Source organism: Leucopleurus acutus, assembly GCF_964270905.1.
Source record: "Leucopleurus acutus genome assembly, chromosome: 16".
Classification (NCBI taxonomy): Eukaryota; Metazoa; Chordata; class Mammalia; order Artiodactyla; family Delphinidae; genus Leucopleurus; species Leucopleurus acutus.
The window spans coordinates 36,077,425-36,221,203 of record NC_139158.1 but is presented as its reverse complement, the minus strand read 5'-3'; the positions used below and the strand labels follow the sequence as shown (position 1 = coordinate 36,221,203).

Below are 143,779 nucleotides of genomic sequence, written 5' to 3'. Positions count from 1 at the left end.
TTCTGAACGCAGGGTTTCTAAAAGGAGAAGGAGTTTGAGTTAGGTTCCCAGGTAGGGACAGGTGTGGGAGGGGCTGAAGGCAGAGTCAGAAAGGCCGTGGGGGATGGAGAAGGGAAACCGGGGGGCTCCAGGCTACGTGGCTCTCAGGGAGGAGGTGAGCAGGCGCCTCCCATCTTCCCACAAGCCCACCTACCCAAGAAGTGCCTCATGCGCTTCTCCACAAACTCTGATTTCTGGTAGAGCAGGTGGATCTTTTCTTTCACCTCTGGAGGGGTGGCCCACAGCTCAGGGACAGTCACCTTCTTGGCCCTAGAGACAAAAGATTGTTGGCCCAAAAGGACTGGAGCGTGGGGGTAGCCCAGGGTCTCATGAGCTGGAAGGGAGGTGCAGCCTCCACAGGGCACACCCAGTCCAGCCTTGGCTTTTCAAAGAAAGTTCTCCCTGGGCTTCAAGTTCTAAACACTGGTCCTCAACTCTGGCCATGGATTGGCATCACCTGGGGGAGTTTTAAAAACCACTGGTATCAAAATCACAGTGAGTTTTGATAATGGCCATAAAGTGGTACTGATGTTGAAATGCTCAGCCCAGAATTACTTATGTCAAATTAATTACACTTCCCTGAGTCTTTTTCTTTCTATTGAAATAAAAATGATATTAAGTGAGAAAAATAAACACAATGAGATACCACTTCACAGCCATTAGGATGGCTACTATTTTAAAAAATAAAAAATAACAAGTGTTAGCAAGGATATGGAGAAATTGGAACCCTTGAGCATTGCTGGTGGGAATGTAAAATGGTGCAGACACCACGGGAGATAGTACTCTAGTTCCTCAAAAACTTAAACATAGAATTACTGTATGATACAGCAATTCCACTTCTGGGGATATACCCAAAAGAAGTGAAAGCAGGACTCAAACAAATATAGGTATGCCGATATTCATAGCAGCATCATTCACAGTAGCCAAAAGGTAGAAGCAACCTAGTACCACTGATGGATGAATAGATAAACAAAATGTATATACACATGATGGATTATTCAACCTTAAAAAGGAATGGAATTCTGGCAAATTCTACAACATGAATGAACCTTGAAGACATTATGCTCAGTGAGGTAGGTCAGACACAAAAACACAAATATTGTATGATTCCACTTATATGATGTAGTTAGAGTAGTCAGATTCATATAGACAGAGAGTAGAATGGTCGTTGCCAAGGGTTGGGGGAGGGGAGATTGGGGAGTTGTTTAATGGTATGGAGTTTCTATTTGGGAAGATGAGAAAATTCTGGGGATGGATCATGGTGATGGTTGCACAACAATGCGAATGTACTTAAAGCCACTGAACTGTACTTTTTTTTTTTTTTTTTTTTTTTTTGCGGTATGTGGGCCTCTCACTGTTGTGGCCTCTTCCGTTGCGGAGCACAGGCTCCAGACGCGCAGGCTCAGCGGCCATGGCTCACGGGCCTAGCCGCTCTGCGGCATGTGGGATCTTCCTGTTCCGGGGCACGAACCCGTGTCCCCTGCATCGGCAGACGGACTCTCAACCACTGTGCCACCAGGGAAGCCCTGAACTGTACATTTTTAAATGGTAAATTTTGTTATGTATATTTTACCACCAAAAAAATACTTTAAAAAATTGATGCCTGGGTTGTACTCCTGAAGATTCAGGTTTAATTTGTCTGCGGGGACCTGGATGTCAGGATTTTGTAAAGCTCCCCCAGGCGATTGGAAGGTCCAGCCTCTTCCCCTCCCCTCCCCTCCCCTCCCCTCCCCTACTCTTCCCTCCCTTCCGCTGCTTGCTGGGCTTAGCAGATCCACTCCTGGAAAGTGCTTCCCTCACTGTGGCCACAAGCACTCCTGCAGGAACAGTTTTCATAAGGCGAATTGCATGGGACACAGTCTGTTAGGGGGGGTTTCTTATGAAGCCACCACCACACAACAGGCCATGTTCATTTGGTCCAGTCTTTGACCCCATGCTCCCCCTCCTGATTGTACTCCCATTCTTGCTACACAAGTCCAGAAAGGCCTTCACCTTCGGAAGCTGCAGGAGATGGGAGGACCCAGGGAGGAGCCACAGGCCGCGGGTTGGGATCATCTCCCTCCTAGGTCTGCCTCCCCAAATACTTCCTGCAGTACACCCAAGGGATCATCAGGGGACCTCTTGGTACCTGTGCAGGGTGACTCTGACGTCCTAGGAGAGAAAAGAGGGAAGTTCTCTATTACCAGTCTCATAGGGGCTGTGCTGACTCCTTGGCCTCTCCTCCTGGGCTCCCAGCCCCACAGTGTCAGCAAAAATGGGGCACCTCTCCCCAGTTCTAATTCTAATCTGCTGAGGTGGCACCCTGGCTGGGGCCTGCACATAACTGTACCCAAACTCTGCTGGTCTCTTCTGGGAGATGTCACAGGATCCCCTAGATACTGGGCCATCCTGGGCTCCTGAGAATTCATTGAAGGGGCCTGGGCATTGTGGGTCACCAAGACCAAGTCCCGCCCCTGGCCCTAAGAGCCTCACCCACTGGCTTGGGCATAGCTGATGGCAGTGCTGGGAGCCCATGTCACCCTACTGCACACAGTGGATGGGGGAAGGCCAGGCCCAGCCACACTTACCTTCATAAGCTCCCATTCTGGCTGGCACTGCTTGGCCTCCAGCTCCCCAATCAGCTTGTCGAGAAGGGCGATGTCCCCTGTCACCCGGGTGCCATATGTCTCCCTGACTTGGCCAATGGTCTGGCCCAGCTCCTCCAGACAGGCCCCAAAGAGCTGCTCTTGCTGCTCTAAAAACTGGCATAACTGCTCCAACTGGTACTGGATTCTCTGCTTCTGGGTTTCAGCTTGTTTCTGGGGAACAGAAGTCAGGGAGGTGTAGGGGCCTATGCGGTGAGGTAGACATGTGTGCCCAGGGAACCCGCAGAAGCCCACCTCCTGGGGGTGGGTAAGAGCAGGCTTCCTCAGCCTCTTGGAGCCCTGAATTCCAGAGTAGGAGGCAAAATGAGCTGGCACCTTCCAGAACAGGTTGGCTTTTGGAAAATGCCCTAAAACCTGGTAAAATGGATTGAATTGTGTCCCCTCCAAAATGTATGTGTTATAAGTCCTAACCCCAGTACCTGAGAATATGATCTTATTTGTAAATAGGGTCATTGAGGATGCAATTAGTTAAGATGAGGTCGTGCTGGAGTGGGGTGGGCCACTGGAGTGGGGAAATTTGGACACAGATACACACACATGGAGAATGCCATGTAAAGAGACACAGGGGGAAGGAGACACCTAAAAGCTAAGGAGAGAGGCCTTGGAGCAGCCTTCCCTCACAGCCCTCAGAAGGAAGCATTTCTGCCAACACCTTGCCTCCAGAACTGTGGGAGGCATACATTTCTGTGGTTTATGCCGCCCAGTTTATGGTACTTTGCAAGGGCAGCCCCAGAACACTAAGATAACTGGTGTCACCTTCTTCCTTCCTTGAAAGGCAGCATGAGGATTGCATATGTCTGGAGTCATAAACAGACAAGGTCAGGACCACAAAGTCTCCAGGAGGGAGAGTTCTCTCCACTCCCCGACAGTCTCAGACTGCCCTGAAAGGGGTCAGTCAGTCCATCTATTTGAACGCAAGTGAACTTGACTTCCAATATTCTTGCACACTGGCCAACCATGACCTCTTCTGCCGTCCTCTTTCTCATCATCACTAAAAAGCTTCTGTGGACATGTGAAGTGGCTCTAGGGCATCTTTCCTTCCTCCAAGGAGGGAGAGGGCCCTTCAGATCTACTAGGACTGGACAGCAGAAATCTCATTTTTGGCTCAAAAGGACAGGATTAAGTCTTTAGTTCTTTTGAACCAAAAAAGTTTCTTCACCTTTTGTCATTGTTTTAATATGGGCACATTCATTTATTAGCTAAACTGATACACACAATTAACAAAAAATACTAGTGGACAGAACTCTCGTGTAAATTCCAGAGAGCCCAGGGCCTCACAGGATGCTTCGTGGATGTTTGCCCGGCTCCTGTTCCTCCGCCCACCGTAGTCCCTTAGTCGACACACGAGAGTGGTTCTGATGTTGCTTTGTATTTTCTTGTAATTAAGGAATAAGACTATAAACTCGATGTGTGTGGAATCTCACTCCTTCCTCTGTGACATCAGCAGCCCTGCTGAATCACGTCCTGGGTTTCGGGTGCAGAAGAGTGTTCTCTCAGTCTTTAGAATGGAGCACCGCAGACATGCACCTGTGCATCTGGTCTGCACAAGTCACACTTTCTCCAACACTTTCTAAGTCTAGACAATCAACAAAACAATCAACCAAGGCTGGGCTGTGGTATTTGCCATTTCTGTGGTGTTGATATTCCCACCGTGGCCAGTTTCAAGTTTCCAATGTGATGTTCCTAAACATGGAGTCTGGAACACTTCTTGTTGTTGTTGACGGCAGTAACGTGGACTTTTTTTTTAAGAGGACAGGTCAGTTGTCTCATTCAATGGCCTATATTCTAAAATTCTATAATTTTTCTCATGATTAAATTCAGGAGAAACATTTGGGGCAAGAATACCATAGACCTAATGCCATGCTCTTTCTAGCATACCCCACTGGGAGGCAAAGACTGTCCAGTTTGCCATCATCATGATAGTCATACTAGGATTGATGCTTGGTTAAGGAAGCGTCTACCAGATATCGCTACTGTAAGTATATATTATTTCCTTTATAATTCCTAAGTAATTTGGGGAGTGGTACTTTGAGAGTGTGTAAATATCCTGTTCTCTAACGATTTTCTCTAAAAATTTTAGTATCTGTTGCTGATCCCTGTCGGTGTCAATTGTATAGTGGAAATTTTCTAATTCAATTATTCTTCTATACTTGTTTTATCTGGGTTTCTGCTGTAAAGAAGAGCTTTCCCAACCCCTTCCCTATGATTAAAAATATTTCTTTTAATTATTGTAAAAAGGAGGAGGAGAAGGCGAAGACCTGAAAACAGCATCTCCTTTCCACAGAGCCCGTGTCACTGTATCTTAAGGGAAGGCTGAACCCTCTTGTCTCCCTGGGTTTCCCTGATCAGCCCAGGCTCCTGCCTCACCCTCCTTGGGGGGGCACCCCTGACCTCTGCTCCATCCACAAGTTCCAAGCCACCTGGGATTATAGGAAAGGGTTTTCATTTTACTACAACTCAAGAGTTTCCCAAAAGTCAGACACCTGGACCAATGCCACCCTCCTCCCATTTCTGCCCTTTGTTATCTTTGCCTGTTTGCCACTGCAGTGTGGTGGGTCCCTGAAGAAGTTTGGAACTCAGAGTGGGAGACAGGATCCAACCAACAGAAATGCACCAGATAAATCAAGGCTCTGGGGGTGGGCTCCTTCGCATGCAGGGAAAACAGGAGCAACTTAACGCATCCGAGTCTGGACAACAGCTTAACAGGAAGGCCACTAAGTTGTACTTATTGAGATCTGTGGCGTTTCTTTAAAACCACAGTTTTAAAGAAAATGTCTACTTTAAGCATTTGAATTTTAAAAATCAACATGGTTTTTGTACAAAAAAAAAAGTACAATAGACCACAACAACAATTATAAAAACAATACAGAGGAGTATTTAAAGTTGAATAGTCTCTCCTCCCCTTTCCTCAGTCCCATTCCTCAGCTACAGCCACTGGCATTCGTTTCTCTAAACCATTTTGTGGTGAGTCTAAGAAAGCATGATAGGGTCCTGGGAGATTCCACTTCTTGCTGGAGGTGGTTTCCCTCCCCAGGGACAAGCTCATCCTTTGACACCTGTTATTCCCTGCCCCCCAAGAGCAGGTGATTCTAACTATGTGATCGGCTCTGCTTCCCTGTGAACCAGTACAGGACATCAGGGACCCCTGCTCACTCTCGGTTCCCTCCCTCCTTCTGCAGGGGTGAATCCAGGCAAAGACTGGCCACAGACCACCCTAGCCTTACCAGGAAGTTTGCTGTCTTCTTATCCCCCTGAGATCTCTGCTCCTCTCCAGATTGTCTCAACTCCTTCAGATGCTCCAGCTGCTTCTGAATTTGTTTCTGGAAAAAAAGAGCACTTGTCAAAGCTTGAACTTGGCTCCTGCCATCTTGGTGCCAACTCTAGATGGGAAAACTTGCTTCACAGAATAAAGCTGAAGGTGAGGCAGCCAAGAGCACAGGGAGAGGTACCCAGGAAAGAGGAAGAATGAATCCATCACACCAAAGGAAGCAGAGCCAAGAGGCAATGAGAAAGATTTCTAATGACCTCTTGTGAGCACCTGGATTCAGCCATACCTAAAGCTAGATTCCCATAGCTACATGAACCAGTAAATCCCTCTTTGTTGGCTTACTTTGTATTGTGTTTGCCATTTACAGCCCAAAGATGCTGGCCAATGCACCAACTCCCAGGGTTTTGGGGGAAATGAAGCAAGCCCCGATGTGTTCAAGTGCCCAGCAGAGAAGGACCCCAATGCAGAAAGCCCTACCTTGTATTCCAGGGCGGCCTCCTCGATGGGGCGAACCCGGTGGCCTCGGTGCTCCTGACTCAGCCCGCAGATGAGGCAGATGGGTTCCCCGTGGTCCTCGCAGAAGAGCAGCTGGACCTGCTTCATGTGACGCTCACACTGTGGCAGGGACTTGGGGCTCAGGCTGGCCATCTGCAGGCCCTCCTGCCACTCGAGGCTTCCATGGCTCTTCCCCGGGAGCAAGTCCTGGCACTGAGGGCAGCTGGATGAGTAGCCACGTGAGACCTCAGGATCCCTAGAAGCAACGGGGCAGCTGCAGGAAACATGCATGCAGCTGCCACCAACCGGGTCTCCTTCCTGGGCACAGCAAAGGGGACACACAGCCTTGTCCTGCAGTCTCCCTGGGGACATAGCAGTGGAAAAATCTCATGAGTGACAAACCCAAGATGTTACCAAGGAATGCTGCAAATCACAGCGAGAGTCCGTGCCTGGGATACGTACATTCTCAGTTAGACTGAGGCCCCTTCCTAGCTTGTCCTCCCCCGACTTCCCTCCAGCGAAGTAGCAAAGGAGCCACTGGGACTGAAGGCTAAGGGATAGATTTCATACCAGTCCTGAGGATTGGAATTCTTGAGCATTTATCCTAAAGAAAGGCCTTTTGCTACAAATTCTATGCCTTCCTCCTGCACGCACACTGATAGATAACAGGTGATATAAAGACAGTAAGACATTCTGACTGGTGTTTGCCACTTAACCACCACCTAGACTGCTCATAACTTGAGTAGAGCTCCCAAGGGATGGTGACTCGCTCATGGCCAGACCCCCAGCCCCTAGCAGAATCCCTGGCATGTGGTGAGCATTTGGGAAGTGCGTGTTGAATGAAGGAATGAATGGGCCACTGCTCACATCCAGATTCAGGAAGCATGAAGTGAAAGTAAAGAAGGGGACTTTACAGGCTGAAGGGTATAGCCCACCATGATGACCTACAGCTATGACCAGCTCTGCCCCAAGACCATAGCACAGCTTCATAAAGCAGAAATGACAGGAGATACAGGAGGAATAGAAACGCACTCAGTCCACGAGTCCCCTCCTGCCTCCTCCTCTTGCAGGGTCCCAGGAATTCATATCACATCTGCAAGTGAGACTGCGAGCTCCCCAGTGACCATTTTCCTCTCCTTCCCTTGTGATAGTATTGATTGCTGTCCATATGGCTGCTCCCCGCCACCACCCAAAAAAAACATTTCTTAGCCTCCCTTGCAGTTAGATGTGGTCATGTGACTCCAGACACACCTCACTTCATTGCACTTCACTTTATTGTCCTTCACAGACTCTTTCATTTTTAAGAAAATGAAGGTTTGTGGCAACGCTGTGTTGCCAGATGATGGTGAACATTCTTTAGCAATAAAGTTTTTTTTTTTGGCAATAAAGTATATTTAAATTAAGGTAGGTACATTTTTCTTTTTAGACATTATGCTATTGCACACTTAATATAGATGATAGTATAGTATAAACATATGCACCAGGAAACCAGAAAATTCATGTGACTTGCTTTACTGCAATATTCTCTTTATTGCAGTGGTCTGGAACCAAACCCACGACGTGCCTGTACATTCTGGCCAAGAGGAAGTAAATGGAGGCATCACGAGCAGCATCTAGAAACTTCTGAAAACCTTCCCTAAGTGATACTAGTCTCCTTTGTCCCTCCATCCTGCTGCCTGGAATGAGGATGCCACCATCTGAGACCACAACCTTAAGAGCAAACTCCGTAGAGCAGAAAAGCAGCAGGAGCTTGGGTTCCTGACCACGGTGTACCACATTTGTCCTGGACCACCTGTGTGTCATTTATGTGAAAGAGGAACAAACGTCTATCTTGTTTCAGTTATGTTATTTTGGCGTTTCTGTCATTCACAACCCATCACCATCCTAATTTCTGCCTCTTTAGTAAAAGAGACCTAGGACTTTAGCCAACAGCTCCCTCCCTGCCCAGACAGAGGCGAATAGCAGAATCGCAGCCCCATGACATACTGCCATGAGGTATTGTGAGAAGGTGATATTTGTACCCAATCTTTCTCAGATGTTCAACCTGGGGTCCATGAAGCCCTTGGGAATTCTAAAGAAGGACTTCAGAGTGTCTAAGAACTAACTAACTGAAATGTATGCAACATTTTTATGAATATGTGCAGATATGCATTTTTCAGGATTCAGAGCCTACATCAGATTCTCAAAGGGTGGAGGACCTCAAGGGGGACCCAGAGATCCAGTGAAATGAATACAGTGGGGATAAAAGCAGGTTTGCAGGGGGAAACCTGCAAAGGTCATCATTCCTAAGGATGCCAGGTCTTCTGGATTCTGAGGTCCTTTCTTACCTGAAGATGGAGGGACTTCTTTATTTGAAGGATCATGGAGCACACCACCTACCACCTCCTCCAAGGCCTTAGAGGTCTTTGGAGCCTCAGTTCCACTCTTCTCTGCAGGTACTGTGGACTCTGGATGCTCCCAGATCTTCTTTCCAGCCAACGATACACTGGAAAGTGTATTCCTGAGTGCTACCCCCTCCAGAGTCATGGCGTGTTCTGGCTTCCTGGATCCTTTCTCTGCAGCCACAGTAGCCCCTGTGTTCAGAGTGGCTGCTGAGCCTGGATTCTCACATCTCATTTTCTCTTGAAGCATAAGAGTTTCTGGGTTGAGAGGTTCTGTTTCTCCTGAAGAAATGGTAAATTCAAGACTTTTGGGTCGCTTCTTTCCTGAAGGTAAATATGCTTCAGATATCTTAAATTCTTTCCTTCCCAGGGACCCAGCAAACGACCCACTGGAGAGTCCTTGGAGCCTTCCTGCAGAGCTGGCGTTCCTGCGCAGCCTGACCCCCACATTGCTCCCCTTCTCCCCCTGTGGCTTGCTGGGAAAGGGGCTTCTCTTGGAAGACAGAGTTGTGTTCCTGGCCCCTGGCTTGCCCTGCACATCCAGGCGCTCAGAGCCTTTCTGATCTCTCTGTTTGCCCAGAGGCTTCTTCTGGGGCCCCCTTCCAGCCTCGGGCTGGATGGATGGTGGGCAGCCAGCCCCATCACCACTTTGTCGCTGCTTGTCACCTTCCAGGCCATCTGGTATCTTCAGACTCTTGGGCTTAATCTCCCCAGAGGAACCAGACATTGCTGAACTGTCTGTGTCACTTTCTTTTACCTGACACCCTGAAAAGACAATGAGATGGAAAGGCATGAAAATGTCCAGTGCTCAGGTTCAAGGTTTGGGGGAAGGGAGAGAAGACAGAATCCCTTTGGAAATTAGAGAAGCTCAGGACATTCTAGACAACAGCAGTCAATTACCATTAAATAAGAACATACTAATTATCTGCTATCTTATTTCTGAAATAGTGCTTTTTAAACTTTTTAGGCAGGAGAACTTGTTTCCAATATAAGGTCTTACATATAATTCTTAATATATAAGTGAAAACCCTAGTTTATGGGTATACATTTGTGTGCGATTTACAGATCTACAAAACTCACTTATCAGTCAATAAAGATCAGCACAAAAAATTGAAATCGGGGTCATGAAGGACAGTGAAAACTTCAGAAACTAATTTATTTTGGGTTTTTTTCCCCCTTTGGTTTCATGAAGTGAAGAAAATCCTAACTCACACAGATAAGTGTAAATGGTAATTTTTTTTTTTTTTTTTTTTTTTTGCGGTACGCGGGCCTCTCACTGTTGTGGCCTCTACCGTTGAGAAGCACAGGCTCCAGACGCGCAGGCTCAACGGCCATGGCTCACGGTCCCGGCCGCTCCGCAGCGTGTGGGATCTTCCCGGACCGGGGCATGAACCTGTGTCCCCTGCATCGGCAGGCAGACTCTCAACCACTGCGCCACCAGGGAAGCCCAATGGTAATTTTTTATAAAAGACAGCTTGCCTGGAAATTTCAGAACAATGTTTAATTAAACAGAAATGACAGGAAGGGCTGAATTCTAGGGTCTCCATAAAAAGTTCAAGCATGAACTGTCACACTGATGGCCTCCAATATTTTAAAATTTGGTTAATCACTCATTTTAATATGAATTTGTTAGTTTTGTAAGTTAGTTAATAAAATTTGAATCAAGTATTTGCTAACATTCTAAAGAATCCCTGAAATGTCTTCCTGGGATACAATTTGAAAACCACTACTTTAATAAAGAAATGAAAATAACCTATAATTAGCACCTTAATTTTTGGTTTGAAAAGCCCTTATTAAAATTAAAGTTGCTTAAAACACTTTGCTATTGGCTTTCTAGGAAAAATATGTTATGAAAACTGGTTCAAGAACTGGTAAGAAACCCTGAAGAGATGAATAACCAGATTTTAAAATACAAAAAATTAATTTTAAAATTCTACTCATCAAATTACACCAGACTCAGATTACAGTTTAGCTTTATCACTCTTTCAAAGAGCAGAGAATTTTTATGTTATGTAAACTCTTCTACCTCATAGAAGCACATGGAAAGCATTCCTAATGTATTCTTAAAGTCTAGAAATAGAAGAAAATTTCAAACATCGAAAAATAGTTTTTTAAACTGATCACAGATTAGCCCCTCCACCCCAAATGTCCCCAAAAAAGTCTTTAAAAGCAGAAATCAAATAGGCCACAGTCTTTGATCACAATGTAATAAAATTAGAAAGTTACGGCAAAAGAGTAGCAGAAGAAGGATAAGGAAGGAAAAAAGGAAAGAAATATAAGATAAAAGGAAGGAAGAGGGGCTTCCCTGGTGGCGCAGTGGTTGAGAGTCCGCCTGCCAATGCAGGGGACATGGGTTCGTGCCCCGGTCTGGGAGGATCCCACATGCCGCGGAGCGGCTGGGCCCGTGAGCCATGGCCGCTGAGCCTGCGCGTCCGGAGCCTGTGCTCTGCAATGGGAGAGGCCACAACAGTGAGAGAGAGGCCTGTGTACCACAAAAAAAAAAAAAAAGGAAGGAAGAAAGGAAAAGGGAGAGAGAGAAGGAAGGAGAGAAAGAAAGACAAAGAGGAAAGGAAGGAAGGAAAAGATAAGGAAGGAGAAAGTCCTTTTAGAATTTTAAAATATCTTTGTAACGTGTTAGAGAAGAACTCAAAACTGAAATGAAGTGGATAACAGTGAGATTACCCATCAACCCTCTTGACAGGAGTGGTTAGTTTCTTGCTCACGCAAAGATACTCATCTGTAGGTAAGTGTTAATGACAAATGAAGTGAGGAATTCTCTACCAACAGACATCCAGCTCCTGCCTTTCCTGATTCTGCCCCATAGTCAGAACCTCATGCTTCTGGGTTTTTTTAAAAAAGCCATTGAGAGCCTTAGCTTTACTCCAGCTTCCAAGACCAGAGAGGGGGAAAGGACTTGCTTGGCTAAAGTCACCAGGGTTGTTGCAGACCTCGGACTCCTAACCCCCAAGTCAGGACGCACTGGCCGAACTGGTCCCTCTTGTACCTTCCACCCCACTCTGCAAACAGCCAGCAGTCGCAGTGGGGCAGGAGGGCTCATGGGGCCGCTTACCTGGGCCGATTGCACTGTTGAGCTCCTCTGCCAGAAGGTGCTGGTTGATGGCCCTCAGGACCTGCAGGGTCAGCCGCACGGCGTCCTCCTCCCCATAGTGGGTGACCAGCAGAGTGGCCAGCTTCACTGGCTTGGCTGTCTGGAGTTGGCCCCGGGGAATCCGGGAGTGCTCCTTCTCCAGGCTGGTGTTCTGCAGCTTGAACTTGAACTTCTCAAAGTCATAGGGCACCAGCTCTTCCAGGGAGTACAGCAGATGGTCACTACGGGTCTTGGCCATGGCATTGACCAGGAGAGGCTGGAGGCAACTGTCTGGCTTCTGAGGGGAGAAGCAGCTGTCTGTTCTGGAGCCCAGAGGGAGACTAAGAAGCAGCTTGTGAAATAACGGAAAAGGCACAGGAAATGCTTTGTGTTTTGGTGGGAACTGAGAGTAAGGCTGTGAGTATGTCATTGTTGGTTTGTGTTCTCTTTCTTACAGATTCAGAGGCTTTTCCAGCTGGGAGGACTCAATGCCTTGTCAGACACCTGGTCGTCAGCACCCAGCTCTCACTGACTTGGGCTGGACTGCATAGTGGTGGATGAGTCTTTGAGGAAGGGTCTGGGATTGGATTCCAGATTCTGGATCTTTGGGCAGGCAGTCAGATGCTTCCCTCTCCCCTCCCAGGATACGGGGGTGGGAGTGGGGGGAACAGAGCCCCTGGTCCCATGCTGGAGAGAACCATGATAAGGGTCAGCCCCTCTGGCCAACTGCTCTTCTCCAGACTCTTGGGGTTTTATTGACCCTCTGGAGCCAATGACAGGGGGATGGGGAGCAGCAAATACAGCCCTGCAAGCTCTGCCCCTCCCTACCCAAGAAGGCAGGTGAGGCCAGAAGGGCACCACCAGGAGACAAGCCCTGGGGTCGCCCCTGTTGATGTAGTTCCAGTTGTCTGGTTCTTCCAGCAACACGAAGGCCTCGAAACGCGACGCCTGGGACCACCATCCTGATTTATTTGTCCCAGCGCTAACTCTGCCGTGGCTTCCTGGGAGCAGACTCCGGAGGGAGGGTGTCATGCATGCACGTGTACTGAACACGTGTTCTGGACCAGGATGCTGGAGAAACAAGGGTGAAAAAGGCATAGTCGTTCTTAGGGCTTGCAGCCCAGTATGGGGCCCCAGCGGTGGCTCCAAAGCTAATGGAGTTTGTATGGGGGGAGCTGACTGCTTCCTCTGTTAACGGCTGTGTCTTTCTGCTACATTGATTTTTATCCTCAACTTTTTGGTTCAAAAAATTTCAGGGCTTCCCTGGTGGCGCAGTGGTTGGGAGTCCGCCTGCCGAGGCAGGGGACGTGGGTTCGTGCCCCGGTCCGGGAGGATCCCACATGCCACGGAGCAGCTGGGCCCGTGAGCCATGGCCGCTGGGCCTGCGTGTCCGGAGCCTGTGCCCTGCAGTGGGAGGGGCCGCAACGGTGAGAGGCCCGCGTACTGAAAAAAAAAAAAATTTCAAATTCACAGAAAATTTGAGAGCATAGTACCATGAACACTTATATACCCTTTACCTAGGTTCAGCAACAATTTACATTTCATGTTTGGTGATTCTCTCTCTCTCACACATGCACACACTTTTTTGTTTTTTTGAAGCATTTCGTAATAAATTGAAAGCATGTCAGATATCACTTCAAATACCCTAGCTATCCTAAATACTAAGAATGAGGATACAAGGATATTACTTTATTATTTATTTATTTAAATTTTATTTATTTATTTATTTTTGGCTGCCCCCACTCAGCTTGTCAGATCTTAATTACCCGACCAGGAATTGAACCCGGGCCCTCTGCAGTGAAAGCGCCGAGTCCTAACCACTGGACCGCCAGGGAATTCCCAAGGATATTATTTTAAATAATCACAGTAGTATTATCACACTCAGGAAATTTAATGTTGTTACAATACTACAAGCTTTCCATAATCAAATTCCCCAATTGTCCTGGTAATGTCTTTGATAGCTTTTTTTTGTCCCAATCCAGGATCCAATCAGAGATCCTGCATTGCCTTTAGTTGCCATATCTCTGTAGTCTCCTTTTATCTAGAACACTTTCACATTCCCCTCACCTTTTAAAATTCTTTCAAGACATTAATGTTTTTGAGGGCTTCCCTGGTGGCGTAGTGGTTAAGAATCCTCCTGCCAATGCAGGGGACACGGGTTGGAGCCCTGGCCCGGGAAAATCCCACATGCTGCGGAGCAACTAAGCCCGTGCGCCACAACTACTGAAGCCCGGGCGCCTAGAGCCCCATACTCTGCAGCAAGGGAAGCCCACGCACCTCGACGAAGAGTAGCCCCCTGCTCGCTGCAACTAGAGGAAGCGCGCGTGCAGCAACAAAGACCCAAAGCAGCCAAAAATAAATAAATAAATATAAAAAATAAAGTGGGGACAGTGGGTGAGGTCTCAGACCTGGAGGCTTGCTTCGTCAAGCCCTCTTATTAAAAAAAAAAAAAAAAAAGTTTTTGAAAAGTCCGTTCCAAGCACAGTGTCCCTCAATGTAGATTTGTGTGATTGTCTCCTCATTAGACTGAGGGTCCATCCACGCCTCCTTGAGATCTCTCCGTTGTAAAAGGCCATTTTTTTCTTTGTAATTAATATGGAACCTCGGTGTGTGGAAAGGTCTCGCTCCCTCACAATCTTTCACCCCATGGTGTTAGCCTTCATAGATGATCCTTTCCTAAATCAGTTGCTAGAGTGGTGGTTGCAAAATGGTGGTATTTCTATCACTTAGTTGGCATCATTTGCACATCCTGGATTAAACTTTGTGTGTTCCTCATGAAATGTTTGGCTTACAGATGTTTTGTTGGTAATACAATTACCCTTCAACGATGCTTACTCCGTGCTTTTTTTTTTTTTAACTCTGTGCTTTATATCCATTATTCCCTAAAATCTCTGCAGTATCCCTTCAGTGCAGGATTCATCATCTCCATTTACAGCCGGGATTAGTGGCTTAGATACTTGCCCAGAGCCAGGGTTCAAACTCACTCTATTAACCACTTTGCAGTATTGTCTCCCTGCATGATGGTACTTTGTTATTTTACTATTCACCACTAACTGTAGATGTCACCTTTTCAGCGACCAACGAGGCTCAAAATGGGCCATGCTGACCATTCCCACAGGTCAGTGACAGCATTCTGTTGCCTGGCTGAACAAACATCCCCTCTGTATGACCAACCTGGGATCAAGGCTTCCAATTGGTCCATGGGCTTTATATCTTACAGAGTATTAAGTGTTTGGGGTTTAACAGCTGACAGCATCCAGTTTTCTGGATCCTGGTGAGAAAATAATACCCAAACCCAACAACTTCCCTAAAAAATGAATGAACCCAAATGCACTTTTATGGTGCAAATGTCAGATGTGTGAAATTCTTACGTTGGGCCAGAAGGGTTTTAACTGGGGTTTCTCTGGGACCAGGACCTGTACAAGATTCCGGAAGGCAGTCTCCCACTGCTGAGACAGAAATGATGAAATCGTGCAATGCCACAAAGCATCCTTCGTGTTCCTGGGATCTCTGACACTATCTTGTCTGGCCAGGAAACTCCTCTAAGCTAAGACTAAGGCAGTTACGACAGAATCGGGTAGGAAGTGGGGCTTTCCAGTCTACAGCAGGATATTTTGCAATTTCAGTGACACTTTTTGCAACAGGGGCAATTCTGAAGCAGGGACTTCTTGAAAGGCAGTGTTTTGTTGCCACTGAGGCCTTTCTAGGTCAAGAGAGGTTCACAGAGCTTCCATTTTTTGAGGTTCCAGTGATTTAAAATGAAGAAATGTGAAAATAGGATTATAGTCCTTGGGATGCATTTTAAATGTTTGATTTAACAAGTAAAATGGATTGTTGATGAACTCTTCTTTCTTGTACCTCTGTGACTATACCTCTGTAACCTTCAAAGCAGCTTTCAGTCCTGTACCTCTGTGCCTTTATTTGGGGACATGACAAATCTAAAACCAATGCAACTGCTGCAAAGGGTCCAACTTTTGCTCTCCTCCTAAGTGATGCACAGCTCAGACACCCGGATCTTTTCTCCATTCCTGGTCATCAGGGGTATCACTTTCTACCACATTCATTTTTTTATCATTTTGGGATTTTAAAATCAATATGTATTTTATAATAAAAAAGATAGTTTTTAAAAAGTATTTTATAATTAGCTTAGCTTCAAAGCTGATTTCAGTCCTGTCCCCGCAACCATCATGATAAAGGAGGTTTACTGTATTTGAATATAATACATGTCTCTTATTAAGAGAATGGAAAGACCTGTTGAGAAGATCGTGGAAGAGTTCCTGTGTTAACCTGGAACTGAAAATAATGGATCCCTCTGTGACCCAAACTCTCCCTCACCCACCAGTATATTGAATTTTAAGGGAGAAATCTGAGACTTTGAGAGGCTAACCATTCAAGTTCAAAGAGAATTTCCAGGCAATGAACTCCCTCTGAGAAACATACTGTAACTGTGGTCTCTGAGGGTGAATCAAATTCAGGGACAACCTCCGACCTCCTGAGCAGAATGGGAAAGCAGGGAGAGGAAGCCAACTTCCCAAAGTAGGTTGCGGTGGGTGGCTTTGACCTGTCCCAGGTGATGCAGTAGTGGTGTCAGAATAGGTCTCCAATCGGCTTACCAAATGAGAGCTTTGTTTGCACTATGGTAACCTTAAGCAAGAGCGTTTATAAGTTATAAAGTGCAGTACACATTATTCTGATTGTTAAACCTAGATGGAGAGTAAGTGGGTGTTCATTTTACTCTTTAAATTTTCCTATGTATTTAAACTTTTTTTTTTTTTTTTGGCCTGTCCACATGGCATGCGGGATCTGGGATCTTAGTTTCCCCGACCAGGGATGGAACCTGTACCCCCTGCAGTGGAAGTGGGGTCTTAACCATGGACCGCCAGGTAAATCCCAACATCTTACAATTTAAAAAATTGAAAAAAAAATGTTTTGTTCTACCAGTGTTTATACGGACCCTATTAGGAGGCTCGCCTTGAGCATACAGTCCCTGACAGCCAAAGGCAACTGCTTTCCCTTCCCCGCACCCTTTGAGGTTCGGTTTACATAATCCTGCCCCCACTCCCAACTCCCACCTCCCACCCCTGGCAGAGCTGACCCCTCTTGCCTGGTGCTCCGGTCATTCCTGTTCACCACCTTGCATTGAAACTGTTTATGAGTTTGGAAGCTGCCCGGAGTGGTGAAGAGATATGGGAATCCAAGATCTAGGACCTGTGTGACCTGGGCAAATTACTCGACCTCTCTGAATTTGTTTTCCTGTCTGTCAAACGGGTCGTTTCTGGAATTCAATGAGATGATTGCAAGCGCGCCTGGCACCGTGGGAGAAGTGCCAGCTTCATTCTTTGGTGTCCAGCGCTTGGCACGTCGTGGGCGGTGTCTACAAAGGTGGACAGCAGATCCCTGCCCCTCACTGCCATCACCTCCAGGACCCCTTCCGCCCAAACCCCGCGCTTGGGGCAGGAGAGGTTTGTCTGCGGGAAGAACGGCCCCAGGATAAAGGGGAAGTGTCTGCGCAGGGCAGTGACAGGCGGGCAGGCGCTGGGGTGGAGACCCGCCCGGCGCACCATCCCTGCCGGGACCCCGTGGGGCCTGCCGGAGGGAGGGAAAAGTCCGAGATGCGCGACTCACCCCGGGATCTGTACCCGCGGCGTCGGCGTTTGTGCGATGACTCTCTGAACTACGTCTCCCAGGAGGCTCCGGGAGTATGAAGAGCCAATCGGAGGGCGGGTGGGCGGGCCCTCCGGCACCTACGTCTACTAGGGGGCGCTGGGCTGAGCCGCCGTTGATAAGATTGGCAACCGCAATGGCCTATAGCTGCTTCCCTCCCGAGCGGCCGCACTCCAGGCGCTGAGAAGGAGCGGCCGAAGCTGCTGGTATCCCGGACACAGCGGGAAGTGGAGTCAGCGCGGCACGTGAAGACCCCAACTCGCGGTATTCGGCGCCACGGGGCTGCACTGGGGCCGTAGATCCCCAGTCTTCCGCCCCTGACAAGCCTATAGATCATTCATGTTTTACGGCGAATATTTACCGAGGGCCTACTGTGGACCTCTTACTGTGTCAACAGCGGCGAGGGTGGTCACGGCAGGCAGTATCCCTGCCACAAGGCGCTTATCTCCTGGGAAGGAGAGAGGTGGGTAAACGGTAATTTCCAGTCCTGGTAAGAGCTGTGAAATGGATCATTGAACCCAACACCAGCACTGCCGTCTTCTCGGTTTTCAAACGCTACCCCTAGGAACCCTAGAGTGCAGGTTCTTAAACTACTCTGTATCATGATTCTTTTTGAAAAATCTAGTGATACGTTTATGGACCATAAGGGTAGTGTTTTTTGTTTTGGGGGGGTTTGTTTGTTTTTTGGCAGCGCCACGCGTCTTGCGGTATCTTAGTTCCCCTACTAGGGACTGAGCCCAGCCCGGCAGTGAAAGCCCAGAGTTGCCAACCACTGGACCGCCAGGGAATTCCCTTTTGTTTGTTTTTCTTGTGTGTGTGTCCAGAAAAAAGCACATGCATCTATAGTTCTACAGTTTCGTATATCATTTCAGGGGGTTCATGGACTTTCTGAAGTCCACCTGGAGAAATCTAGCAGGGGTCTTTCGACAGACACTCCTCCCCCCAACCCCCCGCCCACGTCAGCTAGAGCAGCCCCTGCTTTTTATTTTATTTTTAAATTTATGTATTTATTTATTTTTGTCTGCCTTCAGTCTTCGTTGCTGCACACGGGCTTTCTCTAGTTGCATGGAGCGGGGTCTACTCTTCGTTGCGGTGCACGCACTTCTCATTGCAGTGGCTTCTCTTTGTTGCGGAGCATGGGCTCTAGGCGCACGGGCTGCAGTAGTTGTGGCATGCAGGCTCAGTAGTTGTTGCACACGGGCTTAGTTGCTCCGTGGCATGTGGGAGCTTCCCAGACCAGGGGTGGAACACGTGTGCCCTGGCATTGGCAGGCAGGTTCTTAACCACTGTGCCACCAGGGAAGTCCAGCCCCTGCTTTTTAACTGTTTTACATATTTCACCCTCAAGAAAGATTTCCTTTGATCTAAATCTACTGCAGGAGAAAAAGAAAAAGAAGGAATACCCAAATAGACGGTCTAGCTGTAATTCTAGTTCCAACATTCTGTTTGTTTAAGTCCTTCCCATCAAGACTACTTTCTAGTCTCAGGTAAACATAACCAGACTGAATTCACCAGCATGGAGGTGTGAAGGGCACCTTCTCATTCAGATCTTTGTCATTCTTCTGGAACATTCCCCTGCCTACCACACTTGCCAATTAGTTTGAAACTGTAAACAGTTTTTTTTCTGTTTTGGCTGCCTGGCTTGCGGGATCTTAGTTCCCCCACCAGGGATTGAACCTGGGCTGGGCAGTGAAAGCGACATGCCATAACCACTGGACTGACAGGGAATTACCAGAAACTGTAAATAATTTAAATGGCTATCACCTGGGGACTGGCTTAGTAAGTTTTGGTGAATCCATCCTGTGTGCTGCGCTGCACCCCTTGAAAACAGTGCAGTGGATTTCCATGTGTTAATGTGCAAAGATGGTCAATATATATTATTAAATGAGAAGAGCACGTTTACCGTACACTGTGATAGTATAATCCCGTGTTTGTAAATAATGGGAAAAATATTTTTTTAATTTAAATATCTGAAGATAGACTCAAGGAATAATGTGGCAACCTCTATAGAGTAGAATTGGAGTTGGGGGTTGTGCTTTTTACTCTATGTCCTCTATACATTTGTGTGGTTTTCAATGAGTAAACATTTTATGACACATGAAACATAGTCTGTGAATTTATTTTCAGTGTAAAATAATAAGGGAAAACAGAAAGTATACCAAGCTCAGTCTTAGAGGAAGACTTTCATGCTTTGCTCATTATTTTTATAATAAAAACTTTCCAAAAATCTCATTAACAGGAATATTTTTCACTGGAATGAAGAGGATTAGGAATGGTTTTTAAAAAGCAGTCTGTGTTGGGGCTTCCCTGGTGGCGCAGTGGTTGAGAGTCCGCCTGCCGATGCAGGGGACATGGATTCGTGCCCCGGTGCAGGAAAGATCCCACATGCTGCGGAGCGGCTGGGCCGGTGAGCCATGGCCACTGAGCCTGCATGTCCGGAGCCTGTGCTCCGCAACGGGAGAGGCCACAACAGTGAGAGGCCTGCGTACCGCAAAAAAAAACCCCAAAAAACAAAAAAAACAGCAGTCTGTGTCCATAGAGAAACAAATATGTGAAGTCTTCAAGTAATATGTGAGGTTTGCCAATACTGAAGGAAACACAGAACAGACCTAATTCCAAAGTAAACAGACATACATACAACACTGCAGGCATCAAATTAATGCAGACACAAGAGTCTTTAACAAGAGCATAAGGGCTTATGCCTTAACTCCCCTGAAGATATAGAGCAGAAGCTTACATTTTTAAAATATGGTTGAAATAAGCTAAAATGACTGAAAGGATATTTGCTCAGCAAAGCCTTAGTATCTGGACAAGTTCCTTCACGCACAGATTAGTATCAAAACTCAGGTGGCATTTCACCTGCTGTCCTATAGAGGGTGCCCTCGCACATGGTCTCTGGGGCTGCAGCTGGAAGCACAGTAGACACCACCCCACTCCCATCCCTACCCACAGTACAAGCCTCCACCAAAGCCAGCAGCTGGAAACAATTCTTAATGCTGCAAGAAGTAGGAGAAAATGACTATGTGAGTCAAAGCTAAAACTGGACATCAAAGACCACAGAAAAGTATCTTCCAAGGCGGATGTGATGGTGGAGGTGGGTGGGGGTATCAAAATACCAAAAGTCATGCCTTTGGAACTGCAATGAATGATAACATATATTGAGCACTTTATATATACCAAGTGTCATGTGAGTGCTTTATATGCCTTCATAGCACAGGCTCTGGTGTCAGACTGCCTGAGTGAGAATAATGTCCCTCCAGTTAAGCAGCTGTGTGACACTAGACAAGTCATGTACCTACTTAATTCAGCCTTGACAAAGAAGGAAATTGTGTTACATGCTACAGCATGGATAAATCTTGAAAACATTGTGCTAAGTGAAATAAGCCAAAAACAAAGAGACACATATTTCATGATTTCACCTATGTGAGGTACCTAGAATATAGTCAAACTCATAGAGACAGAAAATAGAGTAGTGATTACCAGGGGCTGGGAGCAGAGGGTAATGGGGGGTTATTAATAGGTAGAGTTTCAGTTTGGGATGATGAAAAAGTTCTGGAGATGGATGGTGGTTATGGTTATACAACAATGTGAATGCATGTAATGCCACTGAATTGTACCCTTAACAATAGTTAAAATGGTAAAATTTATGTTATGTATATTTTACCACCCCCCCAAAAAAAACTTGAAAAATGCACATACCCTTTGCTTCAGTTATTCCATTTCGAGGATTCTATTCTAAAGAAATTATTGAATGTACACAAAAGTTGCATTATAAGATGTTCATTGCAAAATTGTTCATTAAAGCAAGAATTGGAAACAACCTGAATGTCCATCAACAGAAGAAATAGTAATTATGTTACACCCATACTGTGCCATACTGTGCAGCTGTTAAGAGTAAGAAAGGCCTATTCATCTAGATTCAGAGATTTCAGAGGCACACTGTGAAGTTAAAGAAGTCTGGGAAAATATTATATATGTAGCATTATAAATACATCTAATGAATACATATACATATGTAAACACATCAGAAGGAGACCGGTAGGATGTACAACCGTTACCTATAAAAAAGGGAGCAGAAGTGAAGCGAGGGGGTGATGGAAAAATTTCCTCATATTCTTTGTATCTATCTCTATTCTTTGATTCTTGTACCATGACCATTCATGTATTACTGTTGTTCTGGTTATCTTTTGCTGCATAACACCAAAACTTAGTGTAAAAACAATCTTTTTATTATTATAGCTCATGATTTTGTGGTTGGGATTTTGATCAGGGCACAGCAGGGACAACTTATGTCTGCCCCATGACCGGAGCTTCAGCTAGGGTGACTCAGATGTCTGGGGATCACTGGAATGGCTGTAATCGACTGGGGTTGTGTGTCTGAGGCATCAGTACTGGCTGTGTGCAGGTGATTCTTGGGTTCTTCTCCCTGTTGTGTCTGCTGGGACTGGAATGTTGAAAATGTCTTCTTCACTCCTGTGTCTGGTGCCTGGGCTAGGATGGCTGGAACAGCTGGAGATGACTAGGCATCTCTCTCCATGCCTCCATAGCTTGGGCTTCCTCGAAGCATGACAGTCTTAAGGTAACCAGACTTTCTAGATGGTGGCTGGTGTTCCCAGAGCTAGCATTCCAAGAGGCCCCAGATGGCAGCTTCAAGACTTCTTATGAAGTCCCAGAAAGTTACTTACAGTTCATTCTATTGCCTAAGCAAGTCACTACAGCCAGCCTAGATTCGGGGGAAGAGGATTTGACACCCCCTGTCAATAGGAGAAGTAATCATGAAGTTGAAGCCATTTTTTAACTTACTACACTTATACTCTTAACAGGAAATTCAACCTGACCCATGATTTATAGTAACCTTCATTGAAACAGAGCACACCCACCTCTCACATGTCTTTCATCGGTCATTACAAATGTAGAGCCTCTTTGGAAATCCTCTGCCAGTCCTATTGCTTCCTTCCAAGTTTCCTATTAATTCTTCAAATTAATGTTGAGATCAGTGGTTCTCAATTTTGGCTGCACATTAAATCATCTGGGGAGCTGTAAAGAATCCTGATGTCCAGATGCCAAATACATCAGACTCTCTAGGGGGTGGTAACCAGGTGCTATAGTCTGAATGTTTATGTCTCTTCAAAATTCATATGCTGAAATCCTAATGCTTGATGTGATGGTATTAAGAGGTGGGACCGGGACTTCCCTGGTGGCGCAGTGGTTGAGAGTCCGCCTGCCGATGCTGGGGACGCGGGTTCGTGCCCCGGTCCCGGGAAGATCCCACATGCCGCGGAGCGGCTGGTCCCGTGAGCCATGGCCGCTGAGCCTGCGCGTCCGGAGCCTGTGCTCCGCAACGGGAGAGGCCGCGACGGTAAGAGGCCCGTACCGCCAAAAAAAGAAAAAAGAGGTGGGGCCTTTGGGAGTTGCTGAGGTCATGGGGGTGGAGCCCTCATTAATGAGATTAATCCTCTTAAAAGAGACCCCACAGAGCTCCCTACCCCTGTCACCATTTGAGGACACAGAGGTTGGCAGTCTGCAACCTGGAAGAGGACACTCCCTTGACCATACTGGCATCCTGATCTTGGACTGCCAGCTTCCAGAATGGTGGGAAATTTCTGTTGTTTCTAAGCTACCAAGGATTGGAAGCTCTAATAGACTTAAGACACACCAGGCATCAGAGTTTTTTTAAAGCTCCCCAGGTGATTCCAATGTGCACATGACTGGGAAGCACTGGTCTAGGTTATAACTATTCCAGTACCAGTAGTTTCCAGAAGCAGCGCCTTAGCACGTCAGCCAGTGATCATTGTTGGCAAAGCAGTGGATCGGCTGTGTGGACCTGGTCATGGAATTGCAGGGAGCCTTGAGAAGCCTTGACTGGTGGTAAAAGACTGGGTCCTCCCTTTCCAGGGATGACTCCTGTTCCCCATGGAGCCCCGCTTTGACTTTACAATTAAGGAGGTGGCATCTTTCACCCCCTTGCTACAGCCAGCTGCAAGGATGAAACAACTTGTGAGCAGGTTCTGCCTGTGCTCGTCTGATTTTTACCCTGTAAGTCCTTTGCTCATGGGCCTTGTTGAACAAAATGGCTCTAAGGACAGCAAACAGCACTTTGGGGAATAACATAAATCCTACAAGCTGCCTGTTTACTTCCCAGGGGAAGCTCTACTGCATTGGAGTTGCCTGATACACTGCCAGGGATTTTGGCAAACCCTGAGTTTCTGGGAGAAGAACACAGAGTGGAGCCTTTGGGAGGAAGACTCAGGTTAGTGGCTCATTTTTCTGCCAGCAAGTTCTTGAAAAAAAAAATACAAAGGTTCAAGGCATACTCCCAGCATCTCAGAGCATACAGAACCGACAGGAAGACCTGTCAGGGCCAAGGCCCCAGGTCCCTCCCTGCCCCTTGTGTTCTCCTGCGCCTTCGCCTTAGCAGAACCTACAACTTTCTTCCTCTCCTTTCTGGCAGAGAGTTTTTCTTGAGGCTGGAGTGCAAGCCCTGCTTCAAACCAACAGCGAGATTGCCTGGCAGAGAGTTTTTCTGGCAGAGAGTTTTTCTTGAGGCTGGAGTGCAAGCCCTGCTTCAAACCAACAGCGAGATTGCCTGGGATAACCTTGCTAGTCATGCCATTATGCCTCTTTCCTTGGAGGTGGATATATTTTTAATGAACTAGTTCAAATACACAGAACATAAATACCTATGTAACCACACTCATAATTAATGTTATGATGTCTATTTGCTTGACTTTGTTATTTCTATTTTATAAGAAACAACGCATCTCTGGACCATCTACTTGTATTGCTGGCAGGGTAGTCAGATGTCTTTCATGGCCTTCTAGAGCAAGTTCTCCTAGCCAACAAGATGGAAGCTGCAAGGCCTTTTACCACCTTGCCTTGGTCATTGTTGGGGGCTCTCTAGCATTTGGAGGACCCTGAGAGGAACATCTTAGAGGAGGAGTGCCACCTTGTCCAGGGTGAACTGTATTTCTGGGGAGTTAAGGCAATGGAAGTATGCCCCACACCAGACCAACGTGAGGGTCGCTAGTTCTTTGCTGCTGCCCTTCACTCTCCCTCCCCCTTAGGAGGAGCCCCAGTTAATATAAAATGCAAAATAGGGATGGATAGGCCTCTACTGGGGCCACTTGGTATGGTCTCGCCATTATGAAAGGCCTCAAGTTTTAATTTATTTTTTCTTGGCCTCGCAGCATGTGGGATTTTAGTTCCCCTACCAGGGATCAAACCTCCACCCTTTGCACTGGAAACGTGGAGCTTTAACCACTGGACCTCCAGGGAAGTCCCAGGGCCTCAAGTTTTAGATTTTTGAAGTTATCTCCAGTAGAACACCCGAGTTGTAGTTTTGTGTTGAGTGTTAAAGATGCTAAATGCAAATATGTAAAATATATCACAATTTTAATAATATTTTAATTTTTTAGGAGCCTTAAAAATGTGGGAATAGGCTTTGCTAGACCTCCGGGAGGTCTTGACAACTGGAAAAGACAGGACAGAGGCTAACCTATATCATTCTGGGGAGAATTTCCCTCATTCCAGTTGTTCAAATGCCCAGATTTAGGGGCTGAATAAACTGATTATAAGTGCTAAGGAGAGGCCAATAGCTGAGCTTCCCTTCCCACCCCGTTCTACATCTTTACAGGAGACTTGAGAGGAAGCTGGGAGCCAAGCCTGGAGGCTTAAGTCTGAGCTTTGGGTGTTTCTGAGATTATTCTGCCCAGATCACTAGGCTAGAAATGTCAGAGGATTTCACAGTGGGTACTCATTTCAGAATTAAAGATCATGCGGGACTTCCCTGATGGTCCAGTGGCTAAGGCTCTGTGCTCCCAGTGCAGGGGGCCTGGGTTCAATCCCTGGTCAGGGAACTAGATCCTGCATGCTGCAACTAAGACCCAGCACAGCCAAATAAGTAAATAAATATTTTTTAAAAAAAGAATTAAAGATCATGAAGTTTCCTGGAGGGCCCATAGGATGGATTTTTGGGAATGTGAAAATGACTAGGTAAGCAGGGCTAAGTGTACTGTATCTCACTCCCTACCATACTGTGAGCCCCTTGGAGGTAGATTCACCAGTCTATTCCTTGACTTCCTTGATTTTAGCCTATACAATATCCTCGATACACTGTGAAAGAATTACTGCAGATTCTGGAAAGTCACAATTGAAAAAAAAATCTTAAAGTGGCCCCTGCAGGATTTCTCTAATTTCAAGAGACAAAAAAACATGGCATCTTAAGGAGAGGACTGTCTCAGCTAGAGAAAGGGATGAGCCTCTCCTAGGTCCTTTAGTATCCTATTTTTACTGCCAGCTTTAATAGTTAGGCAGTGATTAACAATTGCTATATAAAATGCATACAGGGAGTTCCCTAGTGGTCCAGTGGTTAGGACTCTGTGTTTTCACTGCTGAGGGCCTGGGTTTGATCCCAGGTCAGGGAACTAAGATCCCACAAGCCACATGGCCCATCCAAAAAAAAAAAAGATCCATACAGTAGTTTTTTGTTTGTTGTTTGTTTTTAAACCTCTTAGCAAGGGAAGAGGAAGCCAAAAAACAAAACAAAACAAAAAAACAGAAGGCAGAATTGGGAAGCAACTTAAACTCCTCCATCTCACTTCCCCTTCACACAGCACCAAAGATGCTTCCAAAGATATAAAAATACTTGAGAGGTCCAAGACTATTCTAGATTTTGTCCTATAGATAGAACACTTGTTTTCTAGGGCTTTGGGGGATAATTAACACACTTTATTAAATATAAGTCCACAGGAAAACCGAAATGAACTTTTCAAAGAAGAAATAGAATGAATCTCATTTTCTAATCAATGCGGTAAAAAAAATTTTTTTAGAGGAGAACTTTCCTGACCAGCTTGACCAGTTGACCAACTCTTGGCTTAAAGAGGAAATAATAAAAACTGCAATGATGGGAATTCCCTGGCAGTCCAGTGGTTGGGGAACTAAGATCCCATGAGCTGCATGGGGAAAGAAAGAAAGGAAGGAGGGAGGGAGGGAGGGAAGGAAGGAAGGAAGGAAGGAAGGAAATATGAAAACTGTAGTGACAAACTATTTTGAAATCATCAATAAGGAGAATATTTTATATAGAAATCATGGGATGTACCTAAAGCTGCACTTAGAGGAAAACTCATAACCTTAAACACTTTTACCATTAACTCTTTTTTTTTTTTTTTTTTTTTTGCTGTACGCGGGCCTCTCACTGCTGTGGCCTCCTGTTGCGGAGCACAGGCTCCGGATGCACAGGCCCGGTGGCCATGGCTCACAGGCCCAGCCACTCTGTGGCACGTGGGATCCTCCCGGACCGGGGCACGAACCCGCGTCCCCAGTATCGGCAGGCAGACTCTCAACCACTGCGCCACCAGGGAAGCCCCCACTTTTACCATTAAACAACAAAGACTAGAAATAAAATACAATGATATTTATTGAAAGTTTATTTTGTATAGAGCCTGCATGTAAATATATTTCATTAACCTTTATAGTACCAATGAGGTGGGCACTGTTTTTTGCCCTTATCTTTTCAAAATGCTCAAAAGTTATAAGACATATCCATGCAATGTTCCATGTTCTTAATTTCCAAGAGCTATTTTACATCTCTTAATTCAAAGCTACAAACATTTATTAATTAAAGCTTTATTAATTAAAGCTCAGGGTACTTTAAGGGATAAAGAAATGAATTACTGCTCTTCTCGATCTTGTAAAACTCTAGTCATCTGTGTGATGTTGATGTATGTATATTGGAAAGGCAGGGGAGGACACAGGTCATAGTATGATTGCAGTTAATCCTCCCAGTTAAGAAGAACTGTGTTAAGTGCTAAAAATGATCTCTAAACAAAGCACTGAGGGAGCCCCAAAAAAATGTAATTCTGACTTGGAGAGGGGGCAGGAGTCAACTGCAGTACTTGTTGCCACAATTCAGGGCCTGCACCATGAAGGTTTTTGCAGCCTTGTTGAGGAATCTGTGCTTTATTATCAGGGCAGTGAGGCACCATTGGAGCTTCTGTCTGTGTGGGTGGATGTTTGTGTAAAGACTTTTATTTATTTATTTATATTTTGGCTGCGTTGGGTCTTCGTTGCTGCGTGTGTGCTTTCTCTAGTTGCGGCGAGTGGGGGCTACTCTTCGTTGTGGTGCGCGGGCTTCTCATTGCGGTGGCTTCTCTTGTTGCGGAACACAGGATCTAGGCACTCGGGCTTCAGTAGTTGTGGCTCGCAGGCTCTAGAGCACAGGCTCAGTAGTTGTGGTGCACAGGCTTAGTTGCTCCGCGGCATGTGGGATCTTCCTGGACCAGGGATCGAACCTGTGTCCCCTGCATTGGCAGGCAGATTCATATCCACTGCGCCACCAGGGAGGCCCATGGACTTTACTTTTATTGCTGCAATTCTGTTTTATTTTGTTTTTTCCCTTCAGAATTGTTTCTCAGATGTGGAACTGATTGATAAAAGAGGAGAAATATTTTAAGATTCTTAAAACACACTGTCAAATTGCTTTTCATAAAGTATAGTGCATTCATGGGGTCTCTCTCCTATGTGGAGACATCGGTATCTATAAAGGTCTGAATGAAGAAAGCTTCTCTCCCAGCCAGGGCATTTGTGAGGCTCCTCTCCTGAATGAGTCCTCTGGTGCTCAGTAGGTCTAATGTCGAGAGGTTCTTCCACGTTGGAGCTCTTAGGGTTCTCTCTATATATAGCGGTTATGATGATCTATAAGCTTTGCTAAGTCTGAGGATTTAGCACTGACTTTCCTTTGGATTAACGTTAACCAAACTAACTTGCTAATATTTTTCGGTAATGTTAATATTTAAACATTTTCCTCTGACTTTCTAAATGTTTTTAGTCTTTTTTTTTTTTTTTTTTTTTTGTAAAATAGAACCATGGGAAGCATCCCCCTCTAAAGTAACAATGAAGGGATGCAGAGTTCACAGGTTTTTTTTCTGCTTTGAAGAAGCTTCTTCATTTTCTCTTCTGATCTCAAAATCTGAGAGAAGAAACAGAAGTTGAACATGTCACACTATTCCACGGAGAAAGAGAGTGGGGGAAAGAGTTGTGCTAAACCAGTCATGGGATGATAGAAACTCTTAAGTAGATCCCAAAGCTTTTTGCTCCAATTAAGAAATTTTCTTTCCTTGAAAACTCAACTATCTTGAAGTCAAATCATTGTTTCATTTCTTTGGAAGGATTTCTTTGAAATCCTGCAATTCCTTCACCCGTGACTCTTCTCTGTGCTCCACAGGGAAGCTCAGGCCAGCTTTGGTACTGGATATCTTGGCCGTGACAGGAGGCATGTTAGTTTGGGTCACCAGTGGTTTTTCTGAATTCAGACTGATTTCTGGGGCAGACAGCCTCTCTATATCTAGTTCTGTTTTCAGTTAGGATTATTTCACCTGGAACTTCTGTCAGGCAGTTTTTCCACATTAGGACAAAACTAAAATGAGGAGAAAGCTCCTTTTGTGGTTAATTAAGGCCATCATCTTCCAGTCTATGGAAGAGCAGTGAATTCTGTGTTAAAGTCAATAAACTAAATTAGCTTTATATTATCTTTTGAATATTCTGATAATAGAATTATCTAAGTTAGGACTAAAATGTAAGTAATTTTCCTAAAATTCTGACTCTTTTAAGGCTGAGAAACATTCTCTTATTGAGTCCCAAGAAAAGAGAGAGCGGTAAAAGTGGGAGTTTTGGAACTATGTCCTGGATTATTTTCAGTTAAGAGATTTTCAAATAAAAATTGGTATCTGAACTGGGTTGGTTGGTGACCAGCAAAAAATGTCTTTGTATGTTTCAGCTGAAGTCTAGAAGTGGATTATCTTGAAATTAACCAAAACAACTATCTGACAGTGTTTCTGGCAATCTAAGGACAACTAGTAAAATTTTCTCCAGCTCAATTTCCTGCCATGTCCTACCATTCCTTTTCTCACTGAGAGCAGTTATGGTTTGTACCCTTTTTCTGTGTCCCTTACTCTCCTTCCTCACATCTAACAAACTTTACTGGTCTGAAGTAAATTGTGCGTTGATAAATAGTGATTTAAGATCCAAATAGAGGAAAATGTTTAAATATTAACGTTACCAAACAACATTAGCAAGTTAGTTTAACGTTAATCTGAAGGATAATTTAAATTCCAGAACATTTTATCAAAATGCCTTATATTTTCATGGAGAAAGGGCAATATATTTCAGATCAATTAAAAAAAAAATGTCTTTTGGGACTTCCCTTGTAGTCCAGTGGATAAGACTCCACGCTCCCAGTGCAGGGGGCCAGGGTTCGATCCCTGGTCAGGGAACTAGATCCTACAAGCGTGCCACAGCTAAAGATCCCACATGCCATAACTAAGGCCCAGCGCAGCCAAGATAAATAAATAAATAATAAATTAAAAAAATAAACGGTTCATTCCTTTAAAAAATTGTTTAAAAAAGAAAATGTGTTTCAAATGAAATGCCACTTAAAGTCACTATTTTGTTTATGTTTGGATTTCAAAGCTAACTGTGGGATCAAAGAGTAATGTGTTACAGGTAAAAGCAAACCTGAAGCCATAGATCACAGGAAAACTGTAGTCAAGTAAAGTGGGAAGAAACCAAAACTGGGGAGAGTTGCAAATAGCAAAGGCTTAGGGTGGCAGAAACCTGGAGGCCAGGATATCCTAAGATGAGAGTCAGGAAAAGCATTTCAGAATGACAGAAGCTGCTTATTTGCTCCTACGCCAAAGAGCACAGATGTGAAATTCTTAACGCTGCAGATTTCATCAAATGTCATTTTGAAAACCAGGCACAGACAGCTACACCCCGCCCCTTGAGTGCAAGCGAATCTATAAGACTCAGGTAAGGACTGAAAGTAGCTCTAGAGACAGAATTTAGTACCCATGAGAACTAAGACCAGGAGTAGTAGGGTTTTTTTAATCGTAAATTCAAAATTGTTTTCTCTTCTACATAATAGGGAGCCACCAATAGCTAAGGACAAGAAAATACAGTTGACTTGTACAACATGGGTTTGAACTGCGTGAGTCCACTTACACATGGAAATTTTTCAATAAATACATATTACAGTACTACACAACCCAATGGTGGTTGAATCCGTGGATGCAGAACGACAGATATGGAAGGCCAACTGTAAAGTTACAGATGAATTTTCCAATGTGCAGAGGGTTAGCGCTCCAAACCCCCACTGCATTGTTCAAGGGTCAACTGTATAAGAAAGTTGAAATCAACAGTGGTTACTAGAGGGCATACTTACTTCCCTTAACTTACATTTCACCCAGGCTTAAAGTAGTGGGTTTAATCTTTTTCATCATTTAGAGAACTTAATGAAAGCCATGGATCCACTTCCTAGAAAATACATGTACACATGCAGTTTTGTGTACAATATCAAAAGGTTTTAAAAATCTCCAGATCCACCCATGTGACCCTCTAGAACTGTGTTGATGGTAGCCACTACCTGGTGGGTCTTAGCAACACTAGCTGCATTTTAAGTGCTCAGTAGCCGCCATCACAGTAAGTTCTATTGTACTTAGAACTGCTGCTCTAGAATTTCTAGACCCTAGGTTAAGAACTCCTGCCCCAAATGAACCCCTATAGTTCTGCTGGCCTGTAACACCACTCCCAGTCAAATTGGTATTTGACTATAAAATACCATCTATAAAAGTTATTTTCTCTGCCTGAATATAGATAGGCCTCAAAGAAATGGAGGAATACTATCAGTAATTCTGAATAACTCTGAAAGTCTATCTAGCTTTAAGTACCTGTTAATAACCTAAAATCAAAAGGAACTTAAGATAGCAAATTGGTTTATCCTTCATTCTTACCATCTCAAGGTATGTGTAGTTTTGCAAACATTCCCATGCTGCACATCCTGCAATAATAATCTGAGTGGCTTTTCTGTGAGATAGGGTAAGCCTTCAGGAATTTGCTGTGCATTAGTAACAGCCAATGTTGAGTTCATACTAAATGCCAGGTATGATTCTAAGCATCCTACATATGTTAGACCGGTTAATCCTCACCCAGTGTTATAAGGTGGGTATAGTATTATCCCCTCAAAACAGGTGAAGGAACTGCGGTTTGAGGCTTAGTGAGATTGAATAACTTATCTGCGATGACATAGTAAATGCCAGAGAGGTGGTTATTAGGTTAGAATCTATTTTCTCCTGAAATATGAAGATCTAAAACATGAAAAAAAATGGTCTTACAGGACTCTGAGGTCACGTGTCTCAACAAGGCTTTCTGAAATGGACCTGCACCAGCCTGTGCGCTGTGAGGCCTCTGGGTCTGAATTTGCTACAACAGCTGGTGGACCTTTTCTCTGGAGGGTGTCAACTACAAATTAGCATTTTCCATTGGCACTAGCCATCTACCTCTACAAAGATTAAATCGTGCTGCTGCAGCTGCTGACTTTCAACACCCCTTGAAAGGAGTTCAGGGTGGAGAGCTGAAATGAGGCACTCTGTGCTCTGGGAAAAACTGGCAGAACAGGTCTTCAGATAGTTAGATATTTTCAGGAGCCAATTTTATGAGCCCAATTCTTGTATCTCCTCATATCTAGAAAAGCACTAAAATCCTTCATGGTGACATCTGCTCCTCGTGACTAGCTGTAACCTACATGAGACTAGCAGAAACCTTCTGTAAAAACTATGTGCTTGATTGCATGTACTCCCCCTTCACCAAAATCATTTATATACTGACCTTCCCCCCGCCTCTTTGGAGCAGTTTCTCAGAGCTATCTGGTACGCTGTCTCCTGGGCTGCAGTCCTCATTTTGACCCAAATAAAACTTAACTCACAACTCTCACGTTGTGCATTTCTTTTTTGAAGTAGACAAGTGGAACAAGAAAAAAGATACAGTACTCAGGACTCTCTCCACCCCGTCATTGAAAGTTGACCCTCTCCGTCCCCACATCACCCTTTACCATCATGGTTTTAGCGACAGACTAGTGTGATCCTGGGCAAGTGACTTAACTGACACTCTGTAACATGGGGATGATAATAATAGCGTCTCGTTCCTACAGTTTTGTGTGCTGTGAGGATCCAGTTGCATGTAAGCAGGCGCTCAATAAACGATTACTGTTTGTCATGATTCAACCCCACGACCCTTTTATCTCTTGAGACCACGGGCCTGACCGTCGCTGGCGGGAATGGAGGAGGTGGGCCGACCTGGGCCGTGTCTCACAGCTGGGAAGCCCTCCCCTCACCAGCACAAAGCCTCGACTGCGCCGGCCAGGGAATCGACCCTCCGGGTTTCCTTCCACTTGCCCCTCACGATGAAATTTCATGGCGGACCAAGGAGGGAGATGAACAAGGATCTCGCCCCCTCAGGGCTGGACAATAAAAGGCACGCCCCCGGCAAGTTTAAAATCGGAAGCCGGTGGTGCGGGCTGGGTCCGCAGCGGCCCTGGGGGACGTCCAGCCGCCTGCAGCCGGACCCTGAGCGGACATGAGAGCGCCACGGGCCACAAGCCCACTCTCCCCACTGACGGCCTCCGCACCCGGCCCCGCAGCGCCAGCACCTCAAGGGCGCAGGCGCGGGCCGCGCTGCCTACGGCATCTCTCCGCAGGCCCTGCGGCGGCGCTGACCCGGCCGGGGCCCACTCTTCTCCGCCTCTTCCAGGCGCCGAGCAGGCGGCCGAGTGGACCCTGGGTCAAATGCCTCGGAGGCTGCCCGGGCGGATGGACCCTCTCCTGAAGCTCCGCCCAACTGCAGCGGGTGGGGACCACCTTGAAATCCGTTTTGACCCGGACAGCGATTCTCAAATTTGTCTGTGGGGGAAGAATTTTTCCACTTGTCTGTGGAGGAGCTTGTTAACAATTCAGATTTTCGGGCCCCACCCCGACACTCAGAAGCACAGGATCTCGCGTGACTCGGAGATCTGAACTTCAGTAAGCTTTCCGAGGGATTCTGACCCTGGTAGTCCGCCGGTCACATCCGATTTGGGCTTAATTTCCACTAACAAACCTACAGACTCTGGCTCCCAGGGGTTTACTGAGATCCCGGAGCTCGCCCGATGGCCCCGCCTCTCGTCCCCAATTGGCCCTTCGCTCGTCCCGCCCCTGAAGGCAAATCTTTTCTTCTGGTTGGTCAGCGGTGAGTGTGTGGCGAGACCTGACCCAATGGGCGCTAGAGTTCTCGGAACGTGACCGGGAAGTTGGACCGGAGCAGGCGCCGTTGGTTGTTGACGCCTAACGCGCTCTGAGACTTCCGGCGTGGGAGCCGAGCTTCGAGTCCTGCGTGAGTCCGCTGCAAGGGGGAAAGCGCGGTGCTTAGGTCCTGCCCTGGGGCGGTCCTGGCGGGGGCGGGCCAGGGGGTGGTGCGGCGGCGCCCGCAAACTACTGACGCCGAGGCGCCGGAGCCGGCTGCGCCAGCCCTGGAGCCGGGCTCCTCGGCCGGGATTTGGGGCTTCGGGGCCCCCGGCTCTTGTGGACGCCCGCCATCCTTGCGCGGGGCCGGGGGCGCCTTCCTAACTGGGCGCAGCAGGTTTCGGGGCCAAGGCTGTGTGGGGACCTGAAGATGGCGTCGGGTCCGGGCTTCCAGGACCGGGAAGGGCTCCTGATAGTGAAACTGGAGGAGGACTGCGCCTGGAGCCAGGAGCTGCCCCCGACAGACCCAGGACCCAGCCCGGAGGCCTCCCATCAGCGCTTCAGACGGTTCCGCTTCCAAGAGGCCGCTGGGCCCCGGGAAGCCCTCAGTCGGCTCCAGGAGCTTTGCCATGGGTGGCTGCGGCCTGAGATGCGTACCAAGGAGCAGATCCTGGAGGTGTTGGTGCTGGAGCAGTTTCTGACCATCCTGCCCCAGGAGATCCAGAGCAGGGTGCAGGAGCTGCATCCGGAGAGCGGCGAGGAAGCGGTGACTCTGGTGGAAGATATGCAGAAAGAGCTTGGGAGACTGAGGCAACAGGTGAGAGAAAGAGCTGTTTTATTTGCGGTTTGGCCCTGAGGACTGGGACATCGCGTTGGCCCAGTTACCCCTACGAATTTACTTGGTTGCCCTGAGTAGACCTTAGGTGGGCAAGAAGCCTTTTTGTAGTTTAGCGAGGAACTTTCATTCTCCAGATTTTCCCCAAGTGGACAGAGCGAGCAGTGAAGAGTGCCCTGTTTCCACGTGGAGGCAGTGTCTCTGCATTAGTGTGAGCCCAGGAGTTAGCTCGCTAGGTTCAAATGCTCACTCTGCTTCATACTAGCTTTGGGACTTTGGGCAAGTTACTTAATTTCTTTGGGCCTCAGACTTGGTAAAATAAGAATGGTAAAAGATCTCTCTAGGGTGGCTTTGAGCATTAGAGCAGGATGTAGTTTTGATCACACTCCTGGTTTACAGTTAGTGCTTAATAGCTGTTAGCTATTGTTATATTACAGTCAGCAGTCTAATCTCTACAAAGCTGGGTGGCAGTTAATAGTGGACTTAAAAAACTGGCACTGAATCTCTGAGGCCACTTGCCCCAGGGCCACCCAAGTTTAACTTACCCAGTAGTCAGGAACAGACGCATCTTGAAAAGGTGGGGAAAGCGAGAGGGAGTGAGGTGTGTCAGAAGAGCTGTGTGGGGAAGGTGTGCACTGGAAGTGAACTCCCCCCAGCCCTCACACACATTTTCTCAGGTGTACACGGGGTCAGAAAAGTTTTGTTTTAGTGTAAGCCGTTCTTCTCTCTTGGTGGGTCCAAAGGGATTGCCAGTGGTTCTCCGTTGAAGGCTTGCCCTCAGAATTCTGTACTAATTTCCCTTCCTCTCGGGCCCTGTTATGATGGTGAGTGATGTGGGTTGGTTCCCAGGTGACAAACCATGGGCGGGGAACAGAAGTGCTTTTGGAGGAGCCTTTGCCTCTGGAAACAGCACGAGAGTCACCGAGCTTCAAGCTGGAGCCAATGGAGACTGAGAGAAGCCCTGGCCGCAGGCTGCAGGAGCTGCTAGGCCCCAGCCCCAAAAGGGATCCCCAGACTGTAAAGGAGAGGGGTGAGGAACAGTTCTCTGGGCAAGTGGGAGGGAGGAGGGGCTTTGGGGTTGCCCCTGGCACCAGCAGAATGCAGCATGGCTGCCAAGGAGGGGGCATTTCTGACCTGAGGGTTTCCAGATGTGGTGTGAAAGACCTAGAAGTGGTTTGGATTCCTCTTGGGGTGGGTGGAGGGAGGGAGAATCTCTTAGTAAGCCCTTTTGTATGCAGAACGGAGACATTTAGAGCTCAGTGAATGATTGAGGGCTTTAATGCTTGGGCCAGCAGGGAAGACTGCTGGTACTCTGTTGTTTGGAATATCGCTTTATTATTCCTCGGTTGCCTTCTTTTGTTCAGTGTTCATCCTCAGAGCAGAGACTGGGTGTTGGGGAATGGATACTGTGTTGTGACAATCCTTGGGTTGCCAAGAATTAGGAATGCCGTTCTCATCATAATTTCTGTCACCTTCAGCATTATCTGCTCCCTGGCTTTCTCTCTTTCCTCCCGAAGGAAACATGGAAGACAAGGAGCTGACTGGGCCCCAGGTGATGTGGAAGTTCCATTGTCTCCCCGAAGTTGCTCTTGTGGGGGTGGGGTCCTTTTGCCACTTGGAGAGGATCCTTTCTACCTCACCACATGCATCTCTCCCACCTTCTTTATTTGTCCTCCACACCTCACTTGTAGGCCTCCCCCTTCTTCCCCATGAAATGTGTCCTCAGCACACCTGGGTTTTGCCCCTTTAACCCATGACTCTGCTTGAATTGTTCTTGGTGCTTCAGGGCCTAAAGGTGATCTTGTGCTGTTTCAGTTGCCTGAGAGCTTAGAGGACGTGGCTATGTACATCTCCCAGGAGGAGTGGGGGCATCAGCATCCTAGTAAGAGGGCCCTCTCCCAGGACACGGTGCAGGAGAGTTATGAGAATGTGGACTCACTGGGTAAGGACTTCTTTTCCAGGGATGAAGGCTGAGCCATTTCTGACCAGGGTCCTGTCCCTTAGGTGCTCACCTCCTGGGTATAAGTTCTGAGTTTAGCCAGACGACCTGCCTTTGTCTAAAGTCCCTTGGACTAAGATCACTTAAATATTTGCCAGGTGCCACAGTTGGCACACTTAAGGGCCCCAGCTGCCAGGGCTGAGGGCGGGGAGTCTGAGCCATAATGAACTTCCTAAGGCAGAACAAGTCAGATCCAATGGTGCCCACCTCATCCCCACTTCCCACCCCTCACACACAGATCACAGGATGCTATAGGACTTTAAGTTCTTGATGCCTTGCAAGTTCATAATGCTTACTCTTCTGACCTCACTTATGTTTTCTATGCTCCATTAGTATTTCTGGGCTCTTCCCCAGAGGCACAAATTTCAGGAGCACTGGCATCAACATTCCAGCTCAGTGGCTGTCCCAGTCCTTAAAAATTCAGGAAGGGGGAAGGCTTTGTGGAAATTTGGAAATGATATATATCTAAAACAGGGTCTAAGTAAGTTATATATAAATTAAGATGCATCTACGTGTTGAACTATTATGCAGAGATTAAAAATGAGGTCTGTGAAATATGACCAAAAACTGATAGTTGGATTTAGGTGGAGAGTGTGTGGGTATTGTATAATTCCTTCATTTTTTCTGCATGTATGAAAATTCTCATAATAAAAAGTTGGGGGGAGTCTTAAAAAACAACATAAAACAGGATTGTGTATGTTACCATTATAGCTATATTGATGCACACCTGGTAGAAGAGTCACACTGCACTTTGTTTTCACACATGAGGTTTTCGTAAAGAGAAGCACTATCATCTCACTTGCACTAATTTTGCAAGGGGGTCACTGCTGGGTTTGGTTGCCTTCACGGGGGCCTTCTCCAGGTTTTCTGTCACTGTGCTGTGGCTTGGTGCCCTAAGTTGAGCACAGCTGTTTCAGTGAGTGCTAAATAGGAAGAGTTCGGATCACAAGTTCTTGAAACTAAACTTTTTAAAGTCCGTGTTTGCTGGAGTTGGAGTGAGCGTAGCACAGGGTAGCACTTTTGGGTTTTAATCTCAGGGTCCTCTCAGAGTCCCAGGTCCTTTTCTGATTGTCCATCTTATTACATTTTCTCCTTCTGGAGTTGCCCAGTCAAACTTAGTTCTATTTTATATGTATCCATAAGAGTCAAGGCTCTTTCATAGTATTAAACTGATTCCTCAAGGAACTGACCACCCTGACCATGTTTGTTTGTTTGATTGTTGTTTTAATTACAAAAGTTTTACATTCTCATTGCAAAAAATCCCAAGTACTACAAAAGTGTAAAAAGAAAAAGCCACAGTCTCCTTCCTCTAATTTCTTTCTCTAGGGGTAACCAGTGGGAAGAGTTTAGTGTATGTTCCAAGTAATTGCTGTCAGATTTCTGTATCCATTCACTGAAGGCAGAGAACAAGACTATCTTTGTTTGCCCTGCCTGGTAGAGGAAAATGGTGACATAGAAATCCTTTTCTTTCACTGTGAACAGAGTCTCAGGTTCCCAGTCAGGAGGCCCTGAGCACCCAGGTGGAACAAGAAGGAAAGCCCTGGGATCCCAGTGTCCAGACTTGCAAGGAGGGCCTGAGCCGCAGGAGCCCAGCTCCCGGTAAGAAACGCAGTTGAGCAGCCTGTGCAGCTAGCCTCCCGCTGTTGGGAATGAGGCATTTGAGGGTCTTGGTGTAAGGCTAGCCCATCACCACTGCCAGGGAGGTACATTCTTCCAGTGTCTCCACTGCCCACTTCCATCCCAGTGATGGCAGGTGAGGTACCCAGGGTGCAAAGTGTAAGGAGGCATTCACTCCTGGGCTCATTTGCCCACCCTAGTCCCAGTCCTGCTCCATCTCACCCATTCCCAAAGGGCAGAAGCCAGAGGCTCAGTTGGAGAGGGAGTTCGGGGCCCCTACAAGGGAATTCAAGACTGGTTTGAGCTCTGATTCCTGAGTGATGGCCCCACCCCTTATGTGGATCCCTGTCTACCGTGCTTTACCTATATGGGGAAGATGGAAAACTGAGGTAGAGCCAGCCCTTCTGGACTTCTGACCTACAGGCAGTAGCACACATGGGATTTCCTTTTCTCTGGTGTAGAAATAACATGGGTTTGGTTTCTCTCGATCTTCCAGGGGAAGAGAAATTTGACAATCTGGAAGAAAGTGCTCAGTCCGTTTGCCCTGAGAGCATCCACCCTCGGGCGCTGCTGCCTGGCCAGGCCGGAGGGGAGGTACCCTGGAGTCCTGAGCAGGGAAGGCCTCGTGACAGGGCAGAAGAGCATTGGGAGCCTCCCCCAGAGGTTCGGATGGAGCAGTCCTTAGTGGGGGCCACAAGTTGCAGAGAACTGGGGCGGCCAAAGGAACTGCAGCCGAAGAAGCTCCATTTATGTCCCTTGTGTGGCAAAAATTTCTCTAACAACTCGAACCTGATTAGGCACCAGAGGATACATGCAGCAGAAAGACTGTGTATGGGTGTGGGGTGCGCTGAAATCTTTGGCGGGAATCCACACTTTTTGTCACTACACAGAGCACACTTGGGAGAGGAGGCCCATAAGTGCCTCGAGTGTGGAAAAAGCTTCAGTCAGAATACCCACCTGACTCGGCATCGGCGTACCCACACAGGTGAGAAGCCCTATCAATGTAACGAGTGTGGAAAGAGCTTCTCTTGCAACTCCAACCTCCACAGGCACCAGAGAACGCACACAGGTGAAAAGCCCTACAAGTGCCCTGAGTGTGGGGAGATCTTTGCTCACAGTTCCAACCTCCTTAGGCACCAGAGAATTCACACAGGAGAGAGACCTTATAAGTGTTCCGAGTGTGGGAAAAGTTTCTCTCGCAGTTCTCACCTTGTCATTCACGAAAGAACTCACGAGAAAGAGAGGCTGTACCCCTTCTCTGAGTGTGGGGAAGCAGTGAGTGACAGCACCCTCTTTCTTGCCAATCATGGGACCCACAAGGCAGAGAAGAAACTCTTTCAGTGTTTAACTTGTGGGAAAAGCTTCCAGCAGGGCATGCACCTCACCAGACACCAGAGAACACACACAGGAGAGAAACCATATAAATGTACCCTCTGTGGGGAAAACTTCTCTCATAGATCCAACTTAATCAGACACCAGAGAATTCACACGGGAGAGAAACCCTATACCTGTCATGAGTGTGGAGACAGTTTCTCTCACAGCTCCAATCGGATTCGTCATCTGAGAACCCATACAGGAGAGAGACCCTATAAATGTTCCGAATGTGGAGAAAGCTTTTCTCGGAGTTCACGCCTTATGAGTCATCAGAGAACTCACACTGGATAGAAACAATGGGATTTCTTTTGGGCCCAGATAAGGTGGCATATTCAGAGGGGCCTCTTGTTAAGAGCTGGTATTCCTTACCCAGCATGATCTGCATCTTTAAGGTAATTACTCCAAAGAGGAACCAGGGGAGGGTCGTTGTGAGGGAGGTGCAGAGGCAGCAAAGGATTAGCATAAAACTGAAAAGGAATTCTGTTGGAACTAGTGAGGATGGCAAGTCTTTGAAGTGACCCTCTCAGGGTGGAATCCCCTCTAAAGTTCTTCCAGTCTCAGGGCACACCTACCCCCTCAGCATATTTAGCCAACTTGAGACTTGGGTGCCTTACTGTGTCCAGTGTGTATCCCAACAACTTTGGGAATCCACAGACTTCCTGGTATTGCTTCCTCACTTGGGACATTCATCAGGAGCTTTTGGGCTCCTGAGGCCCTTGAGACCAAAGAAGAGGGGCCAGGTCTCCTGGGAGACCAGCTGGAGGCACCGAAAGACTGGTGGTGAGTTGCAGCTCTTCTGAAGGCCTGGCTGAGAAGCCACAAGCAATCCCGGGCAGCCACCACAGTGCCCTCAGTGGCCTGACAGTAGGGCTCATTGGTAGGTCATGCATGTGATTGTCACCTCAAACAAAAAGGAACCAGAGACCTACGGGAAATAGTAAGATGGAATTTGCAGGTCAGCCCAGGAATTGGCAGAGGAAACCGGGGTCTTAATTAGCTTACCCTTTGCAGAGATCAAGTCCTCAGAGGGTTCCATGAAAGATGGGTTCCCTGGGAGACTCTGAAAACGTGGATCCTGGGGAAATTAGGAATCATGCCTTTCCCTGTTGAAAATATGTTTGGATGGTAATAAATATCTTCAGGAAACATGAGTGTGTGACTCATCATTGAGGGCCTTTGACTTGGCCTCCAGTGTTGATCGGTCTTCCACCTGCTTTGGGTAGAGAACCTGGCTTTCTCTTTGTGGTCTTACTTGGTTGCTAAGGAGGGTTCTGACAAAGGGTTCTGACAAAGGCTGAGGGAGGGAGGTGTGGCCCTGGCTGGCTCCGGGCTGGGACTGCTATGTGGTAACAAAGGGTCAAGTCCAGTGGCTGCTTGGGGTGATGTCATAAGGGTGTTCTAGAAGAGTTTTTTTTCCTTTGGTGTACAGCTGTGAACATTGTCTTTTTTAATTTTTAAAAAAATTATTTTTTTTGGCTGCATTGGGTTTTCGTGGCTGTGCACAGGCTTTCTCTAGTTGAGGCGAGCAGGGACTGCTCTTCATTGCAGTGCGCTGACTTCTCACTGCAGTGGCTTCTCTTGTTGCAGAGCATGGGCCCTAGGCGCGCAGGCTTCAGTAGCTGTGGCACGCAGGCTCAGCAGTTGTGGCTCGCAGGCTCTAGAGCGCAGTCTCTGGTTGTGGCACATGGGCTCAGTTGCTCTGCGGCACGTGGGATCTTCTGGACCAGGGCTCGAACCCGTGTCCCCTGCGTTGGCAGCCGATTTCTTAACCACTGAGCCACCAGGGAAGCCCTGAACATTCTTTTGATTGTTTAGAATGTTTACTTTCTTGCAAAGTAGGTAAAGGAAGATCTGGCTCGTCAAAGACAAGTTATTTTGGTCGAGCAAATGGTTCCCAGGAAAAGATGGTTCTGATATAACTGCATTATTGCCCATTAGTGGAGGGAGATACAGGAGAGGGCAAAATTATTAGGGGACAGCATTACATTTCAGAATGGGGAATCAGGAATAGGAATTCTAGGAGTGTGTTTCTATGGAAAAGAGGTAGAATACCAGGGAGAATTCTAGGAGTAGGAAATTCTGATGCTAGGAAAACATCTCAGGATTTGGCCCTGGAGGAAAATATCTAACTAGCTGTTCTTTGGGAGAAAAAGATGAAACATTCCACTGGCAACAGGCTATTAAATATAGCACTTTTAAGTAAAGGAAATAACCCTGCGTGCCCCCCACCCTTGGTTATATCTGTTTCTCATTTCTGTACCATTCTCTTACCCTCAAGAGGGCAGTGGTAGTGCGGGTCTTGGGGGTCAGGGAAGGGAGATGAGGATTTGAAAGAGATTAATGTGGAATGGACAGTGGTAGGAGCAGGACAGGGCTGCTGTGGCTGCCAATACCATGAAGTGGGTGGGTGGTGTAAAGTTGATGTTAGTAAGCATTCTGGTTAAGATGGCAACTTATGTGGACTGTAAACCTCATGAGAATAGAAAGCACCCCTCCCCTTCAGATCCTTATCCCTCATCCCCCATAATACTATCCATACAGATCTTAGGATGTGGTCTAACTGGCATTGCTCCTACTTGGAGTACTACAGTTTGAGCCAGAGCAAGAGGACCCCCAGGTGTTCACTCCTGGCACTAAGAAGGCTTTCCAATCGTAGACTTCACCCAGTCCCCAGTCTAACTCCCCTTCTAACAAACTTAACATGCAGAGCTCTTCTCGGCCTTGTTTTCATGAGGTGATGTCACAAAATATTGCATGTAAAACACTTAGCACAGAGCCTGGCACATAGAAAATACTCATCTATTTGTGCCACCTGGGGTAGATAAAACTGGCAAATTGCCTTTTTTTTTTTTTTTTTTTTTGCAGTACGCGGGCCTCTCACTGTTGTGGCCTCTCCTGTTGCAGAGCACAGGCTCCGGACGCGCAGGCTCAGCAGCCATGGCTCACGGCCCCAGCTGCTCCGCAGCATGTGGGATCTTCCCGGACCGGGGCACGAACCCGTATCCCCTGCATCGGCAGGCGGACTCTCAACCACTGTGCCACTGGGGAAGCCCGCCTTTTTTTTTGTTTGTTTTATACTGCAGGTTCTTACTAGTCATCAATTTTATACACATTAGCGTATACATGTCAATCCCAGTTGCCCAATTCAGCACACCACCATGCCTTTCTTCTTAAGTACCTGGTAGTAAGAGCAATGTAAGACCACGCGGGGAATTTCCTGGTGCTCCAGTGGTTAGGACTCGGCGCTTTCACTGGCAAGTTGGCCTGGGTTCAGTCCTTGGTTGGGGAACTAAGATCCCACAAGCCATGTGGCACAGCCAAAAAAAAAAAAAAAGACCACGCTGGCAGGAATTCCGGGGAGCAGTCTACTATTGACAGTAAGGATTGATGACTTCATCGTTATAGTCATATTTCAGAAAGCGGGTCAGAGGCCCTTACTAAAGGCTCCCATGAAGGCACTGCAAGGGAGGGCCTAGTATATATACTTTTACACTACACACATATGTTTTACATTATTATTTTTACCCCACTAGTCCTCTTGAAAAAGAAACCAGAACAGATTCCAACAGGCTTTTTCGTCAAAGGGAGACTAATGCTGGGGGCAACAAAGACCACTGCCCCTTCAGTCCAAATGGGTACAAAGGAGAACTGGGAGATGTGGACTGACCCTGAGCAATAGCCACACACCCTTGTAGCAAAGGTAGCACATGAGACCAGCAGAAAGGCTCCTGGGTGGAGAATCAGTAAGCAGAGAATCTGTAAGCAGAAGCCTGGCAGAGGCAGACTAAAAGCAGCAGGCCCGACATCAATGGGGACAAAGCCCCTTAACGTCAGAGACCAGAGGAAGTGTTAAAAGAGTACCAAGTTGTTTAGTTTTTTTCCGGGGAAAGCTATCAGAAATAACTTTTAAGAATTTTTACTGCAGTAATGAAAGAACTTACAGGTCTCAATAACGCAGTTAGGAGGCAGAAGTAATGGTCTAGGTGAATTCAACAATGACAAAATGGTTAATGAAAAATGGCACAGCCCCCGCCCCATTTCTGACAAACCTTCCAGTTAATGTCCTCAATTCATCACTGAGACACCTTGAATGTCCCAGAAGCTTCTGTTAAGAAATCAAAACTGGTGACTCACCAGGATCCAAAGCTGCTTCAGGGAGATAGTGAGATTTCTTCAGGCAGAAAGGATGGGAAAAGAAAATACTAAGAAGTTTCTGAAAGCCTAGGGTGTGTTTTGGACATAACGAGGAATTGTGTTTGCCTCTCCATCCCCACTTTCCCTCTAGGCAGGAAAACGTTCTAAATCCTGGGTGTGGTTCCCCACTCAGAGGGTGAAGCTGCTCTTGAGGGGATTTCTCGTCCTCTTGGCAGGGGGTCCAGGTTAAGTTTGGGAATCCTGCCCCAGCCACTGGTACAAGAGCGAGGTGCCTGGGTTTCTCCGAGCAGCTTTCATCTTCAGGAATGATTTCCAGAACCCAAAACTTCAGTCCTTTCTCAGGCTTGGGCAAAGCCAACGAGTCTGCGCGTCCCTCAGCTTAGCTTCCGGCGGCATCTGGGACAGGGCGCCGCGCCCCTAGAACCGCCCGCGTGCCCCACCGGCTGGTCCCATGGAGGACGGCTCCCAAGCCGGCCCGGGAGGAGCAACGGCTAGGGGGTGGTGGCGCTCGGCAGCCACCTCGCCCCGGCCGCACGCACCCGCAGCGTCTCCCTTCAAGATCGCCCTCCGCCCGCAGTCCCGGGGAACCTACGCTTGCACCGCACGCGGGGGCCCGCGGGCACGCGCTCCACGGCTGCGCCGGGGCGCGCCCCCTCCTCAGGCCCACCCTCCGCGCAGGCCCCGCCCCTCCCCGGCTAGACCTGGCCTTGCGCCGCCTGCGGTCTACGACTCCGGCGGTTGGGCCGGGCGGCGCGGCGAAGGGTTTCCCTCTCCTTCCACCCAGGAGGTTACGAGCGGTTACCAGCGGCGCGACAATACTCCCCGAAACTTCCCTGGTTGCAGGTGCGCGCGCTAACCCGGGGCCGACAGCGGGGCCGGGCGTCTGGGCCCGCCCTAGTGTTCCCTCAGGCGGCGAGCACAGAGCTGGGCGAGGGTGGGCAAGTGGGAAGTGGCGTCTCACGGTCGGGGAAGGGCGGGCCTAGAAGCCCACGAAAGCTCTTAAGCACGCGAGGCACCTCTTCAATTTTGTGTTAGCTCTGTCTGGCTACAGGGCGGGGAACGGATGGGAGAGGACGAGAAAGAGCGGGAGACTAAGGAGACAGGTGCAGAGAGTGATGCCGCCTGGACCAGGAAACGAGCATTGAGGAGGGAGAAGTGGACACGAGGTGAGACCTTCAGGACGTAGAGCCGACAGGACTTTACGTGGGTCCAGCCCGAAGTCTAAAATCTTAGGATGACCTCCAATGGCACTGAAAATCTGGCCCTTATTTGTCTTTGCTCCTCTTCTCTGCTAGCGGGCCGTACAGCACCCATCCAGGGATCTTGCCGCTTCCGAGGGGAGATGCACTCTCACACCGAACAGCCTGTGCAGACGCTCCCCTTTGCCCGGACTGCCTTTCTCCCTCTTTCCCCCCACACTGTAAAGGCCAGCTCAGAAGTCACACTTGCCTGGCTCAGATATGTCCCCTACCACCCAAGCACTCGCAAAGCCCTCTCTGTACTCAGCTCTCACACATCCAACGGTGGTTTGTTCCTATTCCTTTTCTTTGTAATTCTAAACGCCCAACACCACACTCTGTGCCTAGCAACGTGAAATGTGCAAAATCAATGAATACTTTTTTTTTTTTTTTTTTTGCTGTGCCACGAAGCTTGCGGAATATCAGTTCCCCCACCAGGGATTGAACCCCGGACCGGCAGTGAAAACCTGGAATCCTAACCACTGGGCCACCAGGGAACTCCCTCGATGAATACTTTTGAAAAGGGTGTGACTGCCAGTCATTTATTCTGGGACTTTATGACCATTGGGGGAAAAACAGATGTTTAATACATTGAAGTAGAGTACTGTCCAGTATGATCATATGACATTCCCCCTCAACTTCTTCCACAATCCATTCTACGCTAGGCTTGCTCCACAAATGCTTTTTTTTTTAAAACATCTTTATTGGAGTGTAATTGCTTCCCAATGGTGTTAATTTCTGCTTTATAACAAAGTGAATCAGCTATACATACACATATATCCCCATATCTCCTCCCTTTTATGTCTCCCTCACACCCTCCCTATCCCACCCCTCTAGGTGGTCACAAAGCACTGAGCTGATCTCCCTGTGCTATGCAGCTGCTTCCCACTAGCTATCTATTTTACATTTGGTAGTGTATGTATGTCAGTTACTCTCTCACTTCATCCCAGCTTACCCTTCCCCCCCGTGTGTCCTCAAGTCCATCCTCTAAGTCTGTGTCTCTATTCCTGTCCTGCCCCTAGGTTCTTCAGAACCTTTTTTTTTTTTTTTTTAGATTCCATATATATGTGTTAGCATATGGTATTGTTTTTCTCTTTCTGACTTAACTTCACTCTGTATGACAGCCTCTAGGTCCATCCACCTCACTACAAATAACTCAATTTGTATGGCTGAGTAATATTCCATTGTATATATGTGCCACATCTTTTTTTTTTTTTTTTTTGCGGTACGCGGGCCTCTCACTGTTGTGGCCTCTCCCGTTGTGGAGCACAGGCTCCGGACACGCAGGCTCAGCAGCCATGGCTCACGGGCCCAGCCGCTCCGCAGCATGTGGGATCTTCCCGGACCGGGGCACGAACCCATGTCCCCTGCATCAGCAGGGGGACTCAACCACTGTGCCACCAGGGAAGTCCCCACATCTTCTTTATCCATTCATCTGTTGATGGACACTTAGGTTGCTTCCATTTCCTGGGTATTGTAAATAGAGCTGCAATGAAAATTGTGGTACATTACTTTTTGAATTATGGTTTTCTCAGGGTATATGCCCAGTAGTGGGATTGCTGGGTCGTATGGTAGTTCTATTTTTAGTTTTTTAAGGAACCTCCATACTGTTCTCCATAGTGGCCGTATCAATTTACATTCCCACCAACAGTGCAAAAGGGTTGCCTTTTCTCCACACCCTCTCCAGCATTTATTGTTTGTAGATTTTTTGATGATGGCCATTCTGACCAGTGTGAGGTGATACCTCATTGTAGTTCACAAATGCTAATTTTATAAGTAACAAAAATGCTAAGACAATAAGATATAAAATTGTATTTACAATGTAACTTACCTATTTTTTAAAATACATGAAATATACCAAAGTGTTAAGGGAGCCTATCATCAGTTGACAGAATTTGGGTGCTTTTTATCTTTCTTATAAATCTTTTTTATAATCAGCATATGTCACTTCCACAATAAGAAGAAAACAAACACTAAACAGGTGGTAACTCATTTACAAGAGCAGAGTATGTCATACTATTAAATTGAAAACCAAGTCTGTCCTTATCTTCTTAAATAACTAGTCAGCATATATATAGCTTCTTTGTTATATGCTGTGAATATATTTAGACTTTAATGCTTTCCCCACATCCATTTCACCTTAGATAATCTGGGACAATAGTTCCTCATTATTCAAGTCCTTGTCTAAAATAGAAAAAAATATAGATTAATGAACATATTTATACATCAAAAGCCCCAAATTTATTACTTTCAAATCGTGTATTTTATAAACAGTATAAATGGGCATTGCTGTGCAAAGTGAGGTCAGTTGATAAAAACAATGACAGTTCACAACAAGTCTAATTCATGTATCATTACATAACTGCAGAAATCTTTAAACACAATATCTACTTACTACAACCAGAAGTTGAAGGCATATTGAAGGAATCCTTAATATTATGAGGCCTACATTTCAAAAAGCTACCAATTCTAGAATGGATTCTAATCTGGAACTGCTTCTTGATTATTTCTTGTTGCATCTCTTTCAGTGTAAAATGGAACCTTTGAAACTCAGGTGTTGCATCAACAAAGTCAAGAAGGTAGTCCAAACTCTTTCTTACAGCAGATAACTTAAATTCAGCAGTCTGCTCCTCAGCTCCCGCTTTTTGAACAACTTCCTTTGTAATTCCACCTTTTGTTTTCAGGGGGCTGCCCTTTTCTTCATCCCCATTTAACCACACCCTATCATTATACAGCTTGGTTTCCAACTCCCCACATTTCTCAAGAATTTCTCTATAATCTCCATCTTCTAAGCCTTGAAGATCATATTCAGGTTCCTTTTTGTAAAGAAGATTTTCCCACGCATTTGCTATGGTTATTTGTTTTACTTCATCCCAACTCTTTGCCCAGTTAAAAATTGCACTTTTTATGTTGTAGATTTTAATCTTGGAAACTCCTTTTTCTCCTTTATCTTGCTCATCATCACTTTCTTCATAAATTACAAGACTCTCCTCAAGTTGCTTCCACCTGTAAAGTCGTTTGCAGCTCAAGATCACACCCTGATTCATTGGTTGAATCAAGGTTGAAGTGTCATGGGGAAAGAACATGCATTTTATTCGACCATCCTCACTGGTTAGTGATTCAGTGGAAGGGTGAACTGGAGAATTGTCCAGAAGTAACAAGGCCCTGACATCCTCCTCATGGAATCTTAGAACATTAACTTGAAAGTGCTTGACTTCAGGAACAAAGTTTTGAAAAAACCATTCTGAAAACGATTCTCTGGTGAACCAAACATCTTTACTAGGTTTGTATATCACAGGTAATGTACATGTGTCCTCTTTTACACTTCTGGGCAGCTTTGATTTTCCAATAATAATTGACTTTAACTTATGAGTACCATCCGCATTTGCACATAAAAGAGCAGACAATTGTTCTTTGTTTATTTTCCTCCCTGGCAGGCAGATATCTTTTCTGCTTGCCTGAGTATTTTCTGGCATTGACGTCCAAAAGAGGTCAGTCTCATCCCCACTGTACAGCTGAGCAAGACACAGTTTCTCCTCTTTGATAAGCATGGACAGTTTTTGTCGAAACGGCTCAACATTTTCTGAAGCTGAACGTAGGACTTGTTCCCCACATACTTTTCGGTTCCCAATTGCATGCCTATTTCGAAATCTAAAAAGCCAACCAGTGCTAGCTTTGAAGTCTGTTCGCCCAAAACACTGTGCAAATCTCTCGGCAGCAGCCTGAAGCTCCACACCTCTCACAGGGGTACCAGCTGAGCGTTTCTGTTGGTACCACATGTAGACTGCATCATCCACGTCACCATATTTGGCTCCTGTTGTTCTCTTTCTCTTCTCAGCTCCTACTAATGGCATGTCCTGCTTCAGTACAAAGTCCAAAATCAATTTCTTGTTCTTTTTAATGTCATAAAATGTTGATTTACTGATTCCAAATTCATCCATTACACTTTTAAGAGATCGTCCTGCTTCAATCCTACTTAGAACCTTCATTTTCTCCTCCAAATTCAGTGTTGTATATTTCCCTCTCTTATTCATACTGAATTTGGTTTCAGGCAATCAACAGGGGTAAAAAGGAAAAAGCATTACTGAATTGGAAAAAAAAAATTAAAAACGAAACAACTCCCCATTCCCCCAACTAGCACAACGCCCCCCCCAGAAGGCATAGGAATTTATACTGAAGGGTAATGGGCTAAAAAGGATAAGGGCTCATGATTGAAATGCTAGTCTAGAGGTAAAGGTCTGAACTCAGAAAGTTGCCACTGCAAGGTCCGGTCTAGTTGTTGCTCCTGCAAGACATGGATGGTCAGTCTTCAGAACCCCCCTTCTGAACGCTTTTTCTTCTCTCCCTTGACAGATGCAGCAGCACCAGTCAGGAATAACAGGAATACCTGCATACTCTCCCTAACTGATTACAGGAAAAGACACAAAAGGAAGAGAGGAGGTGAGATGTGCTCACAAGAGGGACAGACTCAGGTAAGATAAATCTCAATAAAAAGTGGTGCTTCACAAAGGAGTGTGAAAGCCTTAAAGGCAAGGACAGAATAATATTGTGTAACAAAGATGCAGTGTGGCTTCTCTTCCAAAACAAGCTGATTTTACCTCACTGCCAGAAAGGAAAATGGTGCTCATATTGCTCTGCATGTAGTGTTCGCTGGGCAGCAGTCCATCCACCTGGATAAATACTCCAAGCTACCCTGACAGTGGGATGTCTAGAGAGTTGGAATTCGGGAACAGTTGTATCTTTCAGTGAAGAAAAAAGTTAGTAGGTTCTGTTGTCCATATGAATGAAATCCAACTTTTACTGCATTCAATACAGCATTCTCAAAGACTAAGCTTTAACTTGAGTGTTTCTTATGTTTACCAAGGTAATCTGTAAGTATATAAATAATGTATTTGTTACTGGCACTTTTCCACTCTCAGATCTTCTTCCTTGTGTACATCTGGTGTATTCTCAAGTGTTATTTTCCACTGAATTGTTCCATATTTGGGATATAATCAAGTTTCAGAATCATGGCAATTCTTAGAGATGAGTCCAAAAGTTTTATAAAAATTTTACAGTAGTTAAAAAAGTATTAAAAAGATCTGTCCTTGTGATTCTTTTCCTAAATTTACACTTAGTGTTAAGTAACATACTTTTTATATTTGAGACTTTATCTGATTTCTCTTCATTATAGATTTTACTTAATTTGACCTAAGACTCAATTTTTCCATTGCTTGAAGAAATTTTAAAGGTGATTCTGATCACTTGTTTCCCATAAGTCCTTCTGTTGGCAAACTCTTGGTGATTCTGGTCACTTGTTTCCCATAAGTCCTTCTGTTGGCAAACTCTTCTATAGCTCTGCACCCTCAAATATTCCTTTCAAGTCCTCCTGGTGCCACCCAGTGCCATTCCATGTCTGTAGAAATGTCCTACTCTAGATTAATTTCATGGTTCTTATTCCAGATATACCTCATGGGAAGTAACAAAAACTGCCACTTTTATCCATTCCAGGTGCTATGAAGAAAGAAAAGTATGTCAGAGAAATGAGAAAAATGGTATTTCAGTTATTTTTCCTCTCCTTTAGGGCAGAGCCCGACTGACTTTCATTCATTTCTCAACTACACAGAATTCTCAAAAGCCTCTCACCTAGAAACCCAGAAGTGTCCAGACCATTAGTTTTCCTCTAACATTTGTTGCAAAAAATGTCAACTGCTTTACAGAGTACTAAGAGGATCATGAAAGTACGATAGTTAATAGGGTATGGAGCCAATGACAGGCTAGGATCAAGCAACCTTCTAAAAGAGGCAGCTCTAACTAAGGCAATTACTACTATAAATGGAAAAAGGAAAAAGAAAGTGTTTGTTAGCCAGTAGCAACACCATTAAAGCAGCCAGTCACCCAGCAAAACCATTCAGCCCACTATGGCAGTTGTGTGGTATCTCAAAATAAACTGCAAGTGTTTGCTTTCATTGCTTTCCAGCTGGACATTCATTATTTCTCAAACTGTGCCCAGGCAGGGAAAGGTGAAATCAAAAGGAAAGACTTGGGGGACTTCTGTGGGCTCCACAGCAAGGGTAAGGAACTATGGCATCAAACTTTAAATGATAACAATCATCAGTGACCCTAATTCACAATTCACCATTTTGTGCCTTGTTTCCTCTTCTTCCTTTCATAGGGTCTCTTTTCCCACTTTCTTCTCCCCTTGTTCACTAACCAGCTCCCTACCTATGTTATGAATCAGGCCTGCCAATTCAGGGGCACCGCTGGCAGAACTCCATTTATTCAGTTCAAGTTCCAATTATATGCTCAGCCTTGGTCCAGATGATGAGGATCTCAATGCTAAGAGCTTTACTGCCCACTGGTTCTGACTGGAAGCAGTAGTTACTTTTTTTTTTTATCACATATAATTCTTTATTCCTGCATAGTCTAATTTTATTTTATTTTTATTTATTTTTAACATCTTTATTGGAGTATAATTGCTTTACAATGGTGTTTCTGCTTTATAACAAAGTGAATCAGCTATACATATACATATATCCCCATATCTCCTCCCTCTTGTGTCTCCCTCCCACCCTCCCTATCCCACCCCTCTAGGTGATCACAAAGCACCAAGCTGATCTCCCTTCTCCCTGAGCTATGCGCTGCTTCCCAGTAGCTATCTATTTTACATTTTGTAGTTTATATAAGTCCATGCCACTCTCTCACTTCATCCTAGCTTACCCTTCCCCCTCCCCGTGTCCTCAAGTCCATTCTCTACGTCTTTATTACTGTCCTGTCCGTAGGTTCTTCAGAACCACTGCTTTTTTTTTTTTTTTAGATTCCATATATATGTGTTAGCATACAGTATTTATTTTTCTCTTTCTGACTTACTTCACTCTGTATGACAGACTCTAGGTCCATCCACCTCACTACAAATAAATCAATTTCATTCCTTTTTATGGCTGAGTAATATTCCATCATATATATGTGCCACATCTTTATCCATTCATCTGTCGATGGACACTTAGGTTGTGGAAGCGGTAGTTACTTTTGAAGAAACTAAGTCCCAACCTGAGATTCTAAGAAAATGAACCTGCTTTGAAATATATTCAAGCAACTTAGGCAGATGCTTTTTTTTTTTTTTTTTTTTTGTCTGCGCTGCGCAGCTTGTGGGATCTTAGTTCCCTGGCGGACAGAACCAGTGCCCCCTGAAGTGAAAGCACAGAGCCCTAATCACTGGACTGCCAGGGAATTCCCGTCAGATGCTTATTATTACCTCTGCTTAATCCTTTTCTCCCCCTCAAAAAGGATCAAGATCTATGCCTCAGAGGAGTGTAACACCAGTCTACCTAAAAGCAAAAATAGCATAATGACCTTGTAATGGTCTTCCATTTTTGTTCCCACCTTAAACTCAGCTCCAGATGAACTGCCCTGGAAAGAAGCTCCCTCAAAAACCCTCAAATGATGCTCTTTATTTACTTTATTAAATGCAATCTCTTCACTTCTATTCCAGGCGCTCCACAGTAGATCCACAAGAACTTATTTTCTAACTCTCTTTCTCTAAATGTACCCGAATTACATTTAGTAAAAAAAAGTACTACAGATTTTCTCACATGCTCATCTCTGAAGCTTTCAAGGCTTTGCTCTTACCTTACCCTCTGCCTGGAATGTGGCCTCATTCCCTGCTGTGGGCAAATCCCTCAAGGATTTTTATAATTTTCCCCAACCCCCAAATCGACTTTCATTTCCTTGTAATTCCCACGGCGTTCAGCTTATGTCTTACCCTTTCCTACCTTGTGTTGCTGATATTTGTGAAATTGCCTCAGTCCTTTTGCCAGATCCCTTGAATCAAAGGCTCTGTCCTATCGACTCTATAACACTGGCTACACATAGTAGACTTAATAAATAATCCCTTGACTAGTATAGGCTGACACTATGAAAACACTGACAACTGGAAATACTGGAAGCCAACAACCGAAATACTCAGATTCTTATAAATATGATTCAGTAAATATTTATGGAATGCCTACCTTACCCAGGCAACTCTACCAGACACTATAGGACAAGATGAAAAGAAGGTTCCCATGCTCCAGGGAGCACGCTGTGGTGGAAAAAGCAGAAGACAGGACAAAGGGGCCCTAAATTCCACTGGAGGACCTGCCACTGGTGAATTATGTGACCTCGATCAAGTCACTCCTTATCTCTCAATTCTCTGTCAAGGAGATCTATAAAAGGAACCTATTTCACAAGTAAAAACCTACCTCACAAGAAAAAACAGAATCGTGTGTGCACGCACGGCCCAGAAATGAGTACACACCCCTCAGGGGCCGTCGATCCTGACCGGGACAAAACGGCCTCGTACTGTAGGAGGCTGCGACAGGGCCCTGGCCGGCAGGTCGGGCACGGCCGGCTGAGCCGCGGTAAGGTCGGGGGCCCAGCGCACGGAAGGGAACGGTGACCCTCAGGGCGGGGCCTGGGTCACCAGGCTCCGCCGGCAGCCTGAACACGACACAGGAACGACCTGGACGCACGCGCCCCACAGAGCTGGGACGCGAGACGGCGACACAAGGGCGCCAAGCCGCGCGCAGGGCCTTCTAGGCTGGGCGGGCCTGGGGACTCGGTGGCCTTAACTCTTTCTTGCCGCCAGGGCTGAACCCGGGAGGAGGCCGGTCACCCAGGTCGGCCTGGAGCGGCGGCGCTCACGGACCCAGCCGGGGCTGAGCGGGTCCTCCCCGGAAGTGCGTCACTTCTGCCTCGGGTTGGAGCGCGGGTAGCTAGCAGCGCAGGGAGGATTTCAGGTCGGGTAGGGGGGCCAGGTGGGTCTAAATAGTGCCCGGCCTGCGCTCCCAAACCCCGGGGCCTCGGGGGCCCGCCCCTGAGTGGCGTGTGGCGTGGAGCTGTCCTCCTTAGAGCGGTGGCCGGGCCGGCGGCAACTTGTGGTAGAGCCCCGGGAAGAGGGAAGCGGCCTTCACGAAGCCAAGCCGTCCGAGGTAACCTAGAAGCGGCTTCCGCTTCGGCGCCGGCCCCGGAGCCTCCGAGAGACTGCGGCCGCTGCTTGGAGCTGCTGCACAGCGGCCGGTGGTGTTTCCGAGCCGGGCGACAGGACTGTCTGGGGCGAGGCCAGCCGTCAAGCTCGTGAGGCCGCTTTCTCCAACGTTTGTGCGGGTGGCGCCCAGGGCCGCGCGGCGGGAGCCCGCTCGGACACTGTCCGCAGGTACAGTGCTCACGGGCGCGCCCGGGCGGTCGTGTTCACTTTCCCGCCTCCGCCGGCGTTTCCTTTACTGGCTGATGTTACTGCGGGAGAAACGGGCGGTCCAGCCTCAGTCAGATCAGCTTCCTCTGATGCAAAAGCCTGGGAAGTGTCCCCAGCACCTCAGAGCCGTCGGGAGCCGGCCGTTTGTGAACACCGTGGCTTCCTGGGCAGAATTTCGGTGCCCTTTCTGCTGGATCACCTCAGGGAAAGTGAGGCTCACGAGGCTCTCCTCAGCCTCGCTTAGAGGTCTAAATGAGCCCTGGAGAAATGTAGCAGCTGAATGTAATCATGACCAACTAACATGCTGTCCTTTTTCTTCCAATTGACATTTGGATAAACATTTTGTGAACAAGGATCAGCTGTAATTTTTCCTAGGTCAAGTAACGAGAAATTAAAAATACAGGTATAGGACTTACCTCGTGGCGCAGTGGTTGGGAATCAGCCTGTCAATGCAGGGGACACAGTTCTAGCCCTCGTTCAGGAGGATCCCGCGTGTGGCGGAGCAGCTAAGCCCATGGGCCACAAATGCTGAGCCTGCGCTCTGGGGCCAGCGAGCCACAACTGCTGAACCCGCGAGCCACAGCTACTGAAGCCGGAGCGCCTAGAGCCTATGCTCCTCATTGCGGCGTGGCCCCAGTCGTTGCAACTAGAGAAAGCCCACGCGCAGCAGCGAAGACCCAACACAGCCATACATACATACATACATACATAAGTGAATTTGGAAAGGAAAGGAAAAATACACAGGTATACATCTTCTGCATGGTGCTCTTTATATGTCTTGCAAAGAAATGCCAAGACAAATGTAGAGCAACTAGTTATTTAATTGGGGGTTGCTTTTGAGAAGAATAAGGCTCCATTTTTCTGATTTACTTTTCTTCTACTCTGGTCTCATTGTTTCAGCTCTCCTGCCAGTTTTCATATAATGGAAAGGAGCACCTCAAATGTTCCAGGAAGTGAAGGCTTCCATTTTCCCAAAAGGATAAAGGTCATAGAAGTTGTACCCTCTTACTGAAGACAGACTAGGACGATATGTTGAAATTTAAGAGAAACTCAGAATATTCTCCTGATCTTTCCTTTACACGGAGAGGATGGCATAGGAAGTGCATCAGTTAAATCTTTGGATAATCCCCAAACTCCTTGGAGCCAGTGGGTACTAGTTTTTTCACCCACCAACTTTTCCTGATTTTTTTTTTTAAAGGCAAAGTGATTTATTGGCATTTGTCTTTAATAAGCTGTGCTGTATTCAGCTGAATAATAGAAAGAAAATGAGAGAAACAAGGGCCTGGCAGTTGATTTGGGGTTTTTTGGCAGTTGATTTTTAAAGTTCATGTTTCTCTCATAATAAGTAACAAGTAGTAAAGATCATGTGACTTTCTTACTGACATGCACTTTTTTCTGCCCTCAATGCCTTAGGAAGAAGATCCTTTTATTGATTTTGTTCCAGACCAGACTGGGCCTCAGTTTTCAGAGGTAGTGCTGGAGGTGTGTCCAATACAGGAGCAGAATTGTTCCTCGAGAAGAATGATGACCATAGATCTGAAGGTGGCTGAGTACTTGAACCCTCAGATCAGGACTCTGTGGGAGACCAAGGGACCTGTGACAGGGAGCTCCAGTCAGCATAAGAAATATGCCCCCCAAACGGACAGTCCCAGTCCTGAGAGGTCTCACCAGCACTTCCGGAGCTTCCTCTATCATGAAGCAGCTGGACCCCGGGAGGCTGTTGACCAGCTTCTGGAATTATGCCGTCAGTGGTTGAGGCCAGAGATTCATTCAAAAGAGCAGATCTTGGAACTTGTGGTGCTAGAGCAGTTCCTGTCCATTCTGCCCAGGGACACCCAGACCTGCATAAAGAAGCACCATCTACAGAGCATTGAGGAGGCTGTGGTCCTGGTAGAACACTTGCAGAGGGAATCTGGTCAAACGAGGAATGGGGTGAGAAGAAAGATTCCTGTTGTATACAGTGAAATAGGGTGATGGTGGATGTATTGGGGCAATTAATTGAGAAATAAAGTGAAATAGGTAACTTCTGTTGTCCCTTTAGGACATGTAAAGCAGAATGTGAAAGCACAGATCCACAGCCATAGTCAGTGCATAGGATTCAGAGATCCTGAGAGAGGCTTCCCTGGCCTTAGGGAGAGTTGCTTTTTGCCCTCTTTGGAGCCAGGGTGTGTTGAGGGTAATGAGCCTAGTCTGGCTTGGCGAAGGAGATGAGCCTCAAGTTCTTAGAAACAAACAAAAGGCAATAAGGAGTTGGAGAGGAAGGGACAGATCCAGAAAAGGAGGAATTCCTAGAGACCAAAGAAGAGTGAAGATAGGAAAGAAGGAGAAACCAAACAACTAGAGGAAGACTGCCCAGGAAGAGAAAAAGTAGAAAGAAAACAGGGAAAGAAAGATTTGGAAATCCCAACAGAGTAGCTGAGAGAAGAAAGAGCGTGAGGGATAGTGTCCTCTGTACCGTAGACAAGGGCCTCCACTGCCTTCCCTCAGTGGTTGTTCCTTGGCTGTGCTGTGAGCGGGGATCCAGGGCATGCCCTTGGGCAGGTGGCAGCATACCAGCTAGCTTCACAGGCCTACTGAGAATACCGGGAGGGCACACGTTTTGTGTCAAAATTACTTGAGGATAGGTTGGAGCCCTGACCCTCTTTTTTTTTTAATTTACTTTTGGCAGCATCGGGTCTTCGTTGCTGTGTGTGGACTTTCTCTAGTTGTGGTGAGCGGGAGCTAGTCTTCATTGCGGTGCGCGGGCTTCTCATTGCGGTGGCGTCTCTTGTTGCGGAGCACGGGCTTTAGGTGCGCGGGCTTCAGTAGTTGTGGCTCTTGGGCTCTAGAGCCCAGGCTCAGTAGTTGTGGCGCACAGGCTTTGTTGCTGTCTGACATGTGGGATCTTCCTGGACCAGGGCTCAAATCCATGTCCCCTGCATTGGCAGGCGGATTCTTAACCACTGCGCCATCAGGGAAGCTCAGAGCCCTGGCTCTTTCCTCCCACATTTTTCTCCGTTTCATCCCAATCCTCTGTGAGACTCTTCCCTGGTGGCCATGTGGAAAATCTGGTTGACAGGACAACTTTTAAATTCAATTCCTTTATCTTTTGAGAGAGAAGACAGAAAACCACTAAGGCAAGAATCTAAGTTGGGGGAGAAAGTCTGTCAAGGCAGCATGAGAACAGGTGGCCTGTGCAGCCCTGTTAGTGGTCTGAGCTGGGCTGGATGCAGAGGGTGGGGGTTGCTGTCTTGGAGGGCTGGCAGTAACCACACCCTTTTTCCTCTTCTGCCAATATTCTTATATTTTGTGTATAGTTCTTGTGGAAAACTGGTGGTCTCGTATCTCTTTTAAGTCTTTGTGACATTTCCTTTAGTGTCTCCTTCTTCCCACAGTTTGCACTCTGCTTTTTCCTCCCTCTCCCACCAACTCCCAAACGAAGAGTAAGTTCCATGGTAACAAGGATGGGCATTATTTCTAGGTTGCAGACCATGAGCTGGGAAAGGAGGCAGTGCTCTTGGGAGAAACAGCAGAGGTCCCAGGCTTCAAGCTGAAGCCAGCAGAGGCCCAGCAAGTGGGCATGTCCCAGGATGAAGAATTTTGGAATACACACCAGAGTCTACAAGAGCTGCTGATCAGGAATACCCACAAAGAAACTGAGCCCGTATGTGAGAGGGGTAAGGAGCTTCATGTTACTTTCCTTCTCTTGGGAGCTGCGATAGTAATTTAAGCCAGAACACGTGAGCACTTTCTGGTTGCCCTGCCCTGTGGATCTACTAATGCAGCCACTTAGCAATTAGAATGCCCCCCAGCTTATGGTAGAGCAGACCAGTTGTGGTTGAAGGTGGGGGTTGGCCTAAGATACAGAAATCTCCAAACCACAGAACCCTGTTAATAACACTGGGAACTCAGTTTTTTACACTTGATCTTAGCCAAAAGGCTGAGAAACGATTGGAACTCAGTTTTTTAGAAAAGTGGAGAGGGTTGGGCCCACCTTGTCCTCATAAAATACAGAAGGAATTGGAATCAGAAATCGGTTGTCAGTGGCGGAATGTGAAGAAAATTGTGTACCAGGAAAGAAATGATAAATGATTAAAATCTCCTATTGTATACTGGAGTCCCTGAGTATGTCATTTTCAAATATGTTTAAGCTTTGTCTAACTCTGAACAATTTGTGTCATGAGAGGAAAATAAAAAGGGTTTTTCCTTTTGTTAATTTTGCTTATGAAAACTGGCGAATCTGTTTAGAGGCTGGTAGATATTTGGTTCTCATTAACAAAGAGAAGGCCATTTCTGGGCACCATACACTTGTAAAGGTGTCTCATCAATACTGAAAAACTCAAGGTCTTCTGTATTTTAGAAATGAGCCTAGGATATTCAGAAACAGAAGCGAGAGAGATTTCCTGTGGCTCTCCTTCACTCACAGCGGTGTCTGCTCACCGGATCCTAGCCTTTCCTGAGCAGACAAACACCAAAGACTGGACAGTGGCACCTGAGCTCATCTTGTCTGAGTCCCAGGTGAGCTGTGCTTTCCAGCTTCTTAGGGCTGCCTTTCCCTGCTGCCCTTGACCCGTGCTCCCCAGCAGGTGTTCAGAGCTGTTAGTCCAGATGTTCCCCACGATTTTGGGCACTTGTTAGTTGATCCCTTGCCTCCTTCCTTTCTGCCTTCTCACTTTTTAAAAATCAAATGCTGTTAGTTCCTTTTGTGACTGGCTTACCATGCAGTTGATGGCTCAGAAGGTTGGGCTGCTTTTGAAGTGGCAGGTACTGAGCTAAAGCCCATTTTCTTCTCTAGAGCTTGTTGACCTTTGAAGAAGTGGCCATGTATTTTTCCCAAGAAGAATGGGAGTTACTGGATCCTACTCAGAAGGCCCTCTACAATGATGTAATGCAAGAAAACTATGAGACTGTCATCTCTCTAGGTAAAGATTCTCCCCTTCCCTTTGCATAGGAGTGGAGTAATTTGTCCTGTTGTTGGCGTACTGAGAATGCACCCCTGTGAGAGAGTCTCTGTTCTAGTAGCTGACTGGTTCTCAACTAGGTGGTGTGGGCAGGGAAAAGGTATATCCAGAACACCAGGGAGCTTTTTCCCAGTGCACATGATCATTCCTTATCCTAAATCTTGATCCTTCCTGCCTTCTTTCCCTCCAAATTGCTCTTCTCTTAACTTTCCCATCTCCACAAAGGACACCACGATTCACCCAATATTTTAGCCCAGAAAACTTGGTCATCCTTTACACCGATCTTAATCAAACCCCAGTAGTATTACTGTATCACTAGTCCTCTTGGCTCCACCTTCACCATGTAGCCTGAGTCCAACCAAGTCTCAGCCTGCTGTGCTTTTAGCATCGTGGTGTAAGCTAGCGGCATCTCTAACAAGGTCCACCTCAGTACTTTCTATCTGGCACCCCCCGCCACCATTCCTCCCCTCCCGCAGGCTGTTTTCCACACAGCACAGCCAGAATCTTTTAAAAACTGGATCATATCAGGACACTTCTCTGCATCAAAACCTTACTGTGACTTTTCACACATTCAGAATGAATCCAAACTCCTTGTAGAGGCACCCAGGACCCCCCAAATTCTGGCCCCTCCTCACCTTCCTGCCCTCATCTCCTGCCATTCCTACCCTGCTCAGTCCTCTTTAGCCACACTGGTCTTCTTGCTGTTTCTTTTTTTTTAATATATAAATTTATTTATTTGTTTGTTTTTGGCTGTGTTGGGTCTTCATTGCTGCATGCGGGCTTTCTCTAGTTGCTGTGAGTGGGGACTGCTCTTCACTGCAGTGCGTGGGCTTCTCATTGCTGTGGCTTCTCGTTGCAGAGCCCAGGCTCTAGGCCCGTGGGCTTCAGTAGTTGTGGTGCATGGGCTCAGTAGTTGTGGCTTGCGGGCTCTAGAGCACAGGCTCATTAGTTGTGGCGCGTGGGCTTAGTTGCTCCATGGCATGTTGGATCTTCCTGTAACAGGGCTCAAACCCGTCTCCCCTGCATTGGCAGGCGGATTCTTAACCACTGCGCTACCAGGGAAACCCTTCTTGCTGTTTCTTGAACTCACCAAGCTCATTTCTTCCTTTGCATTTCCTTTACTTGGCACACTGGACTCAGTACTACATTTTCCAACATCTCTAATTTTTGTCCAACTCAGGAGAATTCATGTCATGTAAGGAAAAAAACAAGACTTCCTTTTATTGACTTCACTCATGAAAACTGAAGAGAGTCAACTGGGAAACCCATCTTAGGGGCGAGTAGATGCTTGATTCTTGTTTAAAATGAGATAGCCACTTCTAGGTACCACATAACACTTGTAAAGTGTTCCATTTCTACTGAAAGATCAGGATCTTCTATATTTCAGAACTGAGCCTAGGATGTTCAAAGACAGAAGGGAGAGAAATTTCCTCTCACTCTTCTACAGCGGTGCCTGCTCACCAGATCCTAGCCTTTCCTGAGCAGACAAATGCCAAAGACTGGACAGTGGCACCTGAGCTCGTCTTGCCTGAGTCCCAGGTGAGCTGTGCTTTCCAGCTTCTTAGGGCTACCTCTCCCTGCTGCCATTGACCCACACTGCCCAGCAGGTGCACAGAGGTGTTAACCCACATGATCCCCCTCAGGAACTGGGCACCTCCCAGGCTATTTGCTGATCCCTTGCCTACTTCCTTTCTGCCTTCCCACTTAAAAAAAATTCATGTGCTGTTAGTTCCTTTAGTGACTGGCTTACCATGCAGTTGATGGCTCAGAAGGTTGGGCTACTTCTGTAGTGGCAAGTCCTGAGCTAAAGCCCATTCTCTTCTTTAGAGCTTGTTGACATTTGAAGAAGTGGCCATGTATTTTTCCAAGGAAGAATGGGAGTTACTGGATCCCACTCAGAAGGCCCTCTACAATGATGTAATGCAAGAAAACTATGAGACTGTCATCTCTCTAGGTAAAGATTCTCCCCTTCCGTTAGCATAGGAGTGGACTAATCTATCCTGTTGTTGGCGTACTGAGAATGCACCCCTGTGAGAGAGTCTCTGTTCTAGTAGCTGACTGGTTCTCAACTAGATGGTGTAGGCAGGGAAAAGATCACCAGGGAGCTTTTTCCAAGTACACATTCCTTACACTATTTGGAATTCTTGATCTCCCCTTCCCTCCAAACTTGCCCTTACATCTTTCCCTTATCATCTCCGTAAAAAGAATACCCACTCATCCACTTGCTCAGAGCAAGAAACATCCGGTCATCCTTTACCTTGATCTTGCCATAATACCCCACTAAGTCTAATACATCACTCTTGGCTCCACCTTCACAGGGTAGCCTGAATCTGATCATGTCTCAGCTTATTGTGTTAGCATCCTGGTCTCAGCCAGCAACATCTCTATCAAGGTCCACCTCAATACTTTCTAACTGGCACCCACTGCCACCACTCCTGCCCTCTCAGTCTGTTTTCTACATGGCAGCCAGAGTCTTTTAAAAACCTGATCAGATCATGACATTTTCTGCTTCAAAACCTTGCAATAACTTCTCGTAACGTTCAGAATAAATCCAAATTCCTTACCAAGGCTCTCAGGACCCTCCAAAATCTGGCCTCTCCTCACCAGCCTGCTGTCATGTCCTGCTACTCGTGCCCTTGCTCTGGCCTCTTTGTTCATACTGCTCATCTTGCTGTTTCATGGACTTGATGTGCTCATTTCTTTCCCCTTCCCTCTGCCTGGCCCACGTTTCTGCCACATGGTAAAATTCTTATTTTAGGGTTCTGCTCAGATATCACTTTCTAAAAGAGGCTTTTCATACAACCTTATCTAAAATATCTTCACAGAAGCAGAATCTTAAATGTTCTCTTACCCTGCTTTAGTTTTCTTCAAAACATTTATCACTTCCTGACATTTTATTTGCTTGTTTATTAATGTTAGATTGTCTCACTCTGCACTAGAAGATAAGCTCTGTGAGATCAGGGGGCTTGGCTTATTCACCACTGTATCCTTAGCACATAGAGGGTGTCTGGTGCACCATAGCCACTCAGCACATATGTATTGAATGACTGAGTGATGAATACTTTCCATACTTGGCAATATGATTTAGAGAAAGTCCACTAAGAAATTCTGGTCTGTTTCCTCCACCTGGATGTGAACCAGTGAGCTATGGGAATGGTAGAAATCTTTCCTGATCCAGTGTCTAGTACCTGAGATCTAAATTGAAAGTTGCTATAGTATAACAGGAATCACTTGTGTTTATGATACCCAGCCCACTGACCTTCACATTGACTCCCCTAGACCTGGCCTTATCCAGTATGAGTCTTCCTAAAGACTTAATAGGACCAGGTATATTTCCTACAGCCTCTGCAGTTTGGTCCTACCTTAGTAGAGTATGGGGTATTCTTGGTAGCAGAAGATGGGGATCATGCACCGGATTCCCATGCCCTATATCCTTTTCATTGGTCCAGCTTAGGTTTATTTCTCACTCTCTACTTTGCATATCCACCCACAAATGAAGTATGTTATGAACCTGATACCAGATATGAGTCTATCCATTTAACCATCTGGTGTTGCAAACTGTTAAAGTATCCTTTGCTCTTCCTGAAATAGTCTGGAATTAGTGGACTATTGTTGTTACCAATCCTTGACCTCAGTTTTTCCATCTCACAGCATTATTTGTGCTCCCCAAACCTAAAGTGATCTCCTGTCTAGAGCAGGGGGAAGAGCCGTGGGTTCAAAGATCCCTGGAGTTCAAGGACAATTCTGGAGAGCTGCCTACAGGTAAGTACACCATGGGAAGAAAGGAAATGTGCCTTAATAGGAACTTTTACAAGGGCTTAACATTTTACACTTCTGCTTATCTGTTTTTTTAAAAAATTAGTGTTCATCCAGTTTTTCTCTTCATTACTGTGGCTTTCTTGCTCTGTCATATAGTTAGCTGTTTCTTATGTTTATTCCAGCAGGGCTAAAGCTCAAAAATGACACTGAAAATCTTCAGCCTCTATGTCTTTCTGACTTAGAAATACAAGTACCAGTAGATATAGCATCAAAAAAGGCCAGATTGAAAGTCCCCCAGAAAACAATGGGCAAAGAAAATCATGGTGATATGCATAGGGTGGGGAAATGGCACCGAGATTTTCCAGTGAAGAAAAAAAAGAAACTTTCAACCTGGAAACAAGAGCTGCTGAAACTTATGGATCTTCACAAAAAAGAACGTGCAGGAGAGAAGCCTTTTAAATGCCAGGAATGTGGGAAAAGCTTCAGAGTTAGCTCTGACCTTATTAAGCACCAAAGAATTCACACTGAAGAGAAACCATATAAATGTCAGCAGTGTGATAAGAGGTTTAGGTGGAGTTCAGATCTTAATAAGCACTTAACGACACACCAAGGAATAAAACCATATAAATGCTCATGGTGTGGGAAAAGCTTCAGTCAAAATACAAATCTACACACACACCAAAGAACTCACACTGGAGAGAAGCCCTTTACATGTCATGAATGTGGAAAAAAATTCAGTCAAAATTCCCACCTTATTAAACACCGGAGAACTCACACAGGTGAGCAGCCTTATACCTGTAGCACATGCAGGAGAAACTTCAGCAGACGCTCAAGCCTTCTTAGACACCAGAAACTCCACCAGTAAAGGGAAGCTTGTTCAGTGTCCTCAGTCTGAAGAAATTCACCAAGTGGAGCTGGACCTTAAAGTTATGAAAAGTACAAAATTATGAAGCATGAAGAATTTTTCATCAGTGGAATTTTTCATCAGGAAACTTTGGGAAATAAACATGTTTCACAGAAGGAATCAAGGTTGAGTCTGCAGGGAATGTGTTAGTAGTTGTACTACTTGCTGTTTTTACTAAAACTTTCAGGGATTTCCTTAGCAGGAGAGGTGTTTGAAGAACATTCAGAGTAAAGGGAAAAGCTGTTTTGGGACTGTATTTGGCAGAATAGCAAATGCAGCTTCAAATAGTGGATGCAGCCATGAATTCTTCTGTGGTCACAGAGGTGAATATTGTTGGTTTGCATTGATTTCCCCAGCCACTCTTAAACATACATGTTAGAAACATTTGTAGCATGGTCTTCCAAAACAGAAAGCAATAATATGATGTTTAATTGCATACCATTGTCTTCCAGGTTTACCAATTTCAGTAATCTCATGGGCAGAAATGAATTCTAATGTAAAATTTTTGAAGAACCAAATTGGATTTTCTTAACTGTCCCATCATCGGGTACTGTTCACAAATTTGGACATTGTTTGAGTTCCTTTTTTAACTTTTTAGCAAATTCAGCTCTGGAATACTATTAGTACAGTTTTTACTGTGATGAAATCATATTCACTTCACCAATAGGGAATCTGCCCAGGTGAACTAATCACTATTGTATGCCTCTCTGGTGGTGGATGGAAAAGGGAGAACACCTCTAAGAAGGAGATAATATGGAAACGGGTTGGAATCTTTAGCCATGTAAAGAAGAATTTTCTCGAGTAAAAGAAACTAGACTGTTTACTTACGTCACAATATCAATAGGATAAAACAGCCATAAAAATGAGCACTTTTCCAAGGTCTAAATGGAAATTAATGGCAATTCAGGATCACCTTCTCAGGTTTTTATCTGTTTGCATTTTAACTTGGCTTTTGTATGTCATTAAGAACAAGGAGGGCTTCCCTGGTGGCGCAGTGGATGAGAGTCTGCCTGCCGATGCAGGGGGACACGGGTTCGTGCCCCGGTCCGGGAAGATCCCACATGCCGCAGAGCGGCTGGGCCCGTGAGCCATGGCCGCTGAGCCTGCGTGTCCGGAGCTCCGCAACGGGAGAGGCCACAACAGTGAGAGGCCCACATACCGCAAAACAAACAAACAAAAAAAGAACAAGGAGAGGGTTATATTTGTCTGGGAACTGGAGTGTTTACTGCACCAGGATCCTATGGGTCACAGGGCATGTTACTCTGGGAATCCAGTGAGCAGGAGACCAGTTCCCAAAAGCAAAGATTTGGGAGAGGATGCTGAGTGGTAGGCAAGGACGGACAAATACACATGTATGTTGGTTGACTTACATTGTAACTGTTAAACAGGAAGGGTCATCCTTCTGTTTTCTCCATCGTATCATGTAACAGCCTTAGTGTACACATTTGATAGATTGCAGAAAATCTCTGTAGGCTGTGGATTTTCTTGTAGCTCCACCTTTTATCTACAACAGTGATGCAGATGTGTTCCTGATAGAGCATCTAGGTGTAATCAGGAAAGGAGTTAAACAAGGAAATAAGAGATCCAGAGGCTTGTTAAGACCCCATAGCTAGTGGGTCTGTTGGCTGTCACTTAGCTGCATCAGTCAGGCCTGAGGGCAGGATTAACAGGACTGATCTGTATGTTGTTCCTGCCCAGCCAGCCTGGATGACATTGTATTGTGTCTATTTCTATTTCTAGCTTGTAAAACATTCCTGTTTCTTGATTGGTTACTGAACCACTCTTAAATCTCCAGTTTCCATATGAAATAGAGATAACACTCAACTCAGGGTTTTTCTGGGGATTAGAGGGGTTGATGAAGGAAAAGCACCTATCGGCCTGGGAAATAGCAGGGTCTCAGTCAGTGTGCGTGTCCTTCCCTTTCCCCTGATCCCCAGTGGTGTGTTGGGTGGACTGACTACATTAAAGGAGCAGATGCATTTGTGGCTGTTGCAGCTCCTTCCAGGAGCTGAGCACTCGTGGTGGTGGTTTGCTCGGTTGATTTGGTCCTTGGCTTCAGTGCTTTATGGTGTAAGTCACCTGAGGTTTTGGTCTGCCGCTTTCAGCAGGATTTCATTTTCTTCTCTAAGATAACTGTACCAGTATACCAGTGTGCTTATTTTTTAAGCTCGGCCAGCTCTGCAGCTCTGGTCTGCATAGATCTTACCCAACAGTCTCAGCCTTACACCCCTGGGACTCTGTTTCTTCTCCCAAGTTATACATATGGATTTCTTGCTGACATTACATTCATTCATTCAATTTAATGAGGGCCTATTATGTACCCAGGTAGTCTTCTAAACTAAGGATATAGTAGTGGACAAGGAGACAAAATGCATATCCTCATGGAGCTTGTATCCTAGTGAACAGTAAGAAGGGAGTGGTTAGACATTTTTCTCCTCGCAGTTACACAGGATCCTGAGATAGTTTTGAGCAGTAGGTTGTCTGCAGAACTCTCACTTCTCAGCTTAAGCATTTATTTTTTGGTGCAGGACTCTCTAATGCTGTCTTTTCCTGCCTCAGTCATATAAGCACATACAGAGAGAGGGGTCACAAGTCAGAACAGTCTGGAATGCCGAGCCCCCCACATTGTGGAGGGGTATCTGTTCTAGAGAGTCTCCCAGACCTATAATGGACTCTGTAGGAATAAGAAGTCAACTTTTGTTGCGTTAAATCACTGGGATGTTGGTGCTGTGTGTTTCTGCAGCATAACGTGGCCTGTCTTGTTGGAAATGCTAGAACAGATCCAGCACTTGCTGGATGACATATGTAACCCAGCAGATGTTGACAGTCTTCTTGAAATAGGAGAGATGTGAACCTTAGGATGAAACTAACACCATAGAAGGCAGAGCAGAGTGATAAATACTCAGGTTTTAGAGACACCACTGAGCGGTAGGATCAAGAATCACCTGACACCTAGAATTGCCCAGGACTTTTTAGCGACACAAATCTATATGTTTCCTCTTACTGTTTAAACCAGAGTGATTGGGGTTTCTGTTCATTGTAACAGAAATCATTCTAATACATAGAACAATAACTGATTTAAGATAATATATGTAGGAGAGAAACAATGTTCTTATATATGCCTATTTAAAAGCTTTCATTATGGGGCTTCCCTGGTTGCGCAGTGGTTAAGAATCCACCTGCCAACGCAGGGGACACGGGTTCAAGCCCTGGTTGGGGAAAATCCCACATGCTGCAGAGCATCTAAGCCTGAGCGCCACAACTACTGAAGCCAGCGTGCCTAGAGCCCATGCTCTGCAACAAGAGAAGCTACCGCAATGACAAGCTTGCGCACTACAACAAAGAGTCGCCCCCACTCGCCGCAGCTAGAGAAAGCCTGCGAGCAACAATGCAGCCAAAAATTAATGAATTAATTAGTTAAAAAAAACTCATTACAGAAATTATCAACATATTTAAAATAAAGTAAAATGACAAGCCCCTATATAGGCTTTAACAATTTTGCTAAATTTCGTCATTTATCCCCTCCAGTTTTTTTTTTTGCGTCTATTGAGTTGATCATATGGTTTCTATTCATCAATTTGATAATATGGTGTATCGCATTGATTGATTTGCATACATTGAAGAATCCTTGCATCCCTGGGATAAATCCCACTTGATCATGGGGTATGATCCTTTCAGTGTGTTGTTGGATTCTGTTTGCTAGTATTTTGTTGAGGATTTTTGCACCTATATTCATCAGTGATATTGGTCTGTAATTTTCTTTTTTTTGTAGTATTTTTGTCTGGTTTTGGTATCAGGGTGATGGTGACTTCATAGAATGAGTTTGGGAGTGTTCCTCTGCAATTTTTTGGAGGAGTTGAGAAGGATGGGTGTTAGCTCTTCTCTAAATGTTTGATAGAATTCACCTGTGAAGCCATCTGGTCCTGGACTTTTGTGTGTTGGAAGATTTTTAATAACAGTTTCAATTTCATTACTTGTGATTGGTCTGTTCATAGTTTCTATTTGTTCCTGGTTCAGTCGTGGAAGGTTATACCTTTCTAAGAATTTGTCCATTGTTTCTAGGTTGTCCATTTTATTGGCATAGAGTTGCTTGTAGTAGTCTCTTAGGATGTTTTGTATTTCTGTGTCTGTTGTAACTTCTCCTTTTTCATTTCTAATTTTATTGATTTGAGTCCTCTCCCTCTTTTTCTTGATGAGTCTGGCTAATGTTTATCAAGTTTGTTTATCTTCTCAAAGAACCAGCTTTTAGTTTTATTGATCTTTGCTATTGTTTTCTTTGTTTCTATTTCATTTATTTCTGCTCTGATCTTTATGATTTCTTTCCTTCTGCTAACTTTGGATTTTGTTTGTTCTTCTTTCTCTTGTTCCTTTAGGTGTAAGTTTAGATTGTTTATTTGAGATTTTTCTTGTTTCTTGAAGTAGGCTTGTATAGCTATAAACTTCCCTCTTAGAACTGCTTATGCTGCATCCCATAGGTTTGGAATCGTCGTGTTTTCATTGTCATTTGTCTCTCGGTATTTTTCGATTTCCTCTTTAATTTCTTCAGTGATCTCTTGGTTGTTTAGTAACATATTGTTTAGCCTCCATGTGTTTGTTTGTATTTTTTACGTTTTTTTCCCTGTAATTGATTTCTAATCTCATAGCATAGTGGTCAGAAAAGATGGCTTGATATGATTTCAATTTTCTTAAATTTACTGAGGCTTGATTTATGACCCAAGATGTGATCTATCCTGGAGAATGTTCCGTGTGCACTTGAGAAGAAAGTGTAATCTGCTGTTTTTGGATGGAATGTCCTATAAATATCAATTAAATCTATCTGGTCTTTTGTGTCATTTAAAGCTTCTTTTCCATATTTATTTTCATTTTGGATGATCTGTCCATTGGTGTAAGTGAGGTGTTAAAGTCCTCCACTATTATTGTGTTACTGTTGATTTCCTCTTTTATAGCTGTTAGTAGTTGCCTTATGTATTGAGGTGCTCCTATGTTGGGTGCATATATATTTATAATTGTTTTATCTTCTTCTTGGATTGATGTCTTGATCATTATGTAGTGTCCTTCCTTGTCTTTTGTAACATTCTTTATTTTAAAGTCTATTTTATCGGATATGAGTATTGCTACTCCAGCTTTCTTTTGATTTCCATTTGCATGGAATATCTTTTTCCATCCCCTCACTTTCAGTCTGTATGTGCCCCTAGGTCTGAAGTGGGTCGCTTGTAGACAGCATATATATGGCTCTTGATTTTGTATGCGTTCAGCAAGCCTGTGTCTTTTGGTTGGAGCATTTAATCCATACATGTTTAAGGTAATTATCAATATGTATGTTACTATGACCATTTTCTTAATTGTTTTGGGTTTGTTTTTGTAGGTCCTTTTCTTCTCTTGTGTTTCCCACTTAGAAAAGTTCCTTTAACATTTGTTATAGAGCTGGTTTAGTAGTGCTGAATTCTCTTAGCTTTTGCCTGTCTCTAAAGGTTTTGATTTCTCCATCGAATCTGAATGAGATCCTTGCCAGGTAGAGTAATCTTGGTTGTAGCTTTTTCCCTTTCATCACTTTAAGTATATCATGCTACTGCCTTCTGGCTTGTAGAGTTTCTGCTGAGAAATCAGCTGTTAACCTTATGGGAGTTCCCTTGTATGTTGTTATTTTTCCCTTGCTGCTTTCAATAATTTTTCTGTGTCTTTAATTTTTGCCAATTTTATTACTATGTGTCTCAGCATGTTTCCCCTTGGATTTATCCTGTATGGGACTCTCTGCGCTTCCTGGACTTGAGTGGCTATTTCCTTTCCCTTGTTAGGGAAGTTTTCGACTATAATCTCTTCAGATATTTTCTCAGGTCCTTTCTCTCTCTCTTCTCCTTCTGGGACTCCTATAATGTGAGTGCTTCTGCATTTAATGTTGTCCCAGAGGTCTCTTAGGCTGTCTTCATTTCTTTTCATTCTTTTTTCTTTATTCTGTTCTGCAGCAGTGAATTCCACCATTCTGTCTTCCAGGTCACTTATCCGTTCTTCTGCCTCAGTTATTCTGCTATTGATTCCTTCTAGTGTAGTTTTCATTTCAGTTATTGTATTGTTCATCTCTGTTTGTTTGTTCTTTAATTCTTCTAGATCTTTGTTAAACATTTCTTGCATCTTCTCGATCTTTGCCTCCATTCTTTTTCCGAGGTCCTGGATCATCTTTACTATCATTATTCTGAATTCTTTTTCTGGAATGTTGCCTATCTCCACTTCATTTAGTTGTTTTTCTGGGGTTTTATCTTGTTCCTTCATCTGGTACATAGCCCTCTGCCTTTTCATCTTGTCTGTCTTTCTGAATGTGGTTTTTGTTCCACAGGCTGCAGGATTGTAGTTCTTCTTGCTTCTGCTGTCTGCCCTCTGGTGGATGAGTCTATCTAAGAGGCTTGCATAAGTTTCCTGATGGGAGGGACTCCAGTTTTTTGTTTTTTATTTTGCTTGGAGAGAGTGAGTTGGTTGTTTTGGACTATTTAAAGCCAATCTCAGACATTATGACATTTCATGCATAAATAGTTTCATTATAAGAGATAAACAATTCTTGACAGTCTCTGCCCTAAATCATATTTGAGAACGAATTCTCAAAGAAGAATTCTCCCTCTTATGGAGGCCTTCTCTCCACAAGAGGCAAGCTTAATAGAGAACGTGGGAGCTTCCTTTCCCTCCCTCAGAGGGCAACCAGAACTTGACCAACAACTTCTCAAGGTGACCTTGTAAGAGGACCCTCTTGGTCTCCCCACTGGGGTATTCATTTATGAGAACAACAGGCAACCCAACCAAATACTTCATAATGAGGGTGGTCCAGAAGGAATACTAGATGCCTGTAATGATCAGACCAACTTATTAGTAAGCTGAAACTACATGATCAACTGCTAACTTTTAACAAGCATCAGAGTGATTCATGCATTAAGAGTTCAGTGGTAGTAGTTAATTGTTGGTTTTCTGGAAGCCACTGAAGAACAAAATAATAATAGTAAGTACTCTCTAACATGTTCATATAGGACATTTCCCCAGGAGCTCAAAGTGTCCTCATTTACCTACTTTCATTGGTTTTCATCTTTATTTTTCTTGAAATAATGTGTAAATGAATACTAAAAAATTAGAATTTATTGTAATTCACTTCCCTCTAAGCATTCCTGCTTGATCATATTTTTTTCTTAGTATTACCCATCACATTTACCTACCCATCACATTTAACTAACTGCTAAGATGAAAAATGAAGCGGAAATTTAATACTCCTTTTCTATTTCCTTCCTCATTTGGTGCCATACTTCCTCTTCATGAGGAATTTTCTCTTCTATTTTTTGGTTGGTGTCCACCCCTTACCTTGATCCTCTTCTGGTGTTTTTCTAAGGTAATTATTTTGTGCTTCAATACCCAGTGCTCTAATAGTCTAGAAGTGTGGTATAACCTGCTTTGAAAGATCCCTTTATGGCCAATTTAACTTACCATACTTTATCATTTATAAATATCGACTTAATCAACAAAGTGTATTTGCAACCACTATTCTTGGTGCCATAAACTAGTGTTTATCACCTGCAGTTCCCAAATTGACACATTAACCTGCTGCCAAAAACTGGTTCCATCTTTATCTCTACCTGTGGATGTTTGCTTCCTAAAACTTTCGGAGAGATATGCACTGGGAATGTTCATTTTTTCATTCAACATTGGGCAAATGTTTATTGGGCACTTTCTATGTGCCAGGCATTCTTTTACGTGCTGAGATTTTCACTTAGCCTTTTTGCTTCTAAAGAATGCTGGGGTTAGAAGGAGGAGGAACCTTCCCTCATGGTCCAATGGTTAAGACACCACGCTTCCACTGAAGGAGGGCACAGGGTTCCATCCCTGGTCAGGCATTCCCGCAAACTGTGCAGCACATCCAAACATAAATAAATAAATAAAGCTGGACTGAGGATGAAGTGGGCATTCTCTAGGCTCCTGTACATCATTTAAACAATTTGTATATTTTTGTTATTCATTTGTTTAGCAGTTTGGCTTTCCATGGTCAGTTTCCCACTCCATCTTATCTTTTTTTTATATATATAAATTTATTTTATTTTATTTTATCTTATTTTTGGCTGTACTGGGTCTTCGTTGCTGCACACAGGCTTCCTCTGGTGCGGTGAGCGGGGGCTACTCTTCGCTGCTGTGCACGGACTTCTCATTGGGGTGGCTTCTCTTATTGCGGAGCACAGGCTCTAGGCGCGCGGGCTTCAGTAGTTGTGGCATGTGGGCTCAGTAGTTGTGGTTTGAAGGCTCTACAGCGCAGGCTCAGTAGTTGTGGCGCACGGGCTTAGGTGCTCTGCAGTATGTGGGATCTTCCCAGACCAGAGTTTGAACCCATGTCCTCTGAATTGGCAGGCGGATTCTTAATCACTGCGTCCCCAGGTAAGTCCTAGATACATTCTCAGTAAGATATTGAGACAAAGCAAACTCCTATGAAAATTTAGGCACTTTAGTATATAAGCAATTATATCCTATTTGCCAAAAGAGTTTTGTTTGTTTGTTTGTTGTTTTGGCTGTATCACATGACATGTGGGATCTTAGTTCCCTGAACAGGGATCAAACCTGTGCCTCCTGCAGTGTACACATGGAGTCGACCACTGGACCACCATGGAAGTTCCAAAAGGTTTTTTTTTTTTTTTTTTTTTGGCTGCCTTGGGTATTTGTTGCTGTGCGTGGGCTTTCTCTAGGTGCAGTGAGCGAGGGGCTACTCTTAATTGCAGTGTACAGGTTTCTCATTGTGATGGCTTCTCTTGTTGCAGAGCATGGGCTCTAGGCGCACGGACTTCAGTAGTTGCAGCACGTGGGCTCTAGAGCTCAGGCTCAGTAGTTTTGAAACACGGGCTTAGTTGTTCCACAGCATGTGGGATCTTCCTGGACCAGGGCTCGACCCCGTGTCCTCTGCATTGGCAGGCAGTTTCTTAACCACTGTGCCACCAGGGAAGACCCAGCGTTTTTTTTTTTAAGCCTGTTTTCAAATTTTTATAACCATCAACCCCCAAACAATCAGCAACTTCATTTCAGCATTACTTGGGGACTTCCCTGGTGGCGCAGTGGTTAAGAATCCACCTGCCAATGCAGGGGACATGGGTTGGATCCGTGGTCCGGGAAGATCCCACATGCCATGGATCAACTAAGCCCATGTGCCACGACTACTGAGCCTGTGCTCTAGAGCCCGCGAGCCACAACTACCGAGCCCCCATGCCACAACTACTGAAGCCTGCGTGCCTATAGCCCCGTGCTCCGCAACAAGAGAAGCCTCTGCAATGATAAGCCTGTGAGCTGCAGCGAAGAGTAGCCCCCGTTCGCTGCAACTAGCAATAGCCCGTGCACAACGAAGACCCAACACAGCCAAAAATTAAAAAAAAAAAAAAAAACTATTAAAAAAATTTTTTTAAAAAGAAGTATTACTTAACACTACATGAAAGATACTCAATAGTAGAGAATTTAATATTGAAGGATTTGAATAGAATTTCTCCCAATAAGATATACAAATGGCCAGTCAGCATATAAAAAGGCAATCAACATCATTAGCCATCACAGAAATTCAAATCAAAACCACATTGAGGGAAATGCTCCAAGCAAAAGACACAAGCTCGCTGCATGGATACAAAAACAAGACCCATATATATGCTATCTACAAGAGACCCACTTTAGACCTAGGGACACATACAGACTGAAAGTGAGGGGATGGAAAAAGATATTCCATGCAAATGGAAATCTAAAGAAAGCTGGAGTCACAATACTGATATCAGGTAAAATAAACTTTAAAATAAGAATGTTACGAGAGACAAGGAAGGACACTACATAATGATCAAGACATCAATCCAAGAAGATATAAAAATTATATATGCCCCCAACATAGGAGCACCTCAATACATAAGGCAAATGCTTACAGCTATAAAAGAGGAAATCTACAGTAACACAATAATAGTGGAGGACTTTAACACCTCATATACACCAATGGACAGATCAGCCAGAAAATTAATAAGGAAACAAGCTTTAAATGACACAATAGACCAGATAGATTTAATTGATATTTATAGGACATTCCATCCGAAAACAGCAATTACACTTTCTTAAGTACACACAGAACATTTTCCAGGATAGATCACATCTTGGGTCACAAATCAAACCTCAGTAAATTTAAGAAAATTGAAATCATATCAAGCAACTTTTCTAACCACAATGCTATGAGATTAGAAATCATTTACAGGGGAAAAAACATATAAAACACAAACACGTGGAGGCTAAACAATATGTTACTAAATAACCAAGAGGTCACTGAAGAAATCAAAGAGGAAATCAAAAAATACCTAGAGACAAATGACAATGAAAACACGACGATCCCAAACCTATGGGATGCAGCAAAAGCAGTTCTAAGGGAAGTTTATAGCAATACAATCTCCTACTTTAAGAAACAAGAAGAATCTCAAACAGTCTAACCGTACACCTAAAGGAACAAGAGAAAGAAAAACAAACAAAACCCAAAGTTAGTAGAAGGAAAGAAAGATCAGAGCAGAAATAAATGAAATAGAAACAAAGAAAACAATAGCAAAGATCAATAAAACTAAAAGCTGGTTCCCTGGTGGTCCAGTGGTTAGGATTCTGTGCTCTCACTGCCGAGGGCCTGGGTTTGATCCCTGGTTGGGAAACTAAGATCCTACAAGCCACCAAGAAAACAAAACAAAAAATCAACCAAACAAAGCACATTGAGATACCATTTATCTCCCCTAGCATGGCTATAATAAAAAAGATAATAACACGTGTTATCAAGGATGTGGAGAAATTAGAACCATCATACACTGCTGATGGGAATTTAAATTGTTCAGTCACTGTAGAATACACTCTGTCAGTAACTGCAAAATTTAAACATTACCATTTGGCCCAATAATTCCACTGCTAAGTATATACCCAAGAGAATAGAAATCTTGTGTCCACAAAAAACCTTACATATGAATGTACATAGCAGCCTTATTCACAATAGCCCCAAAGTAGAAAGAACCCAGATGTCCATCAACTGTTATATGGATGAATAAAAAGTGGTATATCCATACAATGGAATATTATTAGCTAGAACAAATGAAATTCTGATATATGCTACAACATGGATGAATGTTGAAACATGCTAAGTGAAAGGAGTTAGACATAAAAGTCACATGTTGTATGAAATATCCAGAACAGACAAATCTATAGAGACAAAGTGGATTAGTGTTTTCCGGGACTGGAAGCGTCAGGGGGTGGAGGTTGACTGTTAAAGATACAGAGTTTCTTTTGGGGTGATGAAAATGTTCTGGAATTATATACTGATGATGATATGTAAATATACTAATAAACCACTGAATTAAACACTTTAAAAAGGTGAGTTTTATTATATGTGTCTTATATTGCAATTTAAAAATTGGCAGGGACCTAAGCAGGTATTTTATTGTGGTTTTTTGTTTTGTTTGTTTGTTTTTTTGTTGTTTTCTATTGTGGTTTTGATTTGCATTTCCCCAATTACAAGTAGGCTTCCAGGGACTTCCATGGTGACACAGTCGTTAAGAACCCGCCAATGCAGGGGACACGGGTTCCAACCTTGGTCGGGGAAGATCCCACATGCCGCAGAGTAACGAAGCCCGTGCACCGCAACTACTGAGCCTGTGCTCTAGAGCCTGCGAGCCACAACTACTGAGCCCACGTGACACAACTACCAAAGCCTACGCGCCTAGAACCCATGCTCCACAAAAATAGAAGCCACCGCAATGAGAAGCCCGTGCACGGGAACGAAGAGTAACCCCTGCTTGCTGTAACTAGAGAAAGCCCGCGGGCGGCAACGAAGACTCAGTGCAGCCAAAAATAAAATATAAATAGATAATAAAATTAAGAAAAAAAAACAAGTAGGCTTGCAGGTAACTAATAGTAGCAGGTGGGACAGGGAAGAAGACTGTGGACAAGAAAAAATGAAAGATTACGTAAAAGCTTTGAGAAGGAGTAAACTAATTTAGGAAGACTTTTGTGGAGGCAGGGATTAGGTGGCAGAGTGGAGAACCAGTAATACAGGAAAAAAAATGTATAAAGATAGGAAAGGCTCGAGAAAAACTTAGTATTGGGGTTCCGGCTCTGGGTAAGTTGTAATAAGCATGCTTCACCTTTTCTCTCACATAGAAAACAAGTCTAAAACCTGGATAGAATGCATGGAGCAGCTATTTGAGAACTTCAAAGCGTCAATAGCAGCAGGTGATTTGGAGAACAACAGTAGAATTCAAAGTACCACTGAACTGATGCTGAGTTTATATAGGATTTTTAAAAAATTAATTTTTGTCTGCATTGGGCCTTTGTTGCTGCACGCGGGCTTTTCTCTAGTTGCGTCGAACGGGGGCTACTCTTTTTTGTAGTGTGTGGGCTTCTCATTGCAGTGACTTCTGTTGCGGAGTACAGGCTCTAGGTGCGCAGGCTTCAGTAGTTGTGGCACACGGGCTTAGTAGTTGTGGCTTGCATAATGGTGAGTTTACAAGTTATATTCTCTGATATTCCTTTACCTCAACTTAGCACAACTAGAAACCTGGAAGTGAGCACTGTAGCAAAGATGGAGACAAAGTACAACATTTATTTATGACAAAAATTCTAAGAAAACTAGGAGTAGAATGGAACTTCTTCAACTGGTAAAAGAGCACCTGTTCTTTTAAGTTAATTTATTTATTTTTATTTTGGTTGCACTGTGTGGCTTGTGGGATCTCAGTTCCCTGACCAGGGATTGAACCCAGGCCACGGCAGTGAAAGCACCAAATCCTAATCACTAGTTCACCAGGGAACTCCGAAAGAGTATCTATATTTTAAAAACCTATAGTCCATATCACATTTAACTGCAAAGACTGAATGCTTTCCCTCTGAGATAAGGAACAAAACAAGAATACCCACTTCTGCCACTCCTGTTTAGCATTGTACTGTAAGGCTTGGCTAGTCCAATAATGAAAGAAAAGGAAATACAAAACATCCAGATTTGAAAGGAAAAACAAAACTGTCTACTCAGATGACATGATTTTTATTGTGGAAAATCCTAAGATGCTACCAAAGTTTCTAGAATAAGTAAATTTAGTAAGATCACAGGATACAAAGTAAGCAAATAAAACAAATTCCATTTCTATACACTGGAAACAATATAATTTACAATAGCTTCAAAAAATGAAATATTTAGTTATAAATCTAACAAAACATGTACAGGATATGTATGCTGAGAACTATAAACCACTGGTGAAATAAGTCCTAAGTAAATGGGAAGACATACCATGTTCATAGTTTGGAAAGACTCAACATAGTAAAGATATCAATTCCCCAGACTGATCAATAGATTTAATGCAATGTGGAAAGATAAACGAATTCGAAGAGCCTAAATAGTTTTGAAAAATAAGAAAAAAATTTGAAGGAATTACAACACTTGATTATAAGACTTTCTCTAAAGCTACATTAATCAAAAGAGTGTGGTCTTGGGGACTTCCCTGGTGTTCTAGTGGCTGAGACTCCACGCTCCCAATGCAGGGGGCCTGGGTTCGATCCCTGGTCAGGAAACTATATCCTGCATGCCTCAGTGAGGATCACATGGCAACGAAAGTCCTGTGTGCCACAACTAAGACCCTGTGCAGCCAAATAAATAAATATTTTTTTCAAAAAAAGAGTGTGGTCTTGATAAAAGGATAGACCCACAGGTCAATGGCATAGAATAAAAAGTCCAGAAGTAGACCACATAAATACAGCAAGTTAATTTTCATATGCAATTTTTTTTTTTTTTTTTTTTTTGGCTGCACTGCCCTGCTTGCAGGATCGTAGTTCCCCAAGCATGCATTGAACCTGGGCCCCGGCAGTGAAAGCAGAGTCCTAACCATTGGACCACCAGGGAATTCCCATCATATGCAATTTATAAACAATTATATAAAATAAAATTACATAAAATAAAATTAACCATTTTAAAGTGAACAATTGAGTAACACTGAGTACATTCACAATGTTGTGCACGTCTATCTAGTTCCAAAATATTTTCATCACACCCCTCCCGATAAACCCCATATCCATTAGGCAGTTACTCCCCATTTCCATTTCCCCACAGTGCCTGGAAAATTACAAACCTGCTTTTTGCCCCTCTGGATTTATCTATTCTGAATATTTAATATAAATGGTATCATACATTTATTATTGGGCCTGAATTTCTTTCACTAGCATAATGCTTTTGAAGTTCATTCACATTATAGCATGTATCAATCAGCACTTCATTCCTTTTTTGGCTGAATAATATTCAATAGTATTGATTTATTACAATTTGTTTATCCATTCATCTGTTGATAGACATCTAAGTTGTTTGTAGTTTTGGGGTATTGTGATAGTTCCTCTGTAAACATACATGTACAAGTATTTTCTGGGGTACCTGTTTCCAGCTCTATTGTGTTTATACCCAGAAGTGGAACTGTAGGGTCATGTGGTAATCCTATGTTTAATTTTTGAGGAACAGTCAAACCTTTCTATAGTTGCTGAACTGTTTTACATTCCCACCAGCCTTGTACAGGGTATCCAATAAGTCTACATCCTTGACAACACTTGCTATTTTCTGTTTTATTATTATTATTTTTGCCATCTAAATGAGTGTGAAGTGGTATTTTATTGTGGTTTTGATTAGCATTTTCCCAGTGACTAATGATGTTGAGCATCTTTTCAGATTCTTCTTGGCCATTTCTCTTCTTTGGAGAAATGCCTATTCAAGTCTTTTGGCCATTTCAAAATTGGGTTGTTTGTCTTTTTGATTTTGAGTTGTAGGAATTCTTTATATATTCTGGATATTAAACCCTTATCCTATGTATGATTTGTAAGTATTCTCCACCCTTTTACACATTTTCTTTTCACTTTTCTGATAATGTCCTTTGATACACAAAATATTTACATTTTGGTGATGTCCAATTTATCTATTTTTTTCTTTTGTTGATTTTTGCTTTTGGTGTCATATATAAAAAGCCATTATCGGACTTCCCTGGTGGTGCAGTGGTTAAGAATCTGTCTGCCAATACCAGGGACATGCGTTCAAGCCCCAGTCTGGGAAGATCCCACATGCCACGGAGCAACTAAGCCCGTGCGCCACAACTACTTAGCCTGTGCTCTAGAGCCCGCAAGCCACAACTGCTGAGCCCACGTACCACAACTACTGAAGCCCACGTTCCTAGAGCCCGTGCTCCGCAACAAGAGAAGCCACTACAATGAGAAGCCCGTGCACCGCAACGAAGAGTGGCCCCCACTCACCACAACTAGAGAAAGCCTGTGCACAGCAGTGAAGACCCAACACAGCCAAAATTAAAATAATAAATTTTAAAAAAGACATTATCAAATCCAATTTCATTAAGATTTTCTCATATATTTTCTTTGGAAATTTTATAGTTTTAGCTCTTATATTTAGGTCCTGGATCCATTTTCATGATATATTTTTTGGCCTTGCCACACAGCATGTGGGATCTTAGTTCCCCAAACAGGGATCGAACCTGTGCCCCGTGCAGTGGAAGCACAGAGCCTTTACCCACTGAACCTCCAAAGAAGTCCCTCATGAATTTTTGTGTTTGGCGTGAGGTAGGGGTCCAACTTGTTTCTTTTGCATATGGCTATCCACTTGTGCCAGCACCATTTGTTGAGACTATTCTTTCCTGCTTGGAATGTTCTTGTAGCCCATATTGAAAATTGTTTGGCCATAGATATATTGGTTTATTTTTGGAGTTTTAATTCTATTCTGTTTGTCTGTATATCTGTCCTTATGTCAGTGCCACATTATTTTTATTACTATAGATTTGTATTATTTTTTGTAATTGGGTAGTGTTTCTCCTCAAACTTTGTTCTCTTTTTCAAGACTGTTTTGGTTAATCAACATCCCTTGCAATCCCATATTAATTTATATTGTAAAAGATTATTGAAATTTTGATATGGATTGCATTGAATCTGTAGATCGCTTTGGGAGAATTGCAATATTAACAATGTTAAGTCTTCCAATCCTTGAACACGAGGTGTCTTTCCTTTTATATATGTCTTCTTTAATTTATTTTAACAATGTTTTATAGTTTTCAACGTACAAATCTTTCATTCCCTTGGTTAAATTTGTACCCAGGTACTTTATTCTTTTGGATGCTGTTGTAAATGGAATATTTTTCTTTATTTCTCTTTCATATTATTCATTGCTGCTGTACAGAAACACAACTGATTTTCTATATTGATCTTGTCCTGCAACCTACTGAATTTGTTTATTATCTTTTGTAGTTTTTATATGAATTGTTTTTTGTTTTGTTTTGTTTTTTTGCCCCACAGCGCAGCATGCAGGATCTTAGTTCCCCCACCAGGGATCACACCCCGACCCTTGACAATGAGAGTGTGGAGACCTAACCAGTGCATTGCCAGGGAAGTGCCTGGGGTTTTCTATATGTAGGATCATGTCATCTCTGAATAGAGGAAGATTTATTTCTTCCTTTCCTATTTGAAGGCCTTTTATTCTTTTTCTTGTCTACGTACTCTTTATAGAACCTCCAGTATCAGTGATAACACTGAGCAGTTTTCTCTAAGCACTGGCACATACATTGTCTATCTTGAGCCTTACATTGTTCCTGCCAGCTATTATATTTATTTTATAGATGATGTAACGAAGTACTAGAGAGATCCACTGGCTACCACAGCTGACTATCTGCAGAGTAAACCAGGGTGCTCAAGTCTTTAGGGTCCTAGTGTTATGACCATTCTAAGGTATATGACCGTTCTTGCTGCCTCCCTTTTTAGAAGGCAGGTTAACTGGATGGCTACATTGACAGGAAAGAGAGAGAGGAACATAGCAGAGTCTGATTGTGGGAAGAAGCAAAGGAAGAGCAGTGCTTCGTTGACAGTGCTTCGACAGCAGAGTAGCACTGCTGTCGTTGTCACATCTACAAACAGGGTATGAGCCCAGATGGTGCTGGTGCAAAGACCCTTCGAAAAAAGAGAAGCTGAAGCGCCTGTCAAGCAGAACAGCAGTAACCAATAGGAGGCATCAACAAACGCCCAGATCTAAGGCCCCCTGCTCTCGAGTCACTTCAGTGGTCCAGGTTATGACGCAAGGAGGATCCCGTCTTCTCATTGGGGAACACTGCTGTCGATTAGCGGAGGGCGGAACCATGGCGGGGAGGGTTGTCCTGTAGCTCACCGCCTCCGTGTCCGGCGACGCTGTTTTCCGGCTTAGCCCTTGCGCATGCGTCAGGCCTTCTGGAAGTCCCGGCTCGCCCCGCGGCAGCTTCCGGCCGCACGCGCTGGAAAAGACAGCCTGGCGGGTGAGTGGTGTGTTTGAGGTAGGGTTTTCCCGGGGGGCGGGCCCTAACTCCGCGGCCCCGCCCTCTTCTCTGAGGTTCTTGTTTTGTCCTGGGTCCCGTGACGGGAAGTCTCTCAGTGGCTGTGAGCCGGGACATCCTTCTTTTGTTTGGAGAGGTGTAGGGGTGATGTACCTGGTGTTCGGGGCCTGTCGCCCTTCCTGTCCGCTCAGTGTCCCCGTGAAGTGTGCTTTCAAAGGCCCTGAGCCTCTTACCTTTGTGTTTTACACGAATAAAACACTGGTTCACGGAGAGCTTATAGCGTCCTTGTGAGCCCTTGTGCTGGGCTGTGGGGACACGAAGACAGCTCAGACATGCTCCTTGCGCTCATAGAGAGCTCCCAAACTGTGGAGTAGATAAACCCGCAGAAACAAGTTCTGGTGTTAGTTGGGGTAATGTAACTGAGCAAGGGCTGTGTGCCTGCGGCGCAGAAAGCCAAACGCCGATAGCAGGTATTTGCAGTGTAACGGGCGGCGAGGCGCGTGAGGCCTTAGAGGCCCCGCTCCACCAATGGTCAGCGCCGCAGTGGTCCCCGCGGTGGCAGTCTCCCTAGGTCGCAGTCCCCGGGATGTGGCCGACGTTTGCGCTCTCGCCCCCTTCCGGAGCATTCGTGGCGCCACGCCTGGCAGAGTGGTGCCAGAGGAGGGGGACTTAAGGGGAAGGCTGCGGCAGAGTCAGGTGCGTGCACACGTTGCAGCTTCTGGCTTTGGGCGAGTCTGGGGTATCTCTGGCCGGGCAGGAGCACTGACAGGTAGACCTGCAGGCTGGGGAGATGGCGACGCTCTGACTGCGAATTAGGGTGACCCTCCACTGGCATGAAAGGCCACTTGAAGATGCTGTAGCTGGAACCTGTGACCTGACCCACATGGACATTAAGAACAAAGGATTGACACCAAGAAGTTGACAACTAACCACGCCCTTCCCTCACCTTTCTTGTTAAAGGGCTTTGCTGAAAGCCTTTGAGGAGTTGGAGGTTTCTCAAGGCATGAGTCACCCGTCTCCTTGCATGACCCTGCAGTAAACCTTTCTCTGCTCCAAACTCCGACATTTTTGAATTGTTTGGCCTAACACTTTACAAATCCCATAAGCAAAGCTAAATCATTACCCCTCATTTTACTTGTTCAAGGTCCCAAGGATCAACTTTTGCTCTCTTAAGTCTAGGCCCTGGCTAATAGGAGAGGGTCCCTGTGCGGGCCGGTTACCCTGCTGGGGAGCATTCATCCAGCACCCAGCCTGTGTCCTCCAGCCAATGCCCAGGCCCAGCTGAAGAGGCAGATCTCAGCTGGTGGCGCCCTCCAGGCCAGGTCCCCAGACCCTACCCAGCCATCATCACTGAGGGAGCAAGGCACCCAGGACCTAGCTGGCCCTCAGGCTCCTCAGGCCCTGCAAAGAGGGGTCAGGTCCTGTGGACTGCAACCCAGGGAGAGTGCCACGACCGGGACTACCATGATGCTGACCATTAGTATAGCAAGGCCACTAACAGCCTTGCACTAATGGCTGTGCTCCCGCCCCGCCCCACCCCTATCACAAACTGAGGTCAGAGGGTACAAGAAAGGTAATAAAAATTTTGGGTAGAGTGATTAATCATAAACTCAATAGGGAAACTCAGTTTTAGGGGGACTCATTTTCAGTAAGAGAAGGCACTCTGAGAGAGAGTTAAAGACGGGACTGAGGACTTCAAAGTGTTAGGAGCTTCCAAGAAGGTGATAGTGGTGGTGTTACCAGTCCTCATTCTCTGGGTTTCTTGCCTTCTCTGATGGTGCACTCCTTGAAATTTTTTCCTTATTTCCACATGTCTAATTTCTAAACAAAGTTGCCCTTTCTCCCTTGATTGGAAGGAGTGCAAACTGGTACCGCTAGTGTTCAGTTTCTATGGAAAGGATGAATCAGGCCTTGGGAAAAGGCACTAAGGCTGGAAGGCACAGATCCTGTTCCAGGATGTGGGACCAGTTCACCTGTGCTGGTTTGTAGACTGTGTATAGGAGAGTGTGCAACAAGGCCGGAGGGGTAGGTTGGGCCTTGAATGCTAGGGAGAGCCTTGCGAGTTAGGAGATCTTGGCTTATTTCAGTGGCATTAGGAAGTCTTAAAGGCTTTTGAGCAATTAGATTATTAGAAAGTCAAGAAGTCCAGATCTGCTCTGTACAAAGACCAGGTGAACAGATGGGAGACTCATCTACCAGTCTGGCCTAATGATATGTGCCTAGACCAGGTGTTCTCAATCGGGGCCGATTGCCGCCCAAATACATTTGACAAAGTCTGGAGTCAGTCTTGTCAGGACTGGTGGGTGCTCCTGACATCTAGTGGGTGGAGGCCAGGGGTACAGCTAAACATCCTACAGTGTCTAGGATACCCACCCACGCACACAGACAACAAAGACCTGTCCGGCCCCAAATGTCAATAGTTCTGAAGTTCAGAAATCCCACTCTAGAGCTACAGGAGTGGAAACGAAGGGGAGACAGATCTCAGAGACATCTAAGCTAGAGACCAGTCTTCATCTCCTTTCATACTGTTTATAATGCTTAAGTACTGGACACCCAGGCAATTAATGAGGTCTGAAGACCCCAGTCTTCCTTGTCTTTTTTCACCCATTCATTTGCCAAATATTTATTTTAGGACCAGACACTTCTCGAGGAGCTGTGTTTCAACAATAAAACAAATTACCTGCTCTCCAAGAACCTTACATTTTTGTGGGGATGACAGACATTAAACAAATTAATATATGTTAAGTAGTGAGATATGCTTGAAATTCCTGTAAGATGGAGCTTCTCTTACACCACCCCAGACCATTTACTCTGCACCTTCTAAGTGGGAAGCACTGGGCCAGATGCTATACAAATAGCATTTCTAATCTTTTTCTCTTTGCTGCATGGTACGTATTGTTATGCTCAGATGAGAAAAAGAGGCTAAGAGAGGTTGAATATTTTGCCTCACATCAGTTAGTGTGGAGTTCAGCTGGGACTGGAAACTGGATCCACCTGATGGTCGAAGTCTGTGCAATTTCCATTAGGTAACAACTTCCATTTCCTGTCTCATATACCAGGTTGATTATCCCCACATTGTAGGGATTGAATTTTGGGCCAAAGATCAGCCTCAGTTCGATTTGAATTCCCCTTTATTGCTCACATTCTCTCAGGTGGCTGATTCTGACCTCTCAGAGAGGCTGGCAACTTGGAGATCTCCCACCAGCTCTTCAGACTCTCCCATTATCAGCAACTGCTGAGCCTCACTCACAAGCTTTCAGCCAGCTCTGGGAGCTCTGCTCATGATCATTGCAGCCCAAGCTGCATTCAAGTATAGGATCCTGGAGCTGAAGCAATTCCTGATCATTCTGCACAGGGAGATCCAAGCCTGGGTGAGGGTGCATCATCCAGGAAGCATTGAGAAGGCAGTGACCTTGGTGCAGCATTTAGAGTGAGAACCCAGGAGACGAAGGCAATGATGAGAAGGGGAGTATGGAAAGAGAATGGAAATCAGATTGGAGAGGGCCTGGGTAAGGGGACAGGCAGTTGAAACAAGGTGGAGAAACTTGATTTAATTACTGCTTCTTAAGTACATGTTTGTTTTTCTCATTGGTGTCCATGGCAACTTTTAAGAAAACATTTTCTTTCCCCACTGAAGGAAGGAGGGTGGGTAGAGAGTTTTCAGTAGGTCTTGTCTGCCAAGAATAAAGGAAGGGAGGTATTTTTCCCTGTAGAACACAAGATTTCTCCTCTGCATGTTGTAAGTACCTGAGCCAGTTCTGTAAACAAGAATTTTCTGTTTTTTTAATTGAAGTTGATTTACAATGTTGTGCCCATCTGTGCTGCATAGCAAAGTGACTCAGTTATACACATATATACATTCTTTTTTATAAACATTCTTTTCCATTATGGTTTATCATAGGATATTGAATATTGTTCCCTGTGCTATACAGTAGGACCTTGTTACTTAATTCATCTTATATATAATAGTTTATATCTGCTAATTCCAAACTCCCAGTCCTTCCCTCCCCCACCCTGCTTCCCCTTGGCACCCACAAGCCTGTTCTCTATGTCTGTGAGTCTGTTTCTGTTTTGTAGATAAGTTCATTTATGCCATATTTTAGATTCTACATATAAGTGATATTATATAGTATTTATCTTTGTCTGACTTCACTTAGTATGATAATGTCTGGTTGTATCCATGTTATTTCATTCTTTTTTATGGTTGAGTAGTATTCCATTGTATATATATAGCACATCTTTATCCATTCATCTGTTGATGGACATTTAGGTTGTTACATGTGTTGGCTATTGTGAATAGTGCTGCTATGAACAGAGGGGTGCATGTATCTTTTTGAATTATAGTTTTGTCTAGGTATATGTGCAGGAGTGGGATTGCTGGACCATATAGTAATTCTATTTTTAGTTTTCTGAGGAACCTCCACACTGTTTTCCATAGTGGCCGCACCAACTTACATTCCCACCAACAGTGTAGGAGGGTTCTTTTTTCTGCACACCCTCTCCAGTATTTGTTATTTGTAGACTTTTTAATGATGCCCATTCTGACGGTGTGAGGTAGTTTTGATTTGCATTTGCATTTCTCTAATTTCTCTAATTAGTGAGAATCTTTTGGTTGTTGACACGGTTGTAAGACAGAGGGATTGCCGTGCTCAGCCAGCTGTAGGAACTTTGGTTGCATGTGAGTGTCTGGGTCACACCTATCACAAGCCAGATTAGTTAGACGAAACTGCCTTTGTGAAAATTATAAACGGTACCTCATTTAAAATGGAATCAGAGCTCAAAGGGGTTGATCTCACGCCCAACCACTAGACATCAATTGCATTAGCAACAGGTTACTACTTTACTACCCACCAGGAGGAAGATTTTCTCCTGACCTAGCAACAGGTGAGCCAATGAGAGACTATCAAAATTCAGCCAATGACAAGCCACTACACTCCCATTTTGCTCCAGTGGATTCTTGGGTTACAACAGTTGCTCCGAACTCCTCAGGTCTCCTGTGTACAAGAACCATGTTCTCCAGACTTGCTTATGGTTGCCAGGGTTTGCATATTCCAAATAGCAACTCTTTATTGTCCCCAAATTAACTCATTTTGCTGATAAAATAACTGGCTATTTTATCGTTTTAAGTCAACACCAGGTACCGGAAGAGGTTGTGAGAAGCGGCGGGAGGACAGCTCGGGCACGGCAGGGGCGGGGACGTCACGCGGTGGGACTCCGGGTTACCAGTCGCCACCCACTCACAACGACGAAGTAATGGCCGCGAGAGGACAGCCACCGTGCAGGGCCGTCAGGCTCCGCGGGCCTGAGACTCCGTGACATCAACTCTCGCCGCCTGGTAAACGCCAGTTCGCGGCGGTGAAGACACATTGACCTGCGAGGAGCCTCTCTCCGGAGGTACGTCACTTCCCCTTCCGGTTGGATAGAGTGAGGGGTGGGGGTGGGTAAGCCCGCGGCGCAGGAACTGCTCCGGGCGGGCCGTCCGGGCCAGGCGAACCTAAGTGGTTCCGGGCCTGAGCCTCGGAACCCACCTCTGAGTGGCGCGGGGAGCTGTCCTCCTTAGAGCGGTGGCCGGACCGGCGGCGACTTGCGGTAGAGCCCCGGGAGGAGGGAGCGGCCTCCACGAAGCCAAGCCATCCGAGGTAACCTAGAAGCGGCTTCCGCTTCGGCGCAGGCTCCGGAGCCCCCGAGAGACGCCGGCCGCTGCAAGGCGGCCGGGGGTATTTCCGAGCCGGGCGGCTGGACTGTCTGGGGCGAGGCCCGCCGTCAGGCTCGTGAGGCCGCTCTCTCCAACGTTTGTGCGGGTGGCGCCCGGGGCCGCGCTGCGGGAGTCCATTCGGACACTGCCCGCAGGCACAGTGCTCGCGGGCGCGCCCGGGCGGTCGTGTCCACTTTCTCGCCTCCGCCGGCGTTTCCTTTACCGGTTGATGTTACTGTGGGAGAAACGGGTGGTCCAGCCTCAGAGAGATCAGCTTCCTCTGATGCGAAAGCCTGGGAAGTGTCCCTGCTCCTCAGAGCCAGGTGGGCATCGGGAGCCGGCCGTTTGTGAACACCGTGGCTTCCTGGGCAGAATTTCGGTGCCCTTTCCGCTGGATCACCTCAGGGAAAGTGAGGCTCACGAGGCACTCCTCCTCAGCCTCGCTTAGAGGTCTAAATGAGCCCTGGAGAAATGTAGCAGCTGAATGTAATCATCACCAACTAACATGCTGTCCTTTTTCCCAACTGACATTTGGATACACATTTTGTGAACAAGGATCAGCTGTAATTTTTCCTAAGTCAAGTAATGAAAATTAAAAATTCAGGTATAAATCTTCTGCATGGTGCTCTTTATATATCTTACAAAGAAATGCCAAGATGAATGTAGAGCAACTAGTTACTTAATTGGGGGATGCTTTTGAGAAGAGTAAGGCTCCATTTTTCTGAATTACTGTTCTTCCACTCTGGTCTCATTGTTCCAGCTCTTCTGCCAGTTTTCATACAATGCAAAGGAGCACCTCAAATGGTCCAGGAAGTGAAGTCTTTCATCTTCCCAAAAGAGCAAAGGTCATAGAAGTTGTACCCTCTTACTGAAGACAGACTAGGACCATATGTTGAAATTTAAGAGAAACTCAGAATATTCTCCTGATCTTTCCTTTACACGCAGAGGATGGCATAGGAAGTGCATCAATTAAATCTTTGGATAATCCCCAAACTCCTTGGAGCCAGTGGGTACTAGTTTTTTCACCCACCAACCTCTCCTGATTTAATTAATTAATTTATTTTAAAAAATTATTTATTTATTTATTGGCTGTGTTGGGTCTTCGTTTCTGTGTGAGGGCTTTCTCTAGTTGGGGTGAGCGGGGGCCATTCTTCATCATGGTGTGCGGGCCCCTCACTGTCGTGGCCTCTCTTTGTTTTTTTTTTTTTTTTGCGGTATGCGGGCCTCTCACTGTGGTGACCTCTCCTGTTGCGGAGCATAGGCTCCGGACGCACGGGCTCAGCGGCCATGGCTCATGGGCCCAGCTGCTCCGCGGCATGTGGGATCTTCCCAGACCGGGACACGAACCCGTGTCCCCTGCATCGGCAGGCGGACTCTCAACCACTGCACCACCAGGGAAGTCCTGCCGTGGCCTCTCTTGTTGCGGAGCACAGGCTCCAGACACGCAGGCTCAGTAATTGTGGCTCACGGGCCGAATTGCTCTGCGGCATGTGGGATCTTCCCAGAGGGCTCGAACCCGTGTCCCCTGCATTGGCAGGCAGATTCTCAACCACTGCGCCACCAGGGAAGCCCTATTTTTTTTTTTTAAGGCAAAGTAATTTATTTACATTTGTCTTCAATAAGTCGTGCTGTATTCCGTTGAATAATAGAAAGAAAAGGAGAGAAACAAGGGCTTGGCAGTTGATTTTTAAAGTTCATTTTTCTCTTATAATAAGTAACAAGTAGTAAAGTTCGTGTGACTTTTTTATTGACATGCACTTTTTTTTTCTCACTTTAATGCCTTAGAAAGAAGAACCTTCTGTTGGTTTTGTTCCAGATCAGACTGGGCCTCAGTTGTCAAAGATGGTGCTGGTGGTGTGTCCAACACAGGAGCCAAATTGTTCCTAGATCAGAATGATTACAGTAGATCTGAAGGTGGGTAAGTACTTGAACCCTCAGATCAGGACTCTGTGGGAGACCAAGGGAGCTGTGACAGGGAGCTCCAGTCAGCATAAGAAATATGCCCCCCAAATGGACAGTCTCAGTCCCAAGAGGTTTCACCAGCACTTCTAGAGCTTCCTCTGTCATGATGCAGCTGGACCCAGGGAGGCTGTTGACCAGCTTCAGAAATTAAGCCCATGGTGGCTGAGGCCAGAGATTCAGTCAGAAGTGCAGATCTTGGAATTTGTGGTCCTAGAGTAGTTCCTGTCCATTCTGCCCAGGGACACTCAGACTTGCATAAAGAAGCACCATCTACAGAGCATTGAGGAGGCTGTGGTCCTGGTAGAACACTTACAGAGGGAATCTGGTCAAATGAGGAATGGGGTGAGAAGAAAGATTCTTCATGTGTGCAGTAAAACAGGGTGAAGGTGGATGTATTGGGGGCAGTTAATTGGGAAATAAGGTGAATTAAGTCTCAGTTCTGTTGTTCCTTTAGGACATGTAAAGCAGGACGTGAAAGCACAGACCCACAGTCATAGTCAGTCCACAGGTTTCAGAGGTCCTGGCAGACTTCCCTGGCCTTAGGGAGAGTTGCTTTTTGCCCTCTTTGGAGCCAGGGTGTGTTGAGGGTAATGAGCCTAGTCTGGCTTGGCAAAGGAGATGAGCCTCAAGTTCTTAGAAACAAACAAAAGGCAATAAGGAGTTGGAGAGGAAGGGACAGATCCAAAAAGCAGTAATTCTCAGAGACCAAAGGAGAGTGAAGATAAGAAAGAGAAGGAGAAACCAAACAACTAGAGGAAGACTGCCCAGGAAGAGAAAAAGTAGAAAGAAAACAGGGAAAGAAAGATTTGGAAATCCCAACAGAGTAGCTGAGAGAAGAAAGAGCGTGAGGGATAGTGTCCTCTGTACCGTAGACAAGGGCCTCCACTGCCCTCCCTCAGTGGTTGTTCCTTGGCTGTGCTGTGAGCGGGGATCCAGGGCATGCCCTTGGGCAGGTGGCAGCATACCAGCTGGCTTCACAGGCCTACTGAGAATACCGGGAGGGCACACGTTTTGTGTCAAAATCATTTGGGGATAGGTTGGAGCCTTGACTCTTTCCTCCCACTTTTTTCTCCATTTCATCCCAATCCTCTGTGAGACTCTTCCCTGGCCATGTGGAAAATCTGGTTGACAGGACAACTTTTTTTTTTTTTTTTTTTTTTTTTGGCGTACACGGGCCTCTCACTGTTGTGGCCTCTCCAGTTGTGGAGCACAGGCTCTGGACGTGCAGGCTCAGCGGCCATGGCTCACAGGCCCAGCCGCTCCGCAGCATGTGGGATCTTCCCGGACCGGGGCACGAACCCATGTCCCCTGCATCAGCAGGCGGACTCTCAACCACTGCGCCACCAGGGAAGCCCGACAGGACAACTTTTAAATTCAATTCCTTTATCTTTTGAGAGAGAAGACAGAAAACCACTAAGGCAAGAATCTAAGTTGGGGGAGAAAGTCTGTCAAGGCAGCATGAGAACAGGTGGCCTGTGCAGCCCTGTTAGTGGTCTGAGCTGGGCTGGATGCAGAGGGTGGGGGCTGCTGTCTTGGAAGGCTGACAGTAACCACACCTTTTTTCCTCTTCTGCCAATTTTCCTATATTTTGTGTATAGTTCTTGTGGGAAATTGGTGGTCCCGTATCTCTCTTAAGTCTTTGTGACATTTCCTTTAGTGTCTCCTTCTTCCCACAGTTTGCACTCTGCTTTTTCCTCCCTCTCCCACCAACTCCCAAACGAAAAGTAAGTTCCATGGTAACAAGGATGGGCATTATTTCTAGGTTGCAGACCATGAGCTGGGAAAGGAGGCAGTGCTCTTGGGAGAGACAGCAGAGGCCCTAGGCTTCAAGCTGAAGCCAGCAGAGGCCCAGCAAGTGGGCATGTCCCAGGATGAAGAATTTTGGAATACACACCAGAGTCTACAAGAGCTGCTGATCAGGAATACCCACAAAGAAACTGAGCCCGTATGTGAGAGGGGTAAGGAGCTTCACGTTACTTGCCTTCTCCTGGGAGCTGGGATAGTAATTTGTTAAGCCAGAATGTTGTTACCATGTTCTTTCTTGCCCTGTGGATCTACTAATGTAGCCACGTTAGCAATTAGGATGCCCCCCAGATTATGGTAGAGCAGACCAGGTGTGGTTGAAGGTGGGGGTTGGCCTAAGATTCAGAAATCTCCAAACCACAGAACCCTGGTAATAACATCAGGAATTCTGTTTTTAGAAAAGCAGAGAGGGTCAGTCTCACCTCATGCTGAAAATATGGAAGGAATTGGGATCAGAATGGGTGGTTAGTGGCAGAATGTGAACACTATTTGTACCAGAAAAAAAGTAATAAATGATAAAAAAAGAAAAAAACTACGTCTCTTACTGTACACTGGATTCCCTGAGTATTTTGTTTTCAATTTATGTCACGAGAAGGTAATAAAAAATTTTTTCGTTTCATTAATTTGCTCATGAAAACTAGGGAACCTGTTTTAGAGGCTGGTAGTTCCATGGTTTTCATTTATAATGAGAGAGGCATTTCTGAACACACACACTTTTTTTTTTTTTTTGGTTGTGTTGGGTCTTCGTTGCTGCACGTGGGCTTTCTCTAGTTGCGGTGAGCGAGGTGGTGCGTGGGCTTCTCATTGAGGTGGCTTCTCATTGTGGTGGCTTCCTTGTGGTGCGTGGGCTTCTCATTGTGGTGGCTTTTCTTGTTGCAGAGCATGGGCTCTGGGTGCGTGGGCTTCAGTAGTTGTGGCTCTTGGGCTCTAGAGCACAGGCTCAGTATCTGGGGTGCACGGGCTTAGTTGCTCTATGGCATGTAGGATCTTCCTGGACCAGGGCTTGAACCCATGTCCCCTGCATTGGCAGGCGGATTCTTAACCACTGCGCCACCAGGGAAGTCCAGCACACGTACTTGTAAAGGTATCTCATCAATACTAAAAAAATCGGGGTCTTCTGTATTTTAGAAAAGAGCCTACCACGTTCAGAAACAGAAGCGAGAGAAATTACCTCTGCTATCTTTCACCCACAGCAGTGCCTGCTCACCGGATCCTAGCCTTTCCTGAACAGACAAACACCAAAGACTGGCCAGTGGCACCTGAGCTCATCTTGCCTGAGTCCCAGGTGAGCTGTGCTTTCCAGCTTCTTAGGGCTGCCTCTCCCTGCTGCCCTTGACCTACACTGCCCAGCACGTGCTTAGAGGCGTGTTAACCCAGATGATCCTGCTGGGGAACTGGACACCTCCCAGACTGTTTGCTGATCCCTTGCCTCTTCCATTTCTGCCTCCTCACTTTAAAAAGTATCATGTGCTGTTCCTTTAGTTCCTGGCCTAACATACAAATCATGGGTCAGATGGTTGGGCTGCTTTTGAAGTGGCAAATACTTAGCTAAAGCGTATTCTCTTTTTAGAGCTTGTTGACATTTGAAGAAGTGGCCATATATTTTTCCCAGGAAGAATGGGAGTTACTGGATCCTACTCAGAAGGCCCTCTACAATGATGTAATGCAAGAAAACTATGAGACTGTCATCTCTCTAGGTAACGATTCTCCCCTTCCCTTCATTGAATCTTTTTTTTTTAAATTTTTTTAATTTATCTTTTTGGCTGTGTTGGGTCTTCGTTGCTGCACGCGGGCTTTCTCTAGTTGCGGCGAGCAGGGGCTACTCTTTGTTGTGGTGCATGGGCTTCTCATTGCAGTGGCTTCTCGTTGCAGAGCACAGGCTCTAGGCACGTGGGCTTCAGCAACTGTGGCTCGTGGGCTCTAGAGTGCAGGCTTAGTAGTTGTGGCACATGGGCTTAGTTGCTCCGCGGCATGTGGGATCTTCCCGGACCAGGGCTCAAACTTGTGTCCCCTGCACTGGCAGGCGGATTCTTAACCACTGCGCCACCAGGGAAGTCCTGAATCTTTTTTAAAAAAAATTATTTATTTGGCTGCGTCAGACCTTAGTTGTGGCATGCGAGATCTTCGATGTGGCATGCGAGATGTTTCGTTGCGGCACGTGGGCTTCTCTCTAGTTGTGGCACACAGGCTCTAGAGCGCGCGGGCTCTGTAGTTGTGGCGCGGGCTTCATTGCCCCGTGGCATGTGGGATTTTAGTTCCCTGACCAGGGGTTGAACCCCCGTCTGCTGCATTGAAAGGTGGATTCTTGACTACTAAATCACCAGGGAAGTTCTTTGCCCTTCCCTTTGCATAGGAGTTGAGTAATCTGTCATATTCTTGGCTTTCTCTGTGAGAGAGTCTCTTTTCCAGTTGCTTTTTTTTTTTTTCTTTTTTATATACACAGATATATTTACCAGTTGCTTTTTGATTCTCAGATAGTGGTTCGGCAGGGAAAAGGTGTAACCAGTTTACCTGGGAGCTTTTGCCAAGTTCACATGCTCATTCCTTATCCAGAATTTTTGTTCCCTTCCCTCCAAATTTGCTTTGCTCTTCTCTTTCCTGTCTCCCTAAAGGACACTACTATTCACCCAGTATTTCAGGCCAGAAAACCTATGGATCATTCTTTACTGTGATCTTGCCATCCTACCCCACTACTAGGTCATCGCTAATCAGCTTGGCTCCACCCTCACAGTGTAGCTTGAATCAGATCATGTCTCAGCCTCTTGTGCTGTTACCATCCTTGTCTCAGCCACAAGGTTCACTCAATACTTTCTAACTGCCACCACTCCTGCCCTCCCACAATCAGTTTTCCACACAGCAGCCAGAGTCTTTTAAAAACCTAATCATGGGGGGCTTCCCTGGTGGCGCAGTGGTTAAGAATCCGCCTGCCAATGCAGGGGACACGAGTTTGAGCCCTGCTCCAGGAAGTTCCCACATGCTGCAGAGCAACTCAGCCCGTGCGCCACAACTACTGAGCCTGTGTACCACAACTACTGAAGCGCATTCGTCTAGAGCCTGTGCTCTGCAACAAGGGAAGACATAACAATGAGAAGCCCACACACTGCAACAAAGAGTAGCCCCCACTTGCTCACTGCAACTAGAGAAAGCCCGCGTACAGCAACGAATACCCAACACAGCCAAAAATAAATAAATAAAATAAAGGTATTTAAAAAAAAAACACAAGAAAAACACCCCTAATCACGGGGAATTCCCTGGTGGTCCAGTGGTTAGGACTCTGCACTTTCAGTGTGAAGGGTGTAGGTTCAATCCCTGGTTGGGGAAGTAAGATCCTGGAAGCTGCAGGGTGTGGCCAAAAAAAACCAAACCTAATCAGATGATGACATTTTCTGCTTAAAAACCTTACGATAACTTCTCATCACATTCAATATAAGAACCAAATTCCTTACCAAGGCTTCCTCCACGATCTGGCCCCTCCTCATCTCCCTGCTGTTGTCTCCTGCCACTCGTGCCCTTGCTCTGGCCTCTTTATTCACACTGCTCATCTTGTTGTTTCATGGGCTTGGTGTGCTCATTTCTTTCTCCTTCCCTGTGCCTGGCACACTTTTCTGCCATATGATAAAACTCTCAGTTTAGGGTTCTGCTCAAAATATCACTTTTTTTCCTTTTTTTAAAAATATATATTTATGTGGCTGTGCAGGGTCTTAGTTTGGCACTCTGGATCTTTAGTTGCAGCATGCGGGATTTTTAGTTGCAGCATGCGAACTCTTAGTTGCAGCATCTTAGCTCCCCAACCACGGATCGAACCCGGACCCACTGCATTGGGAGCATGGGTCTTAACCACTGGACCACCAAGGAAGTCCTTCAAATATCACTAAGAGAGGCTTTTCACATAGCCTTATTTAAAATACCTTCACAGAAGTAGAATCTTAAGTGTTCTCTCACTCTGCTCTAGTTTTCTTCAAAACGTTTATCACTTCCTGATATTTTATTTGCGTGTTTATTGGCATTAGACTGTCTCACTCTGCGCTAGAAGATAAGCTTTCTGAGATCAAGGGGCTTGGCTTATTCACCACTGTATCCCTAGCACATAGAGGGTGCCTGGTGCACCGTAGCCACTCAGCACATATGTATTGAATGACTGAGTGATGAATGCTTTCCATACTTGACAATATGATTTAAAGAAAGTCCACTAAGTAATTCTGGTCTGTTTCCTCCACCTGGATGTGAACCAGTGAGCTATAGGAGTAGTAGAAATCTTTCCTGGTCCAGTGTCTGGTACCTGAGAACTCAGTTGAAACTTGCTATAATATAAAAGGAATCACTTGTATTTATGATACCGAGCCCACTGACCTTCACATTGACTCCCCTAGACCTGGCCTTATCCAGTATGAGTCTTCCTAAAGAGGTAATAGGACCAGCCTGTATTTCCTGTAGCCTCTGGAGTTTGGTTACAGCTTAGTTGAATATGGAGTATTGGTTTCAGAAGATGGGGAACACGCAATGAATTCACATACCCTTTTCATAGATCTAGCTTAGATTTATTTCCCAGTCTTTACATACCCACTCACAAATGCAGTATAGTGTAAACTTAATATTGGATATGAGACACTCCATTTAACCATTCAGGATAAGAAACTGTTAAAGTATCTTTTGCACTTCCTGAAGTAGTCTGGAATTAGTGAACCATTGTTAGTTCCAGTCACTGACTTCAGTTTTTTATTTCACAGCATTATTTGTGCTCCCCAAAACTAAAGTGATCTGCTGCTTAGAGCAAGGGGAAGAGCCATGGGTTCAAGGACCCCCAATATTCAAAGACAGTCCCGAAGAGCTGTTTTCAGGTAAATATACCATGGGAAGAGGAGAAATGTGCCTTGGTAGGAACCTTTACAAGGGCTTAATATTTTAAGATTCTACTTCCCTATTTTTTTTAAATCAGTGAATATTGCGTTTTTTTCTATTCCCATGGTTTTCTTGCTCTGACATACAGTTGGCTGATTCTTATGTTTATTCCAACAGAGATAAAGATGAAAAATGACACTGAAAATCATCAACCTATATGTTTTTCTGACTTAGAAATACAAGCACCAGGAGACATAGTATCAAAAAAAGCCAGTGTGAATGTTCATCAGAAAACAATGGGCAAAGAAAATCATGGTGATACGCATAGGGTGGGGAAATGGCACCAAGATTTTCCAGTGAAGGAAGGAATTAAATTTTCAAACTGGTGGGAAGAAGAGCTGCTGAAACTTATCGAGCTTCATGAGAAAGAACGTGCAGGAGAGAAGCCTTTTAAATGTCAGGAATGTGGGAAAAGCTTCAGAGTTAGTTCTGACCTTATTAAGCACCAAAGAATTCACACTGAAGAGAAACCATATAAATGTGAACAGTGTGATAAGAGGTTTAGATGGAGGTCAGATCTCAATAAGCACTTAACAACACACCAAGGAGTAAAGCCATATAAATGCTCATGGTGTGGGAAAAGCTTCAGTCAAAATTCACATCTCCACACACACCAAAGAACTCACACTGGAGAGAAGCCCTTTACGTGTCATCAATGTGGAAAAAAATTCAGTCAAAATTCCCACCTTATTAAACACCGGAGAACCCACCTGTAGCACATGCAGGAGAATCTTCAATAAGTGCTCAAGACTTTGACACCAGTGAAGGAAAGCTTGTTCAGTGTCCTCAACCTACAGACATATACCAAGCGGCGCTTGACCCTAAAGTTTATGAAAAAATGCAAAATTAAGAAGCATGAAGAATTTTTCACCAGTGGAAAATTTGGAGATGTAAACGTCATGTTTCACAGAAAGAAATCAGGGTTGACTGTGGAGGGGAAACGTTAATAGTTGTACTACTTACTGTTTTTACTTAGAACTTTCACTGAATTCTTTAACAAAAATAGTGTTCTAAGAATATTCTGAGTAAGGGAAAAAGCTGCTTTGGGATTGTACCTGGCAAAATAGCAAGATCAGCTTCAAAATAGCAGATGCAGTCATGAATCATCAGTCTTTGGTCACAGAATGACCTCCCCAGCCACTCTTAAGCACATATGATAGAAACATTTGTAGCATGGTCTTCCAAAACAAAAAGCAGTAATATACATGTTTCATTGCATACCATTGTCTTCCAGTTAGCAGACTTACGAATTTCAGTAGTCTCATGAGGTAGAAATGAATTCTAATATAAAGTTTTCCAAGAACCAAATTAGATTTTCTTACTCTGTTTTGTCATTGGACAGTGTTCACAAAGTTGACCTGGTTCTGAGTTCCTTCTTGAACATTTTAGCAACTATATCTCTTTAGTCCTGTTAGCACAGTTTTTACTGTGATGAAGTCATTTACTTCACTGTTAGAGAATCTGCCAGGTGAACTAATAATACACTATCATTGCCTCTCATTTGTGGTGTTGGAAAAAAGAATATCTAATGAGATCATGTGGACATGGGTTGGAATTTTTAGCCATTTGGTATGTTTTAGATGAAAAGAAGAATTTTCTGCAATTAACTGGACCCCTTACCTCACAATGCCAATAGGATAAAACAGCCATAAACATGAGCACTTTTCTGAAGCTCATGGAAATTAATGGGAATTCAGGATCAACTTCTTAGGTTTTTGTCTGTTTGTATTTTAACTTGGCTTTTGTTTGTTACTAAGAACAACAAGAAAGTTATGTTTGTCTGGGAACTGGAGTGTATGCAGTAGGGAGGATTCTGTGGGTCACTGGGAATGGTGCTCTGGGAATTCAGTGAGCAGGAGACCAAGTTCCCAAAAGGAAAGGTTTGGGAACTGATGTTGAGTGGCAGGCAAGGCTAGGTGAACCTGCATCTGCCTTGGTTGACTTACACTGTAAACTGTTAAACAGGCAGGGTCTTCCAGTTTCTGTTTTCTCCAGCATAGCATAGAATGCCAAAAATCTATGGGCTGTGGATTTTCTTATAACACCTACAGCAGTGATTCAGATGTGTTCCTGTTAGAGCTTTCAGGTAGTATTAGGAAAGAGGTTAAATGATCTCTTACAAATCTCTTATAAAAAGGGAAGTTAGGTTCAAAGAGATCCAGAGGCTTGTTAAGACCCCATAGCTAGTGGGTCTGTTGGCTGTCACTTAGCTGCATCAGTCAGGCCTGAGGGCAGGATTAACAGGACTGATCTGTATGTTGTCCCTGCCCAGCCAGCCTGGATGACATTGTATTGTATCTATTTCTATTTCTAGCTTGTAACACATTCCTGTTTCTTGATTGGTTACTGAAACACTCTTAAATCTCCAGTTTCCATATGAAATAGAGATAACACTCAACTCAGGGTTTTTCTGGGGATTAGAGGGGTTGATAAAGGAAAAACACCTATCGGCCTGGGAAATAGCAGGGTCTCAGTCAGTGTGCGTCTCCTTCCCTTTCCCCTGGTCCCCAGTGGTATGTTGGGTGGACTGACTACATTAAAGGAGCAGATGCATTTGTGGCTGTTGCAGCTCCTTCCAGGAGCTGAGCACTCATGGTGGTGGTTTGCTCGGTTGATTTGGTCCTTGGCTTCAGTGCCTAATGGTGTAAGTCACCTGAGGTTTTTCTGCCACTTTCAGCAGGATTTCATTTTCTTCTCTTAAGATAACTGTACCAGTATACCAGTGTGCTTATTTTTTAATTTCGGCCAGCTCTGCAGCTCTGGTCTGCATAGATCTTACCCAACAGTCTCAGCCTTACACCCCTGGGACTCTGTTTTTTCTCCCAAGATATACATGTGGATTTCTTGCTGACACTGCATTCATTCATTCAATTTGATGAGGGCCTATTATGTACCCAGGTAGTCTTTTAAACTAAGGATATAGTAGTGGACAAGGAGACAAAATGCATATCCTCATGGAGCTTGTATCCTAGTGAACAGTAAGAAGGGAGTGGTTAGACTTTTTTCTCCTTGCAGTTAGCATCCTGAGAGAGTTTTGAGCAATGAGTGTGAGCAAAAGTTTCCCTTCTCGGCTGTAGCATTTGTTTGTTGCTGCAGGACTCTCTAGTGGTGTCTTTTCCTGCCTCAGTCATATAAGCACATAGAGAGGAGTCACAAGATCAGAACAGTCTGGAATGCCGAGCCCCCCACATTGGGGAGGGGTATCTGTTCTGGAGAGTCCCCCAGACCTATAATGGACTGTAGGAATGAGAAATAAACTTTTGTTGTGTTAAGTCAATGGGATGTTGGTGCTATGTGTTTCTGCAGCATAACCTGGCCTGTCAGTAAGACCGTCTTCTGCTAGAGCTCAGGAAACTTCTTTGTCATTCCACCTGGTCTTTGGTCCTTGGAAGAGATCTAGTTTCCTCTAGATGCTCCACTGAGCTGGTGTAACACTGATGGGAACACTTAGGAGCTTATAAGACTATAGGTAATGGGAAAGACAGACTGCTTGCTTGCTTACCAGGGACAAATCCTGTAGAGGTCAGTTGTTGAAGTGGATGAGGCAACCATCTGTCTCTCTCTCTGGCCTTATTCCATTTCGTTGTCTTTGCCTGCCCTCTGTTCCACTGCTCCACAGCCCTACATGCACAGGAAGGGCTTCTGTTGATCAGTGGGCTAGGGAGAGGTTAGGGGTTCCTTTCCATTCTAAGTGAGTGCAGTAGACTTCAAGGAATGGTTTGGTAAATAGCTCTGTTGTACCTTCTTTGAATTGTGCCTTAGAAAATGGGAAGGAGATCACCAAGTTTTCCCAGATCGTTGTAAAGAGGAAGGTGGCTTCTTTTCCTGGACTGAAAGGTAACAGTTGGGAAGAAGCTTGGACAGGAAAACAGGAGCAGGGCACTCCAGCTGGGGAATGAGAAACTTCCAGTGGGAAAGTTGTAACTTAGCCACTAATCAGCACAGTGTTTTACTACTATGTATGTTTTGGAATTTGGGTTGGATGTATTCAGGTTGGAAGAAGGCATTCTATACCTCATCACAGCGATGAGAGCCGATTAGTAAAACAACAAGGTAAAACTAAAACTGTGAGGCTTCGTTTAAAAAATCAGACACAACCCTAGGTTCAGCCTCAAACAGTGTTAAAGTTCTCACTAATATGACCTGCAGAATCAGATGATTTCTAGGACAAACCAGAAGGTGCTTCGTTTTTGTGTGTCCAGTTAAAAGCCTTATAGTGGCTCCAAGGTTGGTTCTGAGAATTGGATCACTGACCTAGCCTCGTCCCCAAATCCTCGACCCCTTCTCTGCATGGGTCCCAGTGGACACGGTCCTGTGACCATTGTATACCCAGAGTTCTCGCCATTAAGCTGACTGTAACCTCAAGCTCATCTTGAGAATCTCAACTATCTTTTAACTGGAGGGGAAGTACAGGAGGAGAGCTTGGATAAAACAAACTGCTAGGGTTTCGATCAGCTTTTGAAACAGAACTGTTTAATTGTGCTGGAGATTTTTAGAGGAAGAATGCTAAGCAGCCTTTTCTATCCAGCTGGACAGTTGGGATAATAAAAAGCTTTGAACACCATAAAGGATTTTCCAGACATTCGTTGAACCACTCCACAGACAAGTGTTTACCGAGCATCTTGTGCATTTCCTGGCTCGTTCCCACTCATGTGTAATGGATCAAGGCTGCCCATTACTTTTCTCTCAGGAGCTTTCCCTCTAGTGCTTACAGTGGATTATTTGCTGAAGGCCTCACGTTCTTTCTGTGGGTTATCTCCTGTACAGTCTCTGAAGTGCCCTGAGTAGGAAGTGCTGAAGCTTTACCCACATTCTGTTTCTAGGGTTCTTTCCAAACAAGTACAGAAGCAATTTGTTGCTGAATCTATTCCACACTTGTCACTTTTATAGTTTCTTCCTTGTGTGGGTTCAATGGAGAGCAAGGCTGGAGCACTGTTTAAAGCATCTACCGAACCCAATGTATGTGTAGGGTTTCTTTGTGTATGAATTCTCCAGTGGACAAGGGTACTGGGCTGTACTGAAGTTCTTTCCGCAGTCAAGCGTCTATAAGGCTTTCCTTCTGTATAAATCATCCATATCTGATAATGCCTGCACTTCACTCAAAGCAGTTCTCCCATCTGGCTCTTGTGAGAGGAATTATGCAAGCAAGCTCTTGTCTTTCACTCAGTTTCAGATTTAGGAAAACTATCAGAATCGCTTTTCATTTCCACCACAGTAGGATTATGAATCTTGAATTGCACAGATCTAAGCACTAATACAAAAATAAGGTTTATAGTATTTGAATACCCTGAACCTTCTAGGAAAAACTTGGTAAGAAATCTTTCTGTTGAATGTTTTTAACCAATGAATATAATATTTCCAGCATCATGATTTTCACACTAAGCATTTGTCCATGACTTGTACAAACAGAACAGTTTCAAAGCATGTGAAAAAATGAAAAAGTGGAGGATGTTTAATGTTCACAAAGAGAAGAGATATTTTAAGCTTCAGAACAATCTTTTTAAAATGTTAGTAGCTTAAGGAACAATAGTTTCTCACACAGAGGAGTTATGGAAATGTGTTTTAATGTTTCCTTCTTCCTGTAACTTCCTGTTGAGTAAGCATTACCCAGCATCAAAGCTATTCATCATCCTTAAAGGAGGAGCTCATATTTCCAGTCTTACTCTTCTTTGAGTTAAGAGGCGCTTCTACAGTATTCTCTTGGATCTCTCCACAGCTCCCACAGTTTGAAATCCAAGCTTGCACAAGGGCTCTGTCTTCCCTTGACCTTCACTCTTATACCAGTCAGTCATGTCTGCACTTAACCATTCTGAGTATTGTGTTTATTCCCTTCATAGGAAGTATCACAAGGCAGAGTTATTTGGTTTGGTTGCTTTTGTCTGTCTTAACCCATTAGAATATAAGCATCAGGAGGGCAGGGGTTTTGTCTGTCTTGTGTAGACTTCAGTGTTGGGCACAAAACTGACATAATATAAATACAAGGATGAAAATACAGTTGATTCTTCAACAACGCGCAGGGTAGGTTAGTTGCGCCAACTCCTACACAGTTGAAAATCCATGTATAACTTTACAGTTGGCCCTCTGCATCTGCAGCTTCAACCAACCATGGATCATGTGCTGCGGTACCTATTTATTGAAAAAAGTCCACATGTAAGTGGAGCCTTGCAGTTCAAACACATGTTTTTCAAGGGTCCACTTATATCAAACAGAAAAAAACTGCCACAGCCACCTGAACATTAGCTTTGGTTACTCAGAGCACCCCCTGGCCCAGTGTTCTCCTTTCTTCAGGTATTGAGTGCTTGACAAATGTGTGATGGTCATGAGTCCTGGTCTTGCTCTTTATCAGGAGAGATGGAAGAGAAGAGCATGCAGGCCCTCTGAAGGAATGCACAGAGGATTCCTATGTTGGGGACGTTGGAATGTGTGAGGCTATCATTCTATCTGAATGAATGCTGTAGCTTGGAGCTCAGGGAACTTCACCCTGGAATAAGAAGACTGGATTCCATGTGCACCCCAAGGAAAGCACCTCCACTGAGGTTGTCTTGTCCTCTCAGCACCCACCCCCACCATGTCTGCTCTCCAACACTTGCCATTAGTAAGCGCCTGAATACCCACACAGACCTAGGGGTCTTGCAGGCACTCAGCACATCTCTTCCCAAGGACTGTCTCAACACCGAGGTGTATAGAAGGACCTGGAAGGGGCCTTGGAAATCTGTCAGTGGGTACCAAACGTAGGTAGAGAACAATGTGAGATATGCAGAGCTATTCCATGAAAAAAGTATTATGCACCCAAGTAAATCTGGGGGCAGTGGGTTAAAGTCAATGTTTTGTTATAGGAGGACTTCTCAGTGCTTATGTTTAAATGTACACTGCAGGGCTTCCCTAGTGGCGCAGTGGTTAAGAATCCGCCTGCCAATGCAGGGGACACGTGTTTGAGCCCTGGTCCAAGAAGATCCCACATGCCACTGAGCAACTAAGCCTGTGTGCGACAACTACTGAGCCTGCACTCTAGAGCCCTCGTACTACAACTCCTGAGCCCGCGTACCTAGAGCCCATGCTCCACAACAGGAGAAGTCACCGCAATGAGAAGCTCGTGCACCGCAAGGAAGAGTAACCCCCGCTCGACACAACTAAAGAAAGCCCAGGCGCAGCAATGAAGACCTAACGCAGCCATAAATAGATAGATAGGTAAATTTATTTTAAAAAATTAAATGTACAGTGTAAACTCCGGGTCAAAGGAGAGGAGTATAAGCATGCAGTGATTGCCAGCCTTTTTTGATCGTGGTGGTGGTGGTGGTGGGTGTGTGACATTCACACCTAACATCCATCTCTCAGATAGTTTTGTGGAATACCAGTTTGGGAAACGCTGACCTATTTAATCCTTTCACCATTATGGAAACTTGAGAGAGTATCTGAATTAGTGGAACAAAATTAGATCCCACGCCACCTGACTAGCAATTAAATGCCCCTTCCTCTACACCACACAGCCTCTTGGGTAGGGGGACAGGCATCACCATTAAACATTAGGAAGGTGAAGCTTCAGATCCCATGGTTAGATATTGCGGGCAGAGTAGAACTAGTACCCGTGCATTCTCTTTCTAGGAGAGAACTTGGAGACCTCTCTTGCAAGGGCCCCAGCCAAAGAATTTGTTTCTCGTAGGTCAATGCAAGCAATTGTGTTTGGCATCTTCTGTATCTAGTAGAAGATCCAAACGTTTTAGCAACAACATTCTCAATTGCTTCTAGCGTCTGCTATGCAACGAGTGTTTTACACGCAAGGGTTTGGAAAATGGCACTTCACTTTTACAAAGCTGACAACCCAGTATAAGATCTTTCAACTTCAAAACTCATCTACTCCCCAGGAGGGGTGAAGGACAAGGACCATCAGTCCCACTTGAGACATCAGGTATATAAGACAAATTTCAGGAAGTGGTTGCCTTAAGATGTGTTGCAGAAGATGCAGGGAGAGAATTGAGATTTCCTGGTTCCCAGTTTAGATACCACAAGAGTTCTAGGAAGAAAGTAAATTTTTGTCCATGCATGTTGTGGAGCAGGATTTAGGAGTCAGGGCTCCTGACTGATTCCTTATTACACATTCTTCTCCTTAGGCTGTCTGAGACAGCCTGCTAGGGCTCCATTCCACCACCATCCTGACCACTCACATCAGCCCTCACTGTCTTAGAAGGAGGAAAAGGAGAGACCAGGGCACGGACATCTCAGGAAGTATCATCACTCTCAACTAAATCATGATCTCTCACCTGTCTCCACAAGTGACAGGAATCCCTTCTTAAGTATGGTCTCTTTTTCTCAGAAAGAACCCTGTTTTCTCTTTGGCTAGTCCCTTGGAGTTAACCTGGGTGCTATGACCTCCCAAATTACTTCTTGTCCTGTACACCATCTGGGACCTGGAAGCAGTCTGTCCTCTAACCATTTGCAGGCACAAAGTGGTCTGGGATTTGCAGAAGAATAACAGGAGAAGCTGTGCCATTTTGCATTCCCATCAGTAATGAATAAGAGTTTCTGTTTTTCCATATTCTTATGAGTATTTGTAGTTCTCAGTGTTTTTGGATTTTCACCATTCTGATAGTTGTATAGTGGTGTCTCATTGCTTTAATTTACAGTTCCCTAATGACATGATATGGAGCATCTTTTCATGTTTTTTTACCATCTGTGTACATTGTTTGGTGAAGTGTCTGTTCATATCTTCTGCCCCTTTCTTAATCAAGTTGATCATTTTCTTATTGTTAAATTTTAAGAGTTCTTTGCATAAGTTATATAAAATTCCTTTATCAGATAAGTATTTTGCAAATGTTTTCTCCCAGTCTGTGGCTTGTCTTATTCTTTTGACAGTGTCTTTGCAGAGCAAAAGTTTTTAATTTTAATGAAGTCCAACTTATCAATCATTTCTTTCCTGGAGCATGCCTTTAGTGTTGTATCTACTGTATAAAGTCATCACCAAACCCAAAGTCATGTAGGTTTTGTCCTATGTTTTATCTTCTGGAGTTTTATTATTTTAGTTTACATTTAGATCTAGAATCCATTTTGAATTATTTTTGTGAGGGGTGTAAAATCTGCATGTAGATTCTTCTCTTTTTTTTTTTGCATGTGTATGTCCAGTTGTTCTAGGACCATTTGTTAAAAAGACTGTCTTTCCTCCATTTTATTGCCTTTGCCCTTTTGTCAACAGTCAGCTGTCCATATTTATGTTGGTCTATTTCTGGGCTCTCTATTCTGTTCCATTGATCTATTTGTCTATTCCTTCACCTACACCACACTGTCTTGATTATTGTAGCTTTACAGTAAGTCAGTGTTGAGTAATGTCAGTCCTCTAATTTTTTCTTCTCCTTCAATATCATGGTGGCTATTCTGGGTCTTGTGCCTCTCCATATATATTTAAAAATCAATTTGTCAATATCCAGAAAATAACTCGCTGGGATTTTTTAAAAAATAAATTTATTTTATTTATTTATTTTTGGCTGCATTGGGTCTTCGTTGCTGTGCGCAGGCTTTCTCTAGTTGCAACGAGCAGGGGCTACTCTTCGTTGCAGTGCGCGGGCTTCTCATTGCAGTGACTTCTCTTGTTGCGGAGCATGGGCTGTAGGGCGTGCAGGCTTCAGTAGTTGTGGCTCCTGGGCTCTAGAGCGCAGGCTCAGTAGTTGTGGCACACGGGCTTAGTTGCTCCGCGGCATGTGGGGTCTTCCTAGACCAGTGCTCGAACCCGTGTTCCCTGCATTGGCAGGCGGATTCTTAACCACTGTGCCACCAAGAAAGCCCTTGCTGGGATGTTATTGGGATTCCATTGAACCTGTAGATCAAGTTGGGAAGAATTACCATCTTGACAGTATTGATTTTTATTCTTTAGCCTGTTGATGTGATGGATTACATTAATTAATTTTGTATAAGTTCTTTTTTTAAATTTTTATTTTATTTTTTTGCACGGTACGTGGGTCTCTCACTGTTGTGGCCTCTTCCGTTGCGCAGCACAGGCTCCGGACGCGCAGGCTCAGTGGCCATGGCTCACGGGCCCAGCCACTCTGCGGCATGTGGGATCTTCCCGGACCGGGGCACGAACCCGTGTCCCCTGCATCGGCAGGCGGACTCTCAACCACTGCGCCACCAGGGAAGCCCTAAGCTCTTAATTAATTACTTTTGGCTTCGTTGGGTCTTCGTTGCTGTGTGCAGGCTTTCTCTAGTTGCAGCTAGCAGGGGCTACTCTTTGTTGCGGTGCGCGTGCTTCTCTTGTTGTAGAGCACAGGCTGTAGGCGTGCGAGCTTTAGTAGTTGTGGCTAGCGGGCTCTAGAGTTCAGGCTCAGTAGTTGTGGCGCACGGGCTCAGTTGCTCCGCGGCATGTGGGATCTTCCCGGACCGGGGCATGAACCCGTGTCCCCTGCATTGGCAGGCGGACTCTCAACCACTGTGCCACCAGGGAAGCCTCTATTTTTGATATTTTTATTTTAAGTTTTAAAATTCTTATGAATGACATGATTAGAGCACTAAAGGCGGAGACAAGAAGTCTAGATACATTCAGACACAAAGAAAACACCTACGAAAATTTAGGCACTTTAGTATATAAGCAATTCTACTTGCTAAAAGGGTTTGTTTGTTTTTGGTTTTTGGTTTTTTGGTCTATGTCTCAACTTTTCACAACCATCAGCCCCCAAGTGGTCAGAAACTTCACCTCAAGCAGCATTATTTAACACTACATGAAAGAAACTCAGTAGTAGAGAATTTAATATTGAAAAGGGCAAAGGATTTGAATAGACGTTTCTCACAATAAGATATACAAATGGCCAGTCAGCACATAAAAAGGCACTCAACATCATTAGCCATCATGGAAATGGAAATCAAAACCACAATGAGATACTATCCGCTAGCATGTGGATAATAGATAAGAACGTGTTATTGAGGATGTGGAAAAATTAGAACCCTCAAACACTGCTGGTGGGAATTTAAATTGTTCAGCCACTGTAGAAAACACTTGGGCACTAACTTCAAAAGTTAAACATCGAATTACCATTTGTCCCAGCAATTCCACTGCTACATATAGACCCAAGAGAATAGAAAACTTGTGTCCACAGAAAACTTATATATGAATGTACATAGCAGCATTATTCACAATAGCCCCAAACTAGAAACAACCCAAACGTCCATCAACTAATAAATGGATAAATAAAATGTATATCCATACAATGGAATGTTGTTTAGCAATAAAAGGAAAGGAAATTCTGATATATGCTACAACATAGATGAACATTGAAAACATTCTAAGTGAAAGGAGTCAGACACAAAAGGTCACATGTTGTATGAAATATCCAGAACAGACAAATCTATAGAGACAGAAAGTGGATTAGTGGTTTCCAGGGACTGGAAGCTGCAGCGGGTGGAGGTTGACTGCTAAAGATACAGGGTTTCTTTTGGAGTGATGAAAATGTTCTGGAATTAAATAGTGATAATGAAATGTAAGTATGGTAATAAAACTACTGAATTAAAAATTTCAAAGTGGTGAATTTTATGATATGTGTCTTATATCTGAATTTTAAAAACCTGACTAAGAAGGGACTAAAGCAGAGGGTGACAAGTTGGCTTCCAGGTAACTAATAGTAGCAGGTGGGACAGGGAAGAAGATTGTGGACAAGAAAAAAGATTAAGTAAAGCCTTTGAAAAGAAGTGAACTAATTTGGGAAGACCTCAGTGGAGGCAGGGATTAGGTATCAGAGTGGAGAACCAGTAATACAGGAAAAGAAAGAAAATGTATAGATGTTGGAAAGGCACAAGGAAAACTAAGTATTGGGGTTCCATCTCTGGATAAGATGAAGTAAGCATGCTTCACCTTTTCTCTCATAGAAAACAACTCTAAAACCTGGATAGAATGTATGGAACAGCTATTCGAGAACGTCAAAGCATTAATAGCAGTTTGTGATTTGGAGAAGAACACCAGAGTTCAAAGTACCACTGAACTGATGGTGAGTTTACAATTTATGTTCTCTGATATCCCTTTACCTCAGCTCAGCACAACTAGAAACCTAGAAGTGAGCACTGTGGTGAAGATGGAGGCAAAATACAACATTTACTTATGACAAAAACTCCCAGGAAACTAGGAATAGAATGGAACTTCTTCAACCTGTAAAAGAGCATCTATTAAAAAAGCTCTATAGGGCTTCCCTGGTGGCGCAGTGGTTGAGAGTCCACCTGCCGATGCAGGGGACACGGGTTCGTGCCCCGGTCTGGGAAGATCCCACATGCCACGGAGCAGCTAGGCCCATGAGCCATGGCTGCTGAGCCTGCGCGTCCAGAGCCTGTGCACCGCAACGGGAGAAGCCACAACAGTGAAAGGCCCGCATACTGAAAAAAAAAAAAAAAGCTCTATAGCTCATATCATACTTAGTTATCAAAGATTGAATGCTTTCCCTCTGAGATAAGCAACAAAACAAGAATACCCAGTCCTGCCACTCGTGTTTAGCGTTGTACTGGAAGGTTTGACCAGTGCGATAACGAAAGAAAGGGAAATAAAAAACATCCAGATTGAAAAGGAAAAACAAAACTGTTCCTGTTCACTGATGACATGATTGTCAATGTAGAAAATTCTAAGACCCTGCCAAAATCTCTAAAATAAGTAAATTTAGTAAGATCACAAGATGCAAGGTCAATAAACAAAACAAATTCTATTTCTGTACATTGGAAACAATGTACTTTACAATAGCTTCAAGAAAAGAAATAGTTATAAATCTAACAAATTATGTAGAGGTTGTGTGTGCTGAGAACTATAAATCACTGGTGAAATAAGTCAAAGATGTCCTAAATAAATGGAAAGACATACCATGTTCATAAATTGGAAAGACTCAAAGTAGTAAAAATGTCAATTCTCCCCTGATTGATCAATAGTTTTAATGCAATGTGGAAAGATAAAAGAACTAGAATGGCCTAAACAGTTTTGAAAAATAAGAAAATAATTGAAGAAATCACATTACTTGATTATAAGACTTTCTCTAAAGCTATGTTAATCAAAAGAGTGTGATATTGGTAGAGGGGTAGACACACAGATCAATGGCATAGAATAAAGAGTCCAGAAATAGACCCACATAAATATGGCAGGTTGATTTTAAATAGGCAAATATTTAATGAGGTTACAATCACATAAAACAGAATTAACCATTTTAAAGTGAACAATTGAGTGGCATTTAGTATATTCATAATTTTGTGCAACTACTACTTCTACCTAGTTCCAAAATATTTTCATCACGCCCAAAGAAAGCCCCATATCCACTAGGCAGTTACTCCTCATTCTTGTTTTCCTATAGTGCCTGGCAAATCACAAACCTGCTTTTTGTCCCTCTGGATTGATCTAATCTGAATATTTAATATAAATGGAATCTTACAGTATGTGACATGTTGGGCCTGACTTTCTTTCACTACTGTAACGCTTTTTAAGTTGACCCACATTGCAGCATGTTTCAATCAGCACTTCATTCCTTTTTTGGCTGAATAATATTCAGTATTATTGATTCATTACAATTTGTTTATACATTCATCTGTTGATGGACATTTAAGTTGTTTCTACTTTTTGGCTATTGTGATAGCCCTGTTGCATACATGCAAGTACAAGTATTTGTTTTGAGTACCTGTTTTCAGCTCTGTTGGCATACAGTATACCCAGAAGTGGTACTGTGGGGTCATATGGTAGTTTTATGTTTAATTTTTGAGGAACAGACTTACCTATCGGGCCTGAAATATTTTATAGGCATACCTCATTTTAGTGCACTTTTATTGCCCTTCACAGATAATGTATTTTTACAAATTGAATGTTTGTGGCAACCCTGCATCAGCAAGTCTAGCAGCACCATTATTCTAACAGCATTTTCTCACTTTTTGTCTCTGTGTCACATTTTGATAATTCTCACAATATTTCAAACTTTTTCATTATTATATTTGTTATGGTGATCTGTGATCAGTGATTTTTGATGTTACTATTGTAACAGTTTTGGCATTATGTAGACATAATGCTATTGCATACTTAATAAATTGCAGTATAGTGTAACTATAACTTTTATATGCTCTGGGAAAACAAAATAAAAAATTGTCACTTTATTGCGACGTTTGCTTTTTTTGTTTTTCGGCTGCACTGTGCGCCTTGTGGGATCTTAGTTCCCTGACCAGGAATTGAACCCAGGCCCTCAGCAGTGAGACCACAGAGTCTTAACCACTGGACTGCCAGGGAATTCCCACAGTGTTTGCTTTGTTGCAGTGGTCTGGAACTGAACCCTCAGTACCTCCAAAGTATGCCTGTGCATTCTCACCAGACATGTTCAGGGGTTCCTTTTTTCTACCTCCTTGCTAACACTAGCTATTTTTCTATTTGTATCATTATTATAGCCATCTAAATGAGTATAAAGTGGTATTTAATTATGTTTTTGGTCTGCATTTCCCCAGTAACTAATGATGTTGAGCATCTTTTCATGTGCTTGTTGACCATTTATCTTCTTTAGAGAAATGTCTCTTTGAGTCCTTTGGCCAATTTACAGTTTGTTTGTTTGTTTATTTATTTATTTATGGCTGTGTTGGGTCTTTGTTGCTGCGTGCAGGCTTTCTCTAGTTGTGGCAAGCAGGGGCTACTCTTCATTGCGGTGCACAGGCTTCTCATTGCGGTGGCTTCTCTTGTTGTGGAGCACGGGCTCTAGGCACGCGGGCTTCAGTAGTTGTGGCACATGGGCTTAGTAGTTGTGGCTTGCAGTCTCCAGAGCGCAGGCCCAGTAGTTGTGCCACATGGGCTTAATTGCTCTGCGGCATGTGGGATCTTCCTGGACCAGGGCTCAAACCCATGTCCCCTGCACTGGCAGACGGATTCTTAACCACTGCACCACCAGGGAAGCCCCAAAACCTTACTTTTAATAATACATAGAACAGCTAGACAGAAGATCAAAAAAACAAACTGAGTTCTTCAACAACATTATAAACCAGCTAGATATAACAGTTATATATAGAACACCCTGCCCAACAACAGTACACATTCTTCTCAAGTGCACATGGACATTATCCAGGATAGACCATATAGTAGGCAATGAAATAAGGCTTAATAAATTTTAAAAGATTCAAATCATATAAGGTATCTTCTCTGACTGCATGGAATAAAACTAGAAATAACAAAAAGAAAACTGGCAAATTCACAAATATGAGAAATTAATTAACATACTCTTAAATGACCGTAGGTCAAAGAAGACATCATAAGGGAAATTATGAAATATTTTGAGATGAATGAAGACAAAAATACAACATACCAAAACTTAAGGGATGCAGCGATAGTAATACTCAAAGGGAAATTTATGGCTGTAAATACCTATATTAAAAAAGAATAAATATCTCAAAGCAATAACTTTCTGTTTTAAGGGAAGAGCAAACTAAATGCAACAGCAGCCAAAGGAAGGAAATAATTAAGATTAGAATGGAATAGGGAATAGAAATAGAGAAGTGAAATGGAATGAAATAGAGAATAGAAAAACAATAGAGAATCAAACACACCAAAACTGGTTCTTTGAAAAGATTAAAAATATTGACAAAACTTAACTGAACTGACCAAGAGAGAAAGAGAGAAATCACGAATTACTAAAATCAGAAGTGAAAGTGAGGACATTCCTACTGCTTTTATAGAAATGAAAAGGATTATAAGAGAATACTATGAACAACTGTACACCAACAAATTAGTAACCTAGATGAAATGGAAAAATTCTTAGAAACACAAAACGGTAAAAACTGACTCAAGAAGAAACAGAAATGTAAATAGACCTATAACATGTAAAAAGATTTAGCCAGTAGTCAAAGACCTCCTAAGAAACAAAAGACCAGGACCCAATGACTTCACTGGTAAATTCTACCAAACAGTTAAAGAAAAATTAACACCAAACCTTCTCAGACTATTCCAAAAATAGAAGAGGAAGAACTGCTTCTGAACTCATTCTATGAGGTCAGCACTCCTGTGATAACAAAGCCAGACAAAGACATCACAAGACTACAGATTAATATGCCATGTGAATGTAGATGTAAAAATCCTCAACAAAATACCAGAAAACTGAATTCAGCAGCTTATTAAAATGATTATACATCATGACCAGTGGTATTTATTCCAGGAAAAAAATAGTGGTTCAGTATATGAAAATCAGTCAATGTAATATAGCACATTAGTGGAATAAAGGACCAAAATCAAATGATCATCTCAATTGATGCAGAAAAAACTTTGACAAAATCTTACATCCTTTCTGATTAAAAAAACTCTCATCAGGCTAGGAGTAGAAAGGTACTTCCTCAACATGGTAAGGGGCATTTATTAAAAAACCCACAGCTAACATCGTGGAAGACTTAATGACTTAATGGTGGAAGACTTAATGACTTAATGATGGACGACTGAAAGCATTCCCCCTAAGATCAAGAATAAGATGAGAGAATGATGCTCACTTTGATCTCTTCAATTCAACATTTTACTGGAAGTTCTAGACAGAGCAGTTAGGCAATAAAAATAAATAAAAGACATGCAATTTGGAAAGGAAGATGAAGAAATATCTCTATTCACAGATGAGATGATCTTATATATAGAAAATCGTAACGAATCAACAAATACCCAAGTATTAGAGTTGATAAATTCAGCCAAGTTGCACAGTTCAATATCAAGACATAAAAATCATCTGTGGTTCTATATATTAGCAAGGAACAATTTGAAAAGGAAATTTAAGAAAACAATTTCATTTATAATATTATCAAAAAGAATAAAATATTTAGGAATGAATTTGACCAAGAAGATACAATACTTGTATACAAACAAGTATAAAACATTGCTGAAAGAAATTAAAGAAGACCAAAATGAATAGAAAGACATCCCATGTTCATGGATTGGAAGAGTTTATATTGTTAAGATGGCCATACTTTCCAAAGGGATCTACAGATTCAATGCAATCCCTGTCAAAGTTCCAAATGTGTCCTTTACAGAAATTGAAAAGCTAATACTAAAATTAATATGGAATTGCAAACCCTGAATAGCCAAAACAATATTGAAAAAGAAGAACAAAGTTGGGGAGCTCACATTTCCCGTTTCAAAAATTCCTACAAAGATATAGTAATCAAAACACAGAGATAGGACTTCCTTGGTGGTCCAGTGAGAAGGAATCCACATTCCCAATGCAGGAGACCCCGGGTTTGATCCCTGGTCAGGGAACTAGATCCCACATGCATGCCACAACTACGAGTCTGCATGCTACAACCACGAGTTCGCATGCCCCAACTAAGAGGATCCTGCATGCCTCAGCTAAACATGCCGAAGTGAGGGTCCCACGTGCCGCAGCTAGGACTCAGTACAGCCTAAAATAAATAAATAAATAAATAAATGTTTTTAAAGCCCCACAGAGATAGATATATAGATCAGCTGAATAGAACTGAGAGTCCAGGAATAAACCCATACATCTATGGTCAATTGATTTTTGACAAGAATGGTAAGACCATTCGATGTGGAAAGAATAGTACTGTCAACAAATGGTACTGAGAAGAATGGGTATGGACATGCAAATAATCAAATTGCAGCCTTACCTCACACTATATACAAAAATTAACTCAACATGAATAAAAGACCTAAATGTAAGAGCTAAAAATATACCTCTTAAAAGAAAACATATGGGTAAATCTTCATGACCTTGGATTTGGCAGTGGATTCTTAGATATGACACCAGAAACAAAAGCAAAAAAGAAAATATAGATAAACTGGACTCATCAAAATAAACAATTGTTGTATTTCAAAGGGCACTATTAAAAAAGTGAAAAGACAATTCAATTGCACATGAAATGATGCTCAACATCACTAGTCATTGGGGAAATATAAATCAAAACCCTAAAGAGAAATACATCTCACCCCCTAGAATTGCTATAATGTTTTTTTAAAAGGGACAACAATAATTGGTAAAGATGTAGAAAAATTGGTGAGATGTATAATCATTCTACGTTGCTGGTGAGAATATAAAATGATACGGCCTCTGTGGAAAACAGTTTGACAATTCCTCAAAAAGTTAAACATAGAATTACGATATGAACCAATAATTCCACTCCTACGTATATCCTTGAAAGAATTGAAAACATGCTTTCAAACAAAAACTTGCAAGTGAATGTTCATAGGAACACTGTTCACAATAGCCAAAAGGTTTAAACCACCCAAGTGTTCATCAACTGATGAATGGAGGAACAAAATGTAGTATATCCATATAATGGGATATTATCAATTCATAAAAAGGAATTTAGTACAGTGGGGATGAAGCTTGAAAACATTATGCTAAGTAAAGGAAGTCAGGCCCAAAAGGTCACATATGATTCCATATATATGAAATATCTGGAATAGGAAAATCCACAGAGACAGAAAGGAGATTAATGGTTGTCAGAGGATGGAGCAAGGGAGAATGGGGAGTAACTACTAAATGGGTAGAGGGTTTTCTTTGGGGATGATGAAAATATTTTGGAAGCAGACAAAGGTAATGATTGAACAACCTTGTGAATATACTATAAACCACAGGATTGAACATTTTAAATGGTTAAAATTATGAATTTTGTTATGTGAATTTTATCTCAATAAAAATTTAAAAGGCACTCAAAACTTTCCCTAATTGATTTTTCTAATTGTAAAGAAATACATTCTTATTGTATTTAGCCAAACAATACAGAAGTCTATTTCAAAAGAAGTTAATCATTCTTCTTGGGGCAGGGACTATTGCTTGGCTGCTCAATACCTCTTCTCCATTTCTTTCTTACTAATACAACACTTGTATTATGGGGGCTGCCTGACATGATGTGATGTGATGTGATATAATAATTGTGACCAGCTAAAAACTACATTTTCCAGCCTCCTATGCAATTAGGTGTAGTTATATAACTGAATCCTCATCCATGAGATGTACGGGGAAGATATTTGGTGGGACTTCTAGGATAGCTTCCCAAACTAGGCCCAAACATCTCCTTCCACCTTCTGTGCACGAATGTGGCCATGTGGCTAGAGCACCTACCACCATCTTAGACCACAGGTGGCCTTGACGATAGACACCACTGTTAAGAATGGTGGAACAGGGGGAATTCCCTGGTAGTCCAGTGGGTAAGACTCCGTGCTCCTAATGCAGGGGGCCCGGGTTCGATCCCTGATTGGGGAACTAGGTCCCGCATGCATGCTGCAACTGAGAAGTCCACATACCGCAATTAAAAGATCCTGCATGCTGCAACAAAGATCCCGGTGCTGCAACTAAGACCTGGCGCAGCCAAAAATAAATAATAAATAACTAAATAATAAAAAAATTGAAAAATAATAAGGCAACTTTCTTTTCTTTCTTTTTTTTTTTTTTTCGGTACGTGGGCTTCTCACTATTGTGGTCTCTTCCGCTGCGGAGCACAGGCTCCGGACACGCAGGCTCAGTGGCCATGGCTCACAGGCCCAGCCGCTCCGTGGCATGTGGGATCTTCCTGGGCCGGGGCACGAACCCACGTTCCCTGCATCGGCAGGCGGACTCTCAACCTCTGTGCCACCAGGGAAGTTCAAGGCAACTTTCTTAAAAAAAAAAAAAAAAAAGAATGGTGGAACAGGGACTTCCCTGGCAGTCCAGTGGTTAAGACTTCGCCTTCCAATGCAGGGGATGCAGGTTCGATCCCTGGTCAGGGAGCTAAGGTCCCACATGCCTTGTGGCCAAAAAGCCAAAACATAAAGCATAATAAATTCAATGAAGACTTACAAAATGGTCCACATAGGGCTCCCCTGGTGGCGCAGTGGTTAAGAATCTGCCTGCCAATGCAGGGGACACGGGTTTGAGCCCTGGTCCAGGAAGATCCCACATGCCGAGAGGCAATTGAGCCCATGTGCCACAACTACTGAGTCTGCACTCTAGAGCCTGCGAACCACAGCTACTAAGCCCGCATGCCACAACTACTGAGGCCCACGCGCCTAGAGCCCGTGCTCTGCAACTAGAGAAGCCACGACAATGAGAAGCCCGTGCACCGCAACGAAGAGTAGCCCCCGCTCGCTGCAACTAGAGAAAGCTCGGGCACAGCAACAAAGACCCAACACAGCCAAAAATAAATTAATTAATTAATTTTAAAAAACTGGTACACATCAAAAAAGAATCTTAAAAAAAAAGAATGGTGGAACAAAAAGGCACAAGGAACCTGAACTGGTGATTGTTGAGCTGCTGCCATGCTAGATCTTGATTGTCGATTTCTTATTTATTTACTTATTTATCTATTTGGCTGTGTCAGGTCTTAGTTGCAGCATGCAGGATCTTTGTTGCTGCGCAAGGGCTTCTCTCTAGTTTTGGTGTGCAGGCTCTAGAGTGCTCGGGCTTATCCCTCGGCCTGTGGGATCTTAGTTTCCCGACCAGGGATCAAACCTATGTTCCCTGCATTGGGAGGTGGATTCTTAACCACTGGACCACCAGGGAAGCCCCTGATTGTCTATTTCTGAACTTGCTTTTTGTGAAGGAAAAATAAACCGCCTATTTTCTTATAAAATAATTAATTTGGATCACTACCTCATACCGTATACAATAATGAACTCCAGAGAATTAAAAACTTACATATGAAAGATAAAACTATATGAAGAAATTGAAATGAAATATATTTGTAAATTTGGGATTGGGAAGAACTTCTTAAAAATCTTAAACGCACAAATCAATTTTAAGGCAGATAATGTATTAATTGGATTATATAAAAATTTAGGATTTCTGTTCAGAGGTTAGCATAGACTAAACTAGGGGGAAATATTTACAGTGTATATACGTGGCAAAATTTATCTAGAGTATTCTAGGATCTACTGCAAATCAGGAAACCACAGAAAAACTAAAATAAGAATGGGCAGAGGATATGAAAAGGCAGTTTATAGAAGGAGAAATAAGAATAGCCAACACATTTATTAAAAAATGTCCAATCTCGGGCTTCCCTGGTGGCGCAGTGGTTAAGAATCCACCTGCCAATGCAGGAGATACGGGTTCAAGCCCTGGTCTGGGAAGATCCTACATGCCGCAGAGCAACTAAGCCCATGCAGCACAACTACTGAGCCTGAGCTCTAGAGCGCACAAGCCACAACTACTGAGCCTGCGTGCCACAACTAGTGAAGCCCATGTGCCTAGAGCCCATGCTCCACAACAAGAGAAGCCACCGAAATGAGAAGCCCACGCACTGCAACGAAGAGTAGCCCCTGCTCGCTGCAACTAGAGAAAAGACCACACACAGCAACAAAGACCCAATGCAGCCAAAAATAAATAAATAAAATTTAAAAATGTCCAATCTCACTAGTAATCACTTTAAATTAAAATCAAATTAATCTGAGATACCATTTTATACCCATCAGATTAGCGTAAATTAGAAAATTTGATTGTAGTAGGTATTAACTAGGTTGGGGCAGGGGGGCGCGGGATCAGAACCCTTCATTTATAGCTGTTGGGAGTGGTATACTGCTACAACCCTTTGAAAGAGTCTGGTAGTGCTTATGTATATATATCCCTGTTCCTCAGCATTCTCAATCATGTGTGTGTGTTTGTGTACACATATGTGCATACAATAGAGGCTCACGCAGGTCCATAAAGGGACCTGTACACAAATGTTCACTGCAGCATTGTCTGTGGTTGTGGGAAATTAAGACAAGCTATACATTCATCCCTAGTGGAATGTACAAATAAAAGATGATAGATGCATATTCAGCATTGAAAACACTAAACTAAATATACACATAACAACATGGATATATCTTTTAAAATATAAGTAATAACACTGTGGGAAAAAAGGAGTTAAAGGGCTTCCCTGGTGGTGCAGTGGTTGAGAGTCCACCTGCCGATGCAGGGGACACGGGTTCGTGCCCTTGTCCGGGAGGATCTCACATGCCGCGGAGTGGCTGGGCCTGTGAGCCATGGCCTCTGAGCCTGCGCGTCCGGAGCCTGTGCTCCGAAACGGGAGAGGCCGCAACAGTGAGAGGCCCGCATACCACAGAAAAAAAAAAAAGTGTTAAAATGTAAGCAGAACAGGATTTATAGCACAACAACATTGATGCAAATTTAAAACATTTACATATAGAAAACAACATTACATGTTCTACAAGGATTCAATACATACCAAAACACTTATATGTCAAACATATGAGACAGAGGAGGTGACTATGAGAGTGGAGGGGAATGAGAGTGGGATTGGTAATAAAGTGGAAAAGTAAATAAAGTAATATTAAGTTAACTTAACAAAAGAGAATTCTTGCAGAGACCTATGATCACATTTTGTACAGTATTCCAAGGTGACATATTTACTGAATTCCCCACTGATGGACATTGAGATTCTCCAGTTTTTTTGTGATTGTGGACTTTATAGTCAAATAGACATAGTTTAAGCAGCTCTGCCATTTACTAACTAGTCCATGTGCCCTGGACAATTATCTACTATCTCTGAACAGTAAGTAGTGTGGTCATTGTGGTAATGTAAACTACTGAACAGAGCATCTGGCACACAAAACAAGCAGCCCACAGTGCTTACAAGTGCGAGAGAATTGTTGGAGACAGGCCTATGGGGCAGGGAGCCCCACTGGGCAGGGGCCAGGCTCACCCCTGTACCCCACCAGCACCTGGGATACTGTCTACCCTTAGTGACCGTTCCTTGAATGAGGTGGTTTCTACGTCAGCAATTTTGGGGTAATTTATCTTACATGACATCTAATGACCTAATCAAGTTGCCAGTCACATTTTACATGTTTATTTAGCATCATTTGTAGGTGATTCCTCTTCACACAGAATGGTGTGATTGTCTAAGTTTCAAGCCTCTTATCCTCTTACGTTAAGGCCAGAGATAGTGGGAATCCCCTTTTTTCTATTCCCCCCACAAATAAAACACTCAAAGACAAAAAAAGTTAGTATTTTTGACTCATCTCCCAGATGATGAGTCAAAAATGCTAACTTCCTCATCAAAAAGAATAAAAGACCTAGGAATAAACTTAACCAAGGAGGTGAAAGACCTATACTCTGAAAACTATAAAATAAGGATGAAGGAAATTGAAGATGATACAAAAAAATGGAAAGACATCCTGTGTTCATGGATTGGAAGAAATAATATTGTTAAAATGTCCATACTACCCAAAGCAATCTACCCTATTGCAGTCCCTGTCAGAATACCCATGACATTTTTCACAGAACTGGAACAAATAATCCTGAAATTTATGTGGAACCACAAAAGACCCCAAATTTCCAAAGCAATCTTGAAATAAACGAACAAAGCTGGAAGTACCACACTCCCTGGGTTCAGACTCTACTAAAAAGCTACAGTAATTAGAACGGCATGGTACTGGCACAAAAACACATAGATCAATGGAACAAAGTAGCTCAGAAATAAATCCAAGCACTGATGGTCAGTTAATCTATGACAAAGGAGGCAAGAATATACGATGGAGAAAAAACAGTTTCTTCAATAAGTGGTGCTGGGAAAACTGGACTGCTACATGTAAAAAATGAAATTAGAACATTTTCTCAAATCATTTACAAAAATGAACTCAAAGTGGATTAAAGACTTAAATGTAAGACCTGAAACCATAAAACTCCCAGAAGAGAACATAGGCAGCACACTCTTTGACATAAATCACGGCAGTTTTTTTTTTTATTTGTCTCCTAAGGCAAAGGTAACAAAAGCAAAAATAAATAAGTGGCACCTAATTAAATTTAAAAGCTTTTGCACAGCAAAGGAAACCATTGACAAAATGAAAAGAACCTACTGAATGGGAGAAAATATTTGCAAATTATATGACCAACAAGGAGTTAATGTCCAAAATATATAAACAGCTCATACATCTAAATTTTAAAAAAACCCTAATTTAAAAATGGGCAGAAGAGGTCTTCCCTCGTGGTGCAGCAGTTAAGAATCTGCCTGCCAATGCAGGGGACACAGGTTCAAGCCCTGGTCCAGGAAGATCCCACATGGCGCGGTGCAACTAAGCCCGTGCACCACAACTACTGAGTCTGCGCTCTAGAACCTGCGAGCCACAACTACTGAGCCTACATGCCACAACTACTGAAGCCCGCATGCCTGGAACCTGTGCTCCGCAACAAAAGAAGTCACCGCAATGAGAAGCCCACGCACCGCAACAAAGACTAGACCCTGCTCGCCACAACTAGAGAAGGCCCGCGTGCAGCAACAAAGACCCAATGTCGCCAAAATTAAACAAAAATAAAAAGAAATAAATTTATTTTAAAAAGGGCAAGAGACATGAATAGACATTTTAAAAAATTTGATATACACATAGCCAACAGACATATGAAAAGATGCTCAACATCGCTAATCATCAGAGAAATGCAAATCCAAAGTACAATGAGACAGGTGTGAGCACCTCATACCTGTCAGAATGGCTATTGTAAAAAAAAGTCTACAGGGAATTCCCTGGCGGTCCAGAAACCACTGCTGAGGGCACGGGTTCAGTCTCTGGTCGGGGAATTAAGATCTCACAAGTCACGCAGAGCAGCCAAATTAAAAAAAAAAAAAAAGTCTACAAATAACAAATATTGGCGAAGATGTGGAGAAAAGGGAACCCTACTACACTGTTGGTGGAAATGTAAATTGATGCAGCAGCTATGGAAAACAGTATGGAGGTTCCTCAAAAAACTAAAAATAGAACTACCATATGATCCAGCAATTCCACTCATAGGTATATATCTGAAGAAAATGAAAACATTAATTTGAAGAGATACATGCACCCCAATGTTCACAGCAGCGTTATTTACAATGGCCATGATACAGAAGCAACCTAAGTGTCCATCAACAGATGAATGCATAAAGAAGATGTGGTATATTTTTACAATGCCATATTACTCAAACATAAAATAGAATGAAATTCTGCCACTTGCAACAACGTGGATGGACCTAGAGGCTATTATGCTTGGTGAAATAAATCAGACAATGACAAATCACTTAGATGTGGTATCTAAAAAATAAAATAAATGAATATATGAAAACAGAAACAGACTCACTGATATAGAGAACAAACTAGTGGTTACCAGTGGGGCTAAGGAAGGGGAAGGGGCAAGATAGGGGTAGGGAATTAGGAGATACAAACGACTATGTATAAAATAAATAAGTGGGACTTCTCTGGTGGCTCAGTGGTTAAGAATCCGCCTGACAGTGCAGGGGACACGGGTTCGCGCCCTGGTCCGGGAAGATCCCACATGCCGTGAAGCAACTAGGCCCATGTGCCACAACTACTGAAACCCGTGCACCTAGAGCCTGTGCTCCACAACAAAGAGAAGCCACCGCAATGAGAAGCCCGTGCACCGCAATGAAGAGTAGCCTCTGCTTGCCACAACTAGAGAAAGCCTGCACGCAGCAACAAAGACCCAACACAGCCATAAATAAATAAAAACAAGGTAACTTAAAAAAAGACACAGACCTACTAGAGAATGGACTTGAGGATATGGGGAGGGGGAAGGGTAAGCTGTGACAAAGTGAGAGAGGGGCATGGACATATATACACTACCAAACGTAAAATAGAGAGCTAGTGGGAAGCAGCCGCATAGCACAGGGAGATCAGCTCGGTGCTTTGTGACCACCTAGAGGGGTGGGATAGGGAGGGTGGGAGGGAGGGAGATGCAAGACGGAAGAGATATGGGAACATATGTATATGTATAACTAATTCACTTTGTTATAAAGCAGAAACTAACACACCATTGTAAAGCAATTATACTCCAATAAAGATGTTAAAAAATAATTAAAAAAATAAAAGATGGGGCTTCCATGGTGGCACAGTGGTGGGGAGTCTGCCTGCCATTGCAGGGGACACGGGTTTGTGCCCCGGTACGGGAAGATCCCACACGCCGCGGAGCGGCTGGGCCCGTGAGGCATGGCCGCTGAGCCTGCGCGTCCGTAGCCTGTGCTCCGTAGCGGGAGACGCCACAATAGTGAGAGGCCTGCGTACCGCAAAAAAAAGAAACGAAAATAAATAAGCAACAAGCATATATTGTACAGCGCAGGAAATACAGCCAATATTTTATAATAACTTTAAATGGAGTATAATCTATAAAAAATACTGAATCACTATATTGTACACCTGAAACTAACATAATATCAGCTATATGTAAATCAACTGTACTTCAAAAATATATGTAAATCAACTATACTTCAAAAAAATACTAACCTCCTCTACATAGAATGGTCTGTTTATGCCTCGTGAGAAAACGAACACTGTTTAACACTAAGCAAGTCATTTTATTCTCACTTTATGCTTGGTTTACTTGTCTACCAAGTGGGGATAAGGCCACCTGCCATAGAAAGCATTTTAACAACTAAGCTAGATCCTGTGAAAGTACCTTGGAAAGGATAAAATTATATAATTAGTAATTATTTAAGGAATGCAGTTATTCTTATTGCTCTTTCAATTAGTAATCTGTGTTTGGGGTTGGAGTTCAGGTGAAAGAACCAGTCGGTTCTTCGGGGACAGCCTTATTCCTGTGTTCCAGCCATGCGAGTGCTTTGTGCTAATTGCCTGTGGGGGATGGAGATCCCCTCTTGGGCCCTGCAGAATGAGCCAGAGCGAGCCTGGCTTCCAGGTGGCAGAGCCAGCACTCCTCAGAGAGCCAGGGCCAACCCCAAGCCTGCACTCTCAGCTCGAGGGCAGGGGAGCAGCCACAGAGCACAGCCACCATCCTAATTCCACACTCTCTCTCCTACTTGATCCACCAAGCACCAGTGACAGTGTGACAGATTCAGGTGGAATCTTGAAGCCAAAGGTATGTTTCCATAGAAAATCTGTAGACATTTATTAGTGGAGAATCCAGGGTATGGGAAAGAGAGGCAAAGAGGAAAAAAGAGAAGGAAAGAGCAGTCATGGGGATCAGAGAAGAGAGAGCATGTGAAACAGCCTTTTACAGGGGCTGATTTTGGCTTCTTGCCTGGGAAAAGTTGGAGGTGATATGGTATTAGGGCCCAAGCATATTTGTGACCTTCTCTATCAGCTAAGAGAAGAGATAGGCAGGAAAAATATTTAAGCTGCACAGGGGAATTGTAAAACTACAAATTAAGAACTTTTATTGAATAAAAGTCGTCTCTAGAATGTCTAGGAGAGAAGCTGGAAAATTTTTATCCTGACCCCCCCGTAAAAAAAAAGGCCCTTTTGTGTGCACATTCAAGTCCTAGGAACAGAATCCTCCAACAGAAAAGGGTCATAGCAGACTTAGGGACAGCCCAGTGCCCTTGGTCAGGCAAATCTCTAAACACGAAGTCTCTAATTCCTTTTTCTCTTGCCAAAGAATTTGCCAATATTTTATCATGCCAAAATCTCAGAATTTATAATCACAATTTCTCTTGCTTTTAATTTAAGCCTGTTTTTGCTTTTTCTAGGTAAGGAGAGCACCTGCTCTGCAAGCAGGAATCTTTGAAATCCCACCATATAGCAAAGACATTCTTTAATCACTTCTTAAATGAGCTAACATCTTGGCCATTTTCCATAGAACCTATTTCCTCCTTCTCCCTCTTCTCTGAAAATCTGCACATGCTCCTTGTCTTTTTAAAAATGTCTGACAGGAGACTTCCTGGCTGTCCAGTGGTTAAGATTTTGCCTCCCAGTGCAGGGGGTGCGGGTTCGATCCCTGGTCGGGGAGCTAAGATCCTACATGCCTCGGAGCCAAAAAACAAAAAACATAAAACAGAAGCAATATTGTAACAGATTCAATAAAGACTTTTAAAATGGTCCACAACAGCAACAAAAAAAATCTTTAAAAAAATGTAAGACCCTCCAATAAGGAATTTCCTAGGCAAGACAGGGCAGAAAGCTTCCTGGACCTAAAGTAGAGCACTCCCCTCTCCGGTTTTCCCTTACAAGACCCGCTGCAAACTGCCCTCAGCTTGCACAGAAATGTACCCTCGATGGAACATCATGCTTATCCAGCCTTTTCCAGTCTGAGTTTTTGGTGGTAAATTTTTATATGTATTTGATGTACTACCATGCATTTAGCCTTCTTTTAATTTTATAAAATACTATGCTCATTAGAATTACCCCCTTAGCCAGCCTGATAGTCCATGCATCCAGCATTCTTTTTCCAACAGTAGCATCAGAAATCAATTTAAGGGAGCTTGGTTGGATTCCCTGATGCAAACATCAAATGTAGAGGCCCCTTCAGACATCATAGATTCCCTTCATTTCCCTTTATGAATCTTAAAGTTTAATATATTTTTTCAACTGTGCTGCTCTTAGGAGTAATAATTCCTGTAGATTTACTATGAACTATGTCAGTTTTTCTTTTATTGATCCTATGTTTATCTCTTTTAAGATTCAAACTCCCACATCTCTAATTCTTTTTTTTTTACATCTTTATTGGAGTATAATTGCTTTACAATGGTGTGTTAGTTTCTGCTTTATAACAAAGTGAATCAGTTATACATATACATATGTTCCCATATCTCTTCCCTCTTGCGTCTCCCTCCCTCCCACCCTCCCTATCCCACCCCTCTAGGTGGTCACAAAGCACCGAGCTGATCTCCCTGTGCTATGCGGCTGCGTCCCACTAGCTATCTATTTTACGTTTGGTAGTGTATATGTCCATGCCACTCTCTCGCTTTGTCACAGCTTACCCTTCTCCCTCCCCATATCCTCAAGTACATTCTCTAGTAGGTCTGTGTCTTTTTTTTTTTTTGCAGTACGCGAGCCTCTCACTGTTGTGGCCTCTCCCGTTGCGGAGCACAGGCTCCGGACGCGCAGGCTCAGCGGCCATGGCTCACGGGCCCAGCCGCTCCGCGGCATGTGGGATCCTCCCAGACTGGGGCACGAACCCACGTCCCCTGCATTGGCAGGCGGACTCTCAACCACTGCGCCACCAGGGAAGCCCAGGTCTGTGTCTTCATTCCTGTCTTACCCCTAGGTTCTTCATGACATTTTTTTTTCTTAGATTCCATATATATATATATATATATATGTTAGCATACTGTATTTGTCTTTCTCTTTCTGACTTACTTCACTCTGTATGACAGACTCTAAGGCCATCCACCTCCATACAAATAGCTCAATTTCGTTTCTTTTTATGGCTGAGTAATATTCCATTGTATATATGCGCCACATCTTCTTTATCCATTCATCCGATGATGGACACTTAGGTTGTTTCCATCTCCTGGCTGTTGTAAATAGAGCTGCAATGAACATTGTGGTACATGACTCTTTTTGAATTATGGTTTTCTCAGGGTATATGCCCAGTAGTGGGATTGCTGGGTCATATGGTAGTTCTATTTGTAGTTTTTTAAGGAACCTCCATACTGTTCTCCATAGTGGCTGTACCACTTCACATTCCCACCAGCAGTGCAAGAGGGTTCCCTTTTCTCCACACCCTCCCCAGCATTTATTGTTTCTAGATTTTTTGATGATGGCCTTTCTGACTGGTATGAGATGATATCTCATTGTAGTTTTGATTTGCATTTCTCTAATGATTAATGATGTTGAGCATTCTTTCATGTGTTTGTTGGCAGTCTGTATATCTTCTTTGGAGAAATGTCTATTTAGGTCTTATGCCCATTTTTGGATTGGGTTGTTTGTTTTTTTGTTATTGAGCTGCATGAGCTGCTTGTAAATTTTGGAGATTAATCCTTTGTCAGTTGCTTCATTTGCAAATATTTTCTCCCATTCTGAGGGTTGTCTTTTGTTCTTGTTTATGGTTTCCTTTGCTGTGCAAAAGCTTTGAAGTTCATTAGGTCCCATTTGTTTATTTTTATTTCCATTTCTCTAGGAGGTGGGTCAAAAAGGATCTTGCTGTGATTTATGTCATAGAGTGTTCTGCCTATGTTTTTCTCTAAGAGTTTGATAGTTTCTGGCCTTACATTTAGGTCTTTAATCCATTTTGAGCTTATTTTTGTGTATGGTGTTAGGGAGTGATCTAATCTCATACTTTTACATGTACCTGTCCAGTTTTCCCAGCACCACTTATTGAAGAGGCTGTCCTTTCTCCACTGTACATTCCTGCCTCCTTTATCAAAGATAAGGTGACCATATGTGCGTGGGTTTATCTCTGGGCTTTCTATCCTGTTCCATTGATCTATATTTCTGTTTTTGTTCCAGTACCATACTGTCTTGATTACTGTAGCTTTGTAGTATAGTCTGAAGTCAGGGAGCCTGATTCCTCCAGCTCCATTTTTCTTTCTCAAGATTGCTTTGGCTATTCGGGGTCTTTTGTGTTTCCATACAAATTGTGAAATTTTTTGTTCTAGTTCTGTGAAAAAATGCCAGTGGTAGTTTGATAGGGATTGCACTGAATCTGTAGATTGCTTTGGGTAGTAGAGTCATTTTCACAATGTTGATTCTTCCAATCCAAGAACATGGTATATCGCTCCATCTATTTGTATCATCTTTAATTTCTTTCATCAGTGTCTTATAATTTTCTGCATACAGGTCTTTTGTCTCCTTAGGTAGGTTTGTTCCTAGATATTTTATTCTTTTTGTTGCAATGGTAAATGGGAGTGTTTTCTTGATTTCACTTTCATATTTTTCATCATTAGTGTATAGGAATGCCAGAGATTTCTGTGCATTAATTTTGTATCCTACTACTTTACCAAATTCATTGATTAGCTCTAGTAGTTTCCTGGTAGCATCTTTAGGATTCTCTATGTATAGTATCATGTCATCTGCAAACAGTGACAGCTTTACTTCTTTTCTGATTTGGATTCCTTTTATTTCCTTTTCTTCTCTGATTGCTGTGGCTAAAACTTCCAAAACTATGTTGAATAAGAGTGGTGAGAGTGGGCAACCTTGTCTTGTTCCTGACCTTAGTGGAAATGCTTTCAGTTTTTCACCATTGAGGATGATGTTGGCTGTGGGTTTGTCATATATGGCCTTTATTATGTTGAGCAAATTTCCCTCTATGCCTACTTTTCTGCAGGGTTTTTAACATAAATGAGTGTTGAATTTTGTCAAAAGCTTTCTCTGCATCTATTGAGATGATCATATGGTTTTTCTCCTTCAATTTATTAATATGGTGTATCATGTTGATTGATTTGCATATATTGAAGAATCCTTGCATTCCTGGAATAAACCCCACTTGATCATGGTGTATGATCCTTTTAATGTGCTGTTGGATTCTGTTTGCTAGTATTTTGTTGAGGATTTTTGCATCTATGTTCATCAGTGATATTGGCCTGTAGCTTTCTTTCTTTGTGACATCCTTGTCTGGTTTTGGTATCAGGGTGATGGTGGCCTCGTAGAATGAGTTTGGAAGTGTTCCTCCCTCTGCTATATTTTGGAAGAGTTTGAGAAGGATAGGTGTTAGCTCTTCTCTAAATGTTTGATAGAATTCTCCTGTGAAGCCATCTGGTCCCGGGCTTTTGTTTGTTGGAAGAATTTAAATCACAGTTTCAATTTTAGTGCTTATGATTTGTCTGTTCATATTTTCTATTTCTTCCTGATTTAGTCTTGGCACGTTGTGCATTTCTAAGAATTTGTCCATTTCTTCCAGGCTGTCCACTTTATTGGCATAGAGTTGCTTGTAGTAATCTCTCATGATCTTTTGTATTTCTGCAGTGTCAGTTGTTACTTCTCCCTTTTCATTTCTAATTCTATTGATTTGAGTCTTCTCCCTTTTTTTCTTGATGAGTCTGGCTAATGGTTTATCAATTTTATTTATCTTCTCAAAGAACCAGCTTTTAGTTTTATTGATCTTTGCTATCGTTTCCTTCATTTCTTTTTCATTTATTTCTGATCTGATTTTTATGATTTCTTTCCTTCTGCTAACTTTGGGGTTTTTTTGTTCTTCTTTCTCTAATTTCTTTAGGTGCAAGGTTAGGTTGTTTATTCGAGATGTTTCCTGTTTCTTAAGGTAGGATTGTATTGCTATAAACTTCCCTCTTAGAACTGCTTTTGATGCATCCCGTAGGTTTTGGGTCGTCGTGTCTCCATTGTCATTTGTTTCTAGGTATTTTTTGATTTCCTCTTTGATGTCTTCAGTGATCACTTCGTTATTAAGTAGTGTATTGTTTAGCCTCCATGTGTTTGTATTTTTTACAGATCTTTTCCTGTAATTGATATCTAGTCTCATAGCATTGTGGTCAGAAAAGATACTTGATACAATTTCAATTTTCTTAAATTTACCAAGGCTTGATTTGTGACCCAAGATATGATCTATCCTGGAGAATGTTCCATGAGCACTTGAGAAAAATGTGTATTCTGTTGTTTTTGGATGGAATGTCCTATAAATATCAATTAAGTCCATCTTGTTTAATGTATCATTTAAAGTTTGTGTTTCCTTATTTATTTTCATTTTGGATGATCTGTCCATGGGTGAAAGTGGGGTGTTAAAGTCCCCTACTATGAATGTGTTACTGTCGATTTCCCCTTTTATGGCTGTTAGTATTTGCCTTATGTATTGAGGTGCTCCTATGTTGGGTGCATAAATATTTACAATTGTTATATCTTCTTCTTGGATCGATCCCTTGATCATTATGTAGTGTCCTTCTTTGTCTCTTCTAATAGTGTTTGTTTTAAAGTCTATTTTGTCTGATATGAGAATTGCTACTCCAGCTTTCTTTTGGTTTCCATTTGCATGGAATATCTTTTTCCATCCCCTTACTGTCAATCTGTATGTGTCTCTAGGTCTGAAGTGGGTCTCTTGTAGACAGCATATATATGGGTTTTGTTTTTGTATCCATTCAGCCAGTCTGTTTCTTTTGGTGGGAGCATTTAATCCATTTACATTTAAGGTAATTATCGATATGTATGTTCCTATTCCCATTTTCTTAATTGTTCTGGGTTTGTTTTTGTAGGTCTTTTCCTTCTCTTGTGTTTCTTGCCTAGAGAAGTTCCTTTAGCATTTGTTGTAAAGCTGGTTTGGTGGTGCTGAACTCTCTCAGCTTTTGCTTGTCTGTAAAGGTTTTAATTTCTCCATCAAATCTGAATGAGATCCTTGCTGGGTAAAGTAATGTTGGTTGTAGGTTTTTCTCCTTCATCACTTTAAATATGTCCTGCCGTCCCTTATGGCTTGCAGAGTTTCTGCTGAAAGATCAGCTGTTAACCTTATGGGGATTCCCTTGTGTGTTATTTGTTGTTTTTCCCTTGCTGCTTTTAATATGTTTTCTTTGTATTTAATTTTTGACAGTTTGATTAATATGTGTCTTGTTGTGTTTCTCCTTGGATTTATCCTGTATGGACTCTCTGTGCTTCCTGGACTTGATTAACTTTTTCCTTTCCCATATTAGGGAAGTTTTCAACTATAATCTTTTCAAATATTTTCTCAGTCCCTTTCTTTTTCTCTTCTTCTTCTGGAACCCCTATAATTCGAATGTTGGTGTGTTTAATGTTGTCTCAGAGGTCTCTGAGACTGTCCTCAGTTCTTTTCATTCTTTTTTCTTTATTCTGCTCTGCAGTAGTTATTTCCACTATTTTATCTTCCAGGTCACTTATCCATTCTTCTGCCTCAGTTATTCTGCTATTGATCCCATCTAGAGTTTTTTGTGTTTTTTTTTGCGGTACGCGGCCCTCTCACTGTTGTGGCCTCTCCTGTTGCGGAGCACAGGCTCCGGACATGCAGGCCCAGTGGCCATGGCTCACGGGCCTAGCCGCTCCGCGGCATGTGGGATCTTCCCGGACCGGGGCACGAACCCATGTCCCCTGCATCGGCAGGCGGACTCTCAACCACTGTGCCAACAGGGAAGCCCAAGAAAAAGATTTCTTTAAAAGGAAAAAAAAAAAAATGGACAGGCAGAACGCTAGGACAAATGATAAAAGCAAAGCTATACAGACAAAATCACACACAGAAGCATACACATACACACTCACAAAGAGAAAAAGGGGGAAAAATATATATATATCGCTGCTCCCAAAGTCCACCTCCTCAATTTCGGATGATTCGTTGTCTATTCAGGTATTCCACAGATGCAGGGTACATCAAGGTGATTGTGGAGATTTAATCCACTGCTCCTGAGGCTGCTGGGAGAGATTTCCCTTTCTCTTCTTTGTTTGCACAGCTCCCAGGGCTCAGCTTTGGATTTGGCCCCGCCTCTGCGTGTAGGTCTCTGGAGGGTGTCTGTTCTTCGCTCAGACAGGACGAGGTTAAAGGAGCAGCTGACTCTGGGACTCTGGCTCACTCAGGCCGGGGTGGGAGGGAGGGGTGCGGATGCGGGGCGAGCCTGCGGCGGCAGAGGCCGGTGTGATGTTGCACCAGCCCAAGGCTCGCCGTGTGTTCTCCTGTTCTCCCGGGGAAGTTGTCCCTGGATCCCGGGACCCTGGCAGTGGCGGGCTGCACAGGCTCCCCGGAAGGGAGGTGTGGAGAGTGACCTGTGCTCGCACACAGGCTTCTTGGTGGCGGCAGCAGCAGCCTTAGCGTCTCATGCCGGTCTCTGGGGTCCGCGCTGTTAGCCGCGGCTCGCACCCGTCTCTGGAGCTCCTTTAAGCAGCACTCTTAATCCCCTCTTCTCGCGTACCAGGAAACAAAGAGGGAAGAAAAAGTCTCTTGCCTCTTCTGCAGGTCCAGACCTTTTCCCGGACTCCCTTCCGGCTAGCCGTGGGGCACTAACCCCTTCAGGCTGTGTTCACGCCGCCAGTCCTCTCCCTGCGCTCTGACCGAAGCCTGAGCCTCAGCTCCCAGCCCCGCCCACCCCAGCGGGTGAGCAAACAAGCCTCTCGGGCTGGTGAGCGCTGGTCAGCACCGATCCTCTGTGCGGGAATCTCCCCGTTTTGCCCTCCGCACCTCTGTTGCTGTGCTCTCCTCCGCGGCTCCGATGCTTCCCCCCTCCGCCCCCCGCAGTCTCCGCCTGCGAAGGGGCTTCCTAGTGTGTGGAACCCTTTCCTCCTTCACAGCTCCCTTCCACTGGTGCAGGTCCCGTCCCTATTCTTTTGTCTCTGTTTATTCTTTTTTCTTTTGCCCTACCCAGGTACGTGGGGAGTTTCTTGCCTTTTGGGAGGTCTGAGGTCTTCTGCCAGCGTTCAGTAGGTGTTCTGTAGGAGTTGTTCCACATGTAGATGTATTTCTGGTGTATCTGTGGGGAGGAAGGTGATCTCCACGTCTTACTCTTCCACCGTCTTCCCGATTCCCACATCTCTAATTCTTGAATTCTAAGATTCGGGGGTAGAACTCCTGTTCACCCCATCAAATACCTGAAATCCACCTTAGACTTCAACCTTCTAGGCAAATTTTGTTCTGTTATGTGGCTCTTGCCTGCCATACTGCCACAATGTTTACACTGAAAACCTTATCTCCAGTTCTGACCAAGTCATCATGAAAAGGTTAACTTAGACCTTAGATGCAAGATAGGCACAAACTGAGCTCTCAGGAATATCACTGTCAACTGTCTCCCACATAAATGAAATATTTTAAAATAAAACATATATAAAAACTTCCCTGCCAGGGTCAAGAATTCAGGATTAGGTTTATTTATTTGTTTTTATTTTTTATGATTCCCTTTCCTTTTATTACTCAGGCTAATATTAAAGCAAGACTTGAATTCTGAGAACTTGCACCCACATATGGGGAGTGCTGACAGCTCAGGAGCAGTTTCCATGACAGGAGAAAGCCAACTCCAAATTCCATATTTGCTGTGGCTAATCCACGAGTGGCCAATTGAGAATTGTGGTAAAATTTAGAGGAGGAATGGGCAGAAATCTGGGCGAAGGTGGGTAATTACCACACCCAGGATTATCTTTAAGAAGCAGGTCTTGGCTGCTCTTCTCAATATCCTGAAAGTTCAAAACAAATTTACGGACAGGCCAAGATGGGAACCATCTATGTATACATGAGTGATTCCTAAAAATCTTTCTGTAGCCAAATAAACTCCATCTGGGTGCTCCTAAATTGCACCATACATGGCGCATCCTCTGAGTTCAGTATTGTCCTTTCTAGGCTCCTCTTAAAATGCAAATAGTGCCGGATCAATTTAACATTCCAGATTACAAGAGAGCTAGGAACCAAGTGGAGAGACCTTTTAAGGGTGGAATACATCCTGAAGAGCAGTCAAGTTGCTGAATTCAAACTTGAAGTTATATTCATGTTTGCTTGGGAGTTTCTGAGTGCCTGGGGTCAACAGTCTACCACTATATACACTTTCCTTTTTCTGTGCTGACTGGTATGCATAGAGTGGGGACCGAAAGAGTCCCCAGCTGAGCAGACACAAAGCATCAGCCACCCAGAGACCAGACAACTTATGGAAGAAGATGGGCCATGTCTGTCTGTGTTTCTTTCCCCTAGGGGTACAAGAGGACAGGCACTTCTAGGAGGAGGTAGTGAGATGGATACCAGGAATAACAGAAATATGAGCTTCCAGATTGGTACCTCAGTTCCTCAGCTCCCTTAAGTCCTAAATGAAAAGAATAAGCAGTCACCGCTTCTTCTTTTTTAATTAATTTATTTATTTTTGGCTGCATTGGGGCTTTGTCTAGTTGTGGCGAGCGGGGGCTACTCTTCCATTGTGGCGCGGGCTTCTCATTGCGGTGGCTTCTCTTGTTGCGGAGCACGGGCTCCAGGCGCGCAGGCTTCACTAGCTGTGGCTCGCGGGCTCTAGAGTGCAGGTTCAGTAGTTGTGGCGCATGGCTTTAGTTGCTCTGTGGCATGTGGGGTCTTCCCAGACCAGGGCTCGAACCTGTGTTCCCAGCATTGGCAGGTGGATTCTTAACCACTGTGCCACCAGGGAAGCCCTAAGTAGTCACCTCTTCTCAAGGTATTCGATAGAGGTATGAAGGAGGGTTGAAAAGTGCTCTGAAATCTTTATCATCCCTGACTCAAAAGAAGGACTACCTTGTTGACCTAAAGAAACAGACAATTAGAAAAGATTTCCTGCCTGACATCTGGGTGGGATATAGCATTAGGATCTCCAGTATATTTGCTACTTATTGATGAAAAGGACAGTTCTCAGGGTCTTCAGCCAAGAGGTGTAGCCAAGTGGTCCCTGTCTAGAGCACCAGAACCAGATAAGCACACATGCACACTCCCTTGAGTAGAAACTCCCATCAAGCCTGCTATTTGGGCGTGGCAGCCAGGGTTCCTGTGGGACATGTCATGATCCAGAGGAAGAGCAGAGCATTTACTCCCAGTCTTCAGCTTCCAGATGAGGACAGCTGACCCAAGACTATTTTTGTTTTCTTCTCAGATGCTTTTATTTATTTATTTATTTATTTTTAAATTCTGACTTCCTTGCAGTTAGGAAGTCAGAATTTCTTTTTTAAAATAATTAATTAATTAATTAATTAATTGATTTTGAGCTGTGTTGGGTCTTCGTTTCTGTGAGAGGGCTTTCTCTAGTTGTGGCAAGCGGGGGCCACTCTTCATCGCGATGCGCGGGCCTCTCACTATTGCGGCCTCTCTTGCTGCGGAGCACAGGCTCCAGACGCGCAGGCTCAGTAGTTGTGGCTCACGGGCCTAGTTGCTCTGCGGCATGTGGGATCTTCCCAGACCAGGGCTTGAAGCCGCGTCCCCTGCATTAGCAGGCAGATTCTCAACCACTGTGCCACCAGGGAAGCCCAGATCCTTTTATTTATTAGCCAAAGAAGGGGGATGGGCTTTGGTTTGTGATCTTCAGTAAAGCCTAGGTCTTGCCCAATGAAGGGAGATGGTAATTGGCCCATTATTAACAAGAGGTAATTTTTGTTTATGAGATGTTAAGAATTACTCCATGGTTTAGAGGTGGGCATAGTGGTCATATACCTCAAACTTTCGGGGATCCCCTCTGAAATCTTCTATTTTCCTTTTCTAATTATGGGTATCCTGTAACTGATTTAACTCCTTTTGGGGTAGACCCTGTTTCTATCTTTAGCCTGTTCCACCTACATGTACTTGAGCTTACATGAAGTTTTGTTCTGTTCTACATTTACCTCTTTTTAACTCACGTGTTTGTATCTTCTGTATTTGGTGAATATGTCTATATTCATGCTTCCCATTCTTTTCATGATTGTATAGACTCATCACCTTCTCCCTCAAACTTCATCTTTCAGGACCAGGAGTTTTCACTTGGGAGGGGAGGGATATAGAAGAGAAGGGAAGAAATTTATCAGAAACATTTGGGGAATTCTTCCAAATACAGCAGGTCTGCTCACCCCTCCCCTGAGTATACCAAAATCTTGGCTGGGGAAATTAGTATTTTTTGAGAATTTCCACATTTAGTTCCAATGGTCAACTCCCTCTACCCTTTTGAACTGAAGGAGTTCACACCCATCATGGACAAAGATGATGGATGGACAGGGTGCAAAGATGAATTTCTTGGGTCATCACTGTGTTGAACTGAAGACCCTGATCTTTTTGTTCTTCGTGAAGCACTTCCTTCATTTTGTGATAGCTCATGTTGATATTCAGATGGAATAAAGTTTCCATTCATTGTGGGACTGACAGTGTTTGGGGATTGCAATGAAACCTTGCAATCATAAAATTTAAATTGGTACTTAACTACAAAGGTCGGCGACATCAGACCTGCACTGATGCAGATCCACCTACTCCAGTAGCTTCTTCACTTGCTTTACTCCTGATTGTCCCTGGACAGATTCCTCAAGTGACTGAAGGCAACCAGAGATGGAAAGGGCCAACAGCAGCTCCTTGGAGAGCTTTATTCTGATGGGTGTATCTGACCATCCCCAGCTGGAGATAATCTTTTTTGTAGTCATCCTCTTCTCCTACTTGCTGACCCTTGTTGGGAACTCAACCATGATCCTGCTTTCCAGCCTGGATGCCCGGCTCCACACACCCATGTACTTCTTCCTCAGCAACTTCTCCTCCCTGGATCTTGCTTTTACTACTAGCTCAGTCCCCCAAGTGCTGATCATCTTGTGGGGATCAGACAAGACCATCAGCTATGGTGGCTGTGTGACCCGACTCAATGTTTTCCTCTGGCTAGGGGCTACTGAGTGCATCCTGCTGTTGGTGATGGCATTTGACTACTATGTCATGGTGTGCTGGCCCCTGCACTACACCACCATCATGAACCCCTGGCTCTGCTGGCTGCTGGCTGCCATTGCCTGTTTGGGTGGCTTGGGCAACTCTGTGGTCCAGTCAACCTTCACTCTGCAGCTCCCTTTGTGAGGGCACCAGAGGGTGGACAGCTTCCTGTGTGAGGTGCCCGCCATGATCAAACTAGCCTGTGGAGACACAAGTCTCAATGGTGTCTGCACCTTCTTCACCACTGTCCCATTAAGCACCATCCTGATCTCCTACTGCTACATAGCTCAGGCAGTGCTGAAGATCCACTCGGCCAAGGGACAGAGAAAGACCTTTAACACGTGCCTCTCTTATCTGGTGGTGGTACTCCTCTTTTATGGCTCTTTTATGGTGGTACTCCTTTTATGGCTCTTTTATGGCTCAGCTATCTATGGGTATCTGCTTCCAGCTAAGACCAGCAACCAGGCCAAATTCATTTCCCTCTTCTACTCTGTGGTCACACCCATGGTGAACCCTCTCATTTATACTCTGAGGAACAAGGAGGTGAAGGGGGCGCTGAGGAAGCTGCTGGGGAAGTCAGCTGAAGGAAGGGAAAACTATCATTTACCACCTCTTCATCTCTACAAGCTTTTTCTCATTCTCTCTGGCCAGGTGAACATGAGGAGTACTGACCGCAGTACAAGCATGTTCTTGACAGCACTAAGCTGTTGGTACATGGTTAATGTTATTTCTTTTTTTTTTTTTTTTTTTGAGGTTAAAGGGATTTTTTTTTAACATCTTTATTGGGGTATAATTGCTTTACAATGGTGTGTTAGTTTCTGCTTTATAACAAAGGAAATCAGTTATACATGTACATATGTTTCCATATCTCTTCCCTCTTGCGTCTCCCTCCCTCCCACCCTCCCTATCCCACCCCTCCAAGTGGTCACAAAGCACCGAGCTGATCTCCCTGTGCTATGCGGCTGCTTCCCACTAGCTATCTACCTTACGTTTGGTAGTGTATATATGTCCATGCCTCTCTCTTGCTTTGTCACAGCTCACCCTTCCCCCTCCCCATATCCTCAAGTCCGTTCTCTATATTTATTTATTTGCGGTACGCGGACCTCTCACTGCTGCGGCCTCTCCCGTTGCGGAGCACAGGCTCCGGACGCGCAGGCTCAGTGGCCATGGTCCACTGGTCCACTGGCCCAGCTGCTCCGCAGCACATGGGACCCTCCCGGACCGGGGCACGAACCCGTGCCCCCTGCATCGGCAGGCGGACTCTCAACCACTGCGCCACCAGGGAAGCCCGTTAATGTTATTTCTAATGTTCTACACTTCTTTACCAAATATCCTACTGTGGACCACAGATAACAGGGCAGATGTGTCATCAATGACTCAGAGGTTGTTGACTTAGTACAGACTTAGTTCACTGTCACTGCTGTCCACATTTTATTACGTGTAATAAATATTACATATGTATTATTGTATTTCTAGAGAATTCTGTACTTTTCTAAAGAAAGCACCTCCACTTGGCAGTATCTTATATAATTCCATAAAATCAAGCCAGGTTTTATTAGCCCCAGTTGAAAACCCAAGAATTCATCTTTGCACCCTATCCATCCATCATCTTTGTCCATCTCTCTTTGTCTTTTCTTAATGTTTCAGTCTATCTACCCACACTTCCCAGTCATATGCCCCTCTGTCATCTTGTTTAACCTCTATTTTACGTCTACATTCCATTTTCCCTTTTGCCTTATCCAATGTTGAATGAGAAATGGTAGGAAGGAGATTGGTTCAAGATGATGGAGTAGAAGGACGTGCTCTTACTCCCTCTTGCGAGAGCACTGGAATCACAACTAATTGCTGAACAATCATCAACAGGAAGACACTGGAACTCACCAAAAAAGATACCCCACATCTAAAGAGAAGCCACAATGAGACAGAAGGAGGGGCACAATCACAATAAAATCAAATCCCATAACTGCTGGGTGGTTGACTCACAAACTGGAGAACACTTATACCACAGAAGTCCACCCACTGGAGTGAAGGTTCTGAGCCCCACGTCAGGCTTCTAACCTGGGGGTCCGGCAACAGGAGAAGGAATTCCCAGAGGATCAGACTTTGAAGGCGAGATTTGACTGTAGGATTTTGACAGGACTGGGAGAAACAGAGACTCCACTCTTGGAGGGCACACACAAAGTAGTGTGCATATCAGGTCCCAGGGGAAGGAGCAGTGACCCCCATAGGAGACTGAACTAGACCTATTTGCTAGTGTTGGAGGGTCTCCTGCAGAGGCAGAGGGTGGCTGTGTCTCACCATGTGGACAAGGACACTGGCAGCAGAAGTTCTGGGAAGTACTCCTTGGTGTGAGCCCTCCCAGAGTCCGACATTAGCCCCACCAAAGAGCCCAGGTAGGGTCCAGGGTTGGGTCACCTCAGGCCAAACAACCAACAGCGAGGGAACCCAGCCCCACCCATCAGCAGACAAGCGGATTAAAGTTTTACTGAGCTCTGCCACCAAAGCAACAGCCAGTTCTACCCACCACCAGTCGCTCCCATCAGGAAAGTTGCACAAGACTCTTAGATAACCTAATCCACCAGAGGGCAGACAGCAGAAGCAAGAAGAACTACAATCCTACAGCCTGTGGAACAAAAACCACATTCAGAAAGATAGACAAGATGAAAAGGCAGAGGGTTATGTACCAGATGAAGGAACAAGATAAAACCCCAGAAAAACAACTAAATGAAGTGGAGATAGGTAACCTTCCAGAAAAAGAATTCAGAATAATGATAGTGAAGATGATCCAGGACCTCCAAAAAGAATGGAGGCAAAGATCAAGAAGATGTAAGAAATGTTTAAAAAAGACCTAGAAGAATTAAAGAACAAACAAACATAGATGAACAATACAATAACTGAAATGAAAACTACACTAGAAGGAATCAATAGCAGAAAAACTGAGGTAGAAGAACAGATAAGTGACCTGGAAGACAGAAAGGAGGAATTCACCTCTGCGGAACAGAATAAAGAAAAAAGAAACAAAGACAGCCTAAGAGACCTCTGGGACAACATTAAACGCAACAACACTCGCATTATACGGGTCTCAGAATGAGAAGAGAGAGAGAAAGAACCTGAGAAAATATTTGAAGAGATTATAGTTGAAAACTTCCCTAACATGGGAAAGGAAATAGCCACCCAAGTCCAGGAAGCGCAAAGAGTCCCATAAAGGATAAACCCAAGGAAACACACTGAGACATAGTAATCAAATTGGCAAAAATTAAAGACACAGAAAAATTATTGAAAGCAGCAAGGGAAAAATGACAAATAATATACAAGGGAACTCCCATAAGGTTAAGAGCTGATTTCTCAGCAGAAACTCTACAAGCCAGAAAGGAGTGGCATGACATATTTAAAGTGATGAAAGGGAAGAACCTACAACCAAGATTACTCTACCCAGCAAGGATCTCATTCAGATTCGATGGAGAAATCAAAAGCTTTACAGACAACCAAAAGCTAAGAGAATTCAGCACCACCAAACCAGCTCTACAACAAATGCTAAAGGAACTTCTCTAAGTGGGAAACACAAGAGAAGAAAAGGGCCTACAAAAACAAACCCAAAACAATTAAGAAAGTGGTAATAGGAACATACATATTGATAATTACCTTAAACGTGAATGGATTAAATCCTCCAACCAAAAGACACAGGCTTGCTGAATGGATACAAAAACAAGACCCATATATATGCTGTCTACAAGAGACCCACTTCAGACCTAGGGACACATACAGACTGAAAGTGAGGGGATGGAAAAAGATATTCCATGCAAATGGAAATCAAAAGAAAGCTGGAGTAGCAATACTCATATCAGATAAAATAGACTTTAAAATACAGAATGTTACAAGAGACAAGGAAGGACACTACATAATGATCAAGACATCAATCCAAGAAGAAGATAAAACAATTATAAATATATATGCACCCAACATAGGAACACCTCAATACATAAGGCAACTGCTAACAGCTATAAAAGAAGAAATCGACAGTAACACAATAATAGTGGGGGACTTTAACACCTCACTTACACCAATGGACAGATCATCCAAACAGAAAATTAATAAGGAAACCCAAGCTTTAAATGACACAATAGACCACATAGATTTAATTGATATCTATAGGACATTCCATCCAAAAACAGCAGATTACACTTTATTTTCAAATGCGCACAGAACATTCTCCAAGATAGATCACATCTTGGGTCATAGATCAAGCCTCAGTAAATTTAAGAAAATTGAAATCATATTAAGTATCTTTTCTGACCATAATGCTATGAGATTAGAAATCAATTACACGGAAAAAAAGTAAAAAACACAAACACATGGAGGCTAAACAATATTTTACAAAATAACCAAGAGATCACTGAAGAAATCAAAGAGGAAATCAAAAAATACCTAGAGACAAATGACAATGAAAACATGACGATTCAAAACCTATGGGATGCAGCAAAAGCAATTCTAAGAGGGAAGGTTATAGCAATACAATCCTACCTCAACAAACAACAAACATCTCAAATAAACAATCTAACCTTATACCTAAAGGAACTAGAGAAAGAAGAACAAAATAACCCCAAAGTTAGTAGAAGGAAAGAAATCATAAAATCAGAGCAGAAATAAATGAAATAGAAACAAAACAATAGGAAAGATCAATAAAACTAAAAGCTGGTTCTTTGAGAAGATAAACAAACTTGATAAACCATTAGCCAGACTCATCAAGAAAAAAAGGGAGAAGACTCAAATCATTAAAATTAGAAATGAAAAAGGACAAGTTACAACAGACACCGCAGAAATACAAAGCATCCTAAGAGACCACTACAAGGAACTCTATGCCAATAAAGTGGACAGCCTGGAAGAAATGGACAAATTCTTAGAAAGGTATAACCTTCCAAGACTGAACCAGGAAGAAATAGAAAATATGAACAGACCAATCACAAGTAATTTAATTGAAACTGTGATTAAAATCTTCCAACACACAAAAGTCCAGGCCCAGATGGCTTCACAGGTGAATTCTATCAAACATTTAGAGAAGAGCTAACACCCATCCTTCTCAAACTCTTCTAAAAAATTGCAGAGGAAGGAACACTCCCAAACTCATTCTATGAGACCACCATCACCCTGATACCGAAACCAGACACAGATACTACAAAAAGAGAAAATTACAGACCAATATCACTCATGAATATAGATGCAAAAATCCTCAATAAAATACTAGCAAACAGAATCCAACAACGCATTAAAAGGATCATACACCATGATCAAGTGGGATTTATCCCAGAGATGCAAAGATTCTTCAATATACACAATCAATGTGATACACCATATTAACAAATTGAAGAAGAAAAACCATATGATCATCTCAATAGATGCAGAAAAAGCTTTTGACAAAATTCAACACCCATTTATTATAAAAACTCACCAGAAAGTGGGCATAGAGGGAACCTACCTCAACATAAAAAGGGCATATATGACAAACCCACAGCAAACATCATTCTCAATGGTTAAAAATGAAAGCATTTCCTCTAGCATTTCCTCTAAGATCAGGAACAAGACAAGGATGTCCACTCTCACCACTATTATTCAGTATAGTTTTGGAAGTCCTAGCCACAGCAATTAGAGAAGAAAAAGAAATAAAAGGAATACAAATTGGAAAAGAAGAAGTAAAACTGTCATTGTTTGTAGATGACATGATACTATACATAGAAAATCCTAAAAACGCCACCAGAAAACTACTAGAGCTAATCAATGAATATGGTAAAGGTGCAGGATACAAAATTAATGCACAGAAATCTCTTGCATTCCTATACACTAATGATGAAAAATCTGAAAGAGAAATTAAGGAAACACTCCCATTTACCACTGCAACAAAAAGAATAAAATACCTAGGAGTAAACCTACCTAGGGAGACGAAAGACCTGTATGCAGAAAACTATAAGACACTGATGAAAGAAATTAAAGATGATACCAACAGATGGAGAGATATACCATGATCTTGGATTGGAAGAATCAATATTGTGAAAATGACTATACTAACCAAAGCAATCTACAGATTCAATGCAATCCCTATCAAATTACCAATGGTATTTTTTACAGAACAAGAAAAAAAAATCTTAAAATTTGTTTGGAGACACAAAAGACCCTGAATAGCCAAAGCAGTCTTGAGGGAAAAAATTGAAGTTGGAGGAATCATGCTCCCAGACTTCAGACTATACTACAAAGCTACAGTAATCAAGACAATATGGTACTGGCACAAAAACAGAAATATAGATCAATGGAACAGGATAGAAAGCCCAGAGATAAACCCACACACATATGGTCAACTAATCTATGACAAAGGAGGCAAGGATATACAATGGAGAAAAGACAGTCTCTTCAATAAGTGGTGCTGGGAGAACTGGACAGCTACATGTAAAAGAATGAAATTAGAACACTCCCTAACACCGTACACAAAAATAAACTCAAAATGGATTAGAGACCTAAATGTAAGACTGGAGACTATAAAACTCTTAGAGGAAAACATAGGAAGAACACTCTTTGACGTAAATCACGGCAAGATCTTTTTTGATCCACCTCCTAGAGTGATGGAAATAAAAACAAAAATAAACAAATGGGACCTAATGAAACTTAAAAGTTTTTGCACACACACACACACAAAAAGTTTTTGCACAGCAAAGGAAACTACAAACAAGATGAAAAGACAACCCTCAGAATGGGAGAAAATATTTGCAAATGAATCAACAGACAAAGGATTAATCTCCAAAATATGTAAACAGCTCATGCAGCTCAACATTAAAAAGCAAACAACTCAGTCCAAAAATGGGCAGAAGACCTAAATAGACATTTCTCCAAAGAAGATATTTCTCCAAAGAAGACATACAATGGCCAAGAAGCACATGAAAAGCTGCTCAACATCACTAATTATTAGAGAAATGCAAATCAAAACTACTATGAAGTATCACCTCACACCAGTTAGAATGGGCATCATCAGAAAATCTGCAAACAACAAATGCTGGAGAGGGTGTGGAGAAAAGGGAACCTTCTTGCACTGTTGGTGGGAATGTAAATCGATACAGCCACTATGGAGAACAGCGTGGAGGTTCCTTAAAAAACTAAAAATAGAGTTACCATATGACCCAGCAATCCCACCACTGGGTATATACCCAGAGAAAACCATAATTCAAAAAGACACATGCACCCAATATTCACTGCAGCACTATTTACAATAGCCAGGACATGGAAGCAACCTAAATGCCCATCGACAGATGAATGGATAAAGAAGATGTGGTACATATATACAATGGAATATTAGCCATAAAAGAATGAAATCAGGTCATTTGTAGAGATGTAGATAGATCCTGAAACTGTCATACAGAGTGAAGTAAGTCAGAAAGAGAAAACAAATATATTAACGCACATATGTGGAACCTAGAGAAATGGTTCAGATGAACTGGTTTGCAGGGCAGAAATTGAGACACAGATGCAGAGAACAAACATATGGACACCAAGGGGGGAGAGTGGCGTTGGGCGGGGTGTCGTGGCAGTGTGATGAATTGGGAGATTGGGATTGACATGTATACACTAATATGTACAAAATGGATAACTAATAAGAACCTGCTGTATAAAAAGCAAATAAAATTAAATTAAAAAAGGAAATGGTAAGAAGACCATTTTTCTTTTCTTTTTGGCCGTGCCCTCCGGCTTGTGGGATCTTAGTTTCTCGACCAGGGATCGAACCAGTGCCCCCTGCAGTGGAAGCCTGGAGTCCTAACCACTGAATTGCTGGGGAATTCCCAAGACCATTTTTCTTTTAATTAAATAGTTTTATTTAAATTATTTTCTCACTGGGACTTCCCTGGCTGTCCAGTGGTTGAGACTCCACGCTTCCACTGCAGGGGGTGCAGGTTTGATCCCTTGTTGGGGAACTAAGATCCCGCATGCCACATAGCCAAAAAATTAATTAATTAATTAAATCATTTCCTCACCAAAGTCCCAGCCATCAGATTTGCTACCAGTATTTGGATATGCTAGTATGGTCAGTGGATTATGGAATGCTCTGAGATTCCTTAAGCAAGTTTAAGAGCCCAGGAAAGATCATCCATTTGTAAAGCATTTCCTCTGCCTCATGATCTAGTCTTTCACCCCTAAAGTTTCTAAAATTCAGCAATCAGTCCAGCACGCCATGACTTACCAAAGAACTCAGGTATTGGAATTAGAATGCCAGTACGTGATTCTTCACATCACTAGAATTGCCAGGGGAATCCACACCTGCCACTGCAGTTCATATGTTCTTTCCCCAGGGAGAGAAGCTGGGTTGATATGAGAAAGTTACCTGGCAACTGCATTACCAGAGAAAAGATGATCAATGATTTTAGGGCTACTTTCTAAAGAGTCTTGTGTCCTTCACAGCACCTAAACACATGCCTTATACATAGTAGATGCTCAATACTTAGTGAGTTGAATTAATTAACAAGCCCCATGAATCTCCCTTTTTCACACTAGGAACTAAAAATGTCACAGGAACCATTTTCATATTTGCCACTTTGGGGTCATCCTGTCACTTGGACAATGCTGAACAAACAATGACATTTCCCCTCTTTCCACATTTGCATAATGCCTCCCCAAAGACATCTAGTTATATTGTCCCAGCCTGAATTTGTTTTTCTAGTTGTAGATCAGAACCATGACCTATTGTCTCTGTTCCTTACCCAGTAATACTGAAGTATGTCTCCAGGACTAGCCACCTAGCAGCATAATCTTGGTGAGCTCATCAAAGTCCAGAGTCGTGCAGGCTCAAAAGTTTTATTGATCAGCACACTCAGATTAGATGAAGTTCTCAGGAGGTAGAATCACAATGACTAAACTCCTAGGTTGATATACACACCAGAATGCCAGTTGATTAATTTATGAGAATTGTATTTTCCAAGGAGATATCCCCTAGCTAATTCGTTTAAATTGCAAAATTACTTGGGGGAAAATAGGAAGAAAATAGACAGGCATTCTTCAGACACTTCAGAGCTTTGCAGAGTCTCCCTACGGAAAGTACAGGACGTTTTGAATCTAACTTGCATTTAGGGGCATAGTAAGACACAGAGAATTACAGGGAGGAGAAAAAGCTTGGGACATGAATGCATCATGGGGATCACATACGCCATCATCAAAGTGTACACATATTCATCTTCCATTCTCAGTGGTGTGCTTGAAACAAAGTCAAAAATTGGGAAAAAAGCCATTAAATGTGAGGAAAGCTCCTTGTTATTAAGGACTTTGACGTTCCATTTCTAGGGTTTCAGAAGAAAAAATATGTTTTGTGTCTTATTCAGTTGGATATTCAAAAAAATGCAAAACAAAAGATGTACCAAGAACTGTAGAAGGTTCACCAACGTTAGTAAAATATAAATGTAGAGAATTTGAATATGCTAGTGTGGTCATTAGATTTAAGTGAATTTAAGAGCCCGTCTCTTAGAGCCTTTCACAGAGTCTGTCCAAGTCCCACCTTGCCCTGTATCCTAGCAAAGTGAGTGCAATGACTAAATTTTGAACCTGTCAATGAAGGGAGTCAGTCCTTTTTCTGTCTTCACAGA

General features: G+C 43.9%; 4 protein-coding genes across 17 annotated transcripts in view; 3 read left to right on the top strand and 1 right to left on the bottom strand.

Moving 5' to 3' along the window:
• The window catches only part of MEFV (MEFV innate immunity regulator, pyrin), a gene marked incomplete at its 5' end in the record, with an annotated part of 12,803 nt that extends 628 nt beyond the window's left edge, over nt 1–12,175 (bottom strand). The window contains 8 exons of the mRNA XM_082857909.1: nt 1–17; nt 194–309; nt 2,168–2,190; nt 2,607–2,837; nt 5,909–6,004; nt 6,430–6,809; nt 8,775–9,593; nt 11,899–12,175. The exon at nt 1–17 is cut by the window's left edge and continues 16 nt beyond it. Coding sequence (XP_082714035.1) covers nt 1–17; nt 194–309; nt 2,168–2,190; nt 2,607–2,837; nt 5,909–6,004; nt 6,430–6,809; nt 8,775–9,593; nt 11,899–12,175 — 1,959 coding nt within the window. The remainder of the gene's footprint in view (nt 18–193; nt 310–2,167; nt 2,191–2,606; nt 2,838–5,908; nt 6,005–6,429; nt 6,810–8,774; nt 9,594–11,898) is intronic.
• A 21,736-nt stretch (nt 12,176–33,911) lies between these two features.
• On the top strand, nt 33,912–40,587 carry ZNF263 (zinc finger protein 263). 2 transcript variants are annotated; one of them, XM_082857907.1, is made up of 6 exons: nt 33,912–34,442; nt 35,310–35,490; nt 35,939–36,012; nt 36,276–36,402; nt 37,942–38,058; nt 38,573–40,587. In XM_082857907.1, the coding sequence occupies exons 1-6, from the start codon at nt 34,056–34,058 to the stop codon at nt 39,739–39,741; spliced, it is 2,055 nt and encodes a 684-aa protein (XP_082714033.1). In that variant the 5' UTR covers nt 33,912–34,055; the 3' UTR covers nt 39,742–40,587. The 2 variants fall into 2 exon arrangements, with proteins under 2 accessions (XP_082714033.1, XP_082714034.1); XM_082857908.1 differs by lacking the exons at nt 35,310–35,490; nt 35,939–36,012.
• A 12,984-nt stretch (nt 40,588–53,571) lies between these two features.
• On the top strand, nt 53,572–98,515 carry ZNF75A (zinc finger protein 75A). Of its 13 annotated transcripts, XM_082857898.1 has the most exons (12): nt 53,572–54,798; nt 54,955–55,039; nt 55,468–55,986; nt 57,515–57,710; nt 58,394–58,551; nt 58,829–58,955; nt 60,382–60,533; nt 60,822–60,948; nt 91,635–91,726; nt 92,012–92,138; nt 95,169–95,279; nt 95,458–98,515. In XM_082857898.1, exons 2-12 carry the CDS (start codon nt 54,977–54,979, stop codon nt 96,054–96,056), a joined length of 2,271 nt encoding a protein of 756 aa, XP_082714024.1. In that variant the 5' UTR covers nt 53,572–54,798; nt 54,955–54,976; the 3' UTR covers nt 96,057–98,515. The 13 variants fall into 13 exon arrangements, with proteins under 13 accessions (XP_082714024.1, XP_082714026.1, XP_082714028.1 ...); XM_082857900.1 differs by lacking the exon at nt 54,955–55,039 and having other exon boundaries at nt 53,572–54,015; XM_082857902.1 differs by lacking the exon at nt 54,955–55,039 and having other exon boundaries at nt 55,468–55,596.
• A 35,293-nt stretch (nt 98,516–133,808) lies between these two features.
• Nucleotides 133,809–135,175, top strand: OR2C1 (olfactory receptor family 2 subfamily C member 1; the record flags this gene model as incomplete). Its single annotated transcript, XM_082857915.1, is given in 3 exon segments — nt 133,809–134,312; nt 134,316–134,767; nt 134,769–135,175. Coding segments are annotated over 3 exon segments (1,014 nt in total). The 3' UTR covers nt 134,827–135,175.
• Nucleotides 135,176–143,779: the final 8,604 nt, after the last annotated feature.

Coding starts and splice junctions, on each gene's coding strand:
- ZNF263 (XM_082857907.1), top strand. CDS start 34,056: ATGGCGTCGGGTCCGGGCTTCCAGGACCGGGAAGGGCTCCTGATAGTG. Junction 36,403..37,941: donor TGAGAATGTGGACTCACTGG/GTAAGGACTTCT, acceptor CACTGTGAACAG/AGTCTCAGGTTCCCAGTCAG. Junction 38,059..38,572: donor CCGCAGGAGCCCAGCTCCCG/GTAAGAAACGCA, acceptor TCGATCTTCCAG/GGGAAGAGAAATTTGACAAT.
- ZNF75A (XM_082857891.1), top strand. CDS start 54,580: ATGCTGAGCCTGCGCTCTGGGGCCAGCGAGCCACAACTGCTGAACCCG. Junction 57,711..58,393: donor TGAGCCCGTATGTGAGAGGG/GTAAGGAGCTTC, acceptor TCTGTATTTTAG/AAATGAGCCTAGGATATTCA. Junction 60,534..60,821: donor TCGTCTTGCCTGAGTCCCAG/GTGAGCTGTGCT, acceptor TCTCTTCTTTAG/AGCTTGTTGACATTTGAAGA.